Raw genomic sequence first — 127503 nt, 5'->3', positions numbered from 1 at the left:
GGCTAACATTTACTGAGTACTTGCCACATGTCACGAACTGCTAATTTATTTTATACTTATTTAATCATCTCAACAATTCCCTCAGGGAGGGACTATTATTATGCCATCAGTCACAGGGAGGTTATGTAACTGGCCCCCGTGGCACACAGTTATAATGTAAGCTAAGCATTTCCATGATGTGTTTTTCTTAGTTCAATTCAGAGAACAACATAGCCGAGTCTTGTGGCACCTTGCCATGACACTTAAGAGCCAACTGTGTTGTTGTAGCTAATGTTTGATGATGTGGTAGCTAGAGTAGTGTCTGGAGAAAGAACAAAATATGAAGGTACCCAAAGAAACTCCTTTGGACTTTAACTGCATGGTCAGATCACCCTTGACGGAGAGACTGGGGAGAGGAGACTCAATGTGGTATAGACATAAGTCAATTTCAAAACTGATAATGCATTCCATTTAGGGTGCAGAGCTCTTGTGCCTGGATTAACTTTTCACTCCCTGCACTGGCCACCCAACCTTTCCACTGGGAAAAGCCCTGTTTTGCAGTTGGCCAAAGACTATACCTCGCAATCAGCCAGTTTGCTCTCCAGTGCGTGAGGTCACAAGGGAAACTAGTCTGAATGACTCAGCATGACCCATAACTGCACTAGAAAAATCACCCAAACCAAGATTCATGGGCTCTGATTTCCTGGTGTCCAAAGAGCAGTATCATCTCACTGATCCTAAAGGAATCCCCTCTAGAGAGGGGATTTCACAGAAGCACCTAAATGTGTAAGACGAACAAGAAGGCACATCGCACATGGGTGGGACCTGTGCGGGAAGGGGACTCGGGGCATTTCAGAAATGGGTTGGCCTGGAGTGGAGTGTGGACTGGGGAGGGAAGACAGAAAGGGTCTATCCTAGGAGAAGTTTTACAATCTATTCTCGGGGAGGGACCGAAGGTAGGAGCTGGGGAGGGGAGTCAGGAGAGTAGCAGCCTCTTGGGGCAGTTGCCATGCTCTCATTTCCTCTTCTGAGAACTGGCCCCTAATCACAGACACTGTGGCTGGGCCCCCAGCTGCTGCGTCTGAATTCCTTGACCCTGTTCTTTCTCGACCGCAGCGGATGGGTCCAGGGGACCCCAGAACTAAATGGAGCCAATCAGATTTGTCTCTGAGGAATGTGAAAGTTTGAACCGAGGAGCACAGATATCAGGATCCATGCTGCTGAGTGGGGTTGGTGGCCTGGAACTGTTGCTAATGTGTATGACTGACCTGCCTTGGGTCCAGCACCCCCTCAAGCGGATTGTTCAGCTCCTGCTGGGTTTTCCTTATTTATTCATTTACTTATTTACTTACTTACTTACTTATGTTTCAGTTAGCTAGGGTTGACTTTTGTGATTCGGGATCAGAAGAGCATTATCTGAGGCTGTCAGAGAGCTGGCAAACACCTCTTCAGGCTTCCATGCTGTCTGCCCAGTTCTGACTGAAGGAAACCCATTTCTTCTAAGTAAGATTGACAGGTTACTCGGCTGCAAATTAAGGCTCCGATGAAGTCTGAGAACACTGGAGAGTGGAAACCAAGAAAAGCGCAGCCCCCAACCCCCGTCGCTCAAATCCTTTAAATTATATTTCAGGGAACAAGATAAGGGTCCAACTGTGTTGACTCCAGCTAGGGGTGGCTGAGAGGCCTACCACCTGATGACAGCTAAGATTTCTAGAACGTACTACTGGCTGCTAAGCCACATGTATTACATTAGAATAGCTACAGAAGATCTAGGACCCAGGAGTGTGCATTTTACACAAGCTCTCCTATTAATTTTTCTGTTATTTTTTAGATGGATTTTATATATCAGTTATCTTGGCTAATTCCAATTTTTAAAAAACATTTACTAATCATTGGCTTACTGTATTAGATCTTTGGGGCTACCTAAACAAATGACCACAAACTAGGTAGCATAAAATGACAGAAATATATTCTCTCACTGTTCTGAAGGCTAGAAGTCCAAAATCCATGTATAGGCAGGTCTGTGCTTCCACTGAAGACACTAGGGAAGGATCCTTCTTCTCTCTTCTAGCTTCTGGTGGTGGCCAGCAATCCTTGGCCATCCTTGGCCATCCTTGGCCATCCTTGGCCTGCAGCTGCATCACTCTGGTCTCTGCTTCCATTGACACATAGCCTTCTTTTCTGTATGTCTGTATCCCTATTTCCCTCTTCTTACCAAGACACCATTCAGTGGAGGAAGGACCCACTGTAATTAAGTATGAGAGATCTTAACTTGATTACGTCTGTAAAGACCATATTTCCAAATATGGTCACATTTGTAGGTACTGGGAGTTGGGACTTGAACATATCTTCTTGGGGGATGCAGTTTAACCTATGACACTTGCTGTTGGATATTTATGTTGTTTCTAATTTTATTCCAAATGATAATGCTACCATGAACTTCTTTTGTATAAATCTTTGATGTCATCTTCTCTGATGATTTCTCTATGATAGATTACTAGAAGTGAGTGATGGGTCAAATGGAGTATCAGTTAAAGTCCGATCAGGAAAACAAAAAAACACTCAAGTTTTTCTAACACTGGGGAATTCATGCAAAAAACTGAACCTGTGTAAACAGGTTCTAGAAGTAGCCGCGGAGCCATCAGGGGACGTGAGGTTACCCAGAGCTTAAGAGTGAAGCCACTCACCCTCTGTGAGCATCTGATGGAATCTAGAACTAGGACAGGACTGTTGGGCAGGAGCTGGATCCCCAGCAGTGGCTTTTAGAGGTGCCGCCCAAGGTTGAGAGAGAGGGGGGACCTGCCTCATCCTCTCCTCCCATCCCCCAGCTCCTCACTAGTGTGTCCACGACCAGGTGACCAGGGAGCCTGAACACACAATCCACAGGGATCAGCCCCCTGCAATTCAGAGCAGACTAGGGACAGGCAGAGAAAGTAAGCTGAAGGCAGACAGATCAAGGCTAGAACAGATGCGTGGCATTTTAAGGGTTTGATATGTTGCTAAATGCTTTCCAGAAGGTGGCTACCAATGTACACCCTCACAATAATAACTGAGGGCCTGTCTCTTAAAGCTTTTGCTAGTGTTGAGTATTTAAATTTAATAAATAATATTTCCTCCTAGTTTCCAAGGCAATACATATTCATTGTAAGAAATCTGTAAAGTAGAAAAGCAAACAGAAAAATATGAAAATCCCTTCTAACGCTGTCACTCAGTGACAACCATTGTTAACAAGGGCCTCATACACACCAGCGACAGCTCAATAAATATTCCAGAAACTCCAGAAACTAAGTGGCATTATCCGTTAATTGCCCTATTATATGCAAAGTAAGAGCTGCCCATGAATGTCCCTGTTGAAGATTTTTCAGAGCATTTGCTCTCCTGAATTCCTGAGCTTACATCACTGTTAAAATATGCAGTATGATGCAACTCAAACATCCAGCAAGGAACCCCAGAGATTCTGCCTTCTAATCCTTGGTCTAGTAATTCATCTTGCTGGATGGCAAACATTCAGACCTTTCCTTCTCAGCTTCCTATCCCCAAGTCCAGCCCAGTGTGAGGCTCACAGTAGGTACCCTATATATAAATGTGTATGTGTGTGTTTAATGATGAGAGAATGAGTACACCAGTACCTTCTTTAAAATCAACCACATCAGCACAGTCAGCCTTATACAAACTCAAAAGTAAGATAGGAAGGGCTTCCCTGGTGGCGCAGTGGTTGAGAGTCCGCCTGCCAATGCAGGGGACACGGGTTCGTGCCCCGGTCCGGGAAGATCCCACATGCCACAGAGCGACTGGGCCCGTGAGCCATGGCCGCTGAGCCTGCGCGTCCGGAGCCTGTGCTCCGCAACGGGAGAGGCCACAACGGTGAGAGGCCCGCGTACCGAAAAGTAAGATAGGGAATACTTTTCTCACAGAATAACATAATGTGATTACTGCCTCTGGCCGTGTTCTCAGAAATGAGGGAGATGTGTCTCAGGCTATGAAATATGCCATAGGTGGTAGAGTTTACTCTTCCTCGGCCGGGGCAGCTTCCCTAGGTCTATTGTCTGACCAGATTTCAAATCAGGCAATCCATGAACACATCCAGGATTCAGACCAGAGACAATGCAGACTTAAGTAAATAAAAGCCTATAGGACCTGCAGAAAGAGACGAAACAGTTTGCTTACGTTCACTTATGGACAGATGAGGTAGAGACAGCAGCTTGTCCCGGCTCCCAGCCCTCCGCTCACGATATCAGAGGCTCAGGCATATCAAAGGCAGAGACTGCCTTTAAGTTCTCATCACTGGACGCTGTTCTGTATTTTACTTCCCCTACATTACTAAAGTGATGACAGAAAGGCCCCACAGGCCCCATAAAAGATAGGCATTTTGCAACTTTGTTGAGTCCTTGAAATAATTTCCAGACCCTCTTTCCCAAAAGAGACAGGCGTAGTTCACCATGATGCTGGTGTCATGTCAGACGAGGTTGTGAGTTATGAAGGAAGCTGGAAGAGGGATGCCTTATGGGGTGTTAGGTCTAATCCAGGTGTTTCACGGGGGACCCAGGAGAACACGGCTAGGCAAAGGGAACTAGAATCTAGACACAAGGGTTGCAGAAGTGTGGCTGCCCCCAAGTAGGAGAGGGGGAGCGAGGGCCATTCGCGCCTCAGACACCCTTGGCTCTTCTTGTCTGGGATTGCCATGGGATCGAGTTCATCTTCCTTAAGTGGTCTAGGGCTAGCTGCTCCTCAAAAGTATTTTTTCCTTCCTTCCGTTTTTAAGCCAAACTGTTCAATGGGAAGCATTAGCTAGCGATGCCTAGGCTAAAAGGCCCCAGCACAGACTGGAAGTCCTGGGACACATCCTAGCTGGGTTCCACTGCTCCGTGCCCCCCCTCACGCCAGCATCTCTGCAGTGGACCTTCTCCCAGGGGAAGGGGCTATAGCTCTTTTTCCTTGCTCTGCCTCATTCAAACATCACCTTATCCCACTACCCTGAAAGATTTTTAAGAATTAAGAAAATGTAAGAAGAGTTCCTTTTACAAAACGAAGTCTTAAACTAGACAATTCATTCTTTCCTCACATATTTATTGAGTACTTAGCCTGTCTAAACCAAATTCGGACCCTAATATCCCATTTGGGGGGATCAGTCAATATCAGCCCAATGTCAGTGTAATATCTGTCATTTCCCATATCTTCCCTTTCCTTTGGCTTGCCCCTGGACACTGGCTCCTTACGGGTGTGTCTCCAAAGATGTGTGTTATTGTGTGATTGTGTGTGTGTGTGAGTGTGTGTACAGGGGACAGGAAAGGCGTCTGGTTATCATTTCACACCGGTTACCCTCGGCATCACTCCGCCTTTGCTGCACACTGCTGCTGCTAACTGGCCCCTGTTTCAGCAGATCTCCGCCTTCGCTAGAGGTCTGGGTATAAGGGCCCAGCTCACCTCTGAAGGCCAGCAGAGTCATTTGGCATCTGGCCTCTGTAGGCATCACACAGGTCCTGCTGGTCAGACCCTGCTCACGAGGAACACACGCCCTGCCTCTCTCCTAGTATCCTGGAAACCAACGACCAAAATAAGAAAAGGTGCTCTCTTTTATCTTCAAAATACAAAGGGATTCTCCATGCAAGGCAATTCTCCATGCAAGGCAACACTTTGAGAGTAAAGCCTCTTTGGGGGTGTCTGGCAGTTTTCCTTCGGGGTGTGTGTGTGTGTGTGTGTGTGTATGTAGCATCACATATAAAATTTACAAAACCACTGTCAACTCCTCCTTGAAGGTTAGAATAAAGGGTTAACTGCCTAGCCTTTCTTAGTGGAGAGAAGGGGGTAAAATTCCCTTTGTTTCTTTCCAAATGTCTAGAGTAAGGAAGAGAAAAACAAACACAAAGGCAACAATTCATATTATAAGAATTCATCTTGTTACATATTAATTCATTCCAGACTCAAAATCAGGTTACGTCTGGATTCCAAAGCTGAAATAAATGTGAGTCAGAAGAAAATACTGGAGTGGTGGGAGAATTTGTCAGTAGAAAAGGCGTTCACAGCGAGAGGGGGCAGGGCCTAAACGCTCAAAGATCTAGGCTCCTAGATTCTAAAAAGTGGAAGGAATCATTGAGACACAGCTTCCCTCCCCATTTCAAAACCAATTTCATGATACCCCTTGCAAGTGATGACCCAGTCTCAGACTAACTACACATAGTAGGAAAGGGCTTTTTCTTCTTTTGGAGGAGGTTTATTCCTTGTCTTAAATCAAAACATTCTAAATTTCATCCCTTAGGCTTCGTTTTGCTTTTCAGGAGTAATGTGGAAGCAGGCAGCGCAGCTTGAAGGCTGAAAGTCAGTTATCACCCTAACCCACCTGGCTCTCTGACGCCCCTGCTTCCACAGCTGGAACTGCTTCCTCCTTACTGCAGGCCAGTTAGAGACCCAGAGAAAAGCAGCCTTGAAGTTCCGCCTCTGTGCTTCCCGTCAAGCAGTAAGATGGTTTGTTCTACTTCACCAGTACACCCTAGTTCTAGTGACTCATGTTAAGAGCAATGTTCGCAAGGCTTAAATATGCCAGAGTCGCTGGTGTAAGTGCTTTTTGCATGTGTGTTTGTGTATGTGAGAGATTTAATCCTCACAACTACCCTATGAGGTGAGTACTATTTTTATCACCATTTTATAGATGAGGAAATTGAGATCACACAGCTAGTTACTGGCAGAGCTGGGATTTAAACTCTGGCATTCTGGCTCTAGAGTTCCTGTGCTTAATCACGAAGCCAATGGTTCTCAAGTGTGAGCACGCATTAGAAACACAGAGGGCCTATTCAAACATAGATTGCTGGGTGTTTCTAATTCAGTAGGGCTGGGGTGGGCGTGAGAATTTGCATTTCTAACTAGTGCTTGGGTGATACTGATGCTGCTGGCCTGAGGACCACTAGTTGGTGCTAACTGACTCTTTCTCTTGATCCCCACTTTGATGCCTGCCTGGTATCCCAGCTCCTCAGGAACTGGACAGCTCCAAGTACCAGAATACGGCTGGGTCTCTGTTAGACCTTCGCGGTCTCCTAGGAGTTTCGACTCGCCCAGGAAACAACAAGAGTCGGAAGCCGATGCAAAACGCAAGAGGTTTATTGAAGGCCGGTGCACCGGGGTTCCTTGGTCCTCACGCAGGAGGTCAAAGAAGGAACCCCTTTTGGGCGCGAATATGTCAGTTTTATAGGTTCCCACGTCCCCGTATGTAAATTATAGATTTGGTTGTGTTTTCCTGCTGATTGGTCCCGGCTTAGGCTCGGACCAGAGAGGGAACTTGTCCCCAGCTGCCTGATTGGTCTTTGACAGACACCTTTTCTACATTTTGTTTATCTCCCTCCTTCTCGGAAGGGGGCCGGACATCCTGGAAATTCACCCATTGTCTAAGAAGCCCCTATTGTCTGGAGAGTTCTTAATCATTAGCTGGAACAATGTCCCTCGAGTCCCACATCTCCTCTCTCTGCTGTCAGATGCCCCTGATACTACCTGCTTTCCTGGACCTCTGCCTGTGTTCTGTCATCTGCAAGATGTGCCCGTTTCCATCCACCTTCCTGGGCTTTCAGATGCTAGAAACTTCCCCAATCATAGCCACTCTGTGGTAGGTTTATCTGGTCTGTGGATTCTACTCTGTCCTGTCCTACGACTGACCGAGCTGTGGCTGACAACTGTCACATAACCTTTAACTTTTCTCTGACCTAGAACAATTAACCTAGGTCCTGTGTTCTCAAGTGACATGGTCTTCAAGATCTGTCACTGTTCACATGACCCTCCTCTGCCCGTTCTCTAGGCCATCAATGCCTGTCTTTAGTGTGTGGAGCTCAGAACAACGCCCCTATGGGATCCGACCAGAATTCATTGGAACCACCACTTGCCTTCTCCCAGACTCTTCTATTTTATTAATACTGCCTATGATTGCATTCATCTACCCTTTTGGCACATATAGACTTTGAGTCCAAGACTTCCAAATATTTTGCGAATAAACTGTTCTCAGGCCCATCTTTTTCCCATTTTATGCTTATGTAATTTTTTTTACCTTAACACAACACTGTATAGTTATTCTTGTTAACTTTCATCTGGTTTGTTTTTATATTGTTCCAGACAATGGAATTTTTTCTTTTTGAAATGTCCCTTTATTATTTTTCTTATTATGAAAGAAATACTTGTTCATTACCAAAAAAAAGTCATAAAATATAGATAATCTAAAAGAAGAACATTCAAACTTTTATTATGCCACCCACCCAGAGTTAATCATTATGAATACCTTGGTGTATATCTTTCCAGACCCTTAACAAACATCTTTCCAAATTATCCATAAATAAACTTTTGTACATAAATGACCAATAGAGATCATTTTTAGACTCATTCTTACATCCAATATATTTAGTATATATCTCTTCTAGCTCTAAGTCAGTCACAAAGTGACTTCTCTGTTTTGGTATAAGTTGTCAAAAAATATTGTATACGGGGCTTCCCTGGTGGCACAGTGGTTGAGAATCTGCCTGCCAATGAAGGGGACACGGGTTCGAGACCTGGTCTGTGAAGATCCCACGTGCCATGGGGCAACTGGGCCCGTGAGCCACAACTACTGAGCCTGCGCGTCTGGAGCCTGTGCTCCGCAACAAGAGAGGCTGCGATGGTGAGAGGCCCGCGCACCGCGATGAAGAGTGGCCCCCGCTCGCCACAACTAGAGAAAGCCCTCACACAGAAACGAAGACCCAGCACAGCCAAAAATAAATAAATAAAAATAAATAAATTTATAAAAAAAAATATTGTATAAGATAGGCAAGAACAGACTCCTGCAGCATAGTCCAAGATCCTGCCCTCTAGAAGGCTGTTGATTCATCTTTCAACATGTATTGTACAGCAGTTTTCAACCAGTTAGAAATCCACGTGTTAGTACTTTTAATCCAGTTTTCCATCTTATTCTGATAGACGGCGTGAGGAGATTCACCTAAGTTGTGATAATCACTACATAGCCCACAGGTGTGATCTAAGTCTTGTAATTCCCAAAACATGAGGCTTCATATTAAGTAGACTATTTGTAGATTACAAACCCCAATATTATACTATCCTACCTCCTTTCAGGCACCTTTTCCATTCCATTTCTAATTTTCAGGCACCTTTTTTATTCTTCTTGATTTTCCAAAAATTACTGGCAATAACTCTGCAGTTACTTTGGTTAGTTCTCTCAGCCCCCTGGGATAGAATTCATTTAGGTCTGGAGACTGCAGTCTTTTACAGAGAGACATCCTGTTCTCTTACTATCTTGGCTCCTATCTTGGACGTCAGTGACCCCCTAACCATGTTTATTCCACACAGTCAGGTCTGAAGATCTTTCTCTTTTATTGAGAAGATGGAAGCCAATTAGGGGTTGTGAAGAAATTCTTTTCCCCTCCTGTCATCCACTGGCCTTAGGACATTAGCCTCAGCATACAATCCTGGCCATTTGCGTTCTCATCATATCCAACAAAAGACCATTTTGATGACTCCAGATTTTTCCATAAAAAAATTGTTTTCTTGGCTTCAGCCTTCCAGCTACATTTTTTACTCTTTTACACCAATCTTTCTTTTTCCCCTTAGTAATGCACTGTTCTCTGATCTTGTGTGTGTGTGTGTGTGTGTGTGTGTGTGAGTGTGTTCTTTTACAATCTGATTTCATTGAAGTGGCCCATTTGCTTCCTATAGTCCTCTCTCTTTTCCTTCACAAGATCATTTTTTAAAATCATTTTTTCAGATTTATTTCTTTATAGTCTTAAGCCACTTCCCCCTTTATAGGCTCTAGATATACCAACATATCTATCTCTTTGAGGTTTTGAAATATCAGATAGATGCCTCATTCATGCCCTCTGTTTTCCTCTGGGCTATCACAAGGATGGTATAGAGTATAATATTCAATAAAGAGTGTATGGATGTCATATTCAATATGGTTATTAGGTTAGTAGCAGCAGAAACAGACTCTGGCTAAGTTAAACAACAATGGAGTTTGTTGGGAGGGTTATCAGGAAGCTCACAGACTTAAGAAGATTTGGAGCCAGGCTCTGAAACTGACAGAACCAGGATGGCTCCAGAAGTTCACTTACCAGGAATTATTCTCTCCTTGTGTCAATCCACTTAAAAGTCTTAGGAGAGGGCTTCCCTGGTGGCGCAGTGGTTGAGCGTCCTCCTGCCGATGCGGGGGACACGGGTTCGTGCCCCGGTCCGGGAAGATCCCACATGCCGCGGAGCGGCTGGGCCCGTGAGCCATGGCCGCTGAGCCTGCGCATCCGGAGCCTGTGCTCCGCAACGGGAGAGGCCACAACAGTGAGAGGCTCGCGTACGGCAAAAACAACAACAACAAAAAGACTTAGGAGAGGGCTTCCCTGGTGGTGCAGTGGTTGAGAGTCCGCCTGACCATGCAGGGGACACGGGCTCATGCCCCGGTGCGGGAAGATCCCACATGCCGCGGAGCGGCTGGGCCCGTGAGCCATGGCCGCTGAGCCTGCGCGTCCGGAGCCTGTGCTCCGCAACGGGAGAGGCCACAACAGCGAGAGGCCCGCGTACCGCAAAAAAAAAAAAAAAAAAGTCTTAGGAGAGACAGTGCATCTGATTGGCCTAGCTAGGTACGACAGCCATCCCTTGGCTAGGGGCAGGCAGGAAACCTTGACTGACATGCCCCAAAAGACTGCATGCAATGCGGGGGGAGGGAATCACTCCCCATGGGGTGCAATTACGTGTAGTGGGGTGAATAGAGCGCTGAAGAATAACAAATGTCCACTAGCCACCATCTCCCAAGGATAACCTCACTTCCACTTTACCAATAGGATCTAGCTTTTTTCTCAAAATTAAGCATTGGTCAGCATTGATTTTATCTGCTTCTGAAAAAAAGATGTTGTTAGCAAGGGGCATTAGGAATTTATGAGATGCTCTGTTTTGAGCAAGGAGAGACTTCCCACAGGTATCTGAATAGTGGAAGGAAATCCTAGGAATACCAGTAATCTCTGCCAATGTTAATAATATCTCTGAGATTCTATTTCCCTTGTGCTCCCAAATCTTCTAGAAAAGAGGATCAACAAACAAATGCATTTACCTCATATTAAAATACTAAATTACAACCATAGTTTGGGCTTATTATGTAGACACATAAATGTTGTTCTTGAACCTTTCCCATTATTTCTTCCTCCAAATTATTACTTGTCCTTTTAATAACATTAATAAGCCTTTTCATATGGTGCTGAATATGGACCTCCTGATACTCTGTTTCATCTTTCTTTCATTCCTGTACCCTTCATAATATTCGATGTTACTTTTTTTTCTTAGACTTTTTTTCCCCTCTTCACTGTTTCAGGAATGTCACTTATTATTAACCTATTAAATGTGTTCCTTCCAGGCTTTATAAGTGGTCCTCAACTTTTGCCAGGAACTTCTGCCAGTCATGTGTGTAGCCATTCATTTCTCATGACTGTCTTCCTTTAAGGAGAGAATATTCAACAAGAAGGAATAAAAAAATATTGTGATGCTTAGCTCTTCTCAGTTTCCTATCTAGAATCCTATCTAGATATGCAAGTTTCTTCTAATTTTACCATTTGCTCCCATGTGGCAGGTGACTTATGACAGGCTTTCCTTTTCAAACACCCTCCAAACAGATAACCCAGCTCTAAATTGACCAGGACATGTCAGCTACAGTCATCTCCTTATCCCTCACCACGGAAAACCTCCACAAGACACCTTCGCCTGGAAAATCATTGAGCACATAGATATTGGAGGAGTAAGCAATTCTTAGAATCATTGATTCAGAGGCAAAATCTTACAAGATAATGATAGTGGGTGGAAGAATGAGATTAAGGGAGTAACGGGGTAGTAGAACAGCAAACTTCCTTGATGAGTTTTTCTCATATCATCCTGGAGATCTCCTCCTGCCTCACAAATCAGAATGACAGTAGAACTGGGAGATTATTTTTTAAAACTTCATACTTCCAGCGACTGTATTTGAAACTGAGGAAGGGCACACCAAGAGTCTACACGTCATACACAGGTGTCATCAACCCCAGAAAGGCTTGGGCTTTGTAAGAGAGGTTGGTGACTGGAGCCAAGACACGCTGAGCGCCCTGTGAAGATTTTGTATTGGGACCTGTCATTGGGATGCCCTTTTAGTTTCAAGGACACACTAATCTGGAAATTTGAAACTTGCCCATGACTCAGTTTCCTTTCCTTTCAACTGTCTTTAATGAAGTCCCGAGATCTGGCAATGGCTAAACAACCAGATATGGATGGATCCTAGGCTCTGGCACTCACTGGGCAAAGTAGCCTTTGGGGGTACTTGGATGTGAAGGAAGCTGAGAGTGAAACAACGTTTGTCTAAAAGAATGCTAAGCGTCAAATGGGGGAAGCCAGGTTCATGGTCCAGGGATTCAAGAACAACACAAGAAGAGAGGAGAAAAAGCAGGAATAAGGAAAGACCATTTTGTCCTGAGTGGGTCTGGGAGACTGGAGCTGTCTCTCTTTATAGGACTGACCCTCTGGGGTGTGGGTAGGGCAGCCTGGGTTAAAGGCACTGGGCAGACTGAATAAGAACCCCTGTTTTCAAAGAAAGAAATACCCTTCATTCTCTTAACCTGACAGCAAAGTAAAAATCAAGAGACTTTCTCCTAGAATGCCAGCCACTCAGCTGATTCCCTTATCAATAGAAGCTGGAACATCAAAGGCATGGTTTGTCACACAGTGTACCCAAACCAGCAGCCACCCCTGAACGGTGTAGGACAGCCTCGGGATGCAAACGTTGTTGGGAGGCGGGGCTAGGAGGCTTAACTGAAGCTAGATTGAGTCAGATTGTGTATTTATTGGGGGTCAGCTCTAAAGTTGATGGAATGAGGGCTGATGGCTCTGGAGAGGCCATAGTCCTCAAACCACCTCCTGGAACCACTTCCTTTCATCAGATTAGCTTACCCCACTGATGATTAAGGCATGTGAAAGACGCAGAGAACTGTGGAAGAGATGTTCTTGGGGAGCAGTGATGGTGGTGGAGAACGGGACACACGATGATACCGTCTGACCCCAATAATTTAACTACCCAGTGATTGTAAGGGAATACAATTCAGATTTCCAGTCTATATTTCCATTTTCACTCATGCAAATAGGAACACGATGAAAAAGATGGTGAAGGAAAAAGATATCATAAGAATGAGATTATTTCATCATATCAAGGAAAAGAGAGAGAAAGTGTTCATGAGTAAGTCAAAAAGGGATGTTGGGTAAATAATGAGCACATATCCTCCGTGACGTCAGGGTACACATAATAAAAGCAAACAGACTGCAGCCACAGCCAGAGGGGACATTGACCTGGTAGCAGAATTTCCTCCTTGGGAGCTCTCTAGAGCAGAGGGGATGCTCTTGTTTTAACATGGCTTCCGGCTTAGTTGCAGTCCCTGCCCCTCACACACATCCTCACTGCCTCGGGCGTGGTAGGCTCACCTCAACCGAACACCTCAACCAAACACACCCCGCCGCTGTCACCAGTCTCTGCCTGAATTCCTGACCTACAGGAAAACAGTTCACATTGTTGTTTAAGATGCTAAGTTTGGGGGTGATTCATTACACACACAGAGAACCAAAACAGCAACCTGTGGGGCAGGAGGGAGGGAGGTGGGTCCAGGCAGTGGGAGCAGTTGAGCTGTGAGAGCCTTAGCTGTCCCTGTGAGAACTCCTGAAGCTGGCATGACCCTTTAGAGTAACATGTTTTCTTTTTTAAAATCATAGCAATTTTATTTTTTCACCTGCTCCACATAAGTAGATAAATGGCTTCCTTATTCTTTTCCACAGCTATATAGTATTCCACCGTGTGGAGGTAGGTACCATCATCTATTTGGGAAATCCCCTATTGGTAGGTGTTTAGATTGTTCTGATATTTCAAAGCATGCTTCACAGTACATATGTACACAGTCCTTTCCATGCACAAGCACAGGTCAAAGCATAGAACAAAACCCTAGAACTGGAATTGCTGATATGCAGGTTTCTCACTCACGGTCCAGTACTGATCTATAGGAGTTGTGACCTGGGAACTGCCTACAGACCCCACTGTACCCATCACACAAGGGGCACTTCATGTGAGCTCAGAGGAGATGCCAGACAACCTTATGGGTGCATTATACAAAGACATTAAAAGAGAACTGCCTCAACAAGTCCTCCGCTGTGTCCTGCACAGACTTTCAGGTCAATACAAAGTTCTCAAACACCTTCTGTGCTAGGACACCGTGAGACAGCCAAAAGAAAGAAAAGACTTCAGGAGCTGAAGATCAATCTACCCACTCAGTGGGACCCAGAAGAGCTGCATCCAATCAGCTGGGTTTTCTCCCTCACTGAGGCAGTTCCAGTTACCAGGGGAGAGGCTGCCCTGAGGTCACTGAAAGACCACACTCTGCAGTGGTCTTTCCCTCCCTCTCACCTGCTCTCTCTCTCTCTCTCTCACTCACACACACACACACTTTTTGTGATAAAGTACACAAAAACAAAACAGAAGACACTAGCTGAATGATTTGGGTTTCCCATTATCTGCATATAATTCTTTACTCCGGAGTGGGTATTTTCATTTGTTTTGATAAAATGCACATATGTATTTCTGTACATCTAGTATTTCAGTGGCTTTCAAACTATTTTGACTATGACCAACGATAATAAAAACATTTACAACGCAATCTATCCACCTACGTATATCTAAAAACAAGTAGCAACCACCAAAAGCACTTAGCTTTATTGTGCATAAGACTCTCAGATATTTTCAATTCTAGTCTATTCCATTTTGTAAAAATGCTGGTCTCAACCCACTTGATTTCATGACTCAGTCATGGGTCAAGATCTGTAGTTTGAAAAACAGGGCACACCACAGGCCTGGGGTAAAACTCAGGTGTTTGTCTTGTGTGATAAGAGCCTTAAAAGCCTGTGCTGTCTGCTCGCTAAATTGTTCTTTTTTTAAAAGTTAAAAGTCATCCTCGTTAAATGTACAGGAAGCAACATAAATCCGCCTTTCTCAGAAGTTGGCATTAATGTGCTGTAATTTGGTGCCGGTGCTGGGAATATCAGTAAGTGCACCTGGCTCTGCCGTTCTGCTTGTCTCTCTGTCACAGTTGGGGCATCCCTCTAGATGCCCTTTGATGCAGCTCAAATGAAGAGAATGCAAATGCTAGTCGGCCTGGGCCAAGAATCTGTCTCCCTGACTGGCTCCGTGGCAGAGAGAGGCACGTGCATGTCTCTGTCACTCGCAAGAGTGATTTCTTGTAAGGGGAAGCCAGGCAATGGAGTAAAATGAGAAGCAAGGGAAGGGTTGCTGGTGTGGGAGAATTCTCCCTAACCATATGCTATCACCCCCAAAGCAGCATAAATGATGCCACATTTGTGTTCAGGTCAGTTCAGGAGGATGGGGGAGAGAAACCGACATGGTTTGTAAGTCACCTGGGTGTCAGGCCCTTGGCCAGGCACATTCCCATGTGGTCACTGTAGTAAGTGTAATAGGAGCTAACTGTATTGAGTGCTTATTTTGCTTAAGCATCTATAAGCATTATCCCTCTTAAATCTCACAATTCTATGAGGCAGATGCTATGTGATTCCTAACTTTGCAGAGAGAAAACTGAGGCTTCAAGGGGGAGAATCACTTCCTCCAGGTTACATCACTGGTGTAAGATGGAACCAGGACCAGAGCCCAGGTGTGTCCGAGCCCAGAGCCTGTGCGTGTCACCACTGATACGCATCATCTCTATTTGGCAGATAGGAAACCAGCGCAGAAAGGTTAAGTAGTCTGCCCAAGGTCACACCTGTCGAGGTGACACAGCCAGGATTCACATGGAGTCTGCCTTGACACCATGTTCTTTTAATAGAACCACTCGGCACTGCTGCATCCCAAGCCCACAGTGACCTGGAATAATCTAAGGGGAAATGCGGTTCTTCCAGGAATGCAAGCATGAATGTGGTTGGGTGGACCGACCCCAGGGCTGCTACTGAGAAACGTGGACACCGCTGTTGATTCTCCATAAGATGGCTGGGCAGGGGGCGGAAGGGGGCAAGTCTCAGATGAATCATCCCGCGTCTTCAGACAAATAGCTGCGCAAGCTCATGGACATTTCTGAGCTCCCTAAGGGTCAAACGTAAAGTTGTGATGGCTTTGAAAATTTTTCAACTCAATCTAAAGCCTTGACTTAAAATTCCGTCTTAAACCAGGCACCTTCTGAGAGGCCAAGAGAAATATTATACTTCATTGCTTAGATAAATAGAAGCAGATCGCTGCAGGGCAGGAGCCATGCTGCTTGGTTCTTAGAATACTGAGTACTCAAGTCTTTCTTCACTGTTACCTTCTAAAGCCCCAGAAAAGGAATTTCTAATGCCAGGGAAGACATTTAAAACATGGGGGAAGGGAGAGGTGTCTAGATAGGTAACCTCTACCAATTCCACTGAAGGCATTTGAGTAATAGTTGTTAATATTATACATAGTTAATTTACACAAGTAAAGTTCTAGAATCATCCCCTCAACAGGAACTTAATTATTCTGCTCGTAATTTGAGAACTTTCTATACAACTGATGTATAGTTGTTTATTAGGGCACTCACATCAATGGTCTTTTTATTTATTAAAAAAAAATTTTTTTACCATATGATATCACTTATATGTGGAATCTAAAATATGACACAAATGAACTTATCTATGAAACAAAAACAGACTCACAGACACAGAGAACAGACTTGCCAAAGGGGAGGGGGATAGAGGAAGGGAAGGATTGAGCGTTTGGGATTAACAGCTGCAAACTATTATATAGAGAGAATGGATAAACAACAAGGTCCTACTGTATAGTACAGGGAACTATATTCAATATCCTGCGATAAACCATAACGGAAAAGAATATGGAAAAGAATGTATATACGTTATAATATACATGTATATATAACAGAATCACTTTGCTGTATGCCAGAAACTAACACAACATTGTAAATCAACTATACTTTAATAAAATAAATTTTTTTAAAAATTGATTTAAAAAAATTGAATTTAAATGATGTTAGGTGGGGATGTAGTTCCCACTTCGTCACAGTTCCCCCAGCTCTACAGTATCTCACACAAGCCCCAATTCTGATTTTATGCTACTTGCCTGACCCTGCAGGAGTCAGTGTTTGCATCCTTTCTGTTCAAGGCAACCCGTCCCTTTGCAGAGAAGGAGTGTGAAGCCCAGAAGGGCTGGGTGACAGGTCCCGGGTTGCTCAGGGATCACTGTCAGGGCACAGAGGAGGGAACCCAGGGGCCCTCCCTTCCAGCCAACACTCACATCTAGAGTTGTCAATCGCCTTTTTATAAAATGGCCTCTGAGGTCAGAGGGGATGGTGACTAGATGCTCATTCTGGTATCTCCAGAGCCTCCCAGCACCGTGTCTGTCACATAGCAGGCACTCAGTAAACATTCACTGAATGAATAAATGAAGTTGCTGATGCCCCTTTTTAAAATTTCAAATGGGAAAATAATGGTTTGTAATACTGCAGACAGATTTTTAATTTTAAGAGTAAGGATCAAGGTTTTGATGAATGGATACTGTTCCCTAGTTTTAGAGGCTAAGTACAGACTTTGATCACTAAATGACTCATATTAGTACTAAACTAGCCAAACACGTTCTTTCTCTCTAAACAAACAAACAAAAGTCTCATAGAGGTTTTTTGTTAAAGTTTTTACAGTGTAAAATTGTAAGCTTGGACAAGGGGATAGACAGTTCCCAGCAACTTGGCTCCTGGTTGGATGCAGGTTCTACTGCTTCCGTGTGCATGGGTGTCACCACCCTCCAGGCTCACCCAAATGGAAGGGGCAGCTCTGCCCACTATTCACAGACAAGTCCCAGCAAAGACTAACCCCAATCTTTTTGGTACAAATTTTACAAGGGCCAACCCAAGGTATATCCAGCTTACTGTAGTTATTAGCTCACCTGGCAATTCAGGGTCAAGGGACAATAGGATCAGGGAACAAAAAGGAAAATGGACTAGTAAAACAGAATAAAGCAACTGGGATAAAGACTTCTTTTCAACACTCAAGCAGAGTCATTGTCCTTTGAAGGATAGGAGGTACCAAAAAACAGCACGACAACAGGAATAAACCCCATATAAATCACTGGAGCATCCACTTTCTGTTTACAAGGAAAAAGCTCGAGTCCATCTTTTACTTTCTATTTTTATATTCATGAGAAACAAACAAGTAGATTATAAAATGAATTATGGATCTCAGCATTAACAGCTGAACAGATAAAGGAATTTAAATAAAAAATTATGATCACGATGAGATACCATTTCACACCTATTAGGATGGCTCTTATCCAAAAAATGGAAAATTACAAGTATTGGAGAGGATGTGGAGAAGTTGGAAGCTTTGTGCATTGCTGATGGGAATGTAAAATGGTGCAGACACTGTAGGAAACAGTTTGGCAGTTCTTCAAAAATGTATACATAAAATTACCATATGACCCAGCAATTCCACTTTTAGGTATATATCCAAAATAAATAAAAGTAGGGACTCAAACAGATATTTCTACACTAATGTTCATAGCAGCATTGTTCACAACAGCCAAGAGATAGAAACAACACTATGTTCATTACAAGACAGATGAATGGATAAACAAAACGTTTATCATACAATTCAGTCTTAAAAGGGAATGAAATTTTGATATGCGCTACAACATGGATGAACCCTGAAAACATTGCTAAGTAAAATAAGACAGACACAAAGGACAAATATTGTGTGATTACACTTATATGAAGTTATCTAGAGTAGTCAAATTCATAGAGCCAGAAACTAGAATATAGGTTACCAGGGGCGAAGGAGAGGGGGTACTTATTGTTTAGTGGGTACAAAGTTTCTGTTTGGGATGATGAAAATTTTTTGGAAATGAATAGTGGTGATGTTGTACAACATTATGAAAGTGCTTAGTACCACTAAATTGCACACTTAAGAATGGTTAATATGACCAGTTTTATGCCACACATCTCTTACCACAATAAAAAGGAATATATTGTAAAACCTGTGAATATTTCAAGTATCTTCACAATATCGTACAAACAGCACCACCAGCTGCTGCCACCTCCCCCAGAGGAGGTGTTCCATAACACAGAGTCAGGCGAAATGGGATCTGCTGAGGTTCACTGGTTGCTCGGCTGGCCTAGAATCGTTTTCCTACACCAGGAACTGGGGGAAATGGGAGCTGCCCCTCGGCTTCTAAATCCCCTGGAATAGCTCTTGCACAACGTAGGGCTGTGGGGAAGGAGGGACTGGGCTCACCACTGCCCCGCTCAGCTCCTCCTTAGTGAGCAAAGGTTTGGGTGGGGGGAACTGACACCACCGCCTGGTCACCCACCCAGGATAGGTCTTCTGCACGGAGCTGGGGAGATGGGAATTACTACCTGGCTGTCAAGCCCATGGCAACAGTCTTGCACAACATGGATCTGGGCAGGTGGGGGGCAGGGGCGGTGCAGACATGCCTACCGCTGTTCCTACTGAGTTTCTGCAGATTTTGTTGAATACAGATTCCTGAAATTGTAAGTTCTTTGGTCAATCTCCAGAGATTTTGAATGGTTATCTTTGCTAGTTTTTACCAGTTTAATAAAGGTCTCTCTGGGAGTGAGGTTGCACTGGGATCCTCACACTGCTGTTCTGGGAGCCCCCTCCTTCGCCACAGAGTTTTAACCATAATGGAAAGATGCGTATATTTGAATAGCAGCATTTTGTACAGGTCCCCTTGAAGGATACTCCTGGTAAGTTCATGTGTCGATTTTATACCCTTCTTACAGTATTCCAAGGAGAAGCAGAGATGATGGCCACATCCAATCTCAAGTCTGTCTAAAACCCTGCTGGAGGTGGTGCAGTGGTGGCCAAGTCCTTGGCTCAGAGAGCTAACAGTCTGAATAAGGAGAAGCATCTGATTAGATAAATCTGAGATCAAAAGTGAAGTGTCCCTGCAGGAAGGTAAGAGGATTAGCATCTTGGAGGCACACAGAGCTTTTGGAAAGACAAGCCCTTTGAAATCCACAGAATCACCTGTGTTCTTCAGATAGGCACTCAGAGCGACTTCTGAAGGGATTAGACCCTGTCTGCGGTGCTTGCTTCACAGAGATGCATCATCACATTTGATGAATGTTTATCGAATGTCCCCTGGGAGAGTGACATTGTCATTATCTGTTTCTAAGGCTCTGGATAACCTTGTTTCGATTTGTGCTTTCTCTTCCTGTAAAGATGTGGCTATTGCTGGGGATTTCATACTTCTTTTATGTTTAGCTGGTTTTTAAAGAGTGAGAAGAGGTAGCTGACTCAATGTTCTATACATGCAGTCTTGCAGAACCACAGCTGAGGGTATTAAATAATACTCTGACTTGGATAAACTGCCACTCAAAGTGAAGGTGTTTTCTTCACCAGGCTTGCTCCGGGTTGGAAGGGAAACTGCCCTTCAACAGCGGCAAATGACACAGCCACCATGTCTGCAAGTCCAGAATGACTGATAGATTTTACCTCATCTATTCCCTCATCTCACACAGGTTGGAGACCAGTTTCATTATGACTACTTTCTAGAAGAAGAAATAAAATTATTTTCCGGCGTGCTCAATGTGATGAATTGCTAAAACGAACGAAGTAACCCCTTTAGATTTCTCTTAATGTATCTCTCCATTTTCCTTCCAAAGGCCATTTGTTTATTAAGATCTGCCCAGCGAAGAGACTTGTAATGCATATTTCAAACATCAATTTAAAATGATTCTTCAGGTACGCTGCCAGAAACTAATAGCCCCCCCTTCACATTGCCTCTGTGATCTCCGGCATGTCCTTCCAAGCACCCTCCCCCTTTCCCCCTCCCTGCCCACGTGCATGCTGAATAGCAAGGATTTCTGGCTGCACTTATTGTTTGGGTCAAGTTCAGAGAGTGTTCTTGTGTTTCTTTCATCATCTAATAAAGATGGGGGGCAGAGGTCAGGGGAAGTACGTCTTGGAGATGAAGGGCAAATTGAGATCTTTGATTCAAAGACTGTGGCTCCATCACTTTCTCTTACATTGAAATGGTATTCATCCCACACTTCCTACTGCAAATCACTCTGGTACGACGTGACAATGCAGCAGATACACAAGGACTTTTCCCACATCACACTACAAACACAGACACCCTCTCCGGGGAACCTAAGAGAAACTTTTGGGCTTCCACTTCCCCTCGTTTGTTTGAAGGATCAAGAGAACACAGTTCCATTTTCAACAAAAATTAAAAAGGAAAATCATGAAAAGAGCCAACCTCCTTTTTTTCTCTCTTAATATATTGTTGCATCCAGGGAAGAGGAAACAGTGAGCGCCACTGATACTGGGTCCCCGGAGACCCTGTAAGGGTCACTCCCCAGCTCTCAGATGAGCTCCTCTTTCTCCACTTGCAGAGCAAGTTCCTAATGGGGCTGGAAGTTACTCTTGGCTCAGGGCTGCTGTGCAAAAATGAAATGCCATGGTGCTTCAGGGGACCAGGCTGCGTTCGCACCTGGGATTTTACAAGGAGGACAGTGTTTAGCTTTAAGGCTTTGGAGATTTGGATAAGGAGATTTGAAAAACCGTGTTCCTGCCACCCTCCATAGGCCTGTAAGAACTGTGTGTTCCTTAAGGGCAGGGACAGACTCCTGCCACACATTTTTGTTTTTTATTTCTTCTTAAGGTACTTACTGTCTGTGGTGCCGTGGACCAATTCACTTTGGGACGCAAAACATGACAACATCTTGTTCATTCTGCAGTGTTGCAAAATAATGTGTGCACTGGATAAAATTTTCCAGATAACTGGGCTGTCACCCTTTGAGAATTGAATAGTTTAAAATGAAAATGGATTTGGAGTACATTTAGTTAGTAAATATGGTAGAGACGATGAACTGTTCTTTGACTGTGCAAGTCCATTATCATGAACATGTATTATTTTACTGGCTGGATCAGAGATGTCCCCAGGGCCTGGGGAGACGAAAAGGACTCTTTGAGCCTCACCTTACAGTCTTGGAGTTCTAGCCTCCTTCCCTTGGTTTACTGAGTTCTAACTCTGTGTCCCTTTCTCTTCACTGCTGCCATTTCTTCCCAGGATCCGTGTAATAAGGTTCACTGTCTTTTTCAGTCTCAACTATTTTCTTTTTCGCCAATCATAACCCAGAACAAAATTGAGAGAAACCAGATGGACTTACTTTTACGTATATTACTTGGCAAACATGCTCTTGCCAAGAGAGTAAAGAGCGTGGGTTTTATGATAGCTATAAAAATCTAATTCATCCTTTCTGTCATTATGTGAGGAGATGGACTTTATATCAAGTGGCATTCTACTTTGTACTTAGAAAAATATGTGTTTATCTTGTTATTAAAATTAAAATGTGCTTTAAGCAGAACAAGTCGATGGGACCTCCAAAACAGATTTGGAACCATCCGTTTCTAACTTCCTCTTTGCTACCTTTTAAATCCAGGCCAGTATTATCTTCTACAGACTATTAAAACTGCCTCTTACGCAGACGTAGAGAGTGGACTTGAGGACACGGGGCGGGGGAAGGGTAAGCTGGGATGAAGTGAGAGTAGCATGGACATATATACACTACCAAACGTAAAATAGATAGCTAGTGGGAAGCAGCCGCATAGCACAGGGAGATCAGCTCGGTGCTTTGTGACCACCTAGAGGGGTGGGATAGGGAGGGTGGGAGGGAGACGCAAGAGGGAGGAGATATGGGGATATATGTATATGTATAGCTGATTCACTTTGTTATAAAGCAGAAACTAACACACCATTGTAAAGCAATTATACTCCAATAAAGATGTTAAAAAAAAACAGAATTAAATGTAAAACCTGAAACCATGAAACTTCTAGAAGAAAACATAGGAATAAAGCTCTTTGACATGGGCAAAAACCCCTGCCTCTTAATGGTCTCCCAGCATCATCCTGGCTTCCTTCCAACCGACCCTTCACACGATAGTCAGAATGAGCTTTAGAAAATGTAAATCTCATTATTTCACCCCCATGCTCAGTGGCTTGCCGTGTCAGCCTCACCTTGCATCACCCTCCCTCTCCTGCTGTGTTCTCCACACTGTCCTTCTTTCCTTGGCCACGTCCCCTTAAATCACAGACCTTTGCAGATGCTGTCTGCTCTGCCTGAAATGCTCTTGCCTTTGTTTTCTCCATGGCTGGGTCTTTCCATCCTTCAGTTCTCAAATTAAACGTCACTCCCTGACCCCTCTAATTAAAGTAGATATTCACTATTATTGTCTATCTAGAGTAGAGGTGTGTGGATAGACATATGGGAGTGAACACAAAGTATGAAAATCTTTGTATCACATGCTAACACCCATCAGATAGCATCCACCATGGAGGAACATTAAATAGTGAGGCAGACAAGTGACCTTGCCAGTTGACTTCAGCCCTCTGTCAACAGCCACTCCAGTGCTGTAACAAAGAGCATATGAATGAAGGGGCCACAGTGTCAGAGATGCAGGCTACACATGAGCACAACAGCATGAATTGCATTGACCAAGGCTGATCTATCGCTGAATATCCAACATACCAGCAATGAAGACTGATGCTGAGCTTGCAATATGGCACCATTGCTCAAGAAGACCAATTGGTCACTTGGTGAGAAGTTGACTGTATCGAGTCCCTTTTGACTTGAAGAGCCAGTAGTTCTTTGCCTCAGGAATAGATGCACAGTACTTCAGATGTAGGTTTGCCCTTTCTGCCGGTAGGACCTCAGCCAGCACTACTTTGCAAGGGGTAGTGTTATGGAGTGTTTGTTCTATTGGCACAGAATCCTATATAATATCACATCAAACCATAGAATTCACATTACAGTAAATGAGGTGAGAGGTGGGCCTATGACCACAGGATCTATTGGTCATATCACATATACACCACCCAGAAGTGGTTAGCTCCCTAGAGCTCTTCTTGGAGGAAATACCCCACAAGGATGGGGTGTCATCCTCCAGTGCATTCATTGAATCAAAGACTTTTATATGGTCCTATGTCCTCAACAGGAAGAATGCCTGGGTCCAGGGATGAAGGGTGGAAGCAGGAGTGGCCCTACTTCCCTTCACTCATGTGACATGTTGGGAGACTTAGTATTTCTCGTCCCTGTGACACTGAGCTCTGCAGGGTTAGCAATTCTTCTCCTCAAAGAGGGTACACTTCCACCTGGGGCACAGCAAGAGAACCACTGAATGATAAGCCATGTCTGTCGCCGGGGCACTTTTTATTCCTTGTTTCCAGGGACCAGCAGATAAGGAAAGGAGTCACCATCTTGGCAGAGGTAAACCACCTGATCAGCAGGAGAGAGTAAGGCTGTTGTTACACAAGGGGTCAGGGAAGAATGCGTACGGAACCCACTTAGGGTTCATTTGGCATTTCCTTCCCCACCTGTGACTGTAAATGAACAGGTACAGCAACTCCATTCTGAGAAGGACATCTGTCTTAGTCTGTTTGGGCACAGACTGAGTGGCTTACACAACAAACGTTGATTTCTCACAGTTCTGGAGGTTGGGAAGTCCAAGACGAGGCGCCGGCAGCTCCTGTGTCTGGTGAGGACCCTCCTCCTAGTTTGCAGATGGCCACCTTCTTGCTGTGTCCTTACATTGTAGAGAGAGAAGACTCTGATCTTAACACTGATCCCATCATGGGGGTCCCATCCTCATGAATTTATCTAAACCTAATTATCTCCCAAGAGTCCTACCTCCAAATACCATCTCACTAGGGGTTAAGGCTTAAGGGGCACAGGGGGTGGGGAGGACAAAGCCATTCGGTCCAGGGCAACATGATGACCAAGGCTCAGACCCTTTGGAGATGAGGGTCTGGGTCAAGCTACCTGGAAAGCCACTGAGCCTGGCAGAGAGGGATCTAGACAGGTAATGGGGGAAGGAGAAAATGAACATCAGTGTGTCTCCTAGACTAACTGCAGCGATGGGGCTGAAGTTTACCCACTACTCTCCCTTTTCTTAGTTCTCCCTCAGGGAGAGAGGCCCACTGGAATCCTGGAGAAGATATTCTGTGAGTGTATGTGAAGAAGTGGATTGGAGTGATGCAAGAGGTGGGCTGCGGCAGACGCAGAGATGAGTGACCCGGTCTCTCTTCAGAGACGGCCTTGTGCTAAGCTGTGGGCAATGCAGTCAGCAGACGCCTCCAGCCAGCAGCTCCCTGAGCCCCTCAGGGTCTGTCCCTGCTGCAGGGTCACACCTTCCTGAGGTCACGCTCTTCCTGGACAGCTCACATCTGGAGACTGAGCAAGGCGGGTGTGCAAAGGCCTGGACGCCTCTGCCCAGTGTGGCACAGCTCCGACGGGCAGACCTTGCCTCGGGGCTGCCCACCATGTTGGGTGAGGCTTGGTCAGGCATGCATTACAGTCTGGATTCTCTTTGCTCAATCTTCTCTCCTCCCCCTTCTTTTCACTGGTACTGATCCCTAATAAACATCTTACACCCAAACCTGTCTCAGCATCTACTTCCAGAGAACCCAACCTGCTACAGGCTATATGCTTGGAGGGCAAAGGAGGAACTTGCTAACTAAATAATTTGGAGCAAGTCATTTCACTCTCCTGACCCTCCAGTTCCTCATCAGTAAAATGGAGATAATAACCTTTGCCTCTCAGGGTTGCATGAGGCTTAAATGAGATCGAGTGTATAAGTCACCTGGCACAGAGCTTGGCAAATAACAGCATATAACGTTTAAAAGGGAGGCTTCCTGAGAAATGGACAGCTTCCCATGCTGACACAGCTTTGTGAGTGCTCTGGTGAAGGGAGACAGCTGAGTGTTCAGTTTTCTGGCCAATTCACTGATGGTAATAATAATGGCTAAGCCTTACAAGGCATACACTGTGAGCCAGGCACAGGAGTGTCTTCATATATTAACTCACAAAACCATCTGGTGAGAAGGTGCTGTTCTGGCTCCCATTTTACAGATGAGGAGACTGAGGCACAGAGAGATGCTCACAGATTCATCTCAGGTCCCAAAGACTGGAAGTGAGAGAGCTGGGCTTTGAATCCAGGAACCTGGCACCAGAATTTGTGCTCTTGCCCACGAGAACATACATTGTACAAAGAACTCGACGCAGAATAAAGTAATCCTGCCTCTAGCCTCCCACTTCTCCATGACACCCTTCCAGAACTAATTTTTCTGAATAGGAGAGAAGAGGATGAGGAAGATGTCACCTGCCTGCTGCTGAGCTGAAGTTTATTAATCCTTTTTGAAGCCTTAAGGGAGGGAGACATCACCCGTGTCTCCCTGGGGCCAAGACGCCCACCTGTAGGAACTGCTCTGGCAGATCATCTGAGGGCAGGAGTAAGACATCGACAGTGGCAGCTTCCTTGCAAAATTTCAGGTATTCACAAATAATTAACTCAGTTTTTTCAACACGTCTTTATTTGCTTAAATTAACAAAATATAGGTTACATGCTATTTTCAGGTAAACTGCTTTTTCACTGAAGCAGAAAGCAATATTCACAACTTGGGTCGCTACACACTTTGAGTTTTATTTTTAAATAGCAAGCCAGAATTCTGTACAAAATCAACATTTGGTGTAATGTTGTCCAAATATGTGAAGGATTTTAAATGTTAGCTCTGTTACATTTTGTTCCAGCAAAGCAGACAAAGATCATAATTCAAAACACGATGTTAATATTTTATTAAATGCCCTCAGGGCTTAATAAATACAGTATGCACATTGGGTTGTCTCATGTAACTACTCACATACAAATATACCAGTTACCCTTCTGGGGTCATGGAAAGTCAGCCTCAGTCTCATGGCCAGTGGGGAGTCAAATTTTTAAAAAGAGAGAATGAGTTGAAAGGCAACAACAGGGGGTAATCATAGGCCGGAATAAGAAGGATAAAAGAAAAATATGCCAGTTGGCTGGGTCAGTTGGTTGGTTCAAAGACAGTGGTCAAAAGCCTGGAAAGCATTTGGTAGTGACCTATTTTCAGAGTGTCACAATGTGATGGATTTCATGCTATCCTGGTCCTGGGATTGCTGATGACCTTGGATGGTTTCCTCCCTTAATTCTCTTGAGGATGGCCTCATGGCTTCTCTTTCAGACTTGCATCCTGGTTAATTAGCTCTAGGCAAGGTTGGCCAACCCTTCCCTTAGCTCTGCACTTAATGCATAGGGTGCCTTTTTTTTTTTTTTGCGGTATGCGGGCCTCTCACTGTTGTGGCCTCTCCCGTTGCGGAGCACAGGCTCCGGACGCGCAGGCTCAGCGGCCATGGCTCACGGGCCCAGCCGCTCCGCGGCATGCGGGATCTTCCCGGACCGGGGCACGAACCCGTGTTCCCTGCATCGGCAGGCGGACTCTCAACCATTGCGCCACCAGGGAAGCCCCCAAACTGGAACACTTTTGAGAGTTAAGGTGACACTCTTAGTAACTACCTGGGGACAACAGGTACAAGCCCGGGTTGTCCCAGGCCAACCAGGATGTTGGTCACATACAAAACCAAGGTTTTAGCCTTGGTTCTCAGAAGGTCAGTGCATATGAACCAGTGGGTTATATCTAATTAAGTCTCTCATATCCAGAGTCAAGAATGAAAAACAGGCTTTAGAATACATTCCATAACAATTTTTTATGACTTTTCCTAGACCCTTTTCTCTTCCTCCAAATGAAATTTTACTTGGAAGCCTAACACATAAAACAGATGGAATTTGAGCCGCTCTGAGTGAAGTGGGGATATGGGTTGAGAATTTTCCCTCCCCTGGCAGCTCTAGAAGGGCCTAAGAGGGACCTCTTGCTTCTCAGCACACAATGTGGAAACCAGCATTCTAGACCATACTCTTTCCATCTCAACATTAACTTGTTCCTCAAACACTCCCACGTGATTCGTTTTGGGTGGAAAAGTCTATAGCTTGCTATTCTAGTTTTTCTAGTTCCTATTCCAGCTCCGCACACCCAGAACAAACTGGAAATCTGCAGCCTTTGTAGCAGGTCCTCAACACCTTGCTGCTGAAGGAATGAATATGTAACAGGACCCTAGGAGGAGGCCTCACAGAACACTCTGCCAGCCTCTGAGTGATGTCATCAGAGGCACTGATGAGCTGCATTAAAAATAATGGATGGAAGGCAAATTGTCCCTATGAAGATCTGGATGGACTCTTGGCCCAGAGTTGTACTGGTAACCACAGAAAACCACACTCTTCCCTTCACCATCCCCTTTGCAGGTGCTCTGACCTTGGGGCATAGATGGCAGTAGCCAACACAAGCAGCTTTGGCACGTTGTAGTGGTGGTGAGGCTGGGCGAAGGAGGCTTAAGCAAGGCAGCGGGAGGAACGCATCAGGGATTGACAAAGCGCACGTGTGACTGACAAGAACTAGATGAGGCTGACGGGGAAGCACCTTGGCCAAGAGGAAAAAGCCAGCATTCCACAGGCAGAGATGGGCCAGGTCGTCTAAAGAAATGTACTGGTAACTTTGGGAGGAGAAGAAGCAAATAATAAACAGTACCTAGCTCTACAAATACGAGTTGAAACTACCAAGGGACAGTTTTTACATAAACACAGAAACAGTACCAGAGGGTCACTGCTTATGGTCAGTCACACATATGTGACATCCTGTCAGCACTGCTTTATTTGTCAGACGCCGGTGCCTAAGGGAAGCCTACCTGTGGGGCTCGACCCACCCTTGACAGTCACTACCACTCACTGGACTCACGATTCACACATCTAGGAAGAAATAATTAGTCACTATAGGCTGGCTATGTGTTTTTAAACATTTAAGTGACCATAAGCAACACAGGCATCATTTCTAGTACAAAAAGTGTGTGTTTACACAGTGTGTGTGTGTGTGTGTGTGTTTCCTCTCGTGAGGCTCTTACAGAACAGGTAAAAAGGCCTAAGTCAGCAGTATGATTTCAAGGTTTCCTGCTTTCTATCTTAATGAGTCTAAAGCCAGAAGCTGAAATATTTATGGAGTGCCTGGGAGGGGGTCTTGAGAGCCACTATTTTGGCCTAGTCAATCTTTCTCAACCCTGGCTGCACAGAAGAGTCATCTGGGGCAACTTGGAAAGTCATCAGTGCTAGAGCTCCACCCTAGACCAATTAGATCAGGACCTTAGGGCGTCAGGCCCCAGCGTCGGTATTTTTTAAAAGGCTCCCTGAGATGATTCTAATGTGCAGGTAGCATTGAGAATACAGCCCAGAAAATCCTTTACTAGTGATTAGCCTATGGTGATTCTAATACTCTAAATAACTTAGAGCTTAAATTTCAGGGAGAATTCCTCCCCCCCACCCAGCTCCAGCACTGAGGAGAAATCCACTGCTCATGGGGTGACAACTCTTCCTGCAGCTGCTTTACGGGGCACGAAGCCTCGAGCAAGGTCTCCAGGAGGGCGCTCTGCTCAGGACACGGGGTTAGCCTGCAGACGCTGAGCACTGGCGGGCTATCTGAAAATATGCTCCAAATGCCACATCTGATGAAGGTAGCAGAAGCCAAATGAGGCAGACCCAGGCAGGAATCTAAGTATTGCTGTTTTTTCCTTAGTCAAAATTATTCTTATTCTCTTGAAATGCTATCTTATATCTGCAGCAACTACTTGAGAACGTCCTCTTCAATAACTCACCCTCCTGTGTCATTTCTGGCGTTTTTTGATTATTTAATATAGCAAATTTTAAACTATATACAACTACTCATATTTTCATCTATCTGGAAAAATACTATACCTTTTACACATTCAACTAAAGAGTCATTAATAAGGTAACATGTCAAGCACCATATTTTTGCAACTAGAAAGAAGTTTACCGTATTAGTCAATGGAAGATATAATTTCTAAAAGCACCTCAGCATCAGCTTACAGTTAGATGTCTAGAAGAATATGTACAGTTTATTACACTGGAGATCCACGAAATAACATTGAAGAAGACCTTGCATGTGTGTTAAAAATCAAGGGCCCAGTGAATGACCTGAGAAGCGTTTACATGAGTGAGGACATCCCTGCTCACTTAGTCTGAGCCATTGGTAAAGATTCGTGCCCTTCTCCGGCCTCCAGCAAACGAGTGCTCATGCGGAAAGCTGTACTTGCACAGCCTAGTGCTCATTCTCCAAGTGTAATTTTTAAACCGTCCACTTAGATCCCTAAAAGCACTGCTTGGTTTTCCATTTTCCTCTCCAGTAATTCTTTTAAACTCTCATCTCTGTGCTTGAAGTACAAGTAATCAGAAAAGGAGGGGCCCCGCCGAGCGCTCTGCAGGGCCCGGAGGAGGCCGGGACACTCGTCTCTGCGGGCAAACTCTCTCTCCCGGACGCCCTCGGGCCGGGGGCTGGCCCGGCTCTTCGGCTGGAGGTCCCCTTGCGGCGCGTCCTCCCCCGCCTGCGCCTCCGCCCTGGGGCCCGGGTCGGCCTTGGCGGACAGGTCCTGGGGCGCGCAGAGCGGCGGGCTGCGGGGGCCGAGGCCCGGGCTGTCCCGCCCCGCCTCGCAGCAGTTGTCGTCGTCGTCCTCCTCGTGGCAGGAGCTGCCCCTGGCGCTCTCCGCATCCGGCTGGAAGGCTGGCCCCTTGGCCCGGCGCCTCTGGGACAGGTCGAAGGGTTCCTCCTGCTGCAGGCTCCTCAGGCCCCCCGCCGTCTGCGCCCCGGCAACTCTCCCCCTTCCAAAACCTGCCGGAGCAAAGGCACGTTCAGGCCCCGGGAAACGTTCAGGTCGCTGGGCGGAACCCAGGGCCGGTTAGTGTAGCTTGCTTTTGCATTTGAAAAGCAGAGAAATCCCCAGGAAGGCTGTAGAGAGATGGGCCCTGTCACAGATGGAGTCTACATCGGTATGACTCCTTCCAGGGGAATTTGGCAACATGCAAGAAAAGCTTTAAAAATAAGCACACCTTTGACTCAGCAGTTACACTACTGAGAATTTAAACTATGAGAACAGTCTGGCAGGTGCACAAAATGTATATGTAAGGATGCTCATCACCACGCTTCTAATAGTGAGACTGTGAAAACAATTATCAATTTAACGATAGAGGTTTGTTTAAATAAATAACAGTACCTCCATACAATGAAGGTATTACGTGTGTAGAAGGTACTTCTATGTGTAGAAGACGTAGAGACCTATTACTGATCATAAAAGGTATTCTCTATATACTTTAAGTAAAAGAAATATATATTTATCATATATATTATTTATCATATATATTAATAGTGTAGATTCTATTTTATATATCAAAAACTATCTGGAAGGACATATGCCAAAATCTCAAAAATGATTAACTATGAGGTGATTTTTACATTTTCCTTTTCACTTCGAATATATTTCTTTTTATTTTAACAGTGAGCACACATTTTACCATAAGAAAAAAAATAAAACAATAATAGAGATATTTTCAACTTGAAAAAAACCCCAGATATTCCATTTGGGACCAAGGGGGCCACCCCATAACTGGGCCCCCTGAGCACAGACAGAGTAGGTAGGGAGGGTGCAGGAAGGTCCTCTGAGGAGCTCAAAAGCCCTTGTGTCCCACCACAAGGGTCCTTGCTGTTGGGCAATGTGATGTAAGAGGGTCTCATTTTTAGTTTCAGTTTGAAGGCCCTTGTAGGGATGGACTTTTCAGCAGCCAACAGGCATGTGGCAGCGCTCCACCTGATTTGATCTTGGAGGTGTCTGCCCGTGGTAAGCCAGCAGCCAGGCCCTGAGGACCAGCGGGGAGGACTGAAGAGAGGGATAGGAGGGAGGGGGCTGGGGTGCGGCCAGACCCTGCTGCACAGGGGGAAGCAGGCTTCTGGGGCGGGGATGCACAAAGGAAGCCGAGGTCCAATGCTGCCTGCTTTATGGTGTGGTCAGGCGATGAAGCTGTCTGTAGCTTTAATCTTGTCAGGGGCACAGGGAGGATCTTTTTAATCTGGGTCTTGATTTTTGAGCCATTTCAAAACCTAGAGTGAAGAAATGCTAACACCTTTTGTAGTTGAAAACATTAAAATTGTTGAAAGTCTGTTAAAAACTTTCAAAGCAACTCTCTGATATATGGTGATGCTCTTGATTTGTCCAGAAGAATGACAGTCTTTAGTTGCCTGTTAGGATATGAGTATCTGTATGGGGTACGTCCTGGTGACCAAGTCAGGCTTTCAGACGGAGGACTGTCTCCTCATCACCTCCTATGTCTCTAGCCCTGGTGACCGAGCATACTTCACCTATTCTGGAAGAATCCAGGCCTAGCTTGGGGAGTAGCTCAGGCAACCAGAGATGCAAAGAATGATTCAGGAAAAGAACATTCTCAGGGAAATAAAGTGCTTTTGTTTTTTAACCAGAATTTTTTTCAGGGCTTTTGTACAAACTCTAGGCCTTGTTTTATGATGATCACAGTTTCCTCTCAACCAGGAGTCACCGTAAACTCAGTGGGTGTTTGAGAAATCTGAAAGCTACCATCATTTTGTTTCACGCTGGGTGTGCACACGTGCATCCTATTCATGAATACGGGTGCCTAGTTGACCACCTCTTTTGTAAAGGGGTAGGAGAAGCAGCAAACGTGAACACCCCCCCCCCCAATGCTTTTACTCAGTGCAGTAAGCACCAGCTTGAGCCAGAAATTCTTGAGTTAGAATCTCAGTTCTGCCTTCAGACTTGCTGTTTGACCTTGAGCAGTTTATGTAACACCTCTTGGCCTTGGTCTCCATTTACATAAAATGAGAATTACACAGTCTACTTTGTGGAATATTGGGGACGAGCAATAAAATCTAAGTGCTTCACCCTGTGCTTGGATCACATGTGAATCAGAACATATCAGTCAGTTAGCATGATATTGTAAGTTACGTATATGTGTGTCTTCTCTCCCCACACACAGGCCTCCCAGAGGGCGAATGAAGGTGGTCTCATTCCCCTCGTATCTGCCATGGCATATAGCACACTGCATTGGACAGAAAGCATTTACTGCCCATTTATTGAAGGACAACCTACTGAACCCAGTACGTGCGGAACATAAACTCCTCACTGCTAAGGAAGGGACCGAGAAGATGAAGGAGGCAGAAACTTTCATCAGTTCAGTTAGGGCTCAGCTAGGGAGACTCACTACTCTGCCTATGGGCCAATCAGCCCTACCAAGCAGGACAACTGTCCTTGCGAGTTTCTGGTTGTGAACAGATAGACGAGACCTAGCCTGCTACAGACACACTTCTGCTGACAGCAGAACTAGCAGACCTGCCCCTTAACGGCAGTGCGATAAAGGGGATACAATAAGGCTTTGGAGTCAGAAAGGTCTGTGTTCAAATTCTCGGTCTGCTACTTTTCAGTTGAGCAAGTTAATATTTCAAAGCCTCGTAACAGAAGTTCCTCCACCCTGGAGCTACTATAAAGATTCACAGAGACCAAGCACCTGCTGCAGGGTCTGGAACAAAGAACTAATAGTGGTACCGAGTGGCATCATTATGATATTCTAACCTACCTCCTAAAATTCACTTTTACTTACTACCTTCAGATACCAGCTTTACGTGTGTTACAGCAACACTGCCAACCTGCTCCCGCTACTCTGCTGTGGTCTTGAGAATTATGCTCCCTTTTATGACGGTAAGAATAACCCCCCAAAGTAAAGCTCCCTAAAGACAAGTTCAGCTCCCGTTTGTTCCTCACTGGCCTGGAAGGGTGATTACCTTGAGAGTGGAGGCCCCGCTCCATGACCCCATGCTTCACTTTCATGTGGCGTGTCAGGTTCCCCTTCAGGGTGAACTTGCTGGGGCAGTAGAGGCACTTGAAGGGTTTGCTGTCAGAGTGCAGGTGCATGTGGCCCATTAGGTTGTGCATCCGGTTGAATTCCTTCCCACACAGCTGTGAAGACAGTGATGAAGAGGACACAGGTTACTCAAAGGCGGGGACCCTGCCCAGGTGACCACACCCAGGCCTGTGTGAGGACGGATGTGTCGCTACTTTGTCTGGATCTTGGCATTTTTAAGTTGCTTCCGAAGAAACTGTCCCCATGGAAGTCAAGGAGGGGCTGGATCGAGCCCAGGCTCAGAGGTAGAACCGGTAGGGTTGGATTCACGAGATTTTACTCCTGTTGTATTGGGATTTTTAAACTCAAGGTAAAAATTGCAAAGCTATTAAAGCTTCTTTTGAACGCAACCTTTTGGAAAGGAGAAAAGCTGCTCTGAAAGCAATTGCTCAAAGTGTGCTTCACTTGAATGATGAGGATACGATGACTTGTTTAATATTTATGGAGTGTTTACAATATGGAAGGCACTGTCCCAAGTCTGCCATGGGATATCTCATTTAACCCACATCAGTCTTATGAGATGGGTGCTGTTCTCATCCCTATTTTACAGATGGACAAACTGAGGGATTAAGAGTAAAGACTGGCCAAGGCTCACAGCTGGAGCTGGGATAATAAACTCAGGTCCTCGGACACCAGAGGCCACACCGTCAATCACCACATCATACTGTGTCCCCCCAGTATAACTCTTCTGTTAGACTCTATCAGGCAATGCTTTTCTAATTTTTAAATTTGCTAACTTTGGGGATGGATTTCAGAGTTAAAAGGAAGGAGTGTGTCTTTTCTCTGGGTAGAGATCTGAAGTACTGAAAATATCATCCTAGGTATACAAAAAGCAAACATATTTTATTCACTTTTTAAAAATTTCTATTTCCATCAAATTGCAAATACATGATGGACCACAGCAGTTCTCCAGCTCCTTTGGGAAGAACAGAACTGCCTTTTCAAAGGCAATGTGTGCAGATGCAGATGGTGTAAGACAGAAGCAGTTGCTCTGGGGTGCTTTCCTTGCTTTTCTTGTCCCCAAGCTTCAGCACAGCAGGGTGTGGAAGCTCCAGCCTTTCCTTGACTGTGCTGTGAGGAATGCAAAGAAGGATTCTGTGTCTGTGCTGGGACCAGAGCATTAAGGGAGGAACATTCTCCTTCCCTTTTCCCTTCCCACCCTCAGAGGCTCATGTCGTGAGGGTAGTGGTATGAGGCAAGAGGTGCCCAGAGAGAGGATGCGGGGTACGGCATCCTCCGAAGCTGACACCGGTCTTCCTTTCTCACCGAGAGATGTTTTCAGGGCCATTGTGGAGGTTCTGGGGTGAACTTTTATTAATGAAGACAATGTTTTCTTCAGGTGGCTATGGAGGTGAGAGCTGAGCTGGCCTTGGAAGAATGGGTACACCTAACAACTGTGACCTTGGGAGATTAGCCTAAAAGAATGCGGGGCAGGAAGAGGAAGCCATCCTGGGATTACAGATTTGTCACAGATAATCCATGCATGAATAATAAACGGCTGGTTCTGTGTTTTTAAATGATTCCTATTGGGGGGTTTTACGTACTTTTTCCCTTTTTACTTCCTTACTAGCGAGAATGAACTCAGCATACTGGTACCCCACACTCAGTATTCAGAGCACCCCTCACCACGTTCATTTGGAAAAGGTGACCCAAGAGGGGAAAAGCTGAGAGAGTGGGTCTAATTTAGGGGAAAGTATGGATACCTGCTTTCTCTTTATTCTCAACCGAGACGATTTATAAAGATATATCAGCCGGTGGCTCAGTTTTGCCCATGTGTGAGAGTTCTGGTAGAGTTCTCTTTATTAGCTTAGTTTATCCAGTTCTCCATCCTGGCTAAGAAAAAAAATTGAACCTAGAGCTTCTACATTAGGTATTTCCAGTCATGGGTCATTCTAGAACAGATATATCTCATTTGGTTCATGGGACAGTTCTGATTGTTTGGGGCAATGCTGCTGCTGGACTTGCTGAGCTGAACTGTCCTTCATTAGACTGCAGCATCTCTGAAGGCTCTGCCTGCCTTTTGGTTATAATCCCTGCCTAGCACCAGGCTTGACCCATGACAGTTCCTTAGTAAGCCTCTGTTGAGTGAGTGAAGGGGTGAGGCACATCGCAGCAGAAGATCTGAAAACAGCAAAAGCCATGGGTAGTTAAGCACAAGACATGTAGGTGGAGGGGAGATAGAGATTGGAAGGTCAATTAGGCCACTGCAGTAGTCCAAGCCTGGATGGGTCTCATGGTCCTATAGGCCAGACGGAGAGAACTGAAGGAAGAAATGGGTTCCTCTTTCCTTCAATGACTTCCATGGAGGGTGATATTCCACTTTTAGTCATCATCTGTGGTTGCTGAGGTATTAGAAGCTGGATTGGTCTGAATGGATTTTATAAAGGAGATGAAATTTTAGCCTAACCTTGAAGAATATGTGGAGTGCCTTTTGATTTTGTTTTGACACAAGAATAAAGTCTCCTCATTAAATATGTTCAGACACTTCAATCAACCTTAAACTACAGGCACAGTAACTATGACTATTGTGATAATGATCCACTGCTTGTTGCTGCTGCAACTGCTGTAACCCTGGGGTTAGAGCAGATCCTGTAGTTCACCTGCCTGAGGTCGCAGCCCCCTTCCCCCGTCACCCTACCTCCACCCAACACACGTGTGCACACATGAAGAGGGCTACTGCTGGGTATCTTCCAGATTCTTCTGCAGCCTCAGAAAAGCAACCTTTTATGATCATCATAGCTGAGTGTGTGTTTTCTACTCTAATGCTTTTCTGGATCAATTCATTCGGTACTGAACTTCCTGGGACATTTTAGTGGTATATGGGGACATTAGGATGTTTTATCATTTTAATAAATGATATTGTCTCCTGAAGTCAAGGCCTACAGCCTCAGGGAAGAAGATGTACTGTGGAACGTGGCTGGTCAGCTATATTATCTGATGTGTGATTGGTAAAGAAGACTCATTTTGTTGCTGTGGATAAAATTTAATTTTTATATACCAGAGTTACCCTTCATGGTTCATGGTAGCCTACTGATAGCCAATGGAGAGCTTTCCCAGGGCTAAGCAATAATGTCTCAACTCTGAGAGATGTTTAGGGCACTAAAAGGTGTCCCAGGTAGTATTCAGAAACATAAGAACTACCTTCCTCTTCTCTGAGGCCAACCCCAGTATCAAGCACAGGGCTACACACGTAGTAACACTTAATGAATATCTAAGTATATGGTTAGGAAATAAACAACCAAGTCAGGAAAAATATCACGTCCTTATGCAAAAATTCCACAAAGCAGCCATCGCCAACTCTCGCGCGCCCCCTTTAAAGCTATACACGTTAGTTTGCAAACCAAAATCCTCAGTGGCAGGAGGACAGAAACAATTAACTCAGGACCTGAAGTACTTGGACACCACTCACATCTCAGCGGTTGGGACCCTTAGCTTCTTCCTCTCAGCCTCTGACCCTTCCACAAAGCCCTTCGGTCCTTATCCAGAACACCTGGCCTCTTCATCCTTCTCAGAGGACTGTCCTCACATAACTATACACAAATGAATGGATATATTTTGTGTCTGTGAAATTTGGAGAGGTCTCTCAGTCACCACGAGTGAAGAGGGGCCACAGAAGGAGGATTGGGGCAATTAAAGACGGCACCCTCAGGTGGGGTTTGAGTGTGAGTGAGCTCTAAGCAGAATCCTTGTAGTAGAGGAGAGGAGTAGACAGGAAGGAAGAAAAGTTGGGAGGGAGCATCAAAACTCTATAGTTTCTTCTCCTGGGAAAAGCAGTCATCTACAAGGCCCGCTTTCATCATGAGACATGAGGCTAAGAGCTTGCCCAAGTCAAGACTTGCTGAATCACCTGCTGCCAAGGTCTGTGGAGATTAAAGGCACAGTATTGGTACAGGAAGCTGCTGCAGTGATAAGGAGTCAGATGTCATCTTGCAGGTGGTCATCTCAACCAGTCCAGCCCTTTTGAACTCTCAGTTGCTCTAATGAGCAGTATTAGTGTGCTTCTGACATTAAATATCAGTTTTTCCACCAATACCCACTTTTATACCTAATTTTAAAGATAGAGGTGGAAGTCTGTTGCTTACTTCCCTGGTGGCACAGTGGTTAAGAATATGCCTGCCAATGCAGGGGACACGGGATGGACCCCTGGTCCGGGAAGATCCCACATGCCGCGGAGCAACTAAGCCCATGTGCCACAACTACTGAGCCTGTACTCTAGAGCCCGCAAGCCACAACTACTGAGCCCGCAAGCCACAACTACTGAGCCCGTGCGCCACAACTACTGAAGCCCCTGCGCCTAGAGCCTGTGCTCCGCAACAAGAGAAGCCACCGCGATGAGAAGCCCGCACACCACAACGAAGAGTAGCCCCTGCTCACCGCAACTAGAGAAAGCCCACACACAGCAACAAAGACCCAATGCAGCCCAAAATAAGTAAATAAATATATATAGAGAGATGGACCTCAAGATGTAATAGGAAATTGGAACAAATGTTTTGAACTGTCCTTTAAAAATGGGTTGCATGGATCATTAGGCTTTGAGATGGCAGAACAGAGAGGCAGTGGTGAAACCCCAGAGGGATACAGAACTTGCTCCACTTTCTCTTCTGTAAAATGTCGATGATAATCTTAGTTTCCCATGAAGGCTTTTTTTAAAAAAAATAAATTTATTTATTTTTGGCTGCATTGGGTCTTCGTTGCTGCACACGGGCTTTCTCTAGTTTCAGTGAGAGGGGGCTACTCTTCATTGCGGTGCGCGGGCTTCTCACTGCAGTGGCTTCTCTTGTTGTGGAGCACAGGCTCTAGGCATGCAGGCTTCAGTAGTTGTGGCTCGTGGGCTCTAGAGCGCATGCTCAGTAGTTGTGGCACATGGGCTTAGTTGCACCGCGGCATGTGGGATCTTCCTGGACCAGGGCTCGAACCCGTGTTCCCTGCATTGGCAGACGGATTCTTAACGACTGAGCCACCAGGGAAGCCCCTCCTATGAAGGTTTTTGATTCAGGTAAAGGGATTGGCAAATAGTAAGAGCTCAATAAATATTAGCTCTTAGACTATCATTATCATGTACATTTTACATTCTAGAAATGGTAAGTTCTTCGTGGATAAGGGTACTGTCTTTTTAAACCAAATTATGTGGAAGGAATATTGAGGAAGGATCTCAATATTAAGGTATTGAGTAAATACCTGCCAGGTTACTTGAGGCATAAGAGAAATGTAAGCAGGTGTGGCTGAGGCAGCCCTGGGAATGTGGATGGAAAGAGAAGATTCATCCTAGATTGCAGGCTTTGGGGATCCTATTATCTGGCTCTCTGATCCTCCGTCAGCCCTTTAAACAGCTGGCAGAGGCCCTGTCCCCTTATCTTCATAGAAGCTCCTAATTCTGGCCTCCTGATGCCCCTTCCCTCCCGGGTCCAGGCAACTTCCTGTGAGTCCCAGAGACAGCGCTGACAGCCAGAGTCACAGAGAAGTCGCTGTGCACAGAGGCAGAGCGATGGCAGTGGGCAACCACTGGGCTGGGGCCAGAGGCCCACAAAGCCAAAAAGAGGCACACTACTGAGACTGCGATGCACCAGGAAGCCTGTGTTTCCCTATTCTGAGAGGAAAGGTCAAAGAGCTGCAGCCTGCAGCCTCGGAGAATGGCCTCCGCTAAACTGCCCTTCCCTTACATCCTTCTCTCTCTCTCTCTCTTTTAATAAGAAGGGTGTTCCTTTCCTCAAAGGGAGAGAGAGGGAGGGAGGGAGAGAGAGACTGTAAACTGTCCAAAAGGACCGTGAGAAAACAGGAAGCTTTGAAAAGTACAAGAGAAAGCAAGATGAAATCTATTTGCAGGCAGGCCCCTGGGGACATGCGGGGCATTGTTAAGCAGGCAGTTCATACAGCTATATCCTTCCTTCTGCTGAGGAGGGCTTTGCTGCCAAAAGGCTGCTATCTGGTCACTGCCTTAACCCCCTCCATGCCAGCCTGAGAACCCTGATCCCAAGCACTGGGCCCCTGCAAGTCCCCACTGGGTTTCTCCCCGATGGAGCATCCAAGAGCTGGAGGGGGAGATGGAGCCAGTTTGGCGGAGGCGGCGGGGACCCTTTTCAGGGAGACCTCATCCTTTTCTATGTGTTCTTGCCTCAGCCTTCAGCCCTCTGCTTTGGGCCAGGCTGCAGATGACCTGGTGATTCATAACATCGGCAGCTCCCGGCTTCACCCATCTCAAAGGAGAATTTGTCCCGGAAATTCTGGATGACTGCTTTTCCTGGACAGGTTTCCCAAAGACAGCAGCTGGTTCTTTGCTATTATGGAGTGTGGCTGCTACGAGGAGAGCATCCAAGTCAACCCCTGCGTGCTTGCGCAGAATCTGGGAAGCGTATTTCTGAAACGTGGCTTAAGTCTACAGGCGCAGGTCTCTGGAGAAACTCCAGCTGGCTCCAAGAAGCAAGGAGTCCAGAAGTCGAGCCAATAGCAAAAGAACCCAGAAGGGCAGTAATTTTTTTATAAGAAGAAAAAAATACCAGAAACCTTTCCTCCTCGAATTTTCCATCCTATTGTTAATGCCTAATCCCGCAGTAAACGAATGTTTCTGTTTGCTGTGGACAGCTGTTTCCACTGAGCCAGGGCCAGAGAGAACCAGTTCATGTGGCCACAGCGGGAGGGATTTATGTTAGGAAGAATTTTTAGTGGTGAGAATCCCAGGAAATTAGAATCTGTTACTTAAAGAGTCTCCCTTTTTTTTTTTTTGGCAAGTTTTGGGGTACAGGAGATGGAGCCAACCCTTGGAATATGGCTGGAGCAAGGTCTGCCTCTTTTTTCCAGCCGTGTCAGTCCCATAAATGCAATAACAACCCTTCCCCGTAACCGCAACAGAGCTCGGGTGTAGTTGTCTGGGCCCGTTCTCCAGCATCACCGTGTAGCCAGCCATCCACTCTTCTCTGAGGGCTGTGAACTGCACGGTGACGGGCAAATGGCCCTCTGTTCCTCTCCCAACTCTCAGACCCCAGCAACCCCTACCCAGGGCCAGATTTCCAAGAATACAGCACAACGTGAGTAAGAAGCAAAGTCCCCAGGACACCGTCTGGAGATGGCCTATCCCACAGTGGGATCTGGAGCTAGTTTATAAATACACAGGGCCCCATTACATAATCTGCAAATTCAGTCACGCTCTGAAATTCCTTTGAAATGAAGAAGGGCGATGGTATGAAGAGGACACCAAGCAGGTGGCACTGTGCAGGGAGACGGGGACGAAGAGAGGAAGAACCTGGCAGTATGTTCTGGCACTCGCCAGGGGACAGAGGCTCTTGATCGAGGTGACTGACACCTGTTCTTATTTCAGGAATGTCTAAGAATGGAGAAGGGCCACCTAAGTTTGACAAACATACACTTTAACATCCAGTTCTTTTTGTTCAAATGATACATACTGCCTTCTAGGCAGCCTCCAACCTCCCGTGGTCTCCTGAGAGAACCTGCTCATCAGGAAGAAGTGACCTGTGCAGATGACCAGTCCAACTCCTGTGCCAGGCCCAACTCCCACTGGAGAGTTAAACTGTATTCTATCACAGCTGGCATTTCCTGCTACAAGCCCCTCTCTTATGGGGTTTCATGGTGTGACCAGATATCTGGAGCCTTATCCACCCTCAAGGAGATGTCAGATTGAGTTTCTGAACTGTATAGTTGACCAGCAGACACCCTTTGAACCATGTGTGGTGCGCTATCATTGGGGTGAAGGGAGGCCTGTCATCATTGGGCCCATCATGTCCCATCACGTCCCGTCTCTATGCACTGGTACCAGAGAGAACACTCTAAATCCTCAAGGACCACTTGGTCCAAGATCTTCCAGGCCCCTCTGAGGCCCTTGAGGTAGAGAAACAGAACTGCTTCTGTGCCCCCAAATCACACACAGCTGGCAAGTCCTTCTCCTGCATTGGCTCTGCCCTGACGTATCCCTCTGTTTCAGGGATGTTTTCTGCCTGGTTTAACCACTACTGCTGGCCCTGAATTGGTGAGGTGGAGGAGGGAGCTGGTTGGTCTGGATGGACGTGGATTTTGGGGGGACTACGAACTATGCAATGGCTCCTGCGTATTTTAACGACTTTATGTGCCCCACCACCAGCTCATAAAAATACAGTTCATGCTCGAAGCCCAAGAGTAAACTCAACACAAGGAATGAAGAGGGGCGATGAGCCGCTGATAGCACCTCTACTGTAGGAGACAGTAAATCCCTGGCAGGCGGGAACAGCTCTGTAAAAAGTGAAGCATTCAAGGGACTCAGCGAGGGGAAAGGGAAACCAAAGGCGTGTCTAAAGGGAGACAGACAGAAGAGCTGGTCTGTAGAGTCCACAGGGTCCCGCAGTCAGGCCTGGCTTGACGGGTATGTGGCCTATGTGGTCACTCGAGGCCCTGGACTCAGAAGTGTCCCGGGTTTGGTGTTTACGCTCTGCTTTCACCATCTTGAAATTCTGCACAGCATCTGAACAAGGGGGCCCCGTGTTCATTTCCCACCAGGCCCTGCGAATTACGTACACCATCCTGCACGCAGCTTCCTCCCCCTTCAGCTCAGATCACTCAAGATGGACATAAATTGACTTTCAAACCACTGGGAACTTGAAGGAAAGGAGGGGAAACACAAGTGGGTGGCAGGAAAAGGGCTGGAGGGAGACCCCTCCCTCCCCCACCTCCGGAGAATGCCCACACAGGTCTAGGGAAGCTCTGGCTCCTGACCCCTCTCACCCCGTCCAGGAGTGGCCAGCACAGGAAAGAAGTCAGCTTCACAGGGGGTTCCTTCAACTGGGGGCACATGCTGCTGAGGGATTAAGGCAGGAACAGCCCCTGGAAGCAGGGAACCCTACTCCAGGAACAGGCATTGACAAAGAATATCATTGGGACCCCATCAGACACGCAGGACAGAGAGAAGGCAAATCCATTTCAAACAGAAAGGCTCTAACGATATCTGAACGTGGCGATTTCCCTCTGCTTCCCCCTCAGCCCTCTCCTGTGACTGAGGTGTCACTTGCCAGTACCTTCCTTGAATTAAACTGCCCAATCCTGAGCAAGATTCCTTCTCATCTTAGAAGTGGAGGAGAGAAACAATGAGGGGAGGGGAGCCAGCCTGGGAAGCCTGAGCATTTCTGCGGCGTACCCGTCAGCACCTTGGGCTTTACACATCTCCAGCTCACACTTTACCTTAGCGCATGAAATAAAAACCCCACCAAGTTAATGTGACACAGAGATTGTAACGAAGATGCTCCATCATATTCAGGAATAAACGAGAAGCACCTCAGCTGACCTTGCACACAGTTGTTCCTCTGCCCACGCAAGCATCTCTGAGGCCACCTGAGGGGCTAGCCTTGGAATCTCTTCCATCCCCTCCGGGAGACCTGCCTTCAAATTACAGTGCTCAGTCCAAGTGTGCGGAGGGCAGGAGCGGGGTGGGGGGGGGGAGTGGGAAGGGAAGGGGACAGAGCTGGAAGCTTCTCTGACTCCTCTCTGTGTTCTACTCACTGGCTTGTAAGGGGAAGAGGGCTACACCTGACTGCTGCTTTCTAGAGCACCAGCTCTCACACCGCCTTCATCCTTTAACGACCTCATTCCCCAAATGGGCCTTCCAGCCTCAGCGCTCCCTGCACTGGCTGTCTCCACGCCCTGTGCACCGATTCCACAACGAGACACACAGGGCAGCTCCTAGGGCTCAGCTGAGCACAGCTGCGGTGGAGAGAGGCACAGAGCAGCAGACAGGCCTGGGCTTGGCCACAGACCTCTCTGAGCCGCAGAGGTCCCTCTGATGAGACTGAGTAGAAGGTTCCCTGGAGATTCCTCCTGCGCACCTGCACAGCCCTCTGAGCCCTCCCTCTCCATGCTCCTCCCAGGCAGCCGCCCACCTTGCATTTGAAGGGCTTCACATCCGAGTGGACGATCATGTGCGCCTTGAGGGTCTGTTTCTGCACGAAACTCTTGTAGCACAGGTGACACTGGTAGGCGCGGATGTTGGTGTGGATTAGCACGTGTCTCTTCATGTTGGCCAGCAGAGTAAACTCCCGCCCGCAGATCCCGCATTTGTGCTCCTTCACGCCCTGGGAGGGGTCAAGACGCAAAAGAACCGTGGTTAGCAGGTAGCAGACTTTCATCAGGACAGTAGTCTTTGCTTTTCTCTCTGCCACATAAATCCACGAAGGATTTGGTGAAAGATGTTGAGTTCCAAATGGTGTGCCTGTAGCCTTGTTAAACCACTATTTTCTTGAAAAGCGTTGATTACGTAATCCTTTTTTTCTTCTAAAAACCATAAACTAGCCAGACTGCTACAGGAAAAGAAAGCTACTGGTTTTGTTGTTCCTGCTGCTGCTGGGGTTAATTCTACGGTAACAGTTCTCAGGGATTAATAAGACTTTGGTAAGAGCACCGTGGAATGAATGGTATGTGCAATGAGTCTAATCCGGCTTTCGTGATAATGAAAAAACAAAACCCCTTAAGCTGATAATATCATTTCCCATATGAAAACCAATGTCCTCTTGAGTCCTCATTAATGGATTTGAAAATCCAAGAAGAACAACTCACATCCACACTTCAAAAAATTACAACTCGATAATCGCCTCTTGAGATGGTCCCCTGGGCTCCCACGGGCCACAGTGGCCTCTGTGATTTGGCTACGGAGCCTCCAAGCCGGCTTCTGTCTGATAGAGCAATTCGGCAGAGGAAAGCTTTCTGAATTAGAAAAGGGGAAAGAAGAAGATTTTCTAGTTCCCTTGCTGTTTGCGAAGTGTTTTAATACGTAAGCATCAATGCCCTCAACTGAAAGCACTTCTGGGGACTCTCGGCGTGAGTAGAGTATTATCTAATCCTGACTAACCAGTGCTTGTCTGAAACGGCCGTTGCAAGAAATCTTGACCCAGAATGACTTTTGGAAGGACCCAGAACCATGGTATTAAAACTAGGTTATTACAGGTTTAGAACAAGTCATTTAGCTAACAACTGTATCTTATAAAACCCATACGGCCTGATAGTCATAGTGACCCAAGGCAGGAGGGGCTCCAAGGTTCCCTCTGCCTATATTTTCATTTCTTTAATTTGGGACATGGTAAGAGAGTACCACTCCTCAGTTTAGGTGAGCCCATGGCACTAAAGGGTGAGTTTGGGTCTCTGTCCAGCTGCTTACTGGCTGCATAACCTTAGATGAGTCCCGCAGCCTTTCCTGGCGAAGGCTTCCTCATCTCAAGTTGAAGTGCTGGGACATGAGAACCCGGGGGCTCTTTCTAACTGGAATACTGTCTAGTCTAGATGATTGCAGATGAGTATGGATTTATGCTAATGAAGAGATCTAAATTTTAATGTCCTCCTAAGAAGATGAATTTTTAAAATGTGTTGCATATTCAAACTGAGTTTAAAAGTATTAAATTAATAAAAACTATTTTCTTGATGGGTTTAAAATTTACTTCAGCATCTTTCTTCTCAAGATTGTCCCTATACTTGGTTATGATCTAGTTAGCACCTACTTATCACTGTTTTTGGAATTCTCTAAAGAGAATTCTATGAACAAAGTGAAATTCACATGTGGGCTGGCCTAGACCTCAAGTAAATGAGAGACTGGACACAGCTTAGGGAACAAAGGAAGCTGCTGTGTCTTTAATAAGATCAATGAAATCTCAGAGAGGGGACCTGCGGAGCTGCTGGGTGAAGGGAAAGAGGGAGTAGTCTTGATAGTTGTGTTCAAGAGCTCAGGTGCTAGAGACAGAGATGCTGGGTGAATTCCCATGGCTTGGTGTCTTCATCTGCAAATCTGGAGTAACGATACCCATAGGTAGCTCTTACAGTTGTTGAAGAGGATTAAATGAGAAGTACAGTACCTGGCACTTAACAAGTGCTCAGTAAATACTACCTCTCACTGTTTGCTGACTCTTTTAATTAAAATGCATTTTGCTTCCTAATTCAAACAAGACCTATTTCAGATACTAGGCTGTTTCATCCATTTTGAGTTCATTTTCTACCATCTTACAGAATTTTTACGTGTTCTAAAATGCATTTCTGATTCCTCTTCCACACATGTAGGAGTCCCTGAAATTAGCACATGGCCCCCCTGGTGGCTGACTCTCAGCTCAAGCTCCTTGTTGATGGCTCCTGCACTAGGCAGGCACCTCCTTTCTGGATGCATCTAAGGTGACTTTTGCAGGGCAGCTGTTTGTGCAGAGCCCACAAGGCAGTCATGCATTTTGTCCATATTTGGTCCTAACCTATCAAATGAAACCCACAATGCCACAGCAGAAATATTATCTTGGCTAAGCAAAGTCCCCCACTGACCTTTCAGAATGAAAGAATGTTTTAGAAACTCTGTCTTGCTAGAAGTTTCTTCTGCCAAGAAAACCACTTGAGGTCAAGGGTGTGAGAGTAGAGTTCAGTGGGGCAAACTTCCCCTCTTGGAAGCTCAAAGCAGACCCAAGTTAGCTTGGCTGGGTAAGATTTCAGGAACGCACCGGGGCCTCGTTTTAGTTCATCCAGAATGACTCCAGGGCTTTGTCTGCAAACTAGGCTGAACTTAGACATGCAGGCCTATATTTCTCCTTGAAGACCTGAGGCTGGGGAAGGTAAAACCAAACCCAACAGAGAAGAATGCTCTCTCATGCCTCCTATAATACAAACCACAGAGCACTGCCACCAGCTAGGCAGAAGCTCAATGCAGGAAGCACAGACCCGGCTGGACCCAGGCCAGGCTCTGCTCCCCTCAAAGCCACCTGCAAATGAAGCAGTTGAGGGAGAAAATAAAGCAAAAGGTAGCCACAACTTTAGCAGAAAAAGACCAAGAGAATGTTCTAGAGTTTTCTAGAAGGCTCCGATTCGTGTATCCCAGGCACAAAGCTGGTCTTGGGTAGATAGGGACTGATGCACCCTCATGCTAGCGCCCCGGATGAAGTTTCCAGAAATAAAATTTTAGGGATTCTGGGAGGCGAACAAGCAACAGCCCAAGCACCAGCTGCTTCCTTCATCCTTCCGCACCCTCCTCTCCAAACTGCATTCTTTCTTTCTAGGACCGCCTGAGACTCCAGAAGTCGAGATGGGAAAGGGCTTGATGGCTAGTCTCCTCATTCTCCCCCATTTCAAGGTGAGGAAGAAGAACGTCTGGGCTCAGGTAAGGGACGCCTCCTGCCCAGGGTTACACGTGTCAGGGGTGGGAAGCAGCGCGGGTCTCCTGGGCCCTCGGCCCGGGACTCGCTCCTCTCCCCTGGGGCCCCGCAGTACCTTGTGCGTGAGGGAGTGCTGCTTGAGGTGGTGGGGCTGCACGAACTCCATGCCGCACTCGGAGCAGATGTAGGGCCGGATGTCCTTGTGCTTCATCATGTGGTTCTGCAGCTGACTCGGGTACTGAAAGGTCTTGTCGCATTCGGAGCAGCTGTACTGGATGGGGCCGCGGTGCGTGGTGAGGTGCCTCTTCAGCTGGGCCAGGGTGGGGAAGTCGAGGCCGCACTCCACGCAGATGTTCTCCCGCCCACTGGCGTGCTTGGCCTCGTGGGCCTTGAGCTCGCTGGGGTAGGCGAAGCCCCGGCCGCACACGCGGCAGTTGTGCGGCTTCACCTCGCTGTGCTGCATCATGTGGCGCTTCAGGTGGCTGGTCTGGGTGAAGGCCTTGTGGCACACCTGGCATTTGTGGGGCCGCGTGCCCTGGTGGGTCAGCATGTGCGTGTGCAGGTGGCTGAGCTGCTTGAAGAGCTTCCCGCAGCGGCTGCACGCGTGCGGCTTGATGCCGCTGTGGCCCAGGATGTGGGTCACGAGGTTGTACTTGGAGGTGTAGGACTTCTCGCAGGTGGGGCACTGCCAGCGCTTCTGCGCGCCGCCCACGTCCACGTAGTAGCTGTCGTCGATCTGCACGTTCACGTCCACCCTCTCCACCTTCTGCTTGGTCTCCTCGCTCTCCCGCGGCTCGGCTTTGCGGGGCAGCAGCGGCTCCGGGGGCCGCTTGGGCAGGAAGGTGTGCCGGCTGAAGGGGAAGGGCGAGGCCGAGGGCACGAAGAAGGGGAACACGAGGCCCGGGGGCACTTTGGGGTAATAGGGGTAGGGCGTGGGCAGGAACGGAGGGGGCGCGGCCCACGCGGCGCTGGGCTTCACGGGCTCCTGCTTGACGGCCTTGCCCCCCAGGTGCTCCAGGCTGCGGTAGAACTGAAAGCCCACGTTGCACAGGTCGATCATCCGCGAGTCGTACTTGGGCCGTGGCGGCGGCGGCGGCGGCGGCGGCGGCGGGAAGAGCAGGCGGAGTTCCGGGGGCCCGGGGTTCTTGCTCTCCTCCGGGTGCAGGGCAAGAGCCGCTTCTTCCGAGGGGTGGTTATAGGGCATCTTGGTGGGCATGCTCTTCCGTTTGCGAGACCCTCCTCCTTCAAAGACCCCCGGGAATCCGTCTAGGTCTCCTGGAGGAGGCTCATACCGGAACTGGGAAAATGGCCCCCGGAGAGCTTCCGGGAATGGGTGTCTTGGAGGAGCTCTTCCTCGGGAAACCACTGGCTGCAGGCCGTGGGGGAAGGAGGGGGCCCTCTTCGCACCCAAACTGAAATGCACACCCTCGTCTTTGACCATCTTCATTTCCTTCTGCATCCTTGGCAATTTTCCTTTAAAGAGAAAGAAACTTATCGTTAAAAAAAAAAAAATCCCTTTTTCCATAAAGAGTTGTGGCTAGATGTCGGTACTAATTTATGAAGAGTAATGTTTGTTTAATATCGCTCCCCATTTATCCGAAGGCTGTTTAAAATATCATATTTTCCCCCTTGCAAACCCGGTTACTAATATGGAAAGCACTGACCTCCTGGAGTGGGACCCTAGGGCTCCTGTGTAAATCACAGCCACAAAACCGTAGCTGGGGGCGGAGGAGGGGAGGTATGAGAGTGGGCTGGATTGGGAGGAAACCTGAGAACTCATCTGGCCATTGCCCCCGTATGAGATGAGGGTACCAAGGCCCAGAGAGATGAAGCAACATGCTTGAGTCCCACAGCCACTCAGGGCAGCAGTCAGAACTGGAACACATTCTTCTGCGACTTTGCAGCCTGAGATGGAATTGCATCTGCCAGATGGCACTTTAAATGTCTTTTAGGGGCAGTTCTTCTCTAAGTGAATTGATTTCCACTGCCTCTCCCTGTCTAGGGGCCTTGGCTTCTGGAGGATGGGGATATTGAAGGCCACACAGGAGAAGGGACTTTACTGCTTAACTCAGATGTCAGGCTTTCTGAGTATCCACCCCCAGCAAAGTGTGCTGCTGGGATATATGGAGCAGATGAAATCAATGTGATTAAGAAAAGCATATAATCCAATGTTACAGAGTCATCCTGGCAATTCATGAATTCGAATCCTCCACCTGAAGCAACTTCAGGGAAAAAATTCCAAGATCGTGAGTCTCTAAAACTGCACTTGTGTCTCTTCCTTCACGTTGGTGTCATTCAGAATAAAGCTTGGCCTTTGGTGTTGGTGACTCCTGTGGTGCCTGTCATTTCCCTGCTGAACCAGTTACTGTGTCCTGGTGACAGCATCAGGTATGTCTAGGAGAGCCCGTAGGGCCAGAATCTAAACCAGGGGCCATGCTTCCTTTCACACGTCTCCTTGGCAGTTTTCTATCCTCCTCACTTGGATACAAGTGGAAAGAGCCAAGTGGCTGACTTCACATTTCCAGTGAAGCCCTTTCTACCTAGATCCTCTGAGCTTGAATGGGATTGGTCCCCTTTGTTCAGCAGAGGCTCCCACAGAACCAGTCAGCCTGGTCAGGTGTCAGGTCTGGCCTCAAGCCACTGAAGACAGGGCTGGGATAGGTTCTGGACTAACTCAGGTCTCTGGCCCCGGGAATGACTACATGCTGAGCAGTGCAGGGTGAGGGTTCCAGGGGTGAAAGGACCAGTGATTTTCTGTAGTCCCTCGTGAGGCAAATGCAGTTTTTACAAGTACCTGGATATTCCCAAATCACATGTGTGTCTTTCTGAGAGGTTTGAGAACCACAGCACAATTAGAACAGAAAAGGGTCTTTTTATGTTGGATTACCAATTCATACACAGAAATCCAACTGAGGGAAAAAATATGTGCCCTTATTATATGAATATTTGGACATTCTTTAAAACTGTTATGTGAAAGTGTTAGAGAACTAAAGCATAATGTCAATTAGTCTTTGCTTTGTGTTTCTGTGAGTGGGAAGATAGCCCTGACTTGTCTTCTTTCTGTGGGTTTGGGGCTTAGTAATTAAGAGGGGGAGTTTGACTGTCCAGCGTGTGCCCCATCCTTTTTTTGCTTCTTCCTAAAATTCTTACTGAAATGCTAGGTCTTCTACCACTGCTGCCTCAAGGACCACGTACTTGTAGGAAGTGATGAGAGCAGTACAAGAATGCAATGTCTAGCTTTGTGAGTCCAGGAGGGGTGTGGGGACGCCATCAAAATGAGGGGAGTAGTGCAGCTGCTGTGAAAGGACCAGGACAAGGATGGAGAGGGCAGAGGCTCTTGGATCATTTCCTAGATCATCTCTTGCCTAATTCATCAGGTCCGGAGCCCTGGATTCACACACAGCTAACGACGGGGTGGCCCTGGCCCACGAACTTGTTGCATCTATGAAAATAATTGGCTTTCAGACAAAGCTAATATGTCCCATTGAAATAGAGGGGGAAAAGTGGCAGCTCCTTTCTCTGGAATTTCATTTTGGCCACAGTTGGTTGTATAGGAGATCCTATTTGCAAAAAGGCTGCTCAGACGGGAGAGAACTGTTCCAGGCTGCAGTGACTAGGGCAACCCACAGCAGAGCCTATCCAAATGCAAACAGGTTCTGTTTTATTCTTATCTGGTTAAAAGTGGCAATGGTTCCTATGTCATATTAGAGAGATTGATTGGAAAATTGGTAAAATAGACACATATCAGAACATGGGCCTTAACTTATTGAGTTTTTTTGTGTATTTTATCGTTAAAAAGCTATTTGAAAGTGCATGGCTAATGCGCTGTATCATACCAGAATGTTACTTACTTGGAAAGGAGTGTTATCACTAATTTTGAAACTGAAGTTATTTTGGTTTGTACACATTATCATGGTCTTTGTTTAATACTTTTGTTTTTAGTTGTGACATAGTCTACTAATTCACTCATTTTAATATATTAGGAGTGACACTTCTAATATAATGTTAAGTTCAAAAGCATATTTATTTGCAGTGTTTACATTTTTATTTTGTCACCATTGACCTAGTAAAGCAAAGAAACATCGTTGAACAGAGCTGATGTGATTTTTAACATAAACGGCAGAATTATGTCTCCCAAATCCAGAGATTTTACATATGTACGTTTTAATTTCCTCCCTATTTTAATACGGTAAACATTTTTACCCAGTTCTGACGTGTGCATATACATACCCCACCTCTAAAATAGTAGTCTGCCTGCTCTAGAATAAAATCAGTAACTCAGGAGGTTTCAGAAAGCATTGAGATCCACCCATGGACATTTTCCCAGACCCGTAAACAGCAGCCCCTTTCTGCATAAAGATCTGAAGGAGCACTGCCAATCCCTGTAGAGGTCAAGGAGAACTAGATCTGGTTCCTCCCGACCTTCTTGAGACATAAGCCAGCTGTAGCTGCTGCTAGTTATTAATACCGCTGTCTTTTGAGTCCAGGGTGCCAAGGAGAGCCCTGGGGGGTGGGTAAAAGAATTACCCCCCAAAACAAATCCATATCAGGGATGGGGAGTGTTGAAGGGACGAGCGGGGAAAGGATGTCTTCCTCCGGAGGTCATTTATCAGTCAACTTAAAACTCTGAACGGCCTCTGCAAAAATATTAACAGATTCCTAGAAAACCTGAATGTGTGCCACCACACGCTCCCCTCTGTCTCTAGAAATAGCTCCGCAGGCAGCCAGGACAGATGCGGGATTCCTATGCAGGAGGCAAGAGAGTCTTGGGGGCAGCATAGGGGGTGGGGGAACCACAGCCCCTCCCCTGGCCAGTAATTTGTGGCTGCTCCCAGAAAACCAGCAGGTTAGAAGACCATTCGTCCCCAGGATGTGCCGAAATAATGTGCAAAAAATAAAGAACTGAAATTGTCAAGGTAGACAGCTATAGGAGAGCGCAAAGAGCATTGGCTGGAGCCTGAGGATCTGGGCATGAATGCTGGCTTTGTGTTAGCAGCTGTGGGAACATGAGCAGATTAATTTGGAGGTTTGATTTTCTCATCCATGAAATAGGGGTTGGGCTGTCCCCATGGGGTTGTTGGAGACTTAAAATAGAATGTGTATGTGAAAGTTTATTAACACTGGACAATATGGTAGTGCTCTTGAGTGGTAAGAAAGAATAGACACGAGAGGAGGGTTGGGGTGATGACCAGTGGATTGAAGCTGACTGACCTCTTCTCTGTTTTCCAAGCGGAAGCTCTTGGTCAACAGTGGCTGGCATCTGGGCCTCCTCAAAACCAAGGCTTTACCCATTTAGCCCGAGCTGGTCTTATCCCAGCAGTGAATGTGAACCACACTAAAAAAGGCCAATGGGTAAAGCCAGGATGAGTTTATTTATTCAGTGTGGAGATCAACCTTCTAGTATAAGAATACTCCCCCGTCCCTTCTCTATGGCTCTTTCCTCTTACGGACATATCTTTGAGCCTGAATTAGTAACAGATGACTTTGGTTACAAAAGGGATTGGGGATTGGGTGGGGACAAAGGGGACTGGGTGGTCTCATGAGCTATTTTAGCCAGTCTGTGGGAAGCTGAGGAATTGTTCCTATTTTAATATCAGAGGTCACCTTCCAAGAGACAAGAGGACCTGTTTGTCAAACCCAAAGTCTCAGACACTGGGACAGTGCTGGGTCAACACTGGCAAACCAGCTCTTGCAATGCCTGCGGGACTGTGAGGGCAGAGACTGGGTCTGTTTGATTCATTGCTGGGTTTCCAGTCCCCAGCATGATGCCTGATGCAAAGTAGATGCTCGGTAAACTGCTGTGGGATGAGAGAAGGAATGAATGGTTCTTGTTTTTAAAGTCTCCATATGGAACTTTAAATGTTTAATTTTATCTTACATTATCTAGACTGCAGGTGACTTTTGAGGGACATCCCTAATCAGATCATGAGCACACTCATATATTCTCGGGTAGTTATTGTGGGAAGAACCTGATTTACACACCTTGTGTGTGCTCTTGCTTGGCTCCGTTCCCAAGGTTACCACTCTCTGAATTGACCCTCAGGTTTAGGGTAAGCCCTAAATCCTGGCTATACTAATGCGAGGATATAAGATTCTGCAACTCAGTCAGAAAACAGATGCCTGAAAAGTCCAATAGGCAGAAGATAGAAAGACCCCTGGACTGAAACTGAAACATAAACCAAGAGTGGGTGGTCACCCTGCACTCTTCCACCCCAAGGAAATGTTTGGGAAGTTGGTAGCATCTACCCCTTGTACTAATGTGGGGTGGAGAGGGAGAGGCCTCTGAATAATCATGGATCTTCATTGCTAGAGTCAGACAATGTTCTAAGGTTCCTGGCTTTCTTCCATATACACTCAATCGCCAAACCCAATAGGCTGTAAGTCAGGAAGCAAATGGTTTGAGGAGGAAAATATTCGGTTGATCCGTGTTAAAGGAAAAAGGGACTCAGGATGTCTTCTGTAACAGGTATTATCCATAAGAGTTAGTTATGAGGAAATGGGGAATGAATGGATTTTAAAAACAAAAACAAAATCTCTTTGAACCATAAATACCAATTAGAAATGCAAGGCTTAACCAAGATGAAACTACTTTTAGTTTGGGGAAAAAATTCTTCTAATAATGCCCTTTAATTGGGAATTCACCTACTGCACCAAAATATAAATATCCCCCAGATAAAATTACTGGTATTTTATGGTTCTCATTGGAATCGGAGGTCAGTCCAGTAAATGCTATTAGAAGAGTCACTGTGAGTCAGCATCCCAGGGGCAGATCTATTCATCCCCACTCTACAACACTGATTTCTATTCATTCTGAAATTCATGAAAGAATATATGCTCTCACATTCTTTATTCCTTGAACGTTTCCAGTGTTTCATTGGAAAACATTACATTTACTACTGGAGACACTGACTTCCCTTTTACTTTGAGATGATAGCACTTTACTTACGTGGTCAGCCCTGGAGCTCTGCCCTCAACAAAGACGGAGGCAGTGAGGAGGTGCAAGTGGAGGAGAAGCTTAAGAATAAGAAGCAGTGCTGAGAGCAGCGAAGGGTGGAGAGTTGTGGGAGGATAACAGAAGGGCAGGATGGGAAATGTATGGACTAATTGCCAACCTCTCTCTGTTCGTACAAAGGGATCCTGTTATAAGGCTCCTCCAAAGTGGGATTTTATTGGATCACCGGGTTCTTTCTGAATTTGTGACTACAGAAAGAGACTTTGAGTCGTAGAATTAAACATTCTAATGATTCAGCATAATTGTTTTAATATATATGTAGTTGTACTGTTGAGTTCTTCGTCTGCAGGTGTTTTGGCAAGTAATGATTCAGTCTTGCATCCCTGATATTGGCAGGAATAGAAGGATCTCCATATGCATCTGGCAGGTAGAGCAATATGTTCTAAAGAGATAAATGGTCTGCCTTGTCACTCCCTGGGTTAGAGGCAGAGTCAAGAAGAGGGAACCAGAAGCCTGGTAGCCTGATCTCAGAGCCCTTCTGGATGCCCCTGTGGCCTCTGTTTAATGTATAAACCTGAATTCCTTGCGCTTTGTTATAAAATGTAATCTGTCAGCTATGGCATGAGCTGAGTTTTCTAGGTTGGTCAGAAAATATTACTTGGTGATGAGACCTGTTCACATGTGAAATAGTCAATTGAACTCATATATTATTTTTTTAAGTTCCTAAATACCGCCAAGACATAACATAAAGTCAAGTTTAGTCTTCCATTGTTTAAATTGTCCATAATGAGCATGCATATGTACCATTTACGTATAGATATATGTTGTAAAGAGCCTTATTAAGACAGCGACAAGAAATTCAGCTACTAACTTGCATAGGTTAAATGGATATGGGTTTCATTTAGGAAAGTGCTTAATGCCTAGGTCTAGTGTCTGAAAAGCAGGGATAAATATAATTACTTGAGCCCTGGAACAGTTGCTAGCATGTTGGGGTTATCACTGCCTTCATGACCCATTTAAAGGAAGGAAATGAACTGGAGATATGACTTAGCAGTTCTCTCTCCCATCTCTCAGAGCTAATATATCTCTTGGGGATGGAGCTTCAACTGGAATGTTAGAATTTTTCTCCTAATTTCTTTGGAGTAATGTCCTTAGAATATATCTCAATTTTGTTGTTGTTTTATGTTCACAGATCAAGTAAACTTGATACACCCACTCCTAGCCAAGCAAATAGACACATGCATATTCAAAAGCTTCATTTTGTCTGTCTCTGAGGATGACTGCATATACGGTCTGGTGGGCCTTAGAATTGGTAGATAATACCAGAAAATATGATGTCTGGCAAGCAAAAGTAGTAAGAATCAACACATAATAGATGAGGTTAGCCATCTGTGGAAGGAACCTATTTAAAAATGTCACTCAAGGCAATATTTTTGTGGGGAGGGGAGTAAAAAACTGTTTTGTATCATGATTGTGGTAGTGGTTACACAACTCAAATAGAACACAAAAAATGAATTTTACTGTATATAAACTCAAATAAGTTAAAAAATATAAAAGAAACATACAACAAATGTTACTCTGTACATTATAAAAGGAGTAATTGAGGATATTTGGGAAATATCCAACAACAGTTAAGGTGACCAGATTCTACTCTCTAATCAATTCATATCTTTGGAATGCATCCAATAATATGCATATGGTATATAAAGAGGGGTACTGGGTTTTAAAAATTTGATGATCTAAATTCCTTCTCTATCCAAAGGGGAGACTTTATATATGGCAGAGACTAGCTTTTTTTTTTTTTTTTTTTTTTTTTGCATGTATTCTATTCAATAAGAACATTGTGAGGCAGGGATTGTGCACTAAGTTATACTTCAAGGTCTTCTAATTTTTGGCCCTTCTTGGATGTTCAGCAAATAGTCTTTAATTCCTCCAACACTCTTTGAACGTAAAGTAGTCTGCTATTAGTGGATAAGATCATTCTGGTGACTAGAAAATATACTCCTACCCCTTGTCAATTAATAGGTTGATATTGACAGTTAGGTCCATAGATCACTCTTATGAATGAATCATTTACCCTGAGACTGATGAACTGAGTGCTCTTACAAAATGGAACTCATGACTCTCCAAACCCACTGACCAAATCCTGAGTCATGTCAGCCCCACCAGGAGCTGCTACCCCATGAAGTCTACCTGAGCAGCCAGCTGCCTTCTTTCTCTGATACCTTTCACTGAATATATTAGCCAGACTGTCCCAAGTTTCTACAGGGCAGGAGGTGGAAAGAACCTCACCGACTGGTGGCTTTATGGAGACTTAGAGGTGAAACTTTCCATTCCACCAGAACTGGAAGAAGATTCCTCACTTTTCTGAAGTCTATCACATTTGTTTGATGTTCTACTCATTGAGTGGGTCCTGTGCTGCTAGTCACCTTTCTGTGTGGGTGGGTAGCTTATATTTCTAACAGAATCTGGTAGAAAGTCAGAAACTTTCCTGTTACCTTATATATTGTTGGGATCTAATCATTACTTGGGAATTTATTTGACAAATGCCATGTTCTAGCTTGCTCTTGCTCCGTGATCCCAAGCAGAATTTTGTGTTACATGAAAGAAGGAATAACTGCTTTACCTGGCCTGTCCCAATTCATCCTGAGCCAACTTCACATCAATAAACTGCCAAGAACATCTCCAGTGAGGAGAGGGGTTTAGTGAAGGTGTAGCAATGACTAGGGTTGTGCTTTTCAGAAAACATGGCCCCCTCTGCTTTATCCTGGCTCAGAATCTTTGGCCAGTATGTGCTGTATTCCTTTGACCTGGAAGATGGAATGTCTTATTACACTGAAGTAATATGAATGATTGTGGGAGGGCTCTGGAAATGCCCGAGGGCACAGTGATCAAATGCCACTGAGTCTCCCAGGGAACGTGTCACCGTAGAGCACAACATGCCCACGTTCTAGCAAACAATATCCCGGGAGGGCAGGCCACCACCATTTCTCTCACTCACTCGACAACTCCAAGTGCCCCGTGCTCTCCTGGCAAATGCTCATTAGCTTTGTGGAAACACCCATCCTAATGGGCAAGTGGATCTGTGACCTCACCCTTTCTTTTTATTTTTACATGCGTAGGATTCCTGTTCTTTTTCTGCCTTCTGATGAACAATTACTCTTCTTTTTTTCCCTTCTACTTTTTAGTTCAAAATCTTCTCACTGATCTGCTTTCTGTTGACTTTTCTATTGATTCTGCTCACTAAAATCATTCTTGGAAAATATATATACTTACAAAATATATAGACTCATCTCCTCATGTACTTGTACCCATAACCTATCTTTGGCAAGAAACACAGGAATCTTGTAATATTAGTTGTCTCTGGGGAGAAAGACTGTATGGCTCGGGGTGGACGGCTTGGGAGTCTATCTAGCAGCCAGGTTACCCACTGTAGGAGGGACCAGTCCCATCAGAGTCTGTAGGAAGGTGCCGCTCAGTCGTACAGCTCCCTGGGCAGAGAGGAGACTTTTAAATGTATACCCTTTCAACTTATATTTTTGTACATTGTGACTGCCTTAGCTATTCACATACTTGCATTTAAAATATAAAAATGCATATTGTCTTTCAAACAGCAAACATTCAGACAAAATTAGTCTTGAAAGCCCCTTCCTTTTGAATGCTGAACAATTCTCTTGAAGCGTTTCTTTGGACTCTCCATTTTTCTGCCCCTGGCAGAGTTTACCCTGGTTTATACTTTGGGCATGCAGCTTTATGACCCAGGCTTATATCAACAAGGAAATAAGTATAAGCAGCCACAAAGACCGCATGAAGAAAGTCAGGTGTGTATAAGTCACAGATAAACTACATTCAACCTTGGAAGTTAAGATAAAGATGAGTCTGACTTGAAGATTCACAATAATTACAGACTCACACTGCAAATATGACTAATCCGGTTTCTCCATTCTACCCACCCCTGAGCTTTTCCTTGGCTCCTTCCCCAATGCTGAGAGGGAACACTAAGATGCTAAGGATGAGATTGTTGGATTGGGGGCAATGTCAGGTCCTCCCCCCGGCGGGCCTCAAGGTAGTTAAGGATAAAAGTACGATCGTATTTATGCCACTGCAGAATCATGAAATGTCAAAGCGCAAAGCATGCTCCAGCCCTCAGATGGGATTAGCCCCTCCTTCTCTCAGCCCCCGAGTCTGTACCCACGCCCCTGATGTAGCCTCCGCCCGGAGTATTGCAGCCATCTGCCTCCGCAACACACTGTGGTCCCCTTGCGGTCGGGACTAATTCCCAGACTTTTCTGTGTCTTTGCTGACTTGTACAATGACTGGTACTTACTAACATTTTTAAGTGATACATTTTCAAATCGCAATAATTTTCTAGTCTTAAAATGATTTCATTCTGTTTTTATATGTAATAATATATAATGTAAGATACTCTAGGACTTGTTATTGCTTCAGCATGTCTCTGATTCTGGGATTTTTCTTTATCAATTTCTCCTTTCTAATAAGTTCTGTCTCATCCACCCCAAATGTTAACTTTCTACATAGAAAAAAGGACCAAGAAGTCAGTTTGCCAACGCCTTCCATCCTGACCATTCATTCTTGGGTGGTCTTTACAAAATCCTGTTCGTTGTTCCTTGGACATGACTATTAGCTTCTCACCTTCTTCCCATTCCCATACCTAGTCTTCTAGTTCAAGTGCCCACCACATCACTGTAGGGTTACTTTCAACAGTTTCCATCCAATCTTCCAGATCTTCCTTCTCCTTCCTTCCAAATCCCTTGAATACCAATGCCAATTCCATCGTCTGAAAATTCATCAATTTTCAATATTTTTTTGGCTGCACTGCACGCTTGCAGGATCTTAGTTCCCTGACCAGGGGTTGAACCAAGGCCCCTTGCAGTAGGAGCTCAGGGTCCTAACCACTGGACCGCCAGGGAATTCCCTGAAAATTCATCATTTTTCCTAAGACAACTCTCTGTTCAGGATCCTACAACAATCGTGTGTAGAGATTGCTAATTGCTGCTCCAATATCCATTCCCCCTTCCTTGAGAAATGGAACCCTGATTTTGCTTGTGGTGACAATGTGCCCAGCAAAAACACTAAACTTCCCAGACATTCTTTCAGTTGGGGTACCTAGTGCCACAGTTCTGGCCAGAAGGCTGCTAGGAATTCCTGAGAAAGCCTTTGCATTCCTAATACAGAAACCACCCACTTTATCCTTTCCTGTCTCTTTTTTCTGCCTGAAATGTGGTTATAAGGCTGGAGGTGGAGCAGTCATATTGGAACCGTGAAGCAATAAAGTTAATGACAATGCCTTCCACAAATCGTGGCAGAGGGGAAGAGGGAAAGTGTCATTGTGGAACTCTTGAACCCACTTGGTGCTAGTCTTCTTGCTTTCTGAGAAAATGAATCCTTTACTTGCTTAAGAAAATGTATTCAGATTTCTGCGGTTTGTAACTAAACACATTCCCCATCTGATACACAGAGCAAATCAAATGTAAATATCTCTCCCTGACCTTCCAAGTCCTTTATAAGCAGGTCCAGCTCAATTCCCTCTTTCTCTAAAATTCTCTCAACCCCAGTGAGACCAGGCCTTCACTATTCTCTACATGGGGCAAGCTAATTCCTACCTCTTTGCCCTTACTTAGATTGGTTGGTCATCCAGGAATATTCTTTCTATTGACCCACCTCTTCTTCCAGACTGAACTTAGATTCAGCTTCTTTCTGGAAAATTTTTTCCCTACTCTTATGCCCAATTATCTCTCCCAAGAAGATAAATCCTACTGCATCATCTCATGGAGCCCTGGAGATTCCCTAAGAAATTAAAAGTAGAACTACCATACAATTCAGCAGTTCCACTGCTGGGTACATATCCAAAGAAAACAAAACTATTATCTCAAAGAGGTATCTGTACTCCCATGTTTGTCGCCGCATAATTCACAATAGCCAAGGCATGAAAACAACCTAAGTCAATCTAAAGTTATGTAATCTAACGTTACAGATCTCCCCACCTTCCACCTCTCTTTCACAGCCCCAGCTTTACTCTCCTGGCAGAACGATTAGAATATATCTTGGCCATTCATTTATTTATTGTCTGTCTTGCCCCACTGGGCCATAAATTTTGTGAGACCAGGTACCTTGCCTATGTTCTTCACTGTTTTACCCACCTAGAAGAGTGCCTGGCACATAGTAGGTCGACACATTAGGATCATTTGGGAAGTCTTAAACATGTAACACCCCCCCACACACACACACACCTAAAATAAATGCAATGCCTAGACCCCTCCCCAGACCTGTATTACATCAGGATATCTGGGGGTGGGGCTCCAGGTAAGGCACTGGTGTTTTTTAAGAGCACTGTAGTTGATCCTCATGGCCATTCAAGGTTAAGAACTACATTAGGGAGGTGCTTGATACAGAGCCTACACAATTAGGGAAGCACGAGCGGGCATGAGGGTGGCGGTAAAGGAGGGATTCTGATGGAAGAATCCCTGTGACTTGCAGTCATCCCCGCCTTTCCGCCTCCCACCCAGGCTCCTAGTGATGGGGTGTGAGGGTGAGGAGAAGATTCTTCTCTATGCCAAGGCTGAGTTGATGAAGCATAGCCCATGGCAGTGGCCACGTTGGGGTCCAGGTAATCCACAAAGGAAAGCATCCTGGAGAGGTCATGCTGTACCTGGTGAGAGGGAGGGCACCACAGTGCACTATTTGCACACATGCAAGTCCTAGACTGGAGAACCCTCCTGACCCCTTTTCCTCCTCCCAGGCCTCCAACCCACCCCAGGGCCCTGCCTAGCCACCTTGCGAGAAGCTGAGCTGGAGATCTGCACCCACCCTCAACGCCCCACCAGAGGGATGGCTCTTCTTGGCTCTTTTAACCTGCAAAGGTTGACAATAAGGAAGAGGTACGAGAAGATCTTCTCCCTACATGATTATGATACTTCTGAAAGGTTGAGCTGTGGGATTTTTTTTTTTTTCACTTCTCTCCTGGAAATCACCTCCATATGCTGACTGGACTGTAGGATAAGACTTCTTCTTTACACTGAGAAAGCATTTCCCACTATACTTAGGAGACAAGTGGAACTGCTATTTTTTTCAGCTTCCTTAATGGCTTTCAATGCTATTTGTCAAGGTTGATTTACTTAAAAAAATTTTTTTTTTAATTTTCTAACAATAAACAACTAGATGTAAAATCTTCCCTTGTACTTTGATTGGTGGTTCACACCTTTTGGAATATCTAGCTCATAATTTCAGAAGGAAGCAGCTGGTACTCGATGTTTAATTCCAACAAAATGCCTCATTCAATTCCCCCTCTCCCAGATAGGGTACACAGGCAATTGGAAAATATTCAATGACATTGATCCAAATGTCCACATTAAGTGGAGAAAAGGTAGAGTATGCTTTTAATATCCTGGAAGCTGAGCTAATGGCATTGAAATGTCTGATCTTAAGAAAACATGATTGTGGCAAGAAAGGGTGACTATTTTAGCTGCTGTTGATATCTGCATGGGGAACCTTTGAAACTAGGGTAAATACACAGGTTTTTGTTCCTGAGTCTGAGTGAGTGTTTTACCCAAGGAGCTTTGCTGTAAATCAATGGTTTAAGTATTAATAATGATAGGTATTGTTAACTGAGGACTCACTGTATGCAAGGCTTTTACATAGATTATCTTGTTCAATCACTACTATAATTATCTCTATTTTATAGATAAGGAATTTGAGGCATAATGAGTATAAATAATTTGTCTAAGGTCACATAGCCTGGAAGTAGTAGCTCGTAGCCAGGGGTTGGCACACTTTTACTGTAAAGGGTCAAAGAGTAAACTTTTTTGGCTTTGTGAAGCCTACAGACTCCATTGCAACTACTCAACCCTGCTGTTGTAACGAAAGCAGCTATAGTCACCATGTGAATAAATGGGAGTGGCTGTGTTCCAGTAAAACTTTACTGGAGGGCTTCCCTGGTGGTGCAGTGGTTGAGAGTCTGCCTGCCGATGCAGGGGACACGGGTTCGTGCCCCGGTCCAGGAAGATCCCACATGTCGCGGAGCGGCTGCGCCCGTGAGCCGTGGTCACTGAGCCTGCGCATCTGGAGCCTGTGCTCCGCAACGGGAGAGGCCACAACAGTGAGAGGCCTGCGTACCGCAAAAAAAACCCAAAAAAACTTTACTGGAGATAGGTGTATAAATGGGAGAGAGAGAGAGAGAGAGAGAGAGAGAGAGAGAGAGAGAGAACTAGATCTCAATAAAACTGGAAGACAAGTTAAAAAAATAAATAAATTTAAAATTATGAAATTAAATTTTAAAGGCTACTGTACTGTATATTTGAAAAAAATCCTTTAAAACAAAAGCAGGTGGTGGCAGCCTACATCGTTCTCAATGGTGAAAAACTGAAAGCATTTCCTCTAAGATCAGGAAAAAGACAAGGATGTCCACTCTCACCACTAGTATTCAACATAGTTTTGGAAGTTTTAGCCACAGCAATGAGAGAAGAAAAAGAAATAAAAGGAATCCAAATTGGAAAAGAAGAATTAAAGCTGTCACTGTTTACAGATGACATGATACTATACATAGAGACTCCTAAAGATGCTACCAGAAAACCACTAGAGCTAATCAATGAATTTGGTAAAGTAGCAGGATACAAAATTAATGCACAGAAATCTCTTGCATTCCTATACACTAATGATGAAAGATCTGAAAGTGAAATCAAGAAAACACTCCCATTTACCACTGCAACAAAAAGAATAAAATACCTAGGGATAAACCTACTTAAGGAGACAAAAGACCTGTATGCAGAAAACTATAAGACACTGGTAAAAGAAATTAAAGATGATACAAACAAATGGAGAGATATACCATGTTCTTGGATTGGAAGAATCAATATTGTGAAAATGACTATACTACCAAAAGTAATCTACAGATTCAGTGCAATCCGTATCAAACTACCACTGGCATTTTTCACATAACTAGAACAAAAAGTTTCACAATTTGTATGGAAACAAAAAAGACCCTGGATAGCCAAGGCAATCTTGAGAGAGAAAAATGGAGCTGGAGAAATCAGGCTCCCTGACTTCAGACTATACTACAAAGCTACAGTAATCAAAACAGTATGGTACTGGCACAAAAACAGAAATATAGATCAGTGGAACAGGATAGAAAGCCCAGAGATAAACCCATGCACATATGGTCACCTTATTTTTGATAAAGGAGGCAAGAATATACAATGGAGAAAAGACAGCCTCTTCAATAAGTGGTGCTGGGAAAACTGGACAGCTACATGTAAAAGAATGAAATTAGAACACTCCCTAACACCATATACAAAAATAAACTCAAAATAGATTAAAGACCTAAATGTAAGGCCAGACACTATAAAACTCTTAGAGGAAAACATAGGCAGAACACTCTGACATAAATCACAGCAAGATCCTTTTTGACCCACCTCCTAGAGAAATGTAAATAAAACAAAAATAAACAAATGGGACCTAGTGAAACTTAAAAGCTTTTGCATAGCAAAGGAAAACATAAACAAGATGAAAAGACAACCCTCAGAATGGGAGAAAATATTTGCAAATGAAGCAACTGACAAAGGATTAATCTCCAAAATTTACAAGCAGCTCATGCAACTCAACATCAAAAAAACAAACAACCCAATCCAAAAATGGGCAGAAGACCTAAATAGACATTTCTCCAAAGAAGATATACAGATTGCCAACAAACGCATGAAAGGATGCTCAACATCACTAATCATTAGAGAAATGCAAATCAAAACTACAATGAGGTATCACCTCACACCAGTCAGAATGGCCATCATCAAAAAATCTACAAACAATAAATGCTGGAGAGGGCGTGGAGAAAAGGGAACCCTCATACACTGTTGGTGGGAATGTAAATTGATACAGCCACTATGGAGAAGAGTATGGAGGTTCCTTAAAAAACTACAAATAGAACTACCATACCACCCAGCAATCCCACTACTGGGCATATACCCTGAGAAAACCGTAATTCAAAAAGAGTTGGACTTCCCTGGTGGCACAGTGGTTAAGAATCCACCTGCCAACGCAGGGGACACGGGTTCGAGCCCTGGTTCGGGAAGATCCCACATGCCGTGGAGCAACTAAGCCCATGTGCCACAACTACTGAGCGTGCGCTCTAGAGCCCGTGAGTCACAACTACTAAAGCCTGTGAGCCACAACTACTGAAGCCTGTGTGCCTAGAGCCCGTGCTCTGCAATAAGAGAAGCCACCGTAATGAGAAGACCACGCACTGCAACGAAGAGTAACCCCCGCTCGCCGCAACTAGAGAAAGCCCACGCACAGCAACAAAAACCCAATGCAGCCAAAAATAAATAAATAAAATTTTTTAAAAAAGAGTCATGTACCACAATGTTCATTGCAGCTCTGTTTACAATAGCCAGGACATGGAAGCAACCTAAGTGTCCATCGACAGATGAATGGATAAAGAAGATGTGGCACATATATACAATGGAATATTACTCAGCCATAAACATAAACGAAATTGAGCTATTTGTAGTGAGGTGGATGGACCTAGAGTCTGTGATACAGAGTGAAGTAAGTCAGAAAGAGAAAAACAAATACCATATGCTAACACATATATATGGACCCTAAAAAAAAGGGTTCTGAAGAACCTAGGGGCAGGACAGGAATAACGACGCAGGAGTAGAGAATGGACTTGAGGACGTGGGGAGTGGGAAGGGTAAGCTGGGACAAAGTGGCATGCACATATATACACTACCAAATGTAAAATAGATAGCTAGTGGGAAGCAGTCGCATAGCACAGGGAGATCAGCTCGGTGCTTTGTGACCACTTAGAGAGGTGGGATAGGTAGGGTGGGAGGGAGACACAAGAGGGAGGAGATATGGGGATATATGTATATGTATAGCTGATTCACTTTGTTATAAAGCAGAAACTAACACACCATTGTAAAGCAATTATACTCCAGTAAAGATGTTAAAAAAGAATAAATAAATAAGCAGGTGGTGGGCTGAATTTGGCCCTGGGGCAGTAGTTTGCTAACTCCTGCTTTTAGCCAAGACGCTAAGCTCTGTTTTGAGGTATGTTGCTGGACTCTTTTATTTCAATAATCGTCTTTCAAGATCTTTTACATTTACTTATGAGCCATTGAGCCTACTTACACGACGACCTACTGAGCAGATAATTGTGGTTTTTTAATAAGTCACATTCTTTAATGCCAGCAGCACTCTAAATGTTACAGGAAAGAGCTTCTGGATGAGTGGGATTACAAGCCAACCAGGACTCTTCAGAGGAAAGCCTCCGTGTGCATCTTAGCTCTCAGGAGCTTGTAAGCTGGCACGGTGGGAGAGGAGCTGGGTTTTGCAGCATCCGCTCTGTGCCAGGCCCTGTGCAGAGGCTCTTCATGCTCTCCATGTCCTCAGAATGTCTATATACCACTCTTTCCATACAGGCTTCAAGGAGGCCCTCAAAAACACACAACACCAACAAGATAAAAGAACTGAAGAAGATGGAGTACTGCATCATTTAATCCCCACATCAATCCTGCAAGACAGGCACCATTATTCCATTTTATAGGTGAGAAATAGAAGCTCAGAAGGGAAGTTACTTGCCTGAGGTCAGAGAGTGAGTAAGTGGCTGAGCATTTCACCCCAGACGTGCCCAGTTTCTTTGCCTGTGCACCTTCCGATTGGCTACAATGCCCCTTTGTAGTGGACTGCACGCCTCACCTTACTTCATAACTCAATCACCGAATGAGTTTGGAAAGTCAGTTCAATTTGAAATTCTGTTTGCTTCCACTCTGTAAAAATGAGGATAGGAAACGTTGGTGTATCCTACTCGCTTGACATAGTTGCTAAGATAGTCAAGCGAGGTAGAGTACGTGAAAGATCCTTGCAAAGTGTGGAACTCTGCCAAGGTGCCACGGTGGCATGTGCCAGAGAACTGGTCAGAGTTGCCGTGAGGCAGCAGCTTCCACCCCCTCACCACACTGCTGGCTACTGAAAGGGTTCCCCTGCCCCCAGGGGACCCTGGGCCACTGAATCATTCAGATTGCCCAAGTCTGGAGAGGAATTGGCCCCCTAAAATCCCCTGAAGTCAGCCCAAAGCTCAGGAACTTGGAAAACGTAATGGAATTGTCATCCAATTTCTATTCACATAAATGACTCTTACGAAGGCACTCATAGTGTCATCACCATCCCTCCCCACACCGCCTTCCTCCCAAGGGACCTTCCTCCTACTTCTATTCCTCTAGTTTCAAAAAGGGCTCTTTCTCTTCAGGATACGTATAAATCCAACCCTTTCTCCCAGCTCTAACCTCTGCCCAGTTGTTTCAACGACGTGGTAAGGAACGTGGTGTGAGACGGCTTTCATGGGTCTTTGCCTCAAAGCTGTGATGTTTCAAAACCCTTGGCTGAAAGTTAGAAACTAGAAAAGTGGAATAGCTTGATTATATAAGGAAAAAAATGTCTGTATGTCAAAAAGCACATAACGTTCAAAAGGAAATAGCAAACTGGAAAAATATTTGCAACACAGGACACAGAACTAGTATTACTCGGTATCTAAGATCTTCTACGAATCAATCACAAAAGTGACTACTTAAAGTGGGAAAACTGGGAAAAAGCCATCAAAAGGCAATGCACAAGACCAATTCTAAAGACAAATTAAAAAAAACTTTTTGCCTAGTTTGAAGTAACACCAGATATCCAATTCTTATGGAAGCATCAATAAAGGAAACGTTTAGACAAAACATACAGGATAACACCGGCATCTTTAAATTGTGTGTGTGGGTGTGTGTGTGTGTGTGTGTGTGCACTCACACGGGTGTGTGTAATCTCTGTATAAACCTACACCTGCCTGAGCCAATTTGGATGACTGAAGAGAGTGATATTGGAGACGATGATTGGACTGAATGTCAGATTTAAAACTTATGAAAACCACATAGACAAACATAGCCAGGATTTCAACTCTGAGAATTTTGACAAAGGGAGAAAGAAGCGGATATGTTTAGGGAGGAAGCAGCCTCATAAACTCTTGTTTTGCAACAGTGTCTGGAATGAAGGATATAAGGCCTGAGGCCCCATCTAAGGCAAAAATCACACTGGAGAGAAATCCATTCATGAAGCTAAGTCATCCCGATGCAAATGACATTTCATGAGCAGAGACGGAAACTAGCGTGAAGGACATTTTCTAAATCAATGTGAAAGTGTGCAGAAATAGCTGGATCTAAACTGAATAAGGATTGTGTGACAAATCGATGAGGTGGTGAGGAAAAGCCAGTTAAGGTACTGATGGGCCTGTCAAGAGAATCTGAATGCTACAAGACCGAATCTAGAAGATTCTGGGTAAAGATGTTTCCTTGGAAGGGTGAGCAAAAGAAAGGGTTCTTTTAAGTGCTTATTTTCTGTCCTTTAGAGCTTTTTGACTTTGAGTGGTTGGGAATGATTGGTTTTGATGATCTCAATCGCTCTCTCTCATTCTCTCTCTCTCTCTCTCTCTCTCCTCCCCTCCATTACCACCAACAGGCTGACTCCCCTTGCCCCCTCCAATAACAGGCTGATTCTATTAGATCATTAACTTTCTCTTTCTTATAAAAAGAGTGCATTTATTAACATCATTTAATGGGGCACTTGAGAAATGGCCCCTTTCAAAGTGTTCATCTTCATTTGTCCTGGTTGAAGAACTGGTGAGGCTAACTTAAGAAGTAAGCACCTTTCTACTGAGGGTCTCACCTGGTAAGAGGTAGCTCATTTGGGTCCATTTAATGATAAAAATATGAACAAATCCAATCTAGAGGTTAGGGAATTGCCTATATTTTGAAAATCTTTGAGTTTCAGCTATTCTGTAAGGATTGACGGGAAATTCAACACGAGAGAACATTCCTGCTTAGAACTTCTTAGGGAGAATCAAGCAAACCACAATGTAAGAGTGACCCTTGGTATATCTTATTCTAGAAGAAACGAGTCCTGGGCCAATTCATGTTTTCTGAACTTCATGTGAAGAGCGTGTGGGATATTCAAAGAAGGAGTGAGCACCATATGTGGACACCTTAAAATTGACAGGTGACTCAGCTCTCTTGGCACTATCTAGGCTGCTGGCAAATGACAGGCGTAATACAAAGCCCATACAGTGTTGTGGTTAGCAGAAAAACTGGAAGAAAGTCATGAAAGCAGTTGAGCTAAACTGGCTATTGATCAAGATGGATTAAAAGACAAAATGAGTTGGCACCAGAAATAGATTAAGATGAGCAATGCTACACACTTTATTTTTAATGACCTTTAAATAATATAAATTCATTACCATTTTTAAATTTAATACTGCAATGTTTAAATTCTTAACGCTGGTGGTGCAGTGGTTAAGAATCTGCCTGCCAATGCAGGGTACACGGGTTCAATCCCTGTTCCAGGAAGATCCCACATGCCACAGAGCAGCTAAGCCCGTGTGCCACAGCTACTGAGCCTGCGCTCTACAGCCCGAGAGCCACAACTAAGCCTGTGCGCCTAGAGCCCGTGGTGCCCCGAAACAAGAGAAGCCACCACAATGAGAAGTCCACTCGCCGCAACTAGAGAAAGCCCGCGTGCAGCAAGACCCAACGCAGCCAAAACTAAATAAATTTTTAAAAAAAGAAGAAGAAAATGAAAATAATCAATAATACCACCACCAAGAGTAACTGTGTTAATATTTTGGTTTGTTTCTTTCAAGTCTTTTACTATGCATGAATACATTTTCTTTTACAACACCGATTATTTACTATATACCTCTATGCAATATACAATTAATTCTGTAGTAGACAACTTTGTATGTAAATCTTGGTTGAGTGTCTGTCACTTCCTTAGATTAAATTCTCTAGAAATAGAATTACGGAGTCAAAAGATATGAATTTTGGACACGTGGACACGGGGGGAAGGGGAGGGTGGGACGAATTGGGAGAGTAGCATTGACATATATACACTACCACGTGTAAAATAGCTAGCTAGTGGGAACCTGCTGTATAGCACAGAGAGCTCAGCTCAGTGCTCTGTGATGACCTAGATGGGTGGGATGGGGGGCAGGGAGGCCCAAGACTGGGGGATATATGTATACATATAGCTGATTCACTTCGTTGTACAGCAGAAACTAACACAACATTGTAAAGTAACTATATTCCAATAAGAAAAAAGATATGAATTTTCAGGTCTTAACACGTATCACTAAATTGATTTCTGGGAAGGTCAACCTAACTTATTCTTAAATTATCCATTTCTTTAAATGCATCTTTTTACCTTTTTTGGAGCCTTTTATTTTCCCCTTGAAATTAAATAATCTCCTAAACTTGGCTCAATATTGTAATAGGAATAAAAAACAAATCCAGGTTTATTGAGAGAACTATTTTGTGATTTTGTTGTAACTTATACTGAGATAATTCTCAACTTTCTCAAATACTTTCATACCCGTTATTACATTTAGTCCCCACAAAAAATCCCATGAGGTGAATAGAATTAATTAGAGAATGTTTTAAGCTTTGGGAGAGGGTTTCAGGCATTATCTTGTTCAGATTTTATTAATGTTTCCATCTGACAAAGGCACAGGGAGGATATGAGACTTTTAAAGTTCCAGAGCCTAAGTGTTTGGAATCTCAGTTCATATATCACCTTCCCACTGGCTGACCTTGACTTTATACTGGTCCATGTAAGGCTTTGTGGCACTCCCAATTTCCTCCTCCTTCTGCACTGTTTTATCAATGCATAGGGAACTACACCATTCAATCTCTCCTTATTATAGGGATATGCAAATAATTGGAAATGTGGACTGCGACTCATAAGCAGAGACAGAGCAAACTTGAAACAAGCACTTTATCTATGATGTGGATGATGACCTAGAAAAGTATCCCCAAGAGTATGTAGATGAAAATGAGCCAATGGACTTGGTCTGAACTTGGGGTGAACTTGATAAACCAAAGTGGGCAAGGGAAACTTAGTGAGAACAAGTTTAGAGCTCCAAGCTCAACCTATTTTGGTACTGTACTGTTCTGACCATGTGGACTGCTGAGAGCTGGAGTATGCAGAGACTCAGAGGGAATTGTTTCCACTAGTAATTCTCACCTGCTCACGTGATTTAAGTAGCATAGGTGAGTTTTGTCAACAGACAGGAAGAATCCTCAAGAAGAAACATCAAGCCTCCTTCCACCCCAAATATTTGGACATTCTTTACAGATTATCATCTGCCTAAATCAGTGTGGATTACAACATACTGCATAGAAGTTAAAACAGCACTCTGCTGATGTTTGATGATCAACCAATGGTCTATCATGGTCTCTGGTCAGTTGTTGCTTTGTTTTCCCCCAGGGGTCAAATTTATTTTATTTAAAAACATCTCCATAGCATTTCCGTTTATTTTGTGTGTGTGTAATTTTAAATTCGGAGGAACCACTTCTTAAAATGCCTGACATTTAAGAAAATCTGGTGCTGTATTGCCACCACAGAAGCCAAGTATCATGTGTATAGAATGTGGCACGGCTTAGCACGTTGAGTGTACCAGATTTTCCTTAAAATTAACATTCATGCCATATGTTGGTGCCCTAAAATCGATACTACTTTGGCTGATGAAAATGCAAAAGGAAAACATTCTCAGACTGAGTGCTGTTCTCTTTCTTTGTAGACAATGTTTTCTGTAGACATTAGCAATTATTTTTGGGAGAGAAAATGATGAGTGCCTGCTCTGTAATTCTTGGTGAGAGGTCAAACACCCAAAGGCATGGAAGCCAGGGATCAGGCTTGTAAGGGAAGGGAACCTCAAGGTATTGGCCCTGTAAGATAGTCCCGTGTTCTCAGTTTACTATTCAGCTCCAGACAGTGCCTTGGCAGAACCTTGGAGGTAGACTCCAGACTCATCCACCATCATTATGTTCAAGAGGGCAAGGGGGAGAGGAGGAGCCCAGAAATCTTTCACTGAACTTAGAGAGGGCATGACGACACCAGAAATTTAGACAATGCTCTGGCAACCCAGGGCAACAAGTGACCTATACCCACACATTCCCTTGTGCGTCCCAGCTGGTGGGCCTTGTGACCTTTGAGGTCACACTCCCTCTGAGTTGCTCCTCTGCCCCTACCTGCCTCTGCAGCATATGGCCTCCATGGTGCCAACAGGAAGTACATCTTTATGCCTATGGTTCAAGCATCTGCACTGTTCTGGATTTGCAATGCGCTTTGCCTATGTATTTATATCACTATGCTCCCTGGGCCCCTCTATGGCTTGGGCAGAGTCTGGGGCTCTCCCTGACACACAGGGGCACAGCCTTTTGCTTATAAATATTGATCCAAAACCCATACTAAAGGGAAGGACAAGAGGGCAAGGTCACATTACTCCTAAAACCACCAGACATATTTGAACTATGATGGGAATTTTGTGCCTGGGGCTTCGTTCTTCTGCAGTATTAAATAAGAATGGTGTGTTCTCAAAGCTGAAGCAGGCTTTTACATCTGTACTGGAAAGGATATACAGTATTTAAGGGGAACATTTGAAAATCCTACCAGTAGTAGAACCTAAGAAAGTCTGGAAATCTATCTTTTAAAAAAACGTTTTATTGTGGAAAAATTCAAACTATAAAAGTAAAGAGAATAATATAATGAATCCCCATGTCTCATACCAAGTTTCCATTATGATCAAGCTTATTCCACCTATACCCATTCACTCCCTTACCTCCCAACTAGGATGATTTTGAAGCAGATCCATGACATCTTATTATTCCATCTATACCTATTTTAGGGTGTATGTCTTGAACATAAGCACTTTTTTCTTAAAACATAGCTACACTACTCTATGTAATATCTAAAATAAATCAGTAGTTTCCTTAATCATTAAATATCCAATCAGTATTCAAATTTCACTAGAAAATCCAATTTTTTGCCTTGGAATGAAAAACATTCTTGGAATTGTGTCAGTTTACTAGTAAACTAGCCAGTTTTCCACCTTTCAGATATCATAGAAGAGTTTGAAAGGTTGAAAAGAAAGCTCCATTTGGGAGCTCTGATAATGAAGATAAAGAGAAGGAAGAACTACTTGGACTTCCTTAACCCGATGTCAATGAGTGTTGAGACTGAAAAGGTTGTTACACATTATCCAGCTCCACCACACTTTCTTGTTGTAAGCTGAGGCACAGAGGAGTAAAGTGACTTCCTCAAATTCACACAGCGAATTAACGACAAAGTATTCAATTTTAAAATTTAAGAGGCTCTATTTAAGATATTACTTATTTTGTTTTAGAGTTGTTTTAGAAGGACCTCTATTTCCAGGGCTTTGTGCATGGATTTAAGGTCTGTGTGGCTGCTTTGATAGCTTAGAGCTGCGCTGTCCTACTCAGTGCTAATCAGCTATACGTGGCTCATGAGCACATGAAATATGACTGATCTGATTTGAGACATGCTATGCATGTAAAATATATGCTGGATTTCAAAAATTTGGCAAAGGAAAGGTAAAATATCTCATTAATTGTTATTTTATTGATTAATGTTAAAATAACATTTTTGAGTTACTGGATTAAATAAAATAGATTTGTTCAAATTAAGTTCACCTGCTTCTTTTTACTTTTTTAGTATGGCTGCTAGAAAATATAAAATTACATTTGTGTCTTACCTTCTATTATGTTTCTGTTGGACAATGCTGGTTTAGAGATTGTGTTTTTGATCCAGGCAGGATTCCATCAACTCATTACACAACCAGGCCTTGGGGCTGGAGAGGGCTGGGGGAGGTCATCTATCCTACCCGTCTCTTACCACTAAGGCTGGAAACTAACTAAACCACCCTACCGTAAATCTTATTTTTAAATATTTGTAGAAAAATAAGACTTCTAACTTCCCATGGCTTTGCCTAATATAAGTAGGTGAGTTCTACAAGTAGGAGAGTCATACATCTACTTGTGCAAGTATTTTAAACAAAGCACTAGGAATTATTCTTGAACTCTCCCTCCATCAACCCTCATGGCCAATCTAAAAGCAAGTTCTACTTTCAAAATACCTCTCAGATCTCTACATTTATCCTTGTCGTGACCTCCCCAACCAACTGCATGGTCCAAGCAACAACGATCTCACCTTAGCTGCGGCGTTAGTCTCATAATTAGTCTTCCACACCATTCTTACTCCACTCTTGTAATCCATTCTCCACGAAGCAGGGCAGTGGCTTCTCAGAGAGCACACATGACCATGTCATTCCCCTCCTTGAAGGCCTCCAGTAGCTCCCCATTTATTTCGGGATAAAAGTCAAAATCTGAACATGGCCTTCAAGCCCAGTATGGTCTGATCCATTTCTTCGGCTGCATCTTGACCACGTTCCCCAAGCTCTCTGCAGTTTACTCATATTGGCCTTCTCTCAGTTCCTTATCCATACCGTGCTGCCCCTCCTTTCAGAATCTCCATACATGTCATTCCTATTGCCTGAAAACTCTTCCCCTCCCTCCATCTGCCTCTGTCTAATCAATACATATTTATTCAGATCCAGCTCAAAGCATCCCTTCCTCAGCACTTCCTGACCAGAGCAGGTATACTAATTTCAACACTCAGCACAGATCAGAGTGGTCATTTTCACTTATTTGTGTGATTATTCACTTAATATCTAACTCCCTTTGTAAATTGTTTGCTCCATAATTGCAGTGAGCTCATTAGTTCACATTCACTATTGTATCCCAGCACAGTTCCTGGCACGTAATAGGCCCTCAATTAACGGGAAGGACAAAGGAAGAAAGGCGAGGTGGTTGTACCAACAAGAATCCTGTCTTGGGCTTCCCTGGTGGCTCAGTGGTTGAGAAGCCGCCTGCCACTGTAGGGGACACAGGTTCGAGCCCTGGTCCAGGAAGATCCCACATGCCGTGAAGCAACTAAGCCCATGCACCATAACTACTGAGCCTGTGCTCAAGAGCCCGTGAGCCACAACTACTGAAGCCCGCGTGCTGCAACTACTGAAGCCTGTGCACCTAGAGCCTGTGCTCCACAAGAGAAGCCACTGCAATGAGAAGCCCGTGCGCCACAATGAAAGGTAGCCCCTGCTCGCCGCAACTAGAGAAAGCCCATGCATAGCAACAAACACCCAACACAGCCAAAAATAAATAAATTAAAAAAAAAAAAGAATCCTGGCTCTTCTTTCTTTACTACTCTTGAGTGGAGAGGAACAGCCCTCATCACCATTCCTTCACAGCTCGTTAACTTATTCCTGGACAGACTACCTGAGTATCCCAGTTATGGATTAGCAAATTCTATGGGCTCTATTGTCAGTGTCTATCCATAATCCAGCCACTTCTCACCACCTCCACTGCCTCTACCGTGGTCCAAGCCACAGGTTTCTTCTAGGAACTTTGACCTTTACTCTGAAATAGTGGAAAATTGTTTTCTAATAGCCTCTTAACTCTTCTCCTTACTTCCACATTTGGCTCCTTGTAGCCTACTCAACACAATAGTCAAACTGATTATATTAAAGTGTAAGTCAGATCTTCTTACTCTCCTGCCTAAAACTCTCCAACAGTCTTCTATTTTAGAGTACAGCCAGAGTCCACCCTGTGGTCTGCAAGTATCTCCATGATGTCGTTACCCCGCTGACCTCATACCCTACCACACTCTCCCTGGCTTACTCCACTCCAATCCCAATGACCTCTGGTTTTTCTCACACACACCAGGCTTTCTCCCACCTCAGGGCCTTTGCACCTGCTGCCCTTTCTGCCTGGACAGCCCTTCCTCTGGATACCTACATGATTCTCTCTTTGCCTCCTTTAAGTTTTTGTTCAATATCATCTTTTCAACGAGGCCACCCTAACCCCGCCCTGCTCCCCACCCCCGCACTTCCTATTCTTTCTCCTTCCTTGTTTTATTCATTTACTTTTTTAAAAATTTATTTATTTTTTGGCTGTGTTGGGTGTTCGTTGCTGCACGCAGGCGTTCTCTAGTTGAGGAGAGTAGGGGCTACTCTTAGTTGCGGTGCGTGGGCTTCTCATTGCGGTGCCTTCTCTTGTGGAGCACGGGCTGTAGAGCACAGGCTCAGTAGTTGTGGCACACGGGCTTAGTTGCTCCGCGGCATGTGGGATCTCCCCGGTCCAGGGCTCGAACCCGTGTCCCCTGCATTGCCAGGCAGATTCTTAACCACTGTGCCACCAGGGAAGACCCCTTGTTTTATTTTTCTCCATATCTTCTAACATATTATATAACTTATTTATTTTATTCATTGTCCACTTCCCTCTGCTAGAATGCAGGCTCCATGAGGACAGGGATGTTTGTCTTCTGTTTCCTGTGATATCCCCTAACTCATGGCCGATCTAAAAGCAAGTTCTACCTTCAAAATACCTCTCAGATCTCTACATTTAGAGAGATCTGTCTATCAGATCTCTCTAAAGTGCCTAAAACACTGTCTATCAAGAGGTGCCTAAAACACTGTCTATCAAGAGGTTGTTGCCGGATAAATGTCTGCAGAAAAACAGGCAGGCTTGCAACCAGCCATCCAGCGTGACCAGGCAGAACTGGCCTGTGTTGTCAGCAGGGCCAGCTTGGCTCTACCTCAGAGCTAGTTCAGGAGACTTGGAGGCTCTCTAAGCCCAGGTCAGCTGCCCAATGTCCTAGCTCAGTTCTGGTAACTGTCTGTGAGGCCAAGGAAGAAATATGGTTCCAGAGAGCATCTAAATGGCTCCCCCTAACATCCTCCCCCCCCCCCATCCCCACCACACACAAATATACCACACAACCGTCTCCCTTTCCAAGGACACAACTCAGGCTATTTCTAAAACTGAGATTCTGATCCAAAACAGTAGCCAACACACAGTGCATCTCCATGTGCACAGGAAAAGACAGGAGACCTCTGAGCAATTTCCTGGCCCTATATTTTTCCATTCCAGTAAATGAGGCCTTCTTTAGCTCAGGAATCTATCTCTGAACCAAGCCAATGCCTTAATGGTGCATTCCATTCATTACTGCCTGGGCTTGTTTCTTTGTTCTTGGATTTTCCATTTTAAGGGATGGACACCTGGATCCCTTCTGTCATAAAAATTTTGACAAGGAGCTCTCCTGGGTGTTGACTACTAGTTAAGGTAATGCTAATAGAGAGTTCCTTTCCTAAATAGGCATTTTATTTAATAATACGTAATACTTAAATTGCACTCTCTGCCTTCAAAGGGTTTTGCAAACTTTACACTCTATTAGGCTGCGCAGCATTCGTGCTTTATGGCTGAGAACCCAGCAGGGTTAACTTGCCTAAGGCCACAACTAGCTGTGCTTTGGACAAAGTACTTTGTCTTTTTTAGTAGATAAGGAAAATATAACTAATACAAATTGTAGTTACTTAGCAACTGTCATGATCAGTAAAGTAGTTTTGAGTTCTGTGTGTCTTTTAAGGCCCTGTTTGGAGTTCTTTCTTGGCGGTACTAGCTCCTCCATGTCTCCAGATACAATTCCATGTTCCTCTTCTTCTTTGTCCCCAACCCCTACCCTTCCTCCTCTTCCTCATCTTTATTCTCTGTTGGGTCTGGGATACTCTAGCTGCCAGGAGGAACCCACCATATCCCCAACCTGACAGTTACCCTTATCCCTGTTTCTCTGGGACCTACTTTCAGGAGATAAGCATATTGTCATTAATAGATTACGAAGGCTTGAAGTCAAGTTCCAAAGGGTGGAGAAAACCAAAGAATAAGTTGTATAATATCTTCCTGGCTTATCAGTTTTAGTGGTGAGTAATTTAAAACATTTTAAATGCAAACAAATATGGATATGTTATGGAGCAGAATGCAAACACTAGGACAGGCTAAAGGCTGAAATTCTACCTAAGCAGATGACTTAGGATTTCTTTTCTAGATTTTTCTCTCCCATTAGCAGTACTTGGATTAGAAAAGTCTAAGAAGAACTGATGTAACACGGCACTTCCTCTGAGCTCCATGGAGGTGAAATATCAGGATTGATTTTCTAAGGGCTGGTAGAATCAGTCTTGTTATTGTATTGTGCCTTTGAGCAAGGAATGCTTTTTCTGGGGACTGTCTTGAAGGTAATGGAGGGAAGCTGGGGCATCCTTTCCTCTGGATCTTGAACATCCACCAGGCAGCAGCCTTACCAAACTGAGGGCAGAGTGGCCTTTTTCTCATTATTCAACAAATAAAAGAAATACGCAAGGAAACCTATCATACCTGAGACTATGATTAAAAAGAAAAATCTGGCATGTGTTCAAGGATGAAATTTCTGTTACAAACTGATTTCACACTGAATGTGTTGAAGACCTTTAAAGAGAATGGAAATATGTGAAATAAAAGCTAAGCCACGGTTACTTGGATTTGGCTTTAAACTGTCCACACTGGGGTGCACATAACCTCAAGCCCCAAGGATACTTAAGCTCATCACAGCATGTGGAGATAAGGTATAGCACCATGCATGTAACGTGCCTGTAGAATGCACTTGTTATGGAAGAGCAAAGAGCTCAGGACACAGAGTCAGAATCCCAGCTCCCCGACCTACTAACTTTCCTAAGCCTCCCTTTCCTTAACTGTAATAACGGGATAATAACACTTTATCAAATATTTCTAGCTCTTCTTCTGAGCACGTAGTCAGATTGCACTTCCTTATTCCCTTTACTTGTAGGCATGGCTGTGTGACTTGCTTTGGCCAACAAAATGCAAGCACAAGTGACATGTCATTTCCTTGTGGAATCTTTGAGAATCAGTCCATGGTTCCCATAATTTTCTTTCCCTCTACCATAGCAACCTGAAACATTTCCAGTATAGCTGTTCTGTCAGCCTAGGTCCTAAAGCTAAGGTGACCTGGGTCAAAGCCACTGTTGATTTACGAAATGGATATGTAATGGAAGGGAGATATAAATCCTTGTTTTCTTTCTTTTTTCTTCATTTTTTTAAGCCATGGGGATTTAGAGTGTGCTTGTCACTGAAACGTTACCTAGTCTATCCTGAGTAATACACTACTTCATGGATCTGGGGAAAGATTAAAACGAGATACCTAATAGTTGTTACTATTGCTATGTACCTGCATGGCGCATAGCAAGTGCTAAATAAATGCTAGTTCTTTCCTCCATTACTAAATTTCTCTGCTTTGTGATCCTTCCCAGCCCTTCCTTATCAGCCCTGAGCTATGCTGCTCTTCAGATGGTTGTTTTCAATTTGAGAAGAATGAAAACCTTCGTTTTAAGACTTTTTAAAGTATTCCTTCATACACTTTAAGAAAATGAGAGAGCCCTTGAGTGGAGCAGACTGGGAACTCCCATGATGGGAAGAGAACCTCCTCTCTGAAATTTATAAAAGAGAAAGGAGCTAAGTGTCTCATCAAGGAAATCAGCCAGAAAGTAAAACCAGTGAACTCTGAAAATTTCCAACCACAGAGCACGGTCCACCCTACAGCAACATGCCTCTATCATGGAGCTGGGAGCACAGACCTTTCATGGGGATCCGGTTCTGACTCTCCTTTAACAGGCTCTCTGTCCTGGAGGGAGGTGGAGTCCCTGATCTACTTAGTACCTGCTTTTACGACATTTCAGTAAGAATGATGAAGATGGTCAGACCTCAGACTTTTAGCTTTTTCCTCACTGGCTTCTTAAGAGGCCTTTCCGTTCCTCTACCCAATCCAGGCTGTAGCTTCATGGGTCTGAGAGGGGAAGCCAATGGGCCACTGCTGCTGCTTTAGCCAAATCACTTAGACTTAATCATTAACAACTCATTGAATTAGTCCATCAACCTAATACTTTTTTAGGGTGTTTAGCTCCACGTTGGAGGGAAAAATTTCCTACCTAAATTTACTCTAGAAAGCCATGTCTTTGAGACCCATTCAAAGGGTAATTGTTTGTTGATCAATTTAGAAGGCATTCATTAGGGCTGTTGTTCTCTAAACTGTTGAAAATTTCGAGCATAAGAGAAGGAAAGAGGAAGGGAATATATATGAGACAGAGCTTAATAAGTCCTCCACTTTTGCAGTCACTTCCAGAAATTAGAGGCAAGCAAGACAGCTCTATTTCAGAGCCTCCAGTGAGAGAAGAGACATGCAGAAAAATAGGAAAGGAGACAAAGGAGAACGTTCATTCAGAGATTTGTATTAAGCATCTGTGGAAGGATAGGTGCTGTGCTGGGCATGGATGGACAATGGTGAGAAAAGTCATGGTCCTGACTTTCTCAAGGGGAGAGGACACTATTGCTATTTTGTGTGGGTTCACGGCAGAACTTTATCATCCCTGCCCACCCCCAACCACTAGATGCCAATAGTGCCCCCTGGTCATTGTGATAATCTCCCTGTTTCCAAATGCCTCCGGGGCGGACTCTACTGTCCCCAGTTGAGAACTACTGAACTTGAGTATGATAGTTGTTGACGGTGCTACATTAGAGAGCTCTCAAAGGGGCATAAAGGACCCCAGTGAGAGGAGGAGCCAAAGAGAAGCTCACCCTGAGATGAAACTTGCTCTCTACATCTTGCCCTGGTTTACAGATCCGAAGTTCCAAAGGAGGCAGCACTAGGTTTGAGGTGCTGGTGGCTCTGAAGATACTCTGAATTTCCTTGACGTTTCGGGAATGGATAGAATTATTTGAAGAGGAGGAAGCTATAAGGGGTGCGGATTGGTTAGCAAGAACCGCTAGACATCCCTCAATAGTAAGCTAGTCGGCTAGTAGATTAACAGGGGCCCTTTAGAGCTGGCCCACAGCTCCTTGGAAGGAGCTTAGAGGGCTAAAGGCCCATCATGTGGGCACTGATGTTGCACGGCCACCTCAGGGGCCTGGCACATACTTCTGGCAACTCACAACCTTCTTCCTCACTTTTAGGTTGCATTAGTTGGAGGACGAGAAAGGCTGATAAGAGAAAGGGAAACTAACATTTATTGAGTGCCTAGTATGGTCAGATAAAGCACTAGGAATATTCCAATGTGCTATATCACAGAGAGGCTGAGTGAGGTAGAAGGAGCATAAGCTGAGAAGTTAGGCAGCCCAGGGTTTAAATTGTAGGTCTCTCACCTACCAACTGTGACCAGTTACTTAATCTCCGAGCCTCAGGTTCCTCATCTTGAAACAAACAAAAAAAAGAAAACCACCTCATGGGGTTAATTATGAGACTTCATAAAATAAGGTATACAAAACACTTGACAGAAAAAAAAGCCCTCAATAAATATAACTATACTAGTATTTTTGGCTTCCTAACAATACTAGTAAGAAGAGATTCTCGTGGTTGTAAAGAGGAAGGAGGAAGACTTGAAACAAGATTAGGGCTAGAGATCTAGAAAAATAACAAGACAAATCAATCATGCTCATTCCAAGTTCCTAGTTTGTTACTGCAGGCCTTTTCATCTGGACCTTTTGAGGGAAAATCTCAGCAATTGCTGCAGCTCTGAAAATGGGCCTCAGAGAGCCCCTCTCTCTACTGTGCACTGGCCAAACCATTGGGATGCGGGGTTGGTGGGGGGGGCATTCTGGATCAAACCTTACGGACAGGGACACACTGGAGAGCACACAGAGGAGTGCAACCTGCTGGTGAGGAGATGCAAAACCACACCTTACTGAGATGGCTGACGGAACCTGGAGTGTTAAGAAGGAGGTGTGTTGGAGGTCTGCGGATTTGATAGCTTCTACATGAATACTTCAAAGGGCCGATACTTGGAAGGACTGGATTTGTTCTGTGTGGTCCCAGTGAGTAGAAACAGTGTCAATGGATGGAGGTGACAGGGAAGCATATTCACCTCCATTCAGTATAACCATTAATTTACTGGAAACTTCTGGAAAGCTCGAACTGGGTTTTATTCATGTAGTGCCCACAGCACCAGCACAGAGCCTTGCCCACGTGGTACAGCCAACGATGAGTAGCTGCTACGATTATTACTGCCTGGTCTTGGGAAAAGCAGCCAGTTTGGAGAAGCTGATTATCTCTTCATTGGCCCATCAGCCTGAGACCTTTGTTAGAAACAATTATGTCAGGCAGTAGTGACACTCAGGGCAGCCCATTTTTAAAAGTCTAGCAACAGGTTCTTTTTTTCTACCTTAAACAACTCACTTTGCAAACACTGAAAAAAAAAAAGTTTCTGTCGGGCTCAAAGGTTGTTCATGGCATAAAGCTAAATAACTATCATGGGATGATCTGGAAGTGAAATTTTAAGCTACATAAACATTGAGCCTGCTGTGAAAGGTCATTCTGACTTCCTTTGACCCTCTCATAACTGTGATCCTCAGCATTTTGGTTTGTGGCAAGAAAGCATTGCTTCTCTCCTCCTATCTAGATGGTTTACTGGTCTTGTTTCCTCTCATGGTTTCTAAGGAGGAATAAACCCTTGACATCTGCTCCAAGCCCAAACTCTTCCTGCCTGATCTACTAAATGCATATTTTGATGACATAAAGTTGATAGATTTGTAACAGCTACTGGACCAGAATATATAGAAACATCATCGTCTCTCTAGCTCGAGCTCATTGAAGCAAATACTCCCAAACACAGTATCTGCATAAAAGCCGCTGTCTTAACTGCCTGCCTGTGACTAAGGAAACGTAGATGAGGAATTACATATCTAGAATTGCCCTTTCTTCCTATTCCACATTTTCACTTATTCATAAATGTATCCCCCAAATGTCTATCAAGTTCCAACTATGTGACAAAAAGTGGTGCAGCAAGTGGTGCCTAACACAACAAGAGCACATTTGCTCTTTCCTATGTGACAAGAATGTGTTAAGGCATCACGTGCATTCACTCACGTGACCGTCACAGCACCCTATGAGGTAGGCTCTACCCTTTTCCCCATTTTGCCAATAAGGAAACTAGTACGCAAATAGGTGAAGCAGATTGCCCAATGTCACACAGGTCAGAAGGGAATCTTTAGGGAGACAGCTGTTAGACGAAGGAAGAAATTAAACAATAATGATGACTACTTCCAGACACTTTCTATCAAATATAGGTATAGGTAGCAGTTTAAGAGTAGAAAATCTCACTGCCACCAGAAGACCTAGATTATTCAAAATACCGCCCTGTAATTTATTAGTGAACACCAGCTTTGCTCTACAGACAGTGGTTCCCAGCTTTTTCAGCATGATGCCCTTTGTAAATTTCATAAATAAATAAACACATTTTGCAAATCCCCAGAAAGTTTGAAAAAATACAAAATAACTAAAAGCTATTTTTAATTCAGCAACATTTGAAATTAATTTATATTTTATTAATTACCACTATATAACAAGATTTGAAAGCAGAGGTACGTGTACTTTCAAAATATTATTTAGTCAGTGTGCAAACAGTAGGTACTTGACATCCAAATACAGACCCCTTGACTCCTTGCAATAACTCCACAGGCCCTGGAGATTCACAGAACTTACGACTTCTGCCGAATCGCCTATCTTCTCTGAGTCTTGGTTTACTCATCTCTAAAGTGGGGATAATAAGAGCTTTAATGTGAGACCAACAAGAATTTGGAGGGCTCTTGTCTGAGAGAGTATAAAAATAGTTAAAAACAGCCTCTGACAAATACAGTGCCAATGTAGTTAGGGAGAACAGACACACGTGAAAGAATTAGTAGGCAGGGCAACCCACTAAGCTAAACTATGCCTTCTGGAATCTAGTTCTAGAATGTGATCTGATAATATGTAAGGCAGTGAGTGTACGCAAAGAGGGTTCACTATCACCTTACACACAGAAGGAAAATTCAATTCACTTAAAAGCTGTCAAATATTTTTTATTGTTTTTGCTGGAGGGCTGCTATGCATGGCTGAGACACTTGAAGTTACAGGGGTGCACAGATACATCCCTTGCTGGGCTGCACTGAGACTGAAGCTGGGAAACACGGACATATGCACGTCATGGTGATGGAAGGCTTTTGGTCTGGTTTGGTTTGGTTTGAAGCTGCAACTCATATTTATTAAATGACTAAGGAGGAAGTTATACAATGGCCCTAATATTAATATTTAATGATATTTTGATCCAAATGTGATTTAAGGAACATTTTTCATGCAAATGGAAACTTGCTGCTTAACTTAACTGGCACAACCCCCCGCATAATGTCACAATCTTGCAATTTTCCAGCCTGCATTTATCACGTTTTCAGGATATAATTGACTCCAGGGGATAGAATTGTGGAAGTAGTTTCCCTGAATGATACTAGCTTGGGGGCAGCAGAAATTACTCCAGTCTCTCCCTTTGTGTTGTTGGATTGGGGAAAAAAAAAAGCCTTTGAATCACCCCAGGACTCTCAGTTCATGGTGCTAATGAGTACACAGCTTGATGACTTAGATGCCTCTCTTCCCCACTTCCCCAGGAAAGCTCCAGATCCCATGAGCAGGGAGAGTTCAGATAAATAACTAAAAGGGCTAATATTTATTGACTATTACTATAAGGCAGGCACGGTGCTAAGCAGTTGCATGCATTATCACTCTTAATCCTCACAACAAACCCTAAGAGGATGGTGCTCTTTTATACCTGTCATGCAGATGAAGAAATTAAACTACTCATGAGCACACCGCTGGCAAGCAGGTGGGCGGGGACTTGATCTCAAGCAGCTGCCCCCAGAACATGGGTTGTAACCACTCCTCTATACTGCCTTGCCACTCCCCTCTCAAACTCGGCTTTCTGGGCTGCTTTCTCACCCTGGTTGACACCCATATTTTACACGTTGCCAAGGGAATGGGGACCCTACGATTTGAGAGTCAACTGAAGGAGGAGGAACAGAGCTTTTGGTTGTGACTTTGTATGTGGCATTTAGTGACATGCGGGCAGGGAAAGGACAAGAGGAATGTAGATGGATGTGAAATGATCATCCTTAAAGAAATTATCAGAGCATGGAACATAAAATCAGAAGCATTTTCATTATATGTATGTACTGTACTTAATTGAGCCAATCCCTTATTGGACAATTATGCTATACCTAATCTGTTTTTTCTTTTTTCTTGTCTTGCATTGTAGGTATGTCTTTTTACATCTTACAGGTATATTTGTAATATAATTTCCAAGAGGAGTCACTTTTACATTTTGATAGACACTCACAAATTGCTCTCTATAGTAAAGTTTTACTAATTCACTATTCTACCATCGATATATGACAGTACTCTCCAGATCCCCAGAAACAAATATGTTAATAAATGTTTTATCTTTTGTTTCATCAAGTAGGTAAAAAATGTTATCTCATAGTTTTAATTTGCATCCATTTTTATGAAGTAGGTTGAGTATTTTTTACATGTTTAAGAACCAAATATATTTCATTTTATGTGAAATGTGTTTCATGTCATTTGTCCATTTTCTGGTCATATTAAGTTCTTTGTGATACATGTTTAAAATGTTTCCCCCAGCTTTTTGTTTGCCTTTTTCACCTTGCTTATTGAGTTTGGGCCCTACAGAAGCTTTTTAATTTTAATGCATAATAAATGTTAAGGCTTCTAGATAAAACTAGAAAGACTTTTCCTACCCTGAGATTCAAAAAAACTAAATCTGCCATTTTCCTATTATTTTTATGCTTTTATTTTTAACATTTTAAATCTTTGATCTATCTGAAATTTTAACTTAAGAAATAAGGAAGAGATATGTTTATTTTTCCCAAATAGCTACCTAGGTATGCCAACACCATTAACTACATAATCCAACTTTCCTCTCTGATATGCAATGCTATTTTTGTCATATACTAAATTTCCATATGCTTTTGGGTTCACTGACTTGCCTTCTATTCATGTGTCAGCGAGCACACTCAAGCCTCTATCTCTGACTCCAAGTTTAGCCTTCTCTTCTGCATTACTTATATTTTCAAAACAACACACAATAAGTGAATGGAACCCTTTATGAATTTTTTGCAGTAACACTTAAGTCCTCTCTCACCTTCTCCCCTACTGCCACTAGCTAACAAAATTCAAGCTTTTTTATTATATCTAAGAAAAATATAATTACGATAGTAAATCTGTTTGGAAGTATAGGGGACTAAGAATCAGGTACTACATTCTTGAGTCAAATAAACAGTTTGGGGCTAATCCACAGTTTCCTTCCATAAGAGCCAATGATTTTGGATAGTCTGTGTGGGTGTGTGCTTATACACACGTGTGTAAGGCACATGTGCCATGTACAGGAGAGATAGCACTTTATTAAGTAAACCAACTCCCCCTCCCCCAAAATCCATATTGGTTGAAAAGCAAAGAAATTTAGCACTTTATGTCCTAATCCTTCTGGGATAGGATCTGCTCACAGCAGATTGTCCTTCCTAACTGCAGGTACCGAATATGTGATGCCGAAATCCCTCTCCTAGAAGGCTCAGAAAGAGCCCAAGGAGCCAGTGTAAAGTGTGGAATGTCTGAGCACTTAAAGGTTGTAAAGACAAACCAAAATGATGTAATATTGAGCTGCACCTTCTTTTCCAAACACTAGGCTCTCCACTCCTTCTCCAACATCCTCTTTAAGACTCACGACTCAGGCTACAGCTAGGAGATAAGAACTCTCCATCCCTGGGGATCCAGAGACAGGGGATGGTGCTGATGTGACTGGGATGCAGGAGAGCTCTGGATGATGTTGGAGGAGACGCAGACTTGCTTGTTGCATTGCATACTGAATATCTCCTGAGTGTTAAGAAAGATGGTGCTTGCCCAACTCTCTCTTTCTCTCTCTATTTTTTTTTTTTCTGGCTGCGCTGCATGAGAGTGCAGAGTCCTAACCACTGGACCGCCAGGGAATTCCCCCCAACTCTTAAAAAATCCAGTGGGAGGCAGGATTCTGGATATACCTAGGAGTAACCTTGTAGAAATTTTTGCATATCCTTCACCCTAAGATTTCAAGTTCTAGTAGTTCAGGAACCCCACCTTGGTGGATTAGGTATGGTGCTCCTTCGCACCTTAAAAGTCTTCAATGTATACATTTTTCAGGATAATGCTGAAAGATCCCCTTTCGTACATTATTTTAACTGAAAAAGCTATCTGGGGTGGAGGGGAGGGGAGGGAGCTCCACTATGCTGTGGGGAAGAAAACTGCCTGAATTAGAAAAACAGTAAGAGACAAGCAGTGGCTTTTGTGGTGGGTGTTCCATAAAACAACGTTGAAAACACAGAGTTCTTTCTCTCCCTGCACTTCCCGTGAGGAAGGCCAGAGGGCCTCCATTAAGGGGGAGAAGCCACCGTCTCCATCCAGGCAAAGGCCTTGTGTCCAGGCTGAAGCAAACCAGAGGTTATTCCGGTCCTCTCCCTCACTCTCTTCCGGCCCTGCTTCCTTTCCCCCACCCCTCCAACAATAGCCCCTCTTGATTTCTGTTCTAAGTGAGAACGGTGAGTCCCCAGTGCAAAGGAAGCTCTAAGGATTCTTTCGAACTGGGAAGAGTGAGGGGTGTGTACTGGCATCTGCTCCTTGGCGGTGATGCTGGGGACCCGCCCCCCAACCTTCTCCCAGAGGCAGGTAGCAGGGTTTCTTGTCCCCATTCTCCAGCATTCAAAGGGAGAAGCTGGCAGCGTACCTCTTCTTCCCAGAAGGGCTCTGAGATACTCTCTCATACTGTTGCTTTTAAATATTTTTTCAAACCGCTGAAAAAGCTGGACACCTTTTTGGAATGATGTTCCCAAAACTTGTCACTGCCCCTGCTGGGTCTTCCTTACCTTGAGCCAGTAGCCTGTGGGACAGTCAGAGCCTTAGGTCCCTCCCCAGATACATTAGAGCTGGGAAAGGCCTAGTAATCGGCCCCAGGTGATTCTGATGTTTGGTTCTCAAAAGACACTTGAAAAACAATACCCCAGACCTTTACTCTCTGAGATTATTAGGGTACCTTGGTACCGCGGTAACTTGCTAGGTGAGACCACAAAAATCATGCCTAATGCTGCTCAGAGGCTTGTCCAGTAACACCATTATCCAAGAGGGAGTTATGTTGTCCTGGACAAGTTCAAAGTTTACAAAAGGGCTCTGTAGAACAGGGACCTACATTCTGAAATCAATCTGTGTATACAACAGATCCAAACCCTAAGGCAGTGTTGCTCAAACTTGAATGTGCTCCTGAATCATACGGAGATTATGTTAAAATGCTGATTCTGATTCAGGGGGTCTGGGGTGCAGCCTGAGATTCCGCTTTTCTAACAGACTCCCAGGTGATGCCATGCTGTTGGTTCTTGGACTACACTTGAGGAACACTGCCTTAAGGGATACTTAATTAAAAAATAATAATTATTAGCTGCTTCCTCCTTAATGAGAAACCTGAAAACAAGGAACATCAATTCAGTGACCTTGAGTAAATCACTTAACTTTTTCTAGCCTATCTGTTAAACAAGGTGGTTGCCTTTCCTCATCTCTGAAATGGGGAGAATAAAGCACCTATTTCTTAGAATGGGAGGGTTAAGTGAAATAATGTATGTAAAGTTCTTGGCGGTCCCCAAACTTCGTCATGACTCCTCCATAAATGTTGCGAGTGGTGGTGATCCTGTGGTTATCTCATTCTCCCATTAATACCAGTGGCCGTCACAGAATGAGGTCAAAGCGGGGCCGTAGCAGATCATAGGAAAATTGGAGAAGGGGTCAGAATTCCTTTGTGTGGCCCTGGTATTTGGCACTAAAGAGACAGGCTTTATCAATGTGAACAAAGAGAGGTTTCTCCGTTCCTACTATGGATAATGGAAACCTAAGACCCCAATGCTGTTATATTCATACTTATATTTACCACTTTAAATTTGCCAAATAAGTGCGAAACTGCCTCAATCCAGGATTTGTTCATTTTGGCTGTCTCCAGTGCCTAATTATATAAAGGAAAAGGTATTGTGTGCCACAAGGATATCACATTTCCCTCCCTGAATTCACTCGTTCGTGTTTGTGTAAACTCAGTGGCATCCCTTTAACTTGGATTTACAGCCCTGCCTATAAAAAAACCTGAGAGCACTGAGCATTTCCTACAAGGCTAAATCCTGGCTCACAACTCTTTTAGTCAAGGAGAAACAAATGACCACTCTCTCTCTGTCTCTCTCTCTCGCCAAAAACAATGTGCTAACCCATCATCTGCCCAGAAAACGAATGGAAAATGAAATGCAACCAAAGTCTTTTCTGTGTATCTGATATATGTTTATCTCCCAGAAGCAAGTGGGTGGGTTCCTTGCCAAGATGACACATTAATATACATGTAACAGCCCCATGCATGTAATGGTGGAACAAGCCATAACTCCAGTCAATTCAGGTGGGAATAAACATGTCAAGCTGGCAGTTTGGCACTGTCCAGAACCCCAGAAACTTTGACTAATTTTCAACTTACTAACTGCTGTATTTAGCATTATATTAAGATAGCATATTTCACTCTACAGCCCACTTATTTATTGTCATCTAGTCCACAAATATTTATTGTGCATCTATCTTATGCCATGCACTATTCTAGGCCCTAGGCGTATAGCAGTGAACGAACAAAGGCCCTGTCCTCGTGGTGCTTACTGTCTAGTGAATTTATGTATTATACATAACTTCTGATGAAGACATGTTCTTATTCTTTTATCTGTATGTCATTGTTTTATCTAAATGTATTTGATATTTGAATGGTTAAAAGAACAGCCATCATTAGGCTAGCTGTTTCTGAGAGTGCACATCAAAATATTTGCTGCCTCTCTGCTTCTTTCAGGTGGAGACCTGTGTCCACTGCTGCTCTACTTATTAGCCATATAAACATGTGAGAAAAATATTCAAGAGATTTGGGTAGAAATGAAATTAGGGAAATCAGAAATTTTTCTCTAAGCTACAGATTTTTCTTATGATTAAAGCAGATTTAACAGGACTTGTGGGTGCCAGTTTTTCAAACACCATTATCAATCTTTTGCCTTTCCATGTCAGTATTAACTTAGGGACAAGGATCTAACTTCTAAAATAGGCTCAGCACAACACACACTGTAAAAAGGTAAAAACAAAGCCAAAAAACTTATGAGATTGAATCTACAAATATTTTTTTAAAGTGAACAGAAAAAAATAGTATCTGTGTTTTCCTTGATTAAAGAAAGAATGCATTTGTATCTTAATGTAAGATGCAAATAATATATAAATGCATAAATCGAAGAGTGCTATTCATACAGAATTACAGTATTTATAATTCTAAGTAACTGCTCTTTTATGATACATATGTTGTTATAGAACATTCATCAATCTCATCCGATTGGTTGCATATTCCTTACTCCATAATGCTAACAGCTTCTAGAATAACAATGGATACGTCCAAACTAATTTCTGGAGAGAACATCAAATGCCAAATAGGAATTATGCTTAAAAGTATGGCTCTTAAAACATACGTTTTAGTTTCATGTCAATGCAATCCTGAAGAAGACAGAGCAAGACAGTGACCATCTGTTTTAGAGAATCACAGGATGTCAGCATAAGAATCTCATAGATCATCTAGTGCAGTGGGCAGGGGAGAAGAGTGCAAACAAGGCCCAGGTGAATTCTGATACGCACTCACACAGGCCACTTTGAGAGTCACTGATTTGGTCCAACCTCATCATTTTACAGAGAAAACTGAGGTCCAAGCAAGTGAAGAAACCTATCAGGTCACACGTATAGGGGGCAGCAGAGGTTGGACAAAACAGAGCAGAAGTGTTCTCACTCCCAAACTGGTCTTTGTTCCCCTGCTCTAAGCCACCTTAGAAGACACATTTTTTTGCACACTAGGGTAGAAAACCCCAGCTTCAATTTGCTCTCTGAGGGTTAAGTTGTCCAAACAAGTCTCTATTGTATCAGAGGCTCTTATTCTAACAAAAGAACCTCAAGGTTTTGGGTTATTGGTGGTAGATTTTGGTTGTTGCTCTGGTTGTGTGTTTTGCTTTTGGAAGATGGAGAGGGAAGTTTAACTAAGACCTAAGTTAAAGTATCATTATTACTTAACAGACTAAGCAGGATGTAGGTTTTAAAGGTTAGAGTGAGAGAAAAATAGCAGTTGGATCTCACACACACACACACACACACACAAGTGGTGATACTGGTATTCTATTCATCAGTGATAAAGTAAGTGGCTTGCTGCTAAAATATTTGAGGAGAGGGATCTGTTAGCCTTCACTGTGGGGAGAACATGTCACTTCAAGTCCTTTTCTCTTTGGCTGAGTCACTGCCACCATGGTCTCCAAAAAGAAAGCCTCCAGCCCTCCACTGCTAGGGAAAAGGTCACCAAGAGCACAGAGCTCGAGAGCTTGGGGAAGTGGGTGAAAGGGAGAATGAAACATCTACAATATCATGTAGTCTCTTCAAACATTCATCTAAGTTCAAGACTTTTATCCCAAGACAAACTCTTCCCTACTCGCCCCTCTACTGAACACAGCTGGCATTTTACTGAGGCTAAATCTGGCGTTTCTGCCATTAGTGAAGATGAACATCAAAATATTAAGCTCTGCTTTCCTTTGTTTTAAAAGAATTGAGCTTCACTCAATGTGTGCCCAACTCCAAAGCTATGAGGCATGATTTTTGTTCTGACAGACCCTTGGTATAGTATTGATCAAGGATAATGTCACAGATTATGGCGATATAGTCTACTCTCTACATTCCAAAGAGACAGTACCCCTAAGTATTAACATAAAAAAATTACAACTGACATTGGTTGACTCCTATTACTTGCCATGCTTTGTGTTAATCGTGTTACATAAATAATCTTATTTAATCCTCACAACAACTCTATTATAACGTAGATGCAATTTTACATTAGGGGAAACTGAGGCTTAGAGAGGTTAATTACCTGGCCGAAGTAAGTGTCACACAGTAAGCAACAAAGCTGGAATTCAAACCCAGATTTGTATAACAACAAGGCCTGTGCTTTTGATGTTCTGCTTGCTCTCATTTGATTCACGTCCCAGCACACAGACCTATAGGACACATCCTAACATAATTTAACATTTATATGACAAATTTATAATTTAGTTATATGTACAGTTTGGGCACAAATTAATTAACACAACCTCTGTGTGTCAAATTATGGCTCATTCCAAGCTGGAGTTCCCCTAATGTTATCACAGAAGAGCCTCTGATGACCCCAAAGAAGAATCACACACTGGAAGTTTCCACAAATGCCAACTCACTCCTTGGAGTTGAGTGAAGACAGATTGGTAGCAAGTAGCCTAAACGAGTCAATGGCTTTCTTCTTTAGGGAGCTGATTTTTTCCCCCCAGTATCCAACAAATATTCTCATGGCAATGACTTAACGACTCAAACGGAAATACTGAATACATATTTTTTTCTTTTAAAGAAAAGAATCTATCCTGAGCTCCTTAATCTTGGGCCATAGTGGAGACACACGCTCGAGGCTGTTTTCTGCGCCATTGGCATACCCACCTTTTGCCTTACTTGTCTTTGGTCAGTGTGACTCTGCTGTCCTTTTTCTCATACTGTGTTGCATCTGATGCTTTTATTCAATAACCCGAATGAGAGAGTGTTCTCTGATGTTGTTCTAATTGGACGTAAAATCAAATACATTATCAAGGAAAAATGAAACTGAAAGAAGCAAGAAAACTCGCAGCCCTAAGTTTTCTACTGGGGTCACATTTGCTGATAAAAGATGCAAAATAAAAGAAGTGCCCAAGCTGATCAGTCCCGGCTCCCTTTTGCCCTGAAGATCTATGCAATGGGGTGGCTGGGTAAGGGGTAGGGGAGCTGGAGAACACTTTCAACTGTTATTAGCATGATTTTGGCTCCTCAGCAGGCAAACGCTAATCACATCTCTTTTCCATTGCTCGTTTTATAGTGCTCCTAAGGAAAGCCTCATGAAAAAAAGGAGAAGAAAAAAGAAGTCTGACTAATGGAACAAAACCCACATAACCGTCCAGTTCTATCATATTTTCTTATTCTTATTAAGATGATGGCTCGGTTTCGAATAAAGATTAATTACTTGATTGTGGTTAATGCATAGTCTGGCCAAGTTAATTTATAAATGAGAGAACAGCTATTTTTATCACACCCTTCACATCCCAGATGACTTCAATCAGTAAATTTCATAGAAATGAATATATGAAAAAACCTCTGCCTGTCCTTTGTCTTTCACCCATTCAACACCTCTCTGAGTTGAATGATTAATATTAGTAAATATACACGGTCTTTCAGAGTGACCTTGCTGGCCTGTTTCTGACAATGTGATCTTGGCTTCCTTGTGGCTTGCCATGATGAGTTCTTCAAAACATTATACTTTCCGCCGAATTTAATTGAAGTAAGTTAGACTTTTAAAAACCAGCTGTGCGTGTAATCTTGACTAGTTTGCTGTATTCTATTTGGTGCTTGGAAAGCCAGGCGCAGGGTAAGTGTTTTTCAACATTTAGCTTGGTTTTTCACTCCTGATCACAAGAGATCAATCTCAATCTTCCTCTTAGTGGCATGTTGTTTTCCAAAACTAAAGCTACATGCCCCAAAATCTTTGACTTCTTTTGTGTGGCAGATGACATCTTCCACTGACAGTGGATAATAAATTTACATTCAACCCACATGTGGAACCTGAACACATAAGCCCCCCCCCCCCGCCATGAAGTACAATTCGAAGTGACATTCCCTTCTTTTTTTCCTCCTACCTCAGTGATGCAGAATAACAATCATAAATTAACAGTTCTCTTTGCGGGGGATGCTGAATGAAAAGAAAGGAACAAGAGAAGGCACCTCAATCTAGACAATGGGTAACAAAATCCCCACAGCAAACCTCAGTTCTTAGCAGACACCCTGATAAGGTTCTCAGGACACAGCGCTGAGGAAGAGTGAATTCCCCAGTGAGACACATCACATACTCCAGTGGCTCCTGGTTAGCCCGGCCATCTTATCTGTGCCAAAATTCAGATTTAACACAATGTCCTCCTTAGCCCAATGCAATTCTATGCCCAGTTCTGCCAGCCTCAGCTCTGCAAAACATCAGTATTCTCTTAAAAAAATATAGAAGCTTAAATGCTGGGCCATCCTTCAGTTGTACACTTTGATTAAGGATTACACCCAGTAAAGCATTTTCTGTTGAAGATGCCCACAGCAATATTCATCCCAGGGACAGTGAAATGGAGGTAGAAAGGATTGCATGGGTAACTTACCAGCTCCTGAGTCTCAATGGCTGCAGCAGCCCCCGTGCTTTACCTGATCCCTTGCCTCTCTGTCTCTCTCCCTCTCTCTCTCCCTCCTTGTCTTGTGTACAGATTGCAGGGAACTTAAAGAACTCGCAGGGACAGTGTTCAAATGACTTAAGAAAGAGAACAGGAACAATACTTCGTTCTCTTTTTCTCAGATGAGTACCTTCGGGAAGAAGGAAGGAAGGGAGGGGAGAGGGAGGAAGTCAACAACCCTTTGCTTTCCTGAAAAAAAATAAGGAAACAGAAGATAGACATCTCATTTTCTCTTAAACAAAATGTTGGAAGGGGCAAAAAAAAAAAAAAAAACTTTGAAAAAAGGAATTCCTCAAATATGCTCTCTGCCCTGGGAGCTTTAAAGAGATGAAAAGCCTTACTGGCTTGGCCTGTCCAAACAAATGGTGTTCCAGAAAGTCAGGCTCTCCTGAGCTTGCAGCCTCTGGTATCTAGTTTGCAGAACTGACACAGCCAAAGGGGAACAAATCATGTCTTGTCCACTCTGAGCAAGGGAAAGTTTGGTCTGTCATGCTAACTGAGGCAAAGCGGCAGCCTGTGAGGCCAGGCAGCGTGCAGGTCAGCCAGAATGCATGGCTCTTCCTAGGCTCTTTGAAACACCAGCGTTGCTGCAGTTCTTCAGCCTGACTCTAGAGCCTTATAGTTCTTCCCAGATCAAATAACAGATTTATGCACTGGTCCCTGCCACGGACCAAGATAATAGACTAAAGCAAGCTTCCATCTCTGCTGGTTGATGAAAAAGGAAAAAAAAAAAAAACAAAAAACTTGCCACACTGCTGTTGGACATAATTATCTCAGAACTGTTGTTTACATTGTCCTATCCTTTACATTCTTAATGTTTCTTGGATTTGGTCCCCTCTGGAAAAACTGGAAGGTGATTTCTAATTTGTTTTCTAAATATTGCACAGGTCTTAGATAAGTCAGCCACAGTTTGTGGGGGTTTTCAGCAATATGTAGATTTTTTAACATTTATTTTTTAATTTTATTTATTTTTTAACATCTTTATTGGAGTATAATTGCTTTACAGTTAGTTTCTGCTTTATAACAAAGTGAATCAGCTATACATATACATACATCCCCATATCTCCTCCCTCTTGCGTCTCCCTCCCTCCCACCCTCCCTATCCCACCCCTCTAGGTGGACACAAAGCACCGAGCTGATCTCCCTGTGCTATGAGCCACAGTGTTTGAAAACGGATAGGGAGGTTGAATACAAAGAGCTAGAAAATGGAGGGAATATCCTTTACCAAGTTAGGGGCCCTAGGAGTTCAGTGGGCAGGCATGAGCTCTGTTTAGGGTTTGTTTCGCTTAGGAATAAGCATGGTTTAAAATTCTCTGATTTGTGTTGTTGTGTCTTATGCCCTTCATTCATCTGGTTAAGACCATTTTTCACCACGAACAGGAACCAGCAGTTATGCAGATCTTTGTGGCAGCAAAAGAAGAAACGACTTTAAGTACTTCCTTATTTCAACCAATTATGAAGAAACGGGGTGGAGAGTCACACCTGAGCACGAGGTGCAAGTCAAGGGAGTTTGGGAAAAGAATGATTCTGATTCAGTCTCTCTGTAAGACTGTTATGGGATTCAATGGACTATAAGATCATTCATTTATCCAGTTTTCTTCCACCAGTAGTTATCTATCAATTTATCTCTCTACCTGAATATGTGTGTGTATGCATATGTATGTGTCTGTGTGTGTATCATAGAGAATATAATGTCATTCGGTAAGTTTGTAAGAGTCAGAACAGTCTTATTCTTTGCATTCCCGCGGCACCAATACTGGCACAACACATGGCATTCGATTTCTGCCATGGGTGATCCAACCCCATCTACAGATGAAAAAACTAACGCCCAGAGAAGACTCTGTACTGTTTGCCCGAAGTCACACACACAGCGACTAAAACCAAAATGCTCATCTCTCTCCTGATTCAGCTCCGGTGCTCTTTGCCCTCTGCTGGCCTTCCTCTATATCCTGCCTTTGTAGAAATGGAAAAGAACATGAAAATCTGCGAAAGCAAGAGAACAACATAGAAGAATGGCTTCGGGGAGGGATAGGAATCGATTCTTGTAGAACAACAGCGATACTGGGGGCAAACCTTTGAGTAATAGCGAGGTTTAAGAAGCGCTCTGCTGAAATGTGCAATAAAAAGTGGAAGTAGGTGGGAGGGAGGTGAGGGTGAGTGAGGAGAAGGGGGGAAATGCTGGGCTGGGTGTCTGAGGCACCAGTCAGCGGAGGCAAAGAGGGGACGTGAAGACCAAAGAAGATCGGGCTGCAAACGTGTCTGATCACCTGGAGAAGCGATGACAGCAACACGCAGCCCTTTCCTTGTTCGTATTCCTCTTGCAGCCTCGGGGCAGAGCCAGGGCTGAGCCCCAGGAGCCCAGTCAGAATCCAGAGGATTTCCCTTTCAAGTCTGCAGAATGTGGGGACTGTCACGTTGAGGCGTGTTGTTTTCTCCAAGCCAGCTGACCCGCCCAAGGACAGCCTGGATGGGGACATGTGCCATCCGCGCTGGACGGCTTTGATGTCGGGGAGCTGCACCCAGCTGGGAGCTTGTGACTTCACCTCTGGAAAAGCTGGAAGGTGATTTCTAGTGTTTTCAAAATACTGGGAAGCAGCATGGGTCTTAGGTAAGTCAGCCACGGTTTTTCAAAAGGGATTCTCAGCCCTGCCTGTGCCCAGCTGTTCCATTCATAGAGCTCGTTGTAACCCTCCTGTGAGATGCATAGAACGGGCTTCTCCCTCTTTCCCTGCTCTGCCAATCATACGAAGATGATCCCCTACTACTTGTAAAATCACCCACTGGGTGTCTAGAAGCTGAAATTCCTAAGTCCCTCCCATCAGGTTTCACGGGAGAGATTTCTCATCAGGTCACTCAGGCTGGTGAAGCTTCCTCTCCAGCCATCTCAGGATTTATTCAGATTCTGAAGGAAAGTGAAGGGAATGGATGTTTGTACTGCAGACAACTGAGGAAAGGCTCGTGTAGAACTGGACTATGGCCGGGCCTCTGACCCAACAGCTCCACGTTGCACTCGATATTACAGAGATCATTTGATTAGAAAGAGAGGGCTACAAGATCAGGGGACAAGGAGAAACACCAAGGTTAAAATTCAGTGAGGCTAAAGCAGTGACCCAAGACTCAGAACCAGCACTGCAGAAACATTAGCTCTACTCAGAACGCTTCCCACTTCTGAAGCGTCCTGACTGGTACGTCTCCCACTTCTGAATATCCAGAGCTCTAGGGCTATGTGTTCACCCAGGACTAATTTGACCCCTGGCCATGGAGGGCGGGGAAGTGAAGAACGAATTGAAATATAACATATGTTCAGAGCAGTGCACAAAAAAGTAAGTGTATACATCAGTGAATTTTTATAAAACCAACACATCTGAATAACAGAAACCTAAGAGGAGACACCCTGTGGCCCTCCAGCCTTCTACCTCTCCTCAAGGGTCACATGGCCCTAAATTCTCAAACCTGACGTAGATGCTATTACCTGGTTTGCATAACAAATGGCAGCAAATTGTACTTTCTGTTTTGTGTTATGTTTGTGAGATTCGCCCCTACTGTTGAGTGTACTTATGGCTCAATCACTGTCATCGCTGGAGAATACTTCGTTCTGTGACTGTACCACAATTTACATATGCACTCTACTGAAGATGATATTTGGGTTGTTTCTATTTCGGGGCCATTAACAACAGGCTGCCAGGAATATTCCTGTCGCTGCCAGATGTCTTTTTAAAGCCTGGTGCAGGACTCCCCTCTCTCCAGGAAGATTGTCCACTCCAGTGATTCACAACCTTTTGTTTGGTTTCTTTGCACCTACTTCCTCTCACATGGGACGCATGGCATAGTTTTTTTTTCTTTAATTCAAGTGGATTTGGTTTGAGGACATGGTGATGTCTTTGGAGACCCTGGCAGAGTTCCTGAGTCGTTTCAGAACGGATTGGGAGCCACGGCTCTCACTTCCTGCTATGACCTGGAGATGCTGGTCCCTGCTGCTCTGAGTCACTCTCCATGGACTCGCCAACTCCCTTCCAGACTCTGTGCCAGTTGGGTCTCCCCTCCCTCGTGTAGGCTTCTTACGCATTAGACTAACGTGCAAGGAGAGGGCCAAGTCCCGGGCCTGAAACAGCTTTGAAACTTCCTTTGTTTCTTTGATTTATTCTCTTCATCTTGCCAGGCCCTAATATCCTCCAAGTCCCAACTCCCAAAACGTGAGAACATTCATTTCTTTCTTTCTTTTTAGTTTTTTTTTTTAGCATGAAAAAATGATATGAAGGATTATAAACAAGTTACTAAAGAAAGCCTGTTTTATGCATCTAGTTTCCTCATCTGACAAGTGGGGATAATAACATAACACCTATTTTTCATATTCTTAGGAGTAAAGAAGAAGAGGAGCTAAAATCTTTCATACACTTACCATGTGTGAGACACTGTTCTAAACATACTACATGTCACAACTTATTTAATCGTCACAACAGTCCTCTGAAGTAGGTGCTATTGTTGCCCTTTATCTCCTCCTCTTTTTTAATAGATAAGGAAACTGAAGCATGGAGACGTTACACTACTTCCCAGTATCACACAATTAGCAAGATTCCAAACCCAGGGAATTCTGGCTCAGAGCTCTATTTCAACCAAGAGCTAACAAACACTGCCTGTCACACAGTAAAAACTGGTCCCTAGAATTGGAGAACATGTTGTATAATATAAAAGGTAAAAATGTACAGCACAGAGGCGCATTCTGCAACCATTTAGTGAGCATGTCTTATGGACCAGACGGCTCCATGCTAGGAGTGGGCAATGCACTTATGAATTTTACTTCCTGGCAAGAGAGAGACACTTTCAATTAAATAAATCATGCTTGGGTGTCTGAACAATTACAATTGCAGTCACTGCTCTGAGAAGGAAACCTAAGAGTTAGGAGAGCGTGTAGTCAGGTACCAAATCTGTACAAGAGGGCAGGGAAAGTCTTCTTAAGAAAATGAAACATAAACTGAGACCTGAAGAATGAGCAGGCATGTGCCAGGCAAGGAGGGGAGGCAGCAGCTCCTGCAACGGGCAGCTGGGGGGTCCGAGTTCAGATTCTGAACCTGATCCTAAGATGGTTGGGAAATCATTAAAGATTTTACACAGAAGAAGGACACGATCAGATTTGCATTTCAGAAAGCCTGTGTTGGTCACTGTGCAAAGAATGGCTTGTGGAGGGGCAAGAGTGGAAGCAGATGAAGAGTTGTAAAGTCTAGCCTAAATCTGGTTGTGTCGAGAAGGGCCGTCAGGAGCTGCAGGTGGACGTGTTGGTGCCTAGAGAGGTCGTGGGTGGTAAAGTCTGAGCGCCACCCTCATACACTGTGTGGCAAGGGTTTACTGGAGAGTGAATATAGGCAGTGCCTGGCACGCAAACAGCTGGCTCATGAAAGATTCACACTTTTGAACAGCAGCACCTTCTACCATGTACCCACCCCCACCCCCAATCTCCAGAGATTCCAAACCTGAGTACCTACCCGCCTTTGCTCCACCCTAGCCTCTTGGTCGGCTTGCCTTACTGTCACTGTCCTCACGTGTATCCTGTGCCTGCATTTCTTAATACTCACCCAACAGAGCTCCCTTTTCTCCAGCACACACCCATGCTGCTCCTGAAAAGCTGGTAGCGTTCTCAAAGCTGGCCCAGGAGGGATGAGTCTGAGGGATAGAGCGGAACTCAGGGTTTGAACTAGTAGGGTTGGGGAAAATGTACTCTAGGTATTCCATGTTAGGACCCGGGCTGAAATTCTCTAAGGAAAGTCTGTTAGATGTGGTAGATGGATAGGGTTATGATTTAGTTACAGGACTAAATCTTAAGAACTGGCCTGTGGACTTAATCACCAAGGAACACATGGCTTCTACAGGAAAATGCATTCTGAGCTCCAAATATCTGATAGAAGCAAATGAGGATTTTTAAGTTGGGGAATGGCAGTAGTTGTATTAAAAAGCACCTGTGGGTTTCTTGTCAGGCCAGAGGTGAGCAAGCATCCTTCTCCAGCACTCACTTCCATTACTCAGTAGGGCGCATTTTCCCAGTCTTCCTCCAGAGTGGTCATAAAGGCCTTTTCTTCTACTTACAGGCTCTCTCCAAGCACCCTAAGACCCTCTGTTTCAGTGACACACAAGAGACAAGAAATAACTTTATTTTTATACATTACATGAAGTGTGATTAAAGTTCCCCCTCCTTGGTAAAGTTGGCTAACACTTCTATATCATTATTTTTCATGACTCTCACACTCTTCCTTAGGTTGTACCAGACCCAGGACTTTCACAGCTCTAAGAAAATAGCACTGAGGCTTGATCCATGTTGGCTGATTCATGGTCCCCTCAGGGGTGGCTGGCTCTGCTCGTGCCTCTACACCCTCAGTGCCAAGTGCAGTCACAGGAACGTCCACCCAAACTTCCGAGGCCATATTGTCCAGATCTCTATGGTTATCCTTGTCATCTTTACAGCCCTACATAGATGAGACCCAAGGTCGCTGCAACCTGTCTTCTTTCCTAATCTTCTGGGATCCAACTCACACCAGGGGTCAAGCTACCCCCTTCTTCAACCCCATTGCCACACGTTTCAGCCTCCTTGGACCTAGACCAGGGCTAAACTCAAATGTTAAATGAACCAAGCAGGTTCGTTTAACCAGTGCCCCATGTGTAATGCAATAGGGTGTGGTGGGGATCAAGGCAAATCGAAGAGTTCATATCCCACCTAGAGCTGTTTGTGACCATGTGAGAACATAGGCCTAGTGTGACCCAGACCATCTTATTTTTTAAAAAATAAGCTGAACATCTGAACTTCTAACGTGGAATTTCTTGATTTTAAAATTTTAGAATTGAAAAGAGACTATTTTTAAAAGAAATTAAGGAATTATTATTCATCATTTGGGGTGTGATAATGGTGTGGTGGTTTGCTTTTTAAATATACAGTGAAGTATTCACAAATGAAATGTGATTTGTTCAAGACTCTACATAAAAAAGTAAAATTTAAATCTGAAGGGAGTCTAAATTTGATGGTTTTAAACTATGCCCACAAATTCTTTACTCTTCTCTTTGAAAGACAGAGTCTCTAACCACTTAGACTTCGTGATTTGTTCCCGACACTAGAATAAGGCAGAAGTGATGTGGAGTGACTTAGGAGACCAGGGCACAAAAGGCACTAAGGCTTTCTTTTCCCTCACTCTTAGATTACTTGCTCTGGGGGAGGTCAGCTGCCATGCCATGAAGACCCTTAAGCAACCTGTGGAAAGGGCCACGTGGACAGGGACGGAGGCCTCCTGCTGTGATCTCAGCAGTGGATCATCCAGTCCAATCGAGCCTTCAGATGACTGACGGCCCTGCCACATTCCGACGGCAACCTCACCAGAGATCCTAAACCAAACCACCCAGCTAAGCTGTCCCTCAACTCCTGACCCATAGAAACTGTGAGATAATAAACGTTTGTTTTTCTAAGCCACTAGGCTTTGGAGTAATTTGTTATACCCCAAAAGATAATTAATACATTAGCATCAGGAAGCCTGCTTAGTTTACGACTTTTGGCCTTAACCTTTTCAAACCAAAACTCCCAGGTAGGAATATTTGCTGGTGGCAATCACAGTTTGACTCTGAAACTCAACAAGGCTGTTAACTGTTACATCCACCTCCACTCACCACCAAACAAAGGGGGTCAACTTTAAAGGATCACATGCTTATCCTATTCTACATGGAATTCTTGAGAAGAGAATGTACTAGTGACCCCTGGTACCAATATAATGGACTATAAGAGTTCAGCTCAACATCTATACCATCAATTTGTTTCTTTATTTCACTCCCACGTTTGTCAGTGAGTGATACTGTCTTGGGCAAGTTTTCTTTTTAGGTGTCTTGATAGATTTTAAACTGTCAGAGTCTGGAAGATCAGCAGCTGATTTGTTTTATGTAGTGGCAAAATCTCTACTTAATGTTGTGAGTGTTTGATAGGTACCAGTTAATGCTTTGAAAGCTAGATATTGGAAAGATTTTATTTGCTTTAAAAGAAAAAAAAAAATGGACAGAACCCTTTGACCAAAAAGTAATCTTACTTAGAAACTAATACAGAAAACAGAATATAAGTTTCGTGGGAACCCAGGCTTTGCTGGTTCCTTGCTGTATCTCCAGTGTCTGGAAGTCACTGGCACATGGAAGCTGCTCAACAGACATTTGTTAAGTGAATGAATGAGTGAATGAGTGGATGAGACCAAAGAGAAGAGACTCCATTGAAGGAGGAGGGTGGAGTTCCATCCAGTAAGTATTCTCCTCCCTTCCCCCATCCCCTCTCAAACGTCACCATCACTGAGGTGCTTTTGAGGCGGGCTGACTGCCTGAGAAACACAGTTCTAAATGGGAGGCCTGGCAAGAACCCCTTGGAACTAAACGCGAGCAGACCTGGGCCCCCCGTTCTTCCACTTACTGGCCACAAGGCCCGGCAGTGGTTTTCAACCACTCTTCTTTGGTCCTGATTGCTTCTTCTGCAAAATGAGATAGAAGCTTCCAGCCTTAATTCCAGCGGTGTCATGAGTACGTCCAGGCTTCCCCTTCTTTTAACATTCACCCGGAAGGAGGCAAGTCACCACTTGTGAGGCACTTTGAAGCTAACAAACAGGAGGCCTCAGAGCGATGTGACCAGAGGCGCACAGCCTGGCAGATGAGCTGCTCTGACTGACGCTCAAAGCAGCTGTCGGTGAACAGAAGGCGGCCTGCACAAAGGAGCTAGCCAAAAATAATGAGGGAGGTGAAGAGAAAAAAGAAAGAAGGAAAGAAGGAAAGAAAGAGAAAGAAAGAAAGAGAGAGAGAGAGAGAAAGAAAAAAAGGAAAAGAGAGAGAGGAGAGAAAGAAAGGAAAAGAGAGAGAGAGAAAGAAAGAAAGAGAGAGAGAGAAAGAAAGAAAGAAAGAAAGAAAGAAAGGGAGGAAGAAAGGAAGAAACAAAGAAAAACAGGCAGGGCAGGGCTTGGGGTCACTTGGGCTTCCTCTGGTCTCACCACCACCCCCGCCTCCCCGCCCCATGCTCCTCCTCCGCCCAGTCCTCAAACAACCCCCTTCTGTCTCCTCCAGAAGAAAAGTTAAAAGCTTTCTTTTGGAAAAAGAGCAGCTGTTTACCTTTGGTAGGACAGCCATTGGTGGTGAGTTCAAACACAGGAAAAGGCCTCTTGGTTACAGGAAGAGCTGCAGACAGGTCTGGAAGACTTGCCACGATGCTGCGGAGATGCACCTTCCCCGCCACGCACAGCCCCGGGACCGACACTGGGTCCTTGCCTCCACATCAGGCAACCCGCCTTCAGCTATTTCTTGAACTTCGCCTATTCCTCCCTTCCCTCAGGGATATTGATCCTAAAGCACAGAGACAGTGAGGGATGGCCGACAGGACCAGAAAAGGGGAACAAAAAGAGAAAAAGAGGCTTACATGACAAACAAAAACGCCATGACTTTATCTCCAGTCTAGTATGGAAAATACAATTATAACAAGCAGCAAACCTTGGGTTTACATTTGGGGGTCTTATTTGTTTTCGGTCATTAAAATCATCCTTCATGAACTAAAGAGGCCACATTTGCCAAAACGGCCAAAATTCTGCCCCAGAATACTGATTTCGCCACAGCTACCTCCAGAACTGCATGATTTATTTGTGAAAGGGAAGGGAGGGAGTCTGCCTTTGTATTTTCAAAGCGCTTGCTCGTGAGACCTACCCGCCCCAAGAAGGGTTAGACTGAATTGTGAGAGAAAGGAAGAAAATCACGCCAAGGGAACAAATGCTGCCAAATAAGCAAAATCTTCTGGGTCTTTCCCATTTCCCCCAAATTTCTTTTCTCTAACTCCACTTCAAAAATTCCCCTGGCTCCAAGAAGCTCTAGACTTTCTGTTCAGACCATTCACAAGTTTACCATGAGGATCTCACTTCTCTTTCCCTGATTTTAGAGTCATTTGGGTCAAAATCTTTATGTCTTCCAGAGAGCCTGCAGCATCCTGCTCCCTCCAGAAGACCTTACCCAACCAAAATCAAAATGAAGGGCTGCTAATCTCTTTTCCAGCCACCAACCTCCCTCCTACCTGGCACTCATCGTCAATGAACTTCTCACATAAAGGATGTGCTGTAGAGAAAAGCAGCAATTTCTCCTCCCCTGAAATATTCCTCTCAGTACTCCAAGTCCACTAAACTTTAGCTGCAGTATTTTACTTGGTGTGGAATGAGTCTGTAACAAAATCCTTTGGGTTCTTCAAGATTTTTCTCCTAAACTTTGGTTTTTAGCAGTTTGACTCCGATAGGCCTGGGCATGTGTGTGTGTGTTTTTAAATCTATCCTGTGAGAAGTCTGCTCTCCTTCCTAAGTCCATAAATTCATCTCGTTCTCCAAATTTGTACATTTTTTATCTATTCTTTTTTTTTTTTAATATTCTTTGCTGTACCATTTTTTTTCTGTTCTCCCTCAGAGACTCCAATTGCACATATATTAGACCTTTTGATACTGTCCACAGGTCCCTGTGGATCTGCTCATTTTTTTTTTTAATCTCTCTTCTGTCTGTTCTTCATATTGGATCATTTCTATTGAACTATTTTTAAAGTGCACTGATTTTTTTTCTTTTCTCTCTAATTTACTGTTAAGCACTACCAGTAAATTTTTTTTTTGGATATTGCAATTTTCAGTTCTAGAATTTTCATTTTTTTAAATAGTTTTTTAAGAATCATTTTCTGATCTATCACCATACTCATCCGTGAAACATCCATACGAAGAAGGGTGAGATAATTTTCTTAGTTCAATTTTACATCTATAAAAATCAAAGAATTGAGAGGTTAAGCAGATTTATCAAGATTGTAGAGGCAGTGATAAATAGAGCCAGGATATATAATATATAGTATGTAATATGGTGGAGGGTGATGGAGAGAAGAACAGGACAGGAAGAGATTAAGAAGTGTGGGAATAGGGACTTCCCTGGTGGCACAGTGGTTAAGAATCTGCCTGCCATTGTAGGGGACGCAGGTTCGAGCCCTGGTCTGGAAAGATCCCACATGCCTCAGAGCAACTAAGCCCGTGCACCACAACTACTGAGCCCGCGTGCCACAACTACTGAAGCCCATACACCTGGAGCCTGTGCACCGCAACAAGAGAAACCACCGCAATGAGAAGCCCACCCACTGCAACGAAAGAGTAGCCCCCTTTGCGACAACTAAAGAAAGCCCACGCGCAGCAACAAAGACCCAACACAGCCAAAAATAAATAAATAAATTTATATTAAAAAAAAAGAAGTGTGGGAATGGGGGGAGTTCGCAATTTCAAATGAGATGTTTAGGGAAGGCTTCATTGAGAAGGTGAGGATAGAGGAAATATCTGAAAGAGGCAAGGTAAGGGGGAAAGATTTTCATTCAGTGGGAAGATCAAGTGCCCTCAATAAGTATATATTTTGTGCATATGTTATATATGGATCACTGGATCTTCCATTATATTCTTATGAGTTGGTGGGGCACAAGTTTATCATACAGAATTTCAAAGGCCAGAAGTAGTAAAATTGTTTTATGAACTATTTTATTTCATACCAGATTGGGTTCTTTTAAAGGATTTGATGAGTCCTACATTGTAATTTTGGTTCTACAGAATATATTACATCCTTGGCATGTGTAAAGTGCTTTATAGGAACTAACAAATTGGTAAGCATGAAGTAGAGATAGAAGACTATGAAAAATTTTCTTTCCTCTGATGAATATATAAATTGTAACCTTTACTCCCTATAATTGATGACTAGGAAATTTAGACCAACCCTCCCACTAAGGAAACCTAAAAAACTGTATAAAGTATAAAAAATATTTACTTAAAAGCATCAAAATGTTAACCAAGTAGTGAGGAGCTTAAAAGCCAAAATCTGGAAGTTAAGAACTCAGAGAACAGGACTGATATTCAAATCTAATTTCTCCCTAAGAGCATTTGCCAGTCCTAAAGAAACAGCTGCAAAACTGAGCTATACTTTCGACAAATTTCTGGGGCCAGGGAGCAAAAGGCAAGACATGCAACCTACCAGAGGTAGAAATTCTAATAAATTACCTCCACTTTAAACTGGGGTCCCAAAGAGTTGCAGCTTCAGGTAAGGTGAATCATGAGTAAACCAATCCTTGCACATAATTTCCTTCTGGCTTCATGTTATCTGGGTGGTCCAAGGAACCTCAAGCCTTGAACTTGGTTTGAGATGGATCCAGACTGGTAGGACTTCAGGTGTCTGGCAGAGGCAAATGAAAATCCTGTTTGGAAGAAGATGCTATAATACTAAGCCTCAAATTATTCTTACAAATGATTTTTGAAGTACAAGGTCCAACCACTATCAAAAATCAAAAGTCATACAGGGAAACAAAATACATTGAGCAAGAACCAGCAGAAACAACAGAAAATTAAAATAGGCTCATAAGCACTGGAGTTAATATCTGTTGAATCATTAGCCACAAACTATAAAACCACCTTGCTATGTTTGAAGAAGAGAGCAAGAGGGAGACTTTTGTTTAAAGAAGGTTTTATGCTTGAGGAAGAGAGAGAGCCAAAGGTAATAATTTTTTAAGATACAATAACTGAGAATATTCAGAACTGATGAAAGACATCAATCCATAGATTCAAGAAGCCTAATTGTTTCTACACATTGTATCCACTCAGCACTTCCAGACACATCAGAGTAAAACCATAGCAAGCCAAAGAAACGGAACTGTATACATACCATACGTTAAAAGTAGCCATAGGGAAAAGGACATAATGCCTTCAAAGATGTAAAGTTAAATTGACAGCTGACTTCTGAAAATCAATAATGGAAGTCACAAGATAGTAAAATGGAATCATCAACAGGCAGAAAGAAAACAATAGCCTGCTTAGCATTCTATTTCATATATATATATATATATATATATATATATATATATATATAGAGAGAGAGAGAGAGAGAGAGAGAGAGAGAGAGAGAGAGAGGGAGCACTCAATAATAAAGATGAATGAAGACTTTTTTAAAAGAGAGAGTTTGGGAAATTCTAAAAGATATATGTTAGAATTCTAAAAAATGATCCAGATGGAAAGTTTGGGATACAGAAAAATATGAAGAACAAAAAAACAATTAAAGTATCTATGGAGTTTTAAAATTATATAGAATTTAAAATTTTGACAACAATAGCAAATGAGTTAGGATGTGGGTAAATGGGGTTAAAGTGTGCTTATGTTTCTGAATTGTATAGGCCAGTGATAAAGATCAATATTTATACTAGACTTAGATAAGTTAACAATGCAAGGTTAAAAATAAAATAATAAATATTTAAAAAGTAGTTTCTAAGCTTTTAACACTGAAAGAAGAGGTAACTAGTGTAAATCTTCCAAAATAGTAAATAAGAAAAAATAATAATAAATCTTAGTCAATCCAAAAGGAGTCAGAAAACAAAAGACAAAGAATCATAGAAGAGGTTGGACATAGTGAAAGCATGAAATAAGATGATAGATTAAAACTCAAATATATCAGTAATTACATTAAATGAAAATGGGCTGGCATTACTATTGCTTAACAAGTACACATGAGAGGGCTGTGAAGAATATTAGAGAGCGCACTGGGCAGAGTGTGGGAAGCTTGGATTCAGGTGCTGGTTTAGTTATCAGCTAGCCATGGAATTCTGAGCAGTTCTCTGGACTTCGGTTCCCCCAAGAAATGAATAATGAATAGAGAGTGAGCTTCATTCAGCCCTTACAGATGTAGAGACTACTCTCATGACCTTTTCATAGGTCCTAGGTCTTAAGACAGCCTCCTGTTGCTAAGGGCTTGCTACATTCCTAGAAGGAAGGGACGCCCTCTGCTGAGATAAAATTGAATTCTCTTAAGCCCTTGTCAGCTACTGGGCAAGAAGATATCTGAGATGGCATACGGAAATGGTATATTTAGAGGTGGAGAGGCCTTAGTTAAAGGTAGCATAAACACCCTTTAAATGACTGTTCATACTCTTGCCAGAATCTCCAACTTGAGTTAGCAAATGAACGAGGCAACTCATTGGTCTCTAAAGAAGGCTGGGCAGAACTCCCAAAGAAACTTATGTTCATCCTCCTCCATAAGAAATTTAGATTTATCAACATTTAGTATACCTAATCACACTGGTGCCCTCACTTGGTTCATATGTAAGATTGTCACAGGTCACAAACAGAGCTGGAGTTATCCTGAGGGAAAACTGGGAATTCCACAATGGAAAGGGGTTCACCCGAATACCATCATTCCTTCATCGGCTTTCGGTGTATTGTAACATAATACAGCTTGTATGTTGCCAACTAACAATTTGAACAATTGGCTTAAAAATATTCCTGCCAAAAAACTACAAACTGAATAGAATATTAATAGTACAAGCTTAAGCAAAGAGCAAGAAAATGGCAGAGCTGACCTTTTTCCTGTGCCTTCATCCACATTACAAAGTAAAAACAAAATAATTGTTCAGATCTGCAAAGAGGCCTGCTGAAAATACTGTCAAGAAAGCTTTTTGAAATACAGATTTATACCTTATGTCAATAAGGAAAACCTCAACTAATATCAGCTGATAGCCGCTCATGATCGAATAGGGCCACTGCAGTGAGCAGGAAACCTTAAAGTATGATTTATTACAATTTTTCCCATCCTTTTAAAATTTCTTTTGCATTTGTTTTATAATAAGCTAATATGATTGTTTGTGTGTATAATTAGTAAACAGATATTTTGGAGGTGGGGTGGGGGTAGGGAGTGGGCACTACACAGAGAAATCTGGAGACCCCAGGGCTAGTTAAAACCCAGATCCTTGGGGTTGACCTTGAGAATGACATGAATCCTAGGGCTACCTGGGAACTGAGTAGCCACAGGTCCTTCGACCAGAAGGGGTGAGCACTGTGGTGTAGTGGCTCTGAAGCCACACAGAGACTCCAGTTCCAGTCTGGGTCCTCTAGGCAAGTGGAACATGTCTAGCCATTGCTGGGTGGTCAGGCAGGGTTATTTCAGTCCCAGTTCCCTTGTGGATGTGCTGTCTCAGCACCCAGCTTAACAGAAAACCTGGTCCACCATGATGCATACAGTCCACTTAGCCCCATTTCCAGCGGAACTCTGACAGAACCTACTTTCCACGTGCTTCATGACTTCAACTTTCCAAACATTTGCTATTTTTAATTTTAAAATGAGATTTTTCCTTTAGTTTCTGAGTATGAGTGATATTGTGATTTGTAATAAGAAATATGTATATTTGGTCTTCCTCCACTGTTTCTGACACAGAGCTCCTAAAACCCTTGGAATTTCCGAAGTGGTGTGAGCGGAAAGGTGTCTTTTGTTATGTTAAGGATTTGACTTTTGGAGGCACCTAAGGATGGGGGCTGGTTGCCAGTAAAGCCAACCATGTGGTTAGAGGGCTGGAACTTTCAGTCCCACGCCCAGGGAGGGAAGACACTGGAGGTTGAATCAGTCACCAATGGCCAATGACTTAATTACCTATGTAATAAAGCCTCCATAAAAACCCAGAAGTCCAGGGTTTGGAGAGCTTCCGAGTTGAGGAACACATTGAGATTCAGGGAAGCTCCTCAAACTTTTCCCACACCTTTGTCCTATGTGTCTCTTCCATCTGGCTGTTCCTGATTTAGGCCCTTTTATAATAAACCAGTAATCTAGTAAGTAAACTGGTCTCCTGAGTTCTGTGAGTCACTCTAGCAAATCAGTGGAACCTGAATAGGGGGTGGTGGGAACCTCTGAGACTTAGCAGTTTGGTCAGAAGCACAGGTGACAACTCGGACTTTCAGGTGGTGTCTGACACGAGTGGGGTGTGGACAGTCTTGTGGGACTGAGCCCTTAACTGGTGGGATCTGACACTATCTTCAGGTACACAGTGTCAGAATTGAGTGCAGGACACTAAGCTGGTGTCCCCAAAATTGCCTGGTGGTGTGTGGAAACCATCCCCTGTGTCCCCCTCCACATTAAAATTGGGTCCTGAATGTTTTGGCATGACATATTTTTTAATGTTTTGTATTCCATTTATATCACCATTCCTATGTATTAAAGCAGGGAGAAATATTCATGTGATTATTTTGCTATCTTGACTCAAAATCTTTGAACATTGATTTGGAAGGTTAACAAGCTGAAGCCCAGACAGGGTCGTTGAGCCTTCACAGGTGCCACAGCAAGGTGTTATTAAAGTCAGGTCTCTTGATTAGGATACAGTGCTCTCTCCTTTCCACCACACTGAGCTATGGGATTTTATTTGCTTTGTTGGTCTATTTATGTAAACATATTTATTAAGCTTCAGTAGCCTGGGGATCAAATAAAATAGCAGCTCTATTGTATTTCAAGCTAAATCAGCTCAGCTGGGATAGCAGAATGTGTAATGAATGACCCTGCGAGACATGTGCCCTCTCCCTGAATTGTCCAAGAATGTCAAGGGTTGTTTAGTCCAAAATAGCCATTCTTCCTGTCATGGTCCTGGTTCTCTTTCCAACAGATGTCTCACTCCAGATTACTTCAAGCCATGCAGTATCCGATTACTGAGCTGGTGAGTGGCTTAGCATGAACTATGTGACCCAATTCTGGCCCATTAGATAAGAGGGCAAGGGGGGAGGTGGGAAGAGAGGGCACATCTGGAGAAGACTTCCTCACTCCTAAGAAGAGAGATAAGACAGGTAACCACCCCCCTCCCCTTTTGTTTCCTCTGGACATTAAAAATGTCTGCATGTGACTTTTGGGACTTCCATAGATATAGTCCCCTTGAGCTGAGCCAGGTCAGAGTAAAGTGGAAAAGTGAGAAGCACCAGGTCCTAATGATGCCACTGAGCCACTGTGTTAGCAATCCCAGTGCTGGGGCTTCCCTGCCGGCGCAGTGGTTAAGAATCCACCTGCCAGTGCAGGGGACACGGGTCCAAGCCCTGGTCCAGAAAGATCCCACATGCCGTGGAGCAACTAAGCCTGTGCGCCACAACTACTAAGCCTGCGCCCTAGAGCCTGTGAGCCACAACTGCTGAGCTCACGTGCTACAACTACTGAAGCCCGCATGCCTAGAGCCTGTGCTCTGTGACAAGAGGAGCCACCGTGGTGAGAAGCCCGCGCACTGCAACGAAGAGTAGCCCCCACTCGCTGCAACTAGAGAAAGCCCGCGCACAGCAACGAAGACCCAATGCAGCCAAAAATAAAAATAAATAAATTTAGGAAAAAGAAAAACAACAATCAACCCCAGCGCTTCCCAGCCCTGGACTGTTTTCGCATTATTATTTACATCACTTTGAGTTGAGGTTGCTACTACTTGAACACTGAAGCATCCTAACTGATAATCCCTGCTTCCAAATGGCTCCAGCCTTGAGAACAGGATCATCTAGACCAGCACTGCCCAATAGAAATATTGAATACAATGCAAGCCACAAGTATGGGCCATGTATGTCATTGAACATTTTTTAGTGGCCACATTAGGATGAAATTAACTTCAATAATGTATTTTTAACCAAATGTATGTAAAAATTTATCATTTCTACATGTAGTCAACATAAAAATTATTGAGATATCTTACAATCTTTTTTTGTATTGTCTTCAAAATCCAGTTTGCATTTTACACTTATAGCACATATCTTTATTCAGACTACCCACATTTTAAGAGTTCAAAAGCCATCATAATGGAAAAGAATATGAAAAAGAACGTATATAGGCATAACTGAATCACTTTGCTGTGCAGTAGAAATACAACATTGTAAATTAGCTATACTTCAATAGAATAAATTAAAAAAAAAAAAAAAAGCCATGTGTGACTAGTGGCTGCTGATCTAGGTTCTCCAGCAGGCTGCGCTGGGGACTGGGTTGACTCTCTCACTGGGGCATTCAGGATTGGAAATGGACTAAGTGGGGACCCCTGCTGGGGCTCCCGAGATAAGCATTTTGGTTGAGTCCATTATTCCTGGGAAGCTGGGGATGTGTTCTAACTTCAACCACGTGCTGACCTGGACCAGGTCTCTTCACAAGGACATCCAGGCCTGATACTCAGCCCAGGTCACCAACCAGACCCTCCTCCTTCCCTGTGGGCTTTCCTGAGAGAGCCCTCGATGTCTTTTCCTGCTGGTGTGTACTTCAGTCAGGATCACACTGGACTTCAAAACAGAAAAGATCTTACATCTCTCTTCCCAGTAAGTTTCTTCATCTCCCTCCTTACAATTTTTTTTTAACTCCTTATGGGCCACCTCTTCATAACAAGGGGCACTGGGGTGGGCAGAAACTTGTTTTTTAGGCCATAAATGTCATTTTACCTTCCAGGGCATTAAGTTCCAATTCATCTTATGTTTGGATAATTGAGAGGGGACACTTAAGTCCCAGGCAGGCAAAGAAATCAGTAGCTACTTTTAAAAGGAAGCATTTCTGCTCAAGTTCCATCTAAGCAGCTAACAAAACAAAACTGAAAAAACAAACAAAAAAACCTTTCATGTTTTCTTTCAGTTAGAGATTTGGAAGTGTAGATAAACAGACACAGTAGGTGCCTGATGAAGTGTAACTTCATTATTTTTCTAATAGCTGAAGAGCTATAGCTGGTTGCTTCCAGCAAAGGTAGCCAAAGACAGTGCACCAACCTATCTTAAATAATGGGTGTCATGTGGCAGTAACAGAAGGAACGGCAGGAAAAGATAGAGGACCTGCTGGAGAAGGGAACAAATTCTACATCTCTTTCTCTGTGAGATGCTTAGAATCAGAATGGCCCTTTGGACTGAGTAAGCTGCAGAGGTTTTCTTGGACAATTCCAAGGTCAGAATGAGGGGGAGGTCTAGAGAGGGATGTAGGGTTTCCTATGAATTAGTGCTGGTTGGGGGTGTGTGTGGGGAGGCTCACATGATTATTCTGAACACTAAAATTGAGTTTTAACCTTGTTTATACACATGGCAGTCCATACAATTACAGCAGATAAGAAACACCAGATATTGACCATCTGTAGTTATTGACATTAGCTTTTAACTGCAACTACATATCTAGTTCTGTTTTTTATGTAGAATGTGTAAAATAATGATGTACTATGATGATGTTTCTCAGATTTTCCTGTTTTTAGAATCACCTGGAGAGCTTTTAAAAATTCCCATGCCCAGGCTGTGCCCCAGACCAATTAACCCAGAATCTCTGGAGGAAGGACCCTGGCATCACATTTTCTAAAGCTCCCTTACGTGACCGCTTTGTGCGGTGAGGTTTGAGAACAAGTAACTTATGAAATTCATGGTGTCCCTTTTAACAACGACTTCAAAACATTAAATAGGTTTAATACAAAATATCTAGGTGAAGTTGGTGCTGTTGACTGTTTGCTCAACAATTCTTCCCACTTCTTGTTTTCCAATAGAGCCCTCATTGTGGCCCTGTGCTTCAGAGTAAATCATGATGGGTCTTTCCTTTGTGGTAGGGGTGCAAGGATTGGGGATTACATGCTGGGAATGGGGATAACATCCCTCCGTGTACTTGCTGAGGCCTGACCTTTGGAAAAACCAAGTAATACTCCTGCAGCAGAACAGAGGAGAAGGTGAGGAGAAGAAAGTGTTACATTGTTCAGTGTGGGTGGAAAGATGCCAGTAGGGCTCTTTCCAGTTTAATGATATTGTGCATAAGAACCAGTCACCAAGTTGTGTACAGGGTTCCGAGAAAAACATGTGCTCCCAGGGAGTGGCACTATTGGCTCTATTCGCTTTGTCCTTCCTGTCCCAATCTGGGTCTATGATGCCTGGTAACATTCCTTGAGCAGGAGAGCTGTTTTGAACTCCTGCCACTCGGAGTGACTTTGGATGCTGGGTGAACCAATTATCAGTCACTCAAAACGTGCCCAGAGAGGCAGGATTCCTGGGGAGCGGGGCAGCCACTGGAGAGTCCAGTCCAGCACATAGAGGAGGCAGGTCCCTGGTCTGTGTTTGCCTCCGGGGACACATTTCTAAAGGACTGTTGTTCTGGAGGCTGACTCTCCATACCCAGTCCTAGCCTGTGGGAGGATTCTGTGAGCACTCTCCTGCAAGTAGGCAAGAAGTCCTGGCAAATGGCCTCTGAGAGGAAATTAACTTTAACTTGTTTAAATGTAAGGCAGTCTTAAAAAAAAAAAACAAAAAAAAAACCCCAGGGAAAGCCATTCCAGAGACTCACATATACATGAGTTATCATATGATCTATAAGAAAGCCTATATTTATATCTCTTCTCCCCTTTGATCTTCTTTGAATTGTTATAGGAACTGGACACCTCCCACAAGGACAGGGCCCACTTCCAGCAATATCTGAGGCAGTCTTATTGAATCAACCTCCCTGAAAATAATAACTATAAACATGTAACAGGGTATTAAGAACCCACTACCTAAAATCATTGAAGAGTAAGAAAAAGCAGGCAGATGTTGGAGAGGGTATAAAATCCGGAAGAAGGGAAGGCCACTGGGTGAGCATCCTATTCTTTGTTTTGTCTTTTAATTAATTAATTAATTAATTTTTATTTTTGGCTGTGCTGGATCTTCATTGCTGCACGTGGGCTTTCTCTAGCTACGGCGAGCAGGGGCTACTCTTCGTTGCGGTGTGCATGCTTCTCGTTGCAGTGGTTTCTCTTGTTGCAGAGAACCGGCTCAGTAGTTGTGGTGCACAGGCTTAGTTGCTCTGTGGCATGTGGGATCTTCCTGGACCAGAGCTCGAACCCATATCCCCTGCACTGGCAGGCGGATTCTTAACCACTGAGCCACGAGGGAAGTCCCTTTTGTTTTGTTTTGTTTTACAAATTTTAGCCTGAGGGCAGACCCAGTCCCCAATCTGCAGCTCATAGAAACCTGTAATCTTATGCTTGAAGAACCAGGGGGCCGAGTTCAGGGCAACTATAGCATCTTGAAAGGGAGAGGAGAAATTCCAGAGGCAGAGGCAGAGAAGAGAAGCCCTTATAAACTGCTTATAAACTCTGCTTACGTTTCTGGCTGACCTCTGAATTGTTCATATGCAGGGCCAACTCCAAGCAGCCCAGCTGCTAAGACTAAAGCACTGAACTGATGTTTTAGACTCGGGTTCTTCCTGCTTAAAAAAAAAAAAATCTATGTTCTTTGGAGAAACATAACAGAATCAAGATTCCCTATAACATTTGCTCATAATGTCAAGGATAGGATACAAAATTATTTCACATGAGATTAGTTCAAGATGGCAGAGTAGAAGGATGTGTGCTCACTCCCTATTGCAAGAGCACCAGAATCACAACTAACTGCTGAACAATCATCGACAGGAAGACACTGGAACTCACCAAAAAAGATACCCCACATCCAAAGACAAAGGAGAAGCCACAATGAGATGGTAGGAGGGGCACAATCACAATAAAATCAATTCCCATAACTGCTGGGTGGGTGACTCACAAACTGGAGAACACTTATACCACAGAAGTCCACCCACTGGCATGAAAGTTCTGAGCCCCACGTCAGGCTTCCCAACCTGGGGGTCTGGCAACGGGAGGAGGAATTCCTAGAGAATCAGACTTTGAAGGCTAGTGGGATTTGATTGCAGGACTTCGACAGGACTGGGGGAAACAGAGACTCCACTCTTGGAGGGCACACACAAAGTAGTGTGGGCATGGGGACCCAGGGGAAGGAGCAATGACTCCATAGGAGACTGAACCAGACCTACCTGCTAGTGTTGGAGGGTCTCCTGAAGAGGCGGGGGGTGGTTGTGTCTCAGTGTGAAGACAAGGATGCTGGCAGCAGAAGTTCTGGGAAGTACTCCTTGGAGTGAGCCCTCCCAGAGTCTGCCATTAGCCCCACCAAAGAGCCAGGTAGGCTCCAGTGTTGAGTCACCCCAGGCCAAACAACCAACAGGGAGGGAACCCAGCCCCACAGATCAGCAGACAAGTGGATTAAAGTTTTACTGAGCTCTGTCCACCAGAGCAACAGCCAGCTCTACCCACCACCAGTCCCCCCCATCAGGAAACCTGCACAAGCCTCCTAGATAGCCTCATCCACCAGAAGGCAGACAGCAGAAGCAAGAAGAACTACAATCCTGCAGCCCATGGAACAAAAACCACATTCAAAGAAAGACAGACAAGATGAAAAGGCAGAGGGCTATGTACCAGATGAAGGAACAAGCTAAAACCCAAGAAAAACAACTAAATGAAGTGGAGATAGGAAACCGTCCAGAAAAAGAATTCAGAATAATGATAGTGAAGATGATCCAGGACCTCAGATAAAGAATGGAAGCAAAGATCGAGAAGATGCAAGAAATGTTTAACAAAGACCTAGAAGAATTATAGAACAAACACCTAGAAGAATTAAAGAACAAACAAATAGAGATGAACAATACAATAACTGAAATGAAAAATACACTAGAAGGAATCAATAGCAGAATAACTGAGGCAGAGGAATGGATAAGTGACCTGGAAGACAGAATAGTGGAATTCACTGCCATGGAACAGAATAAAGAAAAAAGAATGAAAAGAAATAAAGACAGCTTAAGAGACCTCTGGGACAACATTAAATGCAACAACATTCACATTATAGGTGTCCCAGAAGGAAAAGAGAGAGAGAAAGGACGTGAGAAAGTATTTGAAGAAATTATAGCCCAAAACTTTCCTAACACAAGAAAGGAAATACCCACCCAAGTCCAGGAAGCACAGAGAGTCCCAGGCAGGATAAATCCAAGGAGAAATATGCCGAGACACATAGTAATCAAACTGACAAAAATTAAAGACAAAGAAAAATTATTGAAAGAAACAAGGGAGAAATGACAAATAACATACAAGGGAACTCCCATAAGGCTAACAGTTGATTTCTCAGCAGAAACTCTACAAGCCAGAAGGGAGTGGCAGGATATATTTAAAGTGATGAAAGGGAAGAACCTACAACCAAGATTACTCTACCCAGCAAGGATCTCATTCAGATTCAATGGAGAAATCAAAAGCTTTACAGACAAGCAAAAGGTAAGAGAATTCAGCACCACCAAACCAGCTCTACAACAAATGCTAAAGGACCTTCTCTAAGTGAGAAACACAAGAGAAGAAAAGGACCTACAAAAACAAAGCCCCCCAAATTAAGGAAATGGTCATATGAATATACATATAAGTAATTACCTTAAATGTGAATGGATTAAATGGTCCAACCAAAAGACACAGGCTCACTGAATGGATACAAAAACAAGATCCATATATATGTTGTCTACAAGAGACTCATTTCAGACCTAGGGACACATACAGACTGAAAGTGAGGGGATGGAAAAAGATATTCCATGCAAATGGAAATCAAAAGAAAGCTGGAGTAGCAATACTCATATCAGAAAAAATAGAGTTTAAAATAATGTTACAAGAGACAAGGCAGGACACTACATAATGATCAAGGGATCAATCCAAGAAGAACATATAACAATTATAAGTATATATGCACACAACATAGGAGCACCTCAATACCTAAGGCAACTGCTAACAGCTATAAAAGAGGAAATCAACAGTAACACAGTAATAGTGGGGGACTTTAACACCTCACTTACACCAATGGACAGATCGTCCAGACAGAAAATTAATAAGGAAACACAAGCTTTAAATGACACAATAGACCAGATAGATTTAATTGATATTTATAGGACATTCCATCCAAAACCAGCAGATTACACTTTCTTCTCAAGTGCACACGGAACATTCTCCAGGATAGATCCATCTTGGCTCACAAATCAAGCCTTGGTAAATTTAAGAAAATTGAAATCATATCAAGTATCTTTTCTGACAGCAACACTATGAGATTAGAATCAATTACAGGGAAAAAACCGTGAAAAACACAAACACATGGAGGCTAAACAATATGTTACTAAATAACCAAGAGATCACTGAAGAAATCAAAGAGGAAATCAAAAGATACCTAGAGACAAATTACAGTGAAAACAAAACGATCCAAAACCTATGGGATGCAGCAAAAGCAGTTCTAAGAGGGAAGTTTATAGCAATAAAAGCCTACCTCAAGAAACAAGAAAAATCACAAGTAAAAAATCTAACCTTACACCTAAAGGAACTAGAGAAAGAAGAACAAACTAAACCCAAAGTTAGCAGAAGGAAAGAAATCATAAAGATCAGAGCAGAAATAAATGAAATAGAAACAAAGAAAACAATAGCAAAGATCAATAAAACTAAAAGCTGGTTCTTTGAGAAGATAAACAAAATTGATAAACCATTAGCCAGACTCATCAAGAAAAAGAGGGAGAGGACTCAAATCAATAAAATTAGAAATGAAAAAGGAGAAGTGACAATAGACACTGCAGAAATACAAAGCATCCTAAGAGACTACTACAAGCAACTGTATGCCAATAAAATGGACAGCCTGGAAGAAATGGACAGATTCTTAGAAAGGTATAACCTTCCAACACTGAACCAGGAAGAAATCAAAAATATGAACAGACCAATCACAAGTAATGAAATTGAGACTGTGATTAAAAATCTTCCAACAAACAAAAGTCCAGGACCAGATGGCTTCACAGGTGAATTCTATCAAACATTTAGCGAAGACCTAACACCCATTCTTCTCAAACTTGTCCAAAAATTTGCAGAGGAAGGAATACTCCCAAACTCATTCTATGAGGCGACCATCACCCTGATACCAAAACCAGACAACGATATCACAAAAAAAAGAAAGTTACAGACTGATATCACTGATGAATATAGATGCAAAAATCCTCAACAAAATACTAGCAAACAGAATCCAAAAACACATTAAAAGGATCATATACCATGATCAAGTGGGATTTATCCCAGGGATGCAAGGATTCTTCACTATATGCAAATCAATCAATGTGATACACCATATTAACAAATTGAAGAAGAAAAACCATATGATCATCTCAATAGATGCAGAAAAACTTTTGACAAAATTCAACACGCATTAATGATAAAAACTCTCCAGAAAATGAGCACAGAGGGAACTTACCTCAATATAATAAAGGTCATATACAACAAACCCAGAGCAAACATCATTCTCAATGGTGAAAAACTGAAAGCATTTCCTCTAAGATCAGGAACGAGACAAGGATGTCCACTCTCACCCCTATTATTCAACATAGTTTTGGAAGTCCTAGCCACAGCAATCAGAGAAGAAAAAGAAATAAAAGTAATACAAATTGGAAAAGAAGAAGTAAAGCTGTCACTGTTTGCAGGTGACATGATACTATACATAGAGAATCCTAAAGATGCTACCAGAATACCACTAGAGCTAATCAATGAATTTGGTAAAGTAGCAGGATACAAAATTAATGCACAGAAATCTCTTGCATTCCTATACACTAATGATGAAAAATATGAAAGAGAAATTAAGGAAACACTCCCATTTACCACTGCAACAAAAAGTATAAAATACCTAGGAATAAACCTACCTAGGGAGACAAAAGATCTGTATGTAGAAAACTATAAGACACTGATAAAAGAAATTAAAGATGATACAAACAGATGGAGAGATATACCATGTTCTTGGATTGGAAGAATCAATATTGTGAAAATGATTATACTACCCAAAGCAATCTACAGATGCAATGCAATTCCTATCAAATTACCAATGGCATTTTTTTTACAAAACTAGAACAAAAAATCTTAAAATTTGTATGGAGACACAAAAGACCCCGAATAGCCAAAGTAATCTTGGGGGAAAAAAACGGAGTTGGAGGAATCAGACTCCCTGACTTCAGACTATACTACAAAGCTACAGTAATCAAAACTGTATGGTACTGGCACAAAAACAGAAATATAGATCAATGGAACAGGATAGAAAGCCCAGAGATAAACCCACGCACCTATGGTCAACTAATCTATGACAAAGAGGCAAGGATATATAATGGAGAAAAGAAAATGTCTTCAACAAGTGGTGCTGGGAAAATTGGACAGCTACATGTAAAAGAATGAAATTAGAACACTCCCTAACACCATATACAAAAATAAACTCAAAATGGATTAGAGACCTAAATGTAAGACCAGACACTATAAAACTCTTAGAGGAAAACAAAGGAAGAACACTCTTTGACATAAATTGCAGCACTGGGATGGTGGGGGGTTGGAGGAAGAGATAAATTAGGAGTTTGGGATTAACATATTCACACTACTATATATAAAATAGATAAAAAACAAGGACCTACTGTATAGCACAGGGAACTATATTCAATATTTTGTAATAACCTATAATGGAAAAGATCTTGAAAAAGAACATTCATATATTTATATACGTATAGTTATACATATATATGTATATGTATAACTGAACATATATATATATACACATATATATGTATAACTGAATCAGTTTGCTGTACACTTGAAACTAACACAACATTGTAATATACTAACTATACCTCAATAAAAATTTTTTTAAAAAGAGCTATCGGGCTTCCCTGGTGGCGCAGTAGTTGAGAGTCCACCTGCCGATGCAGGGGACATGGGTTTGTGCCCCGGTCCGGGAGGATCCCACATGCCGCAGAGCGGCTGGGCCCGTGAGCCATGGCTGCTGAGCCTGCGCGTCCGGAGCCTGTGCTCCGCAACGGGAGAGGCCACAACAGTGAGAGGCCCGCGTACCGCAAAAATAAATAAATAAATAAATGATTGGAAAGGGAAAAGTAAATTCGCCTTCATTTGCAGAAAACACAGCTGTAAACAGAAAATCCTAAGAAATCTACAAATTAATAAGTGAATTTAGCAAGGCCATATAAGGTAAAAAAAATCATCTGTACTCATATATTACAATTAAGAATTAGCTAATTAAATTTTAAAAATTCAATTTATAAGTTCATCTAAAAACACGAAATGGGGTAAATTTAACGAAGTTTTTGCAATACTCCTACACTGAAATCTAGAAAATATTGCTGAGAAAAATTAAAGACCTAAATAAATGTAGCAATATGCTGTACTCCATATTGAGAAACTAGATATTAAGATGTGAATTCTCCCCAAATTGATATATAGATTCAATGCAAGTCCTTTCAAACTTTCAGCAGGTTTTTTTTTGATAGAAATTGACAAGCTGGTTCTGTAACATATATGAGAATACAAAGAACCTAGATGAACCAAAAGAATTTTGAAAAAGAACACAGCTGGAGGATTTACACTGCCTTATTTCAAGATTTACTATAACACTAGAGTAATCAAGACTGTCTGGTATCAGTGGAACAATAAGCATATGTATAGATCAGTGGAGAGTCCAGACATAGGCCCACACATAGACAGTAGTTTTTTTTAAAAGGTGCCACAGCTGGATGGGAGGGGAGTTTGAGGGAGAACGGATACATGTATATGTATGGCTGAGTCCCTTTGCTGTGCACCTGAAACTATCACGACATTGTTAATCGGCTGTACTCCAATATAAAGTAAAAAGTTTAAAAAATAAAAAGTAAAAGGTGCCACAGCAATTTGATGAGGAAAGGATAATCTTTTCAATAAATGTCAGTGAAACAATTGGATATCCCTAGGCAAAAGCCTTTGCAAGCTTGGAGTAAGTAAAGATTTCTTAGATAGGACACAAAAACACAAACCATAAAGGAAAAATTTATCAAATTGGACTTCATCAAAATTAAAACTTTAAGTTCCTTGGAAAATACCATTAAGAAAATGAAAAGACAAGACACAGACTGGGAAAAAATATTCATGATACGTATGTCTGATGAAGTACCAGAATATATAGAGAACTCTTACAACTCAATAATAAGACAAATAATCAATTAAAAATAGACAGATTTGGGCATTCACTTCACAAAAGACATACAAATGGCAAAAAAGCACAGGAAAAGATGCTCAACATCACTGATCATCAGGGAAACGCCGCAATGAGATATAATTACAAAACCTCTAGAACAGCTAAAATGAAGAGGAGGAGGATTGGTAAGGATATGGAGCAGCTAAAACTCTGACACCTTGCTGGTGGGTACATTTTATTATATGTAAATTATATCTCAATAAAGTTTTTTAAAAAAAGAGCTTAGCTAATAAAGTTTCAAAACTGGCTAATGATTTCCAAGAAAGGCAAAAGGAAAAAATTACAAAGGAGTAGTGAAGTACTACTGCTAATATTTAAAGAGGCACTATGCTCATTTTTTGCTATATGTTTCCTCATTTGACCTTGGCAAAGAGCTTATGAGGTAGGTATAATTATTATCTCAATCTTAGAGTTGGGCAAACTGAAACTTATAGAGCTTCAGTGGTGAGGTCTGGGCAGGCTGACAACAGTATCTAAAGCATTAAGCAAAAGAAGCTAAAATTGCCAACTTTGCCGGGCTTATTTAAGGCTGGTCATAAAAGTGGAAGATGATAATGCTCAAGAATATATGTTAAATTTACTTTAAACCGAACTCCAGTTTTATACACAGCACTGGATGTAGTAAGATCTTTATGGAAGAAAATTGATTTGAAAGGCTTATGCTCTAGTTCTGGCTCCACAACATGCTACCCTATAACCATGTGGAAATTCCTTACCCTTGGTTTCCTCAGCTGTGAAATGGAGATCTAATCCCTGCCTTCTATACTCAAAAGTCTACTGTGAGGATGAAATAAGCATCACATTTGAAGATGCTTTATAAACTATACAGCCTGACACGGTTGCAAAATCATCTGAGTAAGCAAGAAAGTCATGGTGGAGACGACCTGCGACTTACATTTCCTTCTTCGAGTTCTTATTTAAGTTTAAAGGACCTGCAGGTGTATATCTACTTTCATACATTGCATGAGTGAACCAACTAACTAGTATTCAATTATTCTTACTGTGTGACCAGTGCTGGACTATGGTAATTAACAGAAGATGCCTCAATTCTTGCCTTCAATCTCTGACAGTCTAGCCAAAGGAAAAAAGAACTTACACAACACTGCAGAGGATTGAATTTCTTAACCCAAACCAGTAAACCCACACCTCCTTGCTCATCTTGTCAACTTTATCTTTCAGTGCCTAGTGCCACCTCTCCCATGACACCTTTTATATCTCTTCTAGGATGGATTCCCTAATAGGACCTCATTTAACATCCATCTACTTTCACTCGGTTGAATTTCATTTACTCATTAACGGAACATCTTCCTACAAGTTGATTATATACGTAATATGCTCTAATCACTTCATTTCTGTGGCTCTAATTTCTCTCAAATTAGTAACCTCTCCAAAAAAGGGTTCATCTTGTTCTTTTGTATTTGCCACGCCACTAGCAAAGTACCGGGAACAAAATGAATTAAAACTAAATTGAATGTGGTGAAAGAAGATAGCAGAGATGTGATTTGACAAGACCACATGGAACAGTGGCTTTGGACTGTGGGTTACAATTCTGGCTTTGGCTCTATAGCTGCTGTGCGTGCTCTTCACGTTTATTCATTTGTAAAAGAGAATAAAATATCTCCTTGGAGATTTATGGTCAGGATCAAATAAATTAACATATATCAATATAAAGTGCCTAGCACGCAGCAGGCACTGAGATATATTTATTTTCTTCTCCTTCCTAATGGAAAGCAACATGTTTCATATTCTGATAGAAATTTAATCCTTAGGTCATATAGCAGTATTGAGTCCAGAACAAACTTGACAGTCTCTTTGGCTTAGGTTTTGAGTATTCATAGAGAAATCCCCGTGTACATTCATTCCCTAGTCCCAAACAAAACCCCATCTCCATGCAAATTGTTTAGAAAGTGAGAAATATTTATTCTAATTAATCCTTGATATTCGAAGGTAATCAAAATATGCTCACATCATTATCAGAGTCGGTGCAAATACAGGAAGAATCTGGGTTTGGTTAATCAAAAGAAGATTGCCCCTTTGAGGACGAGGGTTAGTGGAAGCTATAAGGAATCAAGTAGGAAGTGGGTTAAGTGGATTCTGCAAAAATTCAGATATAACCCAGTGCTCTTCCCTAGTATAATTCTATTTCTGGTTCTGCCAGACTCCGCTCTATAAAGCTCTGATTTGCTTTGTCTACTCCATCTCTCTGGATTTGGCTGTTATGTCCTTGTCTGCCTTGAGTAAGGACAAAGACCATTTTCTCCACTAAGAGGATTCAGCAATTATGTGGACATCTGTGGCAGCAAAAGAAAACCAGCCTTGAATTGTCTCCATTTCACCAAAGTTTGAAAAATAAAATGTGGTGTTAAGTTACACCTGACAGCAAGGAGCTACTATGATTCAGTCTCTAACTCTGTGTGTGTGTGTGTGTGTGTGTGTGTGTGTGTGTGTGTATCAGAAAAAATGTAATGTTATTCAGTAAGTTTGTAAGAGCCAGGACAGAGTTTTACTCTTTGCATCCCCATGGCACCAATACTGACACGACACATGGCATTCGATTTCTGCCATGGGTGATCCAACCCCATCTACAGATGAAAAAACTAATGCCCAGAGAAGACTCTGTACTGTTTGCCCGAAGTCACACACACAGCGACTAAAACCAAAATGCTCATCTCTCTCCTGATTCAGCTCCGGTGCTCTTTGCCCTCTGCTGGCCTTCCTCTATATCCTGCCTTTGTAGAAATGGAAAAGAACACGAAAATGAAAATCTGCGAAAGCAAGAGAACAACATAGAAGAATGGCTTCGGGGAGGGATAGGAATCGATTCTTGTAGAACAACAGCGATACTGGGGGCAAACCTTTGAGTAATAGCGAGGTTTAAGAAGCGCTCTGCTGAAATGTACAATAAAAAGTGGAAGTAGGTGGGAGGGAGGTGAGGGTGAGTGAGGAGAAGGGGGGAAATGCTGGGCTGGGTGTCTGAGGCACCAGTCAGCGGAGGCAAAGAGGGGACGTGAAGACCAAAGAAGATCGGGCTGCAAACGTGTCTGATCACCTGGAGAAGCGATGACAGCAACACGCAGCCCTTTCCTTGTTCGTATTCCTCTTGCAGCCTCGGGGCAGAGCCAGGGCTGAGCCCCAGGAGCCCAGTCAGAATCCAGAGGATTTCCCTTTCAAGTCTGCAGAATGTGGGGACTGTCACGTTGAGGCGTGTTGTTTTCTCCAAGCCAGCTGACCCGCCCAAGGATAGCCTGGAGGGGGACATTGTGCCATCCGAGCTGGACAGCTTTGATGTCGTGGAGCTGCATCCAGCTGGGAGCTTGTGACTTCACCTCTGGAAAAGCTGGAAGGTGATTTCTAGTGTTTTCAAAATACTGGGAAGCAGCATGGGTCTTAGGTAAGTCAGCCACGGTTTTTCAAAAGGGATTCTCAGCCCTGCCTGTGCCCAGCTGTTCCATTCATAGAGCTCGTTGTAACCCTCCTGTGAGATGCATAGAACGGGCTTCTCCCTCTTTCCCTGCTCTGCCAATCATACGAAGATGATCCCCTACTACTTGTAAAATCACCCACTGGGTGTCTAGAAGCTGAAATTCCTAAGTCCCTCCCATCAGGTTTCACGGGAGAGATTTCTCATCAGGTCACTCAGGCTGGTGAAGCTTCCTCTCCAGCCATCTCAGGATTTATTCAGATTCTGAAGGAAAGTGAAGGGAATGGATGTTTGTACTGCAGACAACTGAGGAAAGGCTCGTGTAGAACTGGACTATGGCCGGGCCTCTGACCCAACAAGTGAGCTCCACGTTGCGTGCGATTTACAGTTTAAATAAGAGCCAGAGGTCTGAGAGCCTTGAGCTGGCATGCAATAAGGAGGAGAAGGACTATGGTTCACAACTGATGGGGTGGAAGCAGTACCAGCAGAACTCTGAATGTGCACTCCCAAATCCTAAACTCACTCAAATGGCTGCCCACCATCTGGGGTAACTTTATTTCTATTTCCTATTTCAGGTCCAATTTTTCAGACTAGCAAGCCTGGCCATTCAATCCAAGACTGATTTAACACCAGACTACTATTGTTTCTTGTTTGTTTATCTAATTTTTTAAGCCTAACATTTATACACTAAAACACCCAGATCATAAGTAGTCAGCTTTTATACCCAGCCAGGTCCAGAGATAGAACATGGTCAGCACCCAGAAGCCTCCTCAAGTCCCTTTCAGCAACTGCCTCCTCAGGGATAACTATGACCCTGACTGACTTCTGACCATGAGGATTCGTTTTGCCTTTTTCTGGACTTAAGAGTCACACACTGCATCCCCTTCATTGTCATTTTTGTTACTCAACCTTGTGTTTGTGAGATTCGATCTTGCTGTGTGTAGGTGTAGTTTGTTGACTCTTTCGATGGTTGTTGTAAAAGTATTCGGTGGCTTAAACGTACAGGATGCGTATAGCCAGTCTACGGGAGAGGACGTTTGACTTAGTCAGGTTTGCCATAGCATGCAGAGTGTTGCCATGAACATCCTGCACATGTCAGATCATATTTTAAAAGTTTGATGCAGTGCTGCCTACTGTTGCTCTGACCCTTTCTACCAGGAAGATGGTTCACTCTCGAGATTCACAACATTTTTGGAGTTATACCCTATTTTTATTTCATTAGGGCATCTACTTCCTCCCCAAATGGTGTACTGTATAGACTTTTTAAAATAAGAATTAACCTAGTTTAAGGACATAGCAATGTCATCAGCATTTACTCACTTCTGTGTGCCCATTGCACCTTGTCCTGCGCAGGGCAAGTCATTACGTTTGTTCAACTGCACTGAATTCTTTGAGAACAATCCCCCCGCCACACACACCAGCAGCAATTCTCGCCTCTCTTCATCATCTCTAACTAAAATATCATTGCTCCCTTAACAATTCTCTACAGCAATTGTACTCTCTTCTTTGGCTTTGATATCCCCAGGGTAAAATATTTTTGGAAAACTCTATACCCATTCACACATTTTTAAGCTGGCATCTAAAAAATTTATCATCAGTTTAAATAAATGTAAAGAGTAGAATTTCCACCATGTTTTAAATCAATATTTTAACTTTAAAAAATTTTTAAACTACAAGCTTAAAATAAATAAAATGCAGGAAACAAAAAGTATCTAGTGGCTTTATATCAACTGTAGCAGGATGATAGAAGATTGCATTTCCATTATAATACCTACAGAAATGGAGACAAATGTCATCAGGTCACAAAAGATCCGTCAGTTTTACTCTGTGACAGTTGGGGAAGAATGTGAATGATTAGTGGTTTTCAAAAGTTCTTTGTAATTCAACGTCCTGTGTAGATATTACTTGAAAAATATGTATAGGTTCTGAGTCAGTGAGATGCAATTTATTCCTCCATGGAATTCATTCTAGAATGTGTGGAATATTGCCTTGAACCTTAGTTATTCCAATATATTCCCTGGAAGAATCATTATTGTCAATAAACAGGTTGTTCTGCCAAAAAAAAAAAAAAAAAAACTACAAGCTTAGCTCATACAATTTATAGAAAATGGTCCACCATGTTACATAATGGGCAAAGCTGTCTTCATTGAAAATTAATTAGCAAAGTCAGATTTACTTTCATTCAGATATGGCTTTCTGTATTTTAAATTTTTTATCACTTCAAATAAATATGTTAATACACATCCCTTGGCAAAAATTACATCTAAACTTTAATCCTAAGCTACATGTATGGATGGATGGAGGGAGGGGTGGAGGGAGGGAGGGATGGATGAAGGCATGGGTGGAGCCTTGGAAACTCACCATGACCTTTTCCCCTGAATGAAACAAAGAGCCACACCTTCAGTATTTCCTCCCAAGCTCCCTTTGCTTTGCTTTCATGTGACTCTCTCAGAAGGGATGCATTCTTGGATGTTTATTTGTTTGGTGCTCAGAAGGCTTTTACACTCCAGGGTAGTAATGCTCCCCAGTAAGGTCCAGGGTGGATGAGAAATCTGTTTTTCTACCCTTTAAAGTGGGACAAGGGAAAGGGGGAAAGCTGTGCTCTGAACCAATTTGTTTCGTATTTTCTTTCTATAATCATGCAGAGGAGAAAGTGGTGTTTTAAAGATGTTGGATCATTTTACTTTCTCTTGGTATTAGGCCAAGCTGTGATCCCTATTTCCAGCTTTATCGGAGATAAAGTCCCATGGGACTTCGCAAACTAGTCAAAGGATAGGTTTTCCAATCTCTTAAGAAAATGGACTCAGAGATTTCCTGATAGGATATTTGCTTACTATGTTCAGGTGTTTTCTAGATAGTACTAGAATCAGCAGTATCATCAGTTCTTAATTATATAACAATATTTATTGCGTTCATTACTGAGGTCAGTTTTTAATTCAGGTTGATTTTTTTCCTGAAATTTAGCACAACAAACACCTTGGCTCATTTGCCCTCCGGTGCTCAACTAGTTTGAGCCAGTGGAATGCAAACTAACTCTAAAATAAGCAAAGGACTCCAAAGGGAAGACTTTGCTGCTAATAATAATAATAATGCATTGAGCCAACTGATATTACTCTGACATCTGGCACCCCCTATTCTCCACTACAGCTGCAAACCTGAAAATATTTCCAAAAGCCTCTGGGAGTGAACACTCTGGGAAGATTCAAACCTTGAAGGTTACAGAAGACAAAAGACAATCAGCTCTTCCCCCAGACAATAGAGCACACCCAGGAGAGAAGGACCTCTGAAGGCTATAAAAGTCAGCCACGGAAATGTCAAAACTCAAAAGCCCAGGAGAGTTAAGTGGGAGCAAAACAGAAGTGGGAGCAAAACAGAATTAGCAGAAAAACGTGATGAAAAATGAGAAGCAAGTGGCAAAAAAGAGAAGCCAGAGCAAAGCTAGAAATGTTGATGATTCAGGAAGAAAGAGAGGCCCCAAGGGTGAGGAGAAGGGACTTAGGGAAACCCAGAAGACAACATAGGAAAAACAGTAGCAGCCCAAAGAGCCGAGCAGACTGGAAACCTTCACTGTTGACCCCCCTGCCATCAGGACCTGTACATAATATACAGTAAGGGTCCTTGTTCCATTTCTGTCCTTTGAGCTTCAAGGAACAGAGATCCACTGATGAGCCCAGAAAAAAAGGAAGGTACTGAAATAATCCATGTGTATCACAACACAATTTAGAACAGGAATGCCAGCAGGAAGTAAGATGGCTCAAGCAGTTGGCTATTCCCCCCTCTTCCTGGATCACAGTATCCCCAG

At 43.5% G+C, this 127503-nt stretch overlaps 1 protein-coding gene across 2 annotated transcripts; it reads right to left on the bottom strand.

Moving 5' to 3' along the window:
• Positions 1–30029: 30029 nt before the first annotated feature.
• Positions 30030–92596, bottom strand: ZNF366 (zinc finger protein 366; the record flags this gene model as incomplete). 2 transcript variants are annotated; one of them, XM_082837500.1, is made up of 5 exons in its annotated part: positions 92562–92596; positions 46849–48206; positions 43503–43694; positions 33530–33704; positions 30030–30556 (listed from the first exon to the last, which is right to left on the bottom strand). In XM_082837500.1, the coding sequence occupies exons 2-5, from the start codon at positions 48190–48192 to the stop codon at positions 30030–30032; spliced, it is 2238 nt and encodes a 745-aa protein (XP_082693626.1). In that variant the 5' UTR covers positions 48193–48206; positions 92562–92596. The 2 variants fall into 2 exon arrangements, with proteins under 2 accessions (XP_082693626.1, XP_082693625.1); XM_082837499.1 differs by lacking the exon at positions 92562–92596 and having other exon boundaries at positions 46849–48351.
• Between the last annotated feature and the right edge of the window lie 34907 nt (positions 92597–127503).

This window comes from Leucopleurus acutus, assembly GCF_964270905.1.
Source record: "Leucopleurus acutus genome assembly, chromosome: 3".
Classification (NCBI taxonomy): Eukaryota; Metazoa; Chordata; class Mammalia; order Artiodactyla; family Delphinidae; genus Leucopleurus; species Leucopleurus acutus.
Note: the sequence above shows the minus strand (reverse complement) of the source record. Positions and strands in the feature narration are given on the sequence as shown.